A 144,179-nucleotide genomic window follows, 5' to 3' on the forward strand; every position below is an offset into this window, starting at 1 on the left:
CAACGTCCTAATTTGATTTTCAATCTTAAAAATTCCACTATTCATTTTCTATTCGTTTAAAATTTTGCTTCCGTTGATTAGTAACATTATTCCATACTTACCTATTTATTCCTCTTAAAGATCTCAACCATTAAAGTCTAATTCTTCAAAATTCCGATTTCCAAATTTAGCTATCTGAAATTCCAATTGTCCTATCTCCGAACTTAATTTTCACTTCTCAATATTCCAATTATCGTATTTATCCGGTTACTCACTTATTGTTATCACTATTATTGTTATCATTTTATTCATTCGTTTCTAAAAGGTCCGCCTTCAAATGATTTTCAAGATTTCCAATTTTTATAAATCAACTTTCATAATTTCTACTTCTCAAATAACTTACAACTCTGATCCCTTTCAAAATTCAACTCCCAAATTCCCAATTTTCGTAAACTCAATTTTTCTTAAAAAATCCCGAACTTTTAAATAATTCCTCAAAATCCTAATTTTCTTTCAAATTTAATTTCTAAAATTCTCATTCTTACATTTAATTCCTAAGAATTCAATTTTCAAATAATCTCCAAAACTCCAATTTTCAAATAATCGCTAAGATTCCGATCCTCAAATGAATTTCAAAAATCCAGATTTCCTTCGAATAATTTTAATCCCTGCTTAGTGATGCATATGATATGTTTCCTGCTCTATATTGTGCACTGACTCCATTTCTATGATAGCTCATTGTTCGTTCGTGGTCCAGGTACGCATCCACTCCTATTTTGGTCATTCTCTATTACATGTTTCGATTCCCATATGCGCCTAATCGATTTGAGTATCCATTGATTTTCCTATTGATTGCCATGTCAACTTCATTTTATTAGTAGAGACCTGACTTTAGGGACTTAGAGGGGTGCTATGGTCTTTACCGTACCTTCCCGATAAGTAACCTGACCCCCGAGCCCGATCCGGTTTTTCGTAGATCACCTTTTCCAAAATAAGGAGTCACACTTAGGGTTTTCTTTCTTATTTTGTTTACCCTTTTAAAATAAAACAAAAATAAGTGGCGACTCCAACTCAATTCTTTTTAATAAATAAAATCATTTTTAAATCAAAATCGAGCTCGCCATCAAGTGGGAAACGCATGAGCCGAAATGCAGGGTCCACAATTGGATATGTTTCCTATTTTTTGCCTTTTTAATTTAAAAAGCTAATAATTTTTAAAAACTATTTGAAAGAATTGAGATATTAAAAAGTTTTAATTTCCCAAATTTTAAATTTTTAAACATACAACCTAAACCTTTGGATACACTTTCTAGTTTTTGTTTTCAAAATAAAAACTTCTACATAAAAATGCAAAAACTCTCATATAAAACTTACCTTATCCCTTTAAAAATTATTTTAAAATTTTTTTAAATTTGAGGTAATAAAGAAATTTTAATATCTTAATTTTTTTAATCAATTTTAAAAGACCATTACAATCTTAATGCAAGTCTTTAAAGTTTTTATATTTTATATAAAAGATAATACTATTTTCTTTTTATTTTTCAAAATAGAAAACACAAAATATATTCAAATGAACACAACGTATGTACTTTTTGTACAAGATTCTCTAATATTAATATAGAAATTATGCTACTTTCTACTTTTGAAAAAAAAAAAATCAAGAAGAGTATCCAAACAAAATCTTAATAATACAAAATATTACAAAAACCAAGGAAAAATAAATCCATAAGAAAAGTTTATTATTTAATTTCAAAATCATAATTGGGGCATAGGTCTACTATGTCCCAATCTATGTTTTGTCATGGACAACTTTACAAAGAGGAAACTCCAATTCATTTTGAGTTAGTTACCATAAAGGTAATAAATATTACACCCAATTATTAAGAAAAAAATATACTAATTTCATAACCACGGACTATATATATATATATAAAAGGGCAATTTTTCTAGATAAAACTCTAAAAATGATAATATATTTATTTTTTAGGCCATCTAATTATTTGGAAGAATAACCAATACTAAAACTAAAAATTTCTAGCTTTGTCCTAATTATAATTGATGGAATTTATGAAAAAAAAAAAAAAAAAAACAAGGCAAAACTAAGAAGACAATAGTGTTGGATTAAAAGAAAAAAAAAACTTACGATAAATTACAAAAATCACCCACATACTTTCACTTATACATCAATTTAGTCTTTTAAACTTTATATATCTAATATCGATCATAAATTATATCCAAATGTCAAATTGGGCCTTTTGCTAACAAGCAAATAAATATTGGTATGAGTTTTTATATCATATATTTGAATATTTTCAATTTATCTATGTACTTTTCGTTTTTTTAACAAAAAATCTTAATCAAAGGGCCTAATGTCAGCGTATAATTTATGATTGATATTACTTGAAGAATAAAAATTAGAGACTAAATTGAGATAGAGGTAAAAATTGAAAAATGATTTTTGTAATTTTCTCTTAAAATATGGATGAAGCATCTAAAACTTAGGATCCTATTTGTAATATAACTTCCTTTAGTTATAAGTGATGCATATTATGGCTTCAATGTGCTTCCTAAGTCATACACATGGAAGCCAAGTTATGTGCAAGAAGACCCCATCTTGTTTGTTTTGTTTCAATGTTCCTTTTGTTTTGAAGTATTTATTTTTATTGTTAAAGGTGAGAATGTGTAAGTGATTGGTTTTATTTCTTTGGTGGTTTGTTTCTTATTTGTAAGGGAAATTAGTTATAGAATTATCTATATTTAAGTCTTTATCTCGATGGAATAAGATGTGAAATTGATATCTTATCAATTTTTGAGTTGTATAATTAGGAGGAGTTGATCCCTCAAAGTGTAAGTGAATTTCTTTTTATCTTTTAATTTTTGTACCTTTTTCTTGAGCCACTTATGAGTGTATCATGTAAACTCCAAAAATTAAGCAAGTTGAGGAATGATTTAAAAAGAAAGATGGATGTAGTTTGATCTTAGAGGGTCTAAGGTTTAGGCTTTTGTCAATAATGTTTCTACCAAAAAGCTTTTATGATAACCCAGTTAATATTTAAATATGAAATAAAAATGGTTTTTGATAATATTTTTTATCATGTATTATTACACATTAAAAAAATACATATATATATATATATATATATATATATATATATATATAGAACTTTAAGCTTTATTTGGATACACTTTTGTTTGGTTTTTAGTAAGAATTTTTTATATATAAAGAATAATCTTTTCTATAAAAGGTATAAACTTATCTTATGGTCTTAATAATTACTTTTAAAAAAAATTTAAATTTGAGATAATAAAAGTTTTTTAATACCTTAATATTTTTTAATCAATTTTTAAGAACTATTTTATTTTCAATGTAACTTTTTAAGAATTCTTGTATATTATATGGAAGTTAACAAGAAGCATATCCAAACAGCCCCCTAAGTTGCTTTCAAGCATTAGGTAATGCTCTAAATACTCTCAAGATTATTTTTAAATACCCTCTTACCACAAAAGTCTTTAAACATATGAAACATGTAAGCCATTAAATCAAGAAGTATATTGTTCAATTAAAAGAATTAAAATTCGTTAAAATGTTTGGGCTTAATGTTAGGCCTCCGTTAGGAATTGGTTTTCCTAATTTGCCTAAGCCTCATTGTCTAGGACAAGGTATGAAAAACGCAAAATAAAAAATTTGGATCAAGACTACATTGAAACGTCCTTGTGGGCATTTAAATGTTAGGACTTTTAAATTAGTTTTCTATACCATTTCTAAGGAAATAAAGACTAATTTACTCTTATTTCTAAAAAGAAAATAATTTTTTTTAATATAATAACTAAATAAATAAGAGATGTAGTAACTAAATAAACAAATATATAATAACTAAATAAATTAATAACTTTTAACATCCGAAACAAAAGAAAATTGCATGATTTAGCATATTAAATAGTTCAATTATGAGTACCTTCATTTGATTATCATTGTAAGGAGCATCTCATAAGGAGGTGACAGCTGAAACTTTCACACCCCCATTTCCATGCTTTAAAATTTGATCTATGATCAAATGCTTCGAAAGACATAATGGACAAATGTTAAATCAGAAAACAGTCACAAAATCTATTACTTGAAAAAGGCATCACTATACAAATCTGAAGCCTAGAAGCTATCGAAGTAATGCAAACAAAGTCTTATATAGAAAGAACCATAGCTTTTGGATTCTGCCCAAACAATAAATTTCTCTTTAATTCAAAATTCTGAATTTTGGAATAGTCGTTGCACTTGCCAGTGGGTTTCTACGTGGCTTTGCTCTGCCATTGCTATTATTAATAGACTGTGGGCTGGCCTTCTATGGTTTTTTGAATTTACATGCATACCCCCACCGTCACAATTAAGAATTGTTATTGATATACAATCGATGAAGGTGTTATTCTGATAGGTCCCAAACTCAGAGTATAAGGCTAAGATACTTTGTTTTCTCTTCAGGTGAGAAACGAACCACAATTTGATTGCAAAGAAAAAAAAATACCTCCATTTAACGAGAGCATTGGCTGCTTTAAATAAGCAAAGCCACATACAAATGAACCGAAATAAAAGAGAAACTACAGCTAACAAATGGAACCCAATACACTTAAAACAAAGCATAACAAACAAAAATAAAATGACGGAAAACTCTCATTGCGGATGACCCATTTCCTTCTGCACGTAGGACTCTCAACTGCCACAACCCAGTCCAAGTCCAACGGTCCTTCACGTTCCTTCACGTTCCAACTCATCCCAAATATTTGGGATTTGGTTTATGGTCCCTCTCAGATCGTCGTGGCCTATCAATACCCCCCTCCCCCCCATTAAGTGGACGCTTGTCCCCAAGGTCCATAGGAGGAAAACGTTCCAGCAAAGACTGGTTACTCTCCTATGTGGTGTCCTCGACTGGTAGATGCTTCCACTGGATCAGATTTTCTTCTTTAAATTTATTCCCCCGTTTGACCCAGCAAGTGTCCAGTATATGCTGAGGTTTGAGTATAACAGCCCTTTCATCATTAATTGGCGGCAACTCATGTGAAGGTTCTGCAAGTTCTCCCACAAAATTTTTTAAGAGTGACACGTGGAAGATAGGATGAATGCGGGCTCCTTCCAGTAGTTGAAGTTTGTATGCGACCGGCCCAATCTTTTGTATTACTGGATATGGTCCGTAGAAGCGACTAGCTAGCTTCTGGTGGGCTCGTTTGAAGGCTGTCTGTTGTCTGTAGGGGTGCAATTTAAGAAACACCAGATCACCAACTTCGAAGGAAACATCCCGACGTTTTTGATCCGCAATTTGCTTCATGCGATTAATGGAAGTCTCCATATTAATTTTGAGTTGACGCAGCAATTCATCTCTAGCCTCTAGACTTTGGTCTACTTCATGCACCGAAGACATCCCATTATGGTAAATGGGAATTTGAGGAGGTAGACATCCATAAAGTGCCTAAAAAGGGGTCATTCCTGTGGACGCATGATACGTTGTATTGTACCAGAGCTCAGCCCAGGGAAGGTAGTTGCTCCATTTGCGTGGCCACTGATGAACCATACTCCGGAGGTATTGCTCAACACAGTGATTGACAACTTCTGTTTGTCTGTCCGTCTGTGGGTGGTAGGCGGAGCTAAGTTGTAGCTTGGTTCCTAACATTTGAAAGAACTCTTGCCAGAATTTGCTGATAAAGATGGGGTCCCGATCGCTGATGATAGACTTGGGCAGTCCATGTAATTTAATAACTCCTTCTACAAACCTTTCAGCCACGATTTTAGTAGTAAGAGGATGAGTTAAGGCTAGAAAATGTGTAGACTTACTCAAACGGTCAACAATTACTAAGATCGTGTCCTTCTAGTAGGATGTCGGTAGTCCTTCAATGAAGTCTAAGGTGATGTCGTCCCACACTTGACATGGAATGGGTAACGGCTGTAGGAGCCCAGTTGGAGGCATTGTTTCAGAGTTAACCTTCTGGCAAGTTTCACATTTCTTGATATACTCTTGCACCGCCTGGTACATTTTTGGCCAGTAGAATTGTTGGGCCAATTTCTTGAATGTTCGCAAGACCTCAAAATGTCCTCCTATTTTTGTATCGTGCATTTCATGGAGTAGTTTTGTCCGTAAGGTAGCATGAGAAGGAATGACGACTCTCCCTTTAAAGAAGAGCAGCCCATTACGCCATGCATACGACCCTTCTAGTTGAGCATTAGCCAGTCGAGTAAGAGATTGGACGTAAGAGTCTTCTTCATACGCTTTTTTAATCTCATCCCATACGGTCACCACTGGCACATGAAGATAGAGAAGAACTGGACTACCAGACTTGCGTGAGAGGGCATCCGCTGCTGAATTCGCGCGGCCTGGGTGGTAAATAATCTCATAATCATAGCCCATTAGCTTGACTACCCATTTCTGTTGTTCTGGCGTAGATACACGCTGCTCCAAGAAATATTTCAAGCTACGCTGGTCGGTGAGAATGAAGAATTTTTTTCCCAGTAGATAAGGACGCCATAGGCGTATGGCCTCCACAATTGCAAGCATTTCCTTGGCGTAGGTTGACCAAGATTTTTTTGTAACCCCCAACCCAATGCTCGACTCATAAACGCTATAGGCTTGCCTTGCTGTGATAAAACTGCGCCAATCCCTTCCCCAGATGCATCAGTTTCAATGGTGAAGGAGTCATTGAAATTAGGCATAGCTAACGTTGGAGTGGTTGTCATTGCTTGTTTGAGAGCTAGAAAGGCTGCTTCGGCTTCATCATTCCAACCAAATTTTCCCTTTTTGAGCAGGTTGGTCAGGGGTCGCTCTATGATGCCGTAGTTTTGAACAAACTTCCTGTAATACCCTGTTAAGCCTAAAAAACCACGTAACTCAGAAATATTAGTGGGGTGTGGCCATGCGACCATGGCTGCAATTTTACTGTTATCAACCTTCACTCCTTGATGTGTGACAATGTGCCCCAAGTACTCCAGTTCCTGTTGGCCAAACACGCATTTGCTTGCCTTGGCAAAAAATTGGTGTTGTCGCAAGGTCTCCAATGTTTGTTTAACATGCACCATATGCTCATCCCAAGTGGGACTATACACCAAAATATCATCAAAAAAGACCAAAATGAATTTTCGAAGGTAGGGTCGAAATATTGAGTTCATGCTGGCCTGAAATGTCGAGGGTGCGTTACACAGGCCAAAAGGCATTACAAGATATTCGTAATGGCCGTTATGAGTACGGAAAGCAGTTTTAATAACATCGGAAGGATTTACTCTTACTTGATGATAGCCAGCCCTCATATCAAATTTGGTGAAGTAAGTGGCGCCATATAATTTTTCCAACATATCATCCACTATCGGAATGGGAAAACGATCCTTGATGGTGGCGACGTTAAGTGTACGATAGTCTATACAAAATCGCCAATTGCCATTTTTTTTTCACTAGTAGTACCGGTGACGAGAAAGGACTGGTGCTCGGACGAATGAGCCCCGAATCTAACATTTCTTGGACCTGTTTCTCGATTTTTGCTTTCTGAAAGTGGGCATACCTGTACGGTCGAACGTTAATTGGCTCGGTTCCCTCCTTTAGCGTAATACAATGATCCACTTCACGTGCAGGTGGTAAACTTGAGGGCTCCTGGAACACGTCCTCATACTCTTTCAACAACCTCTGCATACTTTGCTGGGTAACTTTAGTTGGTGCATCAGTTGGTGCGGTTTCCATGGTTGGTTGGAAACACACAGCAAATAGTGCATGTCCTTGGCGAAACTCCTTCAATATTTCTTCTGGTGAAGCGGCCTGAATGGTTTGCACGTCCACTCCTTGCAGCCTTCGGTCTTGATTTTCCCAAATAAAATCCATGGTCAACTGTTTCCAATCCCAGCATTTCAAGCCATTGAACGCCGAGGACAAGATCAAGACCTGATAAGGGCAGAGAGAAAAAGGTGAGGTAGAATTCGGTACCTTGTAATTCTACTCGTACCTTATCGTAACGCCCCTGACACGTTAGTCTTTCTCCGTTGGCCACCCGGACAGGGAATGTCTCCGTCGGTATGACTGGCAACTTGAGCATGTTTGCCAAACGGTTGCTGATGAAGTTGTGTGTCGATCCGCTATCAATCAAAACCATTACTTCATGGGGACCCATTTTTGCTGTTACCCGCATGGTTTTCGGTGTTGTCCATCCTATTAGTGCGTGCAAGGTGATCTCTGGTTTAGGTTCATGTTCCTGCACCTCTGCTGCCTCTCCACCGTGGTCATCTTCCAACGTTTGTTGATCAGTACCGTCCCCACAATACACGTTACCCGCATGCCCCTCTAAGAGTAAGAGCTGTGGTTTTTGACATCTATGGCCTGCTGTAAAATGTTCATTGCAGTTGAAACAGAGACCTTGTGCTCTCTTCCTCTGCATTTCTTCCCAAGACAAACGCTTAATGGGTTTCGCAGGTATAGTAGGAGCTACACGAGTGGCTTGTGGAAGAGCTATCGGAGCTCTCACAGGTGGTAACCGCATGAACCTTCTTTGTCGTGCGAGTTGATCGTCTTTCATCCGTGCCAAGTTAATGACCTCTTTGAGCGACTGTGGCTTAAACATCCGGATCCCATCCGCTATTTCAGCCTTCAAGTCACCCATGAATGTCCCCACCAATGCTTTCTGAGTCCATCCTTGGACCCTATTGCCGAGCTTTTCAAACTCGCACTGGTAGTCCCTCAAAGTTCCCAATTGCTTGATCCTTGAGAGAGCTTCATCAAAGTCTTCGCATCCTGATGGTCCGAAGCGAGCCCATAATTCCTCTTCGAATTTCCCCCACGAAATCACGTGTCCTTCTTCCTTTAACGTCCTGCGAAGCCACTGCCACCATTGGTTGGCCTCCCCTTCAAGGTGGTAAGCAGCCATGGGAACCTTTTGGTTTTCTGCAGTGCCCTGGTAGTCAAAGAATTGTTCCACCCGATTAAACCACTCCGTTGGATCGTCTCCAGAGAAGCGTGGAAATTCTAGCTTGGTTGATTTGGACGAGACGATCTGCCGACCTCCATTTTGGTTTTCTCGGTGGTAATTGCCCTGATTTGAGGACTCCGGATTAGCGAGCAACACGTTCAAAAGTCGATTGAGAGCTTCCTCCAGATGGTGGAGTTTGTCAATCATACCCAACTCCATTCACTGTAGTTCTTCCTGAACTACACTGAGTCCAGTCTCCAAGTGCTCAATTCACTCCTTGTTGGTTCCCATAAGAAAGACTCTGATACCAATGATAGGTCCCAAACTCAGAGTATAAGGCTAAGATACTTTGTTTTCTCTTCGGGTGAGAAACGAACCACAATTTGATTGCAAAGAAAAAAAATACCTCCATTTAACGAGAGCATTGGCTGCTTTAAATAAGCAAAGCCACGTACAAATGAACCAAAATAAAAGAGAAACTACAGCTAACAAATGGAACCCAATACACTTAAAACAGAGCATAACAAACAGAAATAAAATGACTGAAAACTCTCACTGCGGATGACCCATTTCCTTCTGCACGTAGGACTCTCAACTGCCACACCAGTCCAAGTCCAACGGTCCTTCACGTTCCTTCACGTTCCAACTCATCCCAAATATTTGGGATTTGGTTTATGGCCCCTCTCAGATCGTCGTGGCCTATCATATTCTTTCCTCTTGCAAAAGCTTTCAAAACTTGTAACACTCCTTTGGTATTTTATCATGAAATTGATCAAAAGAAATTGATGAGATTGAGGGAGTTAAACCCAACCCTTATGAAAATATGCAAAATATCCTAAAGTTCTATATTATGTGGTGGATTATCATCTAGCCACCCCTTATATCTTAACCAACATTGTTCAAGATCGTCACAATATTTTTGACAGATAGTTTCTATTAAATTATTTGAGGAAATTGACTGATGTTAATTGAATTATGAAGGTACAAGATTAGCATAAGGGTTCATCAGATGACTCATGATATATCAACAAAAATTTAAATAATGCAACCAAATCTAAAAATTATACCTACATTAACCTATACAAATAGTTAATTATTTTGATTATAAACAACTAAACAATGTTGATGCTTAGCAACAACACTTATTTCTTGACTGTTAATCCCTATTATAATATTACTAAAGCCTAAAATACACAGCAATTCCAACTCCACCCGGGCTCACCTTAAGTTTTTTTTTTTTTTTTCATTCTCTTTCATTTTATCCATATTTGCTTTTTGACATCATCATTAGTATTACAACAATCACCATCATTACAATTTGTATAATGTAGGTGATGACTGCATTGCCATTAGTGCAAGATGTTCCTTTATCAATATAACTGGCCGTCACATGTGGACCTGGCCATGGTATTAGGTAAGTGGAATACATGTATTCAAATTTTAGAATAATGAAGTGCAAAATAAGAACTAAAATCCACATTTTTGCAGCATTGGATCACTGGGAGATCCTGGATCAGGTGACTTGGACATGGTGTCAGAAGTACATGTGCGAAGTTGTAATTTTACAGGAAACAACACTACTGGAGTTAGGATCAAGACATGGCAGGTGGTTATTACTTATTACAGCATAGTTCATAGTTGGCAACTCAGTACTGAAAGCACAAATTTTTTATAATTTTGTGTCCTATAGGGAGGGGAGGGAGAAGTAAAGAAAACAACATATGAAGACATTATGTTTGACAATGTACGCTACCCAATTGTCATTGATCAATTTTACTGTCCTAACTATATTTAAAAATTAAATGGATAAAATATGACTATATTAATATTTCTAATTTTATGAACACTATAAGTATGATGTATACAACAAGGAAAACAAAATTTAGTATGTAACTTTATACACACTTCAACAACTATTTATTTAATAAAGATCACTTATAATGTTTTTCCAAAATTAAAAAAAAAGAAAAGAAAAGATAAAAGCACTAAAATGTAGGTTTAAATAAATGTCTAACCAATTCCAGTTCTCTTCATATATGACAGATTAGATTCATCTTGCGAAAAGAGTTACAAGTGTTTTGGTTCTCAAAACATAGATATATATAAGTGGAGGAAGAGCACTTTTGTAGCAAAAATTTGTGTTCCCAACACCAAAATAAATATAAGTTGAGGAACAATACTTTTGTAAGGAAAACTTTTTGGCCACGAAAACAAATCATGGCATGGTTATTTGAATAAGTTGTTGTCTAAATACTTTTAGACTTGAATATAAAAATTTAAATTCATTTTTCAAAAGTTTTCTTAAATAAATAAAAAAGCATTTTTTCCAATCCCATGATTCAAACCCATAACCCTTTGCTAAATCTTCCATGGGCATTGATCCAATATGAAGAACTGTCTTTCGAGTACGTTGATTTTATGTTGATATGATTCAATATAATATTGGTGCAGGCCACAATTTTACTACAACTCAAAATAATCACAATTTTTGTGGTTGTCGTCCCATGCACTATAGTGAATGAAATGTTGCTTACCTTAATTGTTGAAGTGATCTCATAACCAATAAAGAAATATATAGTTAATGATTTTAAAAAACATTCTACTGTTGTAAAATAAAAGAATGAGAAAAAGAAAGAAGAGAGAATAAACATAAATCCTCAAAAGAAAAGTAAAATGGAAGAAAACTAAATCAATTTTCATTATAGGTCTCCCATTTTATAGGAAGTCACAAAGAGATGTATATCAATATGGATGATCATCCACAAGTTTCCATAATCCAATAAAATCTCATATTTTATAACACTCCCCTTTGGATGATTATAAGAATATGCCCCATTAAAACCTTAATAGGAAAAACCCTAGTAAAGGAAAAAGTGTACAATATTATTTTAGATTACTATAACTGTCTTGTTAAAAACCTTGCCAGTAAAACCTAGTGGGACAAAACTTGGGCGAAGAAAAGAAGAGTACAACGTAGTGATATTTTTATCAATTAACTACCCCTCATGTTGACATGATTATATTCTCTCTAGTAGTGCAACATAGAGATCTTTGAGTTGATGTATTCCAATGAGCTTCTTGATTATTGTAGTGGACAATGCCTTTGTGAATAGATTTGTTGAATTATCACTTGATCTTACTCATTGAATAGCATTTTGATCACCCTTCTGAAGCTAATGAATGTAAAAGAACTTGGGCAATATGCTTAATTTTATCACCCTTAATGTGTTCTTTAATCTGTGATGCATACAACATTATATAACTTGGTAGCATTACCTCTTATGGAGGGTAGTCCACATGTTTCTATTATTTTCTTGATTGATCTCCATGATATTGTCGTACCACCATTGATAAATATATACCTCATTTGAGATCGAGCTTTGTGGGGGTCTAAAAGATAGCTAACATCTACATAATTGAGATTTTGATATTTTCAAATAACATAAACCCATGTTATCGTAATACATGATTGACTTTATTCTAATGTTTTTGAGTTGGTGTAGAACTATATCTTGCAAGTAAGTTAAAAAAAAAATGCAATATCTAGTCTTATATAATTTTCAAGATACATCAGTGCACTAATAACACTGTAATCTGATACTTTTGGACCAAGTAGTTCTTCATTATCTTTTTTATGATGAAACAAGTCCTTGTTCAATACAAGTGAACGAACAACCATAGGAGAACTTATTGAATGCAATTTATCCATATGAAAGTGCTTCAAGACTTTTTTTGTATATGTTAACTAATAAACTAATATTTCATTTGAAAAATACTCGATTTGCAGGCTAAAGCAAAAAATTCTATTTTCTAGGATCTTTTATTTCAAATTTACTTTTTAAATGGTCAACTATTCTTATAAGCTCTCCAGGAGTTCCAACAAAATTCAAATGTTCCACATATACTATAATAATTGCAAATATTCAACATAATGAATATGCATAGCCAAATAAGGTAATACATAAATACTTCCCGTTTCAAATATTCATTGAAGTGATTGTACCACATGCCTTTGGATTGGTTAATTGATATAAGGATCATTGTAGCTTAATTGAGTATATGCTACAACGTTTTGAATTAGTTGCTTCAGACATTTGAAATTCTTTGAGGATTTTCATATATATGTCATTATTTAAAGATCCATATAAATGTGCAGTAATGACATCCATGAGATGCAAATCCAGTCCTTTTGAGATTGCTAAATAAATTCAATATGTAAATATGGTTGCGTATATCATAGGAGAATATGTTTCCTTGTAATCGATATCAAGTCTCTTTCGGAAACCTTGAGCTATGAGTCTTATATGCTTTATGTCTCGTGATTTCATTTTTCTCATTGCACTTTCTTATAAATACTCATTTATATCGAACAAGCTTGACAAGTTTAGGTGTCTGGACTATAGGTCCAAATGCTTCTCATTTTTCTAACGAGTTTAATTTTGTCAAGATATATTCTTTCCATTTTGGTCAATCTTTTCTATGTTAGCATTCATCCATAGTATCTAGTTTGGGATCCTCATCATTTCTTATGATGTCAATAACCACTGGGAAATAAAATATATTCTCAATGACAAGAGTATTTCAATCCCATTTTTCTCCATATACAAGTAGATAATTGAGATCTCATCACTATCAGGCATGCTTAAACTAAAGCTACTTGTTTAAATTGTGCCTTTTCAGGAGAATTTGCAACTACGCAAGACCCAACACTGGAGGGAGAGTAATCTGATTATGAGCGGGTTGCCTTGTCGACATCACCTTTGTAAGATTTAGTCCACTTTGAGATTAACAGCTATAGAAGAGCTTCCATCCTTAATTAGAAATTTAAAGGCTCTTAAACACCTAGATTTGTCATGTTGCAAAATTTTTTTGAATCTTCCAAAAAGCATTTACAATCTGAGCTCTCTTAAAACACTTGAGGTCCTAGATTGTCTAAAACTCAAGAGATTGAAAGTAAACCTAAGGGGTGGTTTATGCTCCTTAGGATCTTTAGACATAACTTGTTGCATTCTAAAGCAAGGAGTAATATGGAGTAATAATTGCTTTTCCTCATTAAAAACATTAAATCTACAATACAATCAAATGGAAGAGGAGATCCTTAAGCATCATATTTGCCCATTGTCAACACTAATAGAATTATGTATAAGAAACTCCAGACGCATGGAAAAAGGAATCCTCAATGGTGGTTTCCACTTATCATCACTGGAAGTATTATCTATAGGTGACTTTAATCTAATGGAAAGAGGAATCCTTAGTGATACTTTCCACCAATCTTCATTAGAAACTTTATCTCTTCATAATTGCAATCTAATGGAAGAAGGAATCCCTAGTGATATTTGGAACCTATCTTCATTGGTAGAATTATCTTTATGTAATTGCAATCTAATAGAAGGAGAGATCCTCAATCATATTTGCCACCTATCATCATTGGAAGAATTATCTCTGGATGGAAACTATTTTAGTAGCATACCTGTTGGCATCAATTGACTTTCCAATCTTAGAGTCCTTAACTTGAGTCACTGCAAGAACCTTTAACGATTTCCAGATCTTCGAACAAGTCTAAAAGGCCTTAACTTGAACCACTCCAAGAAGCTTCAAGAAATTCCTAAGCTTCCATGAAGTCTATGATTTTTAGATGCGCACTGTTAGGATGGTATTTTATTTAGCCCCTCATTATTGTCCATTCATCCTCTAGTCAATTACTTCAAATCGGAATTAATTCAGGTATGATTTTCATGGCATAAACCCTTTTTCTATTTTACGCATTGGATTTACATGGTGCTTTTATGTAGGAAACTGAGATTTCTATTGGTGCTTCTGACTTCCAAGGCAAAGGAATGAGTGTTGTTATTCCTAGAAGTAGTAGAATTCTAGAGGGAATAAGGAATGAGAGTACAGGAAGTGATGAAGTAACAATAGAACCCCCTAAAATTGGTACGAAAATAATGACTTATTGGGATTTGCTTTATGCTATGTTTATGTTTCGGTACTTGATGTTGAGTTTGAAAATGGATCATTGGACTTCTATTGTGAGTTGACAATCCGAAGAAATTATCAATTAGAAGATGTGGATAAACTCTCATTTCAATCTTGGTGTGATTGCTATGATGATGTCATGATGATGATGATGATAGTGTATCAAATCTAGTGTGGGTTATATATTATCCCTTGGTTTCCATTAAGAAGCAATATCATTCCAGTCAATGGACACATTTTATGGCTTCTTTTAATTGTGGCATAACCCTTAAAGCAGAAGAGTGTGGGATCCATCTTATATATAGTAACTGCTTTGAATGTGAACGAAATGAGCAAAACCAACGGAAGCTTTGTCTAAAGAGCTATGCTATCAATGCACTACCCATTATCTAGTGTCCCTTTAAACTTGATAGCTTATGTTTGCGGAGATGCAAAAACATTGAGAGTCTACCAAGTACCATCTGTGAGTTGAAGTCCCTTACAACTCCTTCTTGCTCTAGCTGTCCATAACTAAAGATCTTTCTAGAAATCTTAGAGACTTTGGACAATTTAAAGAGTCCTTGACTTAAGCCACTGCCACAAGCTTCTACAAATTCCAAAGCTTCCACCATGTGTTACGAGTTCTTGATGTCCATGATTGCCCACACCTAGAAACTTTATCAAGTCCCTCAAGTTTACTTCATTCTTCTTTGTTCAAATGCTTCAAATCAACAATTGAGGTATGATTTTTAAGACATTTAACACTTTTTTTTTTGGGTATAAAAACACAAGATTTAAACCATTTTTCTTACCGGAGTTTGAGTGCAGGTCTTGTTGGTGCGAGGTAATCACAATTTTCATTCCTGGAAATAATGGAAATGAAAGTTTGTATCAAGAAGATGAAAATCTAGTTTCTGTATATGGTTCAGGGTTGGGGTCGGGCTAGGAAGTGATATATAAGGAGGTTTCTTGTATAGTTTGGTATAGGAAGTGATATATAATATCTTAAAATATTATTTTACCCCTATATTTTCATTAGGTTTTTATGACTTTTTATGATTCATTTTTATTTATTAGGTAAATATTATTTTTTGAACCTTATTATTTAGCTAAAAAGAAAACATTGAAATGATGTTCTTTTAAAATACTTTATTATGTGTTAGAGTATTATTGTCAATTTATTTATTTTTATTCGTATTTTTGCTTTTATCAAACATTGAAATATAAACAAATATTGATTTCAATCTTATATTCTTAAGTGCATCCAAATACAATAATTGAAATCAAGGAATTCATTTATATTTAATAAGAAAAAGAAATGGTAACAAAATATTTATTTTTATTTCTCATTTTTGAGTATCAAACGTGAGTTTAGGGATAAAAATGGAAATATGATGAGAATGATGGTGAATTATTATCGATCTAGAAAGAAATGAATCTAAATGCTAGTAAGTGTGAAGAAAACCATTGAATTTATTCATATTTAAGAAAAAATATGAATGATAATGAAATATTCATTTCCATTTCCCATTCACACATATTAAACATGGGCTTAGTGTGTGTTTGCTATGTGAGAATAAAAATGGAAATAAGATGATAATGAAGGTATTCGATCATGAATATAGAAAGAGATGAAACTAAATGCTATTAAGTGTGAAATGAAATTAATTTCCCACTCCCATTCTTTATTCCAATGTCCCAAACCCTTAGGTTATGTTTGGTTCCCGGAAAGTACAAAGGAAATAAAAAAAAAACTAAGGAAAATGATTTTTTCGTGTTTGGTTGTCCTATAAAATATTTCAAAGAAAATTAAATATAATTAAAATTAGTTAGAAACTTATGCATTTTAAAATTATTTAATCTTTATATTGATGAGTTAAAATAAATAAAATGAGTTTGAAGTAGCAAATAAAAATAAGTTATCATTTTTAATTATTTTTTATTTTCCTTCATTTTTTTTTTCTTTGCATTTTTTCTCAAATTTTCTGAGAACCAAACATAGTCCTAAGAATTTTGGATTCATAGTCAATTTTTGTTCTTATTTAGGATTTGGTTACTAAATTTAAAAAATACTATTTCAAGCTATATCTATAAAACTAATTTATTTATGAATAATTAAATGGATGAATTTGACATGTTTTTTTCTTCTGCATTTTCTAAAAAGGAGATAAAAAAATAATAAAATTGGGATATATAAGAAACTCTACCTAATATGGAAAGATTTAATTATAAATAATTTTTAAATAACACTCTTAGAGATAATGAAATAGAAATACTAAAGGCAATAGCTATTTTAATTTGAGAGTTAGAATAATTAATTCTCTTTTTTACTTTTTTTTTAAAACAATTTTTTAAAGAATAACAAACAAAACTATAAAGTTTTTCAAATAGATTTTTGTTTTTAAAAACAAAAACCATTTTTAGACAAAGCTGGTTTTAAGTATTTAATTTTTAACTTTATATCAAATACCACTTCAATAATAAAAAATAATATTTAAATTTGTCTAAAAACCTTCTTATTCATTTTCATCTTAGTATTTATACATTTGGTCACCAACTCTCCCTTTTGGTCTTCGTTTTTTATTTTTTTTATTGCGCTAAAAATAATTAGAAAGGAATAGGAAACCGGTTAAGAGCCTTGAGACTATTTTGGACTATTGGATAATAGTGTGGCAATGAATAATTTAAGGGTGAGAAAAGAATAAAGGGCAAGATTGCACTACAAGACAAGCACCTAATAGCTTTTGCTTTGTTCTTTCCTTCATTTTCTTCAATACTCCATGGATTGTGCTTTTCTTGGCTAGAATTAAACAATTTTCATACAACTTCTTTTCTTGAGACTATTTTAATGCATATTTTTAAAAATAGAAAATAATGGGTTTGTGTGAAGGCACCTTATACCTTATGTTGTTGAGTGGATAAGCTTCTCTATGTGCAACTCTATAAAAATGGCCTACGTAGACCATTGGCTTCTTTTTATTCATCCTTGAATTTGCTTTACTCATCATCAATAATCTCACCATATTCATCTCTACCAATTATGGCTGAAACACTCCTTTCAATTGTCTTGGAGCAGTTGGCATCGGTGGCGCGACAGGGGATTGAACAAGAAGTAAGACAAATGGTGGGTGTTAAGAAAGAAGTTCCACACCTCATAGAGGTGCTCCGGACCATTAGAGCCGTTGTTGCAGACGCGGAGAAACGACAAGTGACGGAAGAGCGTGTAAAAGTTTGGTTGGAGAGGCTCAAGGACATGGCCTACCAAATGGAGGACGTGGTGGATGAGTGGAGCACTGCTATTCTCAAATTACAGATTGAGAGAGTTGAAAATGCTGACATGCCTAAGAAAAAGGTAAGCTCCTGCTGCATTATTCCCTCTCCTTTCATTTGTTTCAAGCAAGTTGCTTCTCGTCGTCACATCGCTCTTAAGATTAAGGACAAAAAGGAACGACTAGATGATATGGAAAAGGAGAGAATTACATTTAATTTTGTCTCTAGTTGGAGTGAGGAACGACCACAGCGACTTATAACTACCTCTACAATTGATATTTCAGAGGTGTACGGTCGGGATATGGATAAAAAGACCATATTAGACCATCTATTGGGTAACAAGTGTCAAGAGAAATCTGGCCTCTACATAGTCTCCATAGTTGGGACTGGAGGCATGGGCAAAACAACTCTTGCTCAACTAGCCTACAACCACCCAGAGGTGAAGGCCCATTTTGATGAAAGAATATGGGTCTGTGTCTCTGATCCTTTTGACCCAATCAGAGTTTGTAGGGCTATTGTTGAGGCCCTCCAAAAAGAGTCTAGTAATCTCCATGATTTGGAAGCTTTACAGCAAAAAATTCAAACATGTATTGCTGGAAAGAAGTTCCTTCTTGTGCTAGATGACGTGTGGACCAAAAACCATCAATTGTGGGAACAACTGAAGAACACTCTCACCAGCGGAGCTGTAGGGAGTAGAATTCTAGTGACCACACGTAAAGAGAGTGTTGTTAAGATGATGGGAACTACATACATGCATTCCTTAGGGGAATTGTCCAGGGAGCAATCTCGGGCATTATTCCATCAAATAGCTTTCTTTGAAAAGCGTAGTTGGGAGAAAGAGGAAGAATTAAAAGAAATTGGTGAGAATATAGCAGACAAATGCAAGGGCTTGCCCCTCGCTATAAAAACTTTAGGGAACCTCTTGCGCTTAAAAAATAGCGAGGAAGAATGGAAGAACGTATTGAATAGTGAAGTATGGCAGCTGGATGAGTTTGAGAGAGATATTTCCCCTGCTTTGTTGTTGAGTTATTATGATCTGCCCCTGCAATTCAACGCTGCTTCTCATTTTGTGCTGTTTTTCCAAAAGACTCAGATATTGAGAGAGATGAGCTGATCAAGTTGTGGATGGCACAAAGCTATCTCAAATCTGATGGGAGTAAAGAGATGGAGATGGTTGGGAGAACGTACTTTGAATATTTAGCTGCTCGGTCTTTCTTCCAAGATTTTGAAAAAGATGATGATGGTAATATAATAGGTTGTAAGATGCATGATATAGTGCATGATTTTGCTCAATTTTTGACTCGGAATGAATGCTTTATTGTGGAGGTTGACAACCAAAAAAAGGGGAATATGGACTTATTCTTCCAAAAGATTCATCATGCCACCTTAGTTGTCCGAGAAAGTACCCCTAATTTCGCCTCCACTTGTAACATGAAGAATCTTCACACCCTCTTGGCTAAGGAAGCATTCAATATTTCAAGTGTTCTTGAAGCCTTACCTAATTTGTTCAGGCATTTGACATGTCTCAGGGCATTGGATTTGAGCAGCAATCGGTTGATTAAGGAACTTCCTAAGGAGGTAGGAAAATTGATACATTTAAGATACCTTAATCTATCATTATGTGATAGTTTGAGAGAGTTACCTGAAACAATTTGTGATTTATATAATTTGCAAACATTAAATATTCAAGAATGTCACATTCTTCAGAAACTACCACAGGCAATGGGTAAACTAATTAATTTGAGGCATCTTGAAAATGATCGTGCTGATGATTTGAAGGGCTTGCCAAAAGGAATTGGAAGATTAAGCTCTCTTCAGACACCGGATGTTTTCATTGTGAGTAGTCATGGCTATGATGAATGCCAAATAGGAGACCTGAGAAACTTGAACAACCTAAGAGGAGGTCTTTCCATTGAAGGGTTGGATGAAGTGAAAGATGATGGGGAGGCAGAAAAAGCAGAATTGAAGAATAGGGTACACCTCCAACGTTTGGAATTGAAATTTGGTGGAGAGGAGGGGACAAAGGGTGTGGCTGAAGCTCTATAACCCCATCCAAACTTGAAATCTCTACTTATATACAATTATGGTGATAGAGAGTGGCCCAATTGGATGATGGGTTCATCATTAGCTCAACTGAAAATACTTCACCTTGCCTCTTGCGTAAGATGTCCATGTTTGCCTCCTTTGGGGCAACTGCCTATCCTTGAGAAGCTATGGATATGGCGTATGCCTGGTGTGGAATACATAGGTAGTGAGTTTTTGGGATCATCATCAACAGTATTCCCAAAGCTGAAGGAATTGTATATTTATCGTTTGGCTGAATTGAAGCAATGGGAAATAAAAGAAAAAGAAGAGAGGTCAATAATGCCATGTCTCAATGTCTTGAGGACGCAACACTGCCCAAAGCTGGAGGGAATGCCAGACCACGTGCTCCAGAGGACACAATTGCAGAAATTGTACATCATAAATTCTCCTTTATTGGAACAACGCTATCGAAAGGATATTGGAGAGGATCGGCACAAAATATCTCATATCCCACAAGTCGAATTATGTTCATGGGACTGAATGGTCACGCTTCACCTCATGTCGCTCTTATTACAGGTAATTAGAATTTATCTTAGTTTTCATTTCCATTGCATCCATAATCACACACATTAATCTATTTCATGAATATTCATTTTCTGTAGCTTTCCATTTTGCATAACATTATTATCTTGTATCCATAGGTCCATTTTGGCACATGTACATTGTTACTAAAGTGTTTATCCTATAATATCTACACCTTGCAAAATTTAAAAATAAAATAAGAGAAATAAAAATGAAAACCTTTTGTACAAAAATACCTCATCTAAACTTGAAACCTTTTCTATTCTAAAAGTGTTCTGTTACATGATCAAATACCTTGAAAAAGCTCCAACAACCGTGTAGAAGAGATTTTAGGTGATCTTTAGACTCTATATGTACTATATAATGTTATATATTATCAAATTCCATTTTAGGGTACACTTTTCTTGGGTATGGGCCTAGTGTTCCCTCTTTTTTAGTGGAGCTGGGGGTTTTCGGCTTAGAGTAGACTTTTGTTGGGCCATGGCCTAGTGTTTCCTTTTTCTGGTGGTATGGGCGCAATGATTGATCAGGTTTCAGGCCCATGGGTATATATATAAATTGTAAAAATAATATTTCAAATACATTAATGAATGAGAAATGAAACAAATGAAAAACATGATCTAAATGTTAACTAATTAATATTTTAATAGCCTAACCTATTAGATTATTTGCTCAAAATATTGCAAAGAAAATTTCAAAACTTATCAATAAAAACCATCTTGATTCTTGTCTCAAAATTATATCCAAAGGCATCATTTATTATTATTATTATTTGTCATTTTTACTTGCAAGCTTTGATCTTTATTTCTGTCTTGACTTTCCTTATCTCTTTTCCATCTTAATTTTATTGTTTTTCGTTTCAGAGAAGCAAGTTCAAATAAAGAGGAGAAAATTCCCAACACCTATGTATTGTGAAGTTGTCTATGAATCAATTTCAAATTGGTGATTTGTAAATTCTTTTTCTCTTTTTCTTTTCCCCTTTTATTGGTTTGCCTATATATGTAAGAATGTGTAAACTTCAACTTTATTGTTTGGATTTATTTCCTACGACATAAATGGTTTGCGAATGATGGGAACTTGCTTGCATGCATGCATGCATGCATGATGTTTCTTTTGATTTGTTTTTGTTAACCTAATGGATGAAGTGGGTTACTTCTTATTTGTTTTAAGGACATATCTATTGTTAACCTAATGGATGAAGTGGGATGTTCTTGAAATTTCAATGCAAAGGTTTCAAATGCTTGGTTGTGATTCGAACAAAATTTTCTCTTAGAGGGGGCTTTGTCTAATAAATGTGAGGCATTATCAACTAACTTAAGGTCCATTTGACCATGTTTTATGAAACTTATTTTTTAAAACTGTTTTTTATTCTTTAACTTAAAAACAATTTTTAAAAACAAGTTTCGAAAAACATGATCAAATGGATCCATGTTTTCCTTTCGTTTTTAAAAACTGGTGAAAACAACTCTTATTTATTCTCTAAAAATTGTTATCTATTTCACTTTGTTTTTAAAAATTGTTTTAAGAGAATAACAATAAAACAGTGTTAGAATATTTTAAAAATAGTTTTTTCTTTTTTAAAAACAAAAAATTGTTTTTAAATCAAACCACCAAATAGGTTCTTAGTGTTTGTTTGGATACACCTTTTAGTTTTATAAAATGCTTTTTGTTTTTTATTTATAAAATTAGAAAATAGTAGCTTCTTTATATAAGATATAAGAACTCTGATAATTTAAAAATAATTTAATAAATTGAAATGTTAAAGAAAATTTACTATCTCAAAATTTAAAATTTTTTAAAATGAATTTAAAAAATATAAAGTAAATTTATACATAAGGATGTTTTTGGTAAAAATGCAAAGATGCATTAAACCTTATGAAATTTTTTTTTTTATGGAGTTAATTAATTAATTAGAACTTAATACAACTAAATAATCAATTAAGACTCAAGTGAACTAGTTTAAGTGACCCAAGTACAATTTAGGATTAAGTCACTTAAACCTAACAAAAAACCCCTATAAATGCACCTTAACGGATAGGGTTTTGGCCTTCTTTCTATCATCTTCCAAAGAGCCTTCAAAGAGAAAAACGCTACTTGTCTTCGAAAGAGAAAAGTTCACCATTTTCTCATGCTTATACCCTTGAAAGAGAGCGAATGGAAGAATACCGAGTAAACAACTTTTACAATGGTCTTTGATATCTTCATCGGATTAGAAACGATTCAAAAACATTCAAATTGAATGTATGATTACTATATTCTCTATATCTAATTATTATAATGGTTTTTTGATGTTACATATTCTATTACATTAGATTTAGAGAAGCCTAGATAGATAACATATACCCTATATGATCTAGGGCTAGGGAACGGAGTGATATGAAGTTCTTCGTGATTACAAATTCTACAAAATCCTATTAAAATCGTTGATGAAATAGAATATAAAGGCCAAAATTAATTAAGATGATTAAAGTGACACCACAAATTGCAATATAATCCTATTGAAATGATGGGTGAAATAGAAGCCAAAATTAATTGAGAAGATTAAGACCTTGTTTAATAACTGTTTTAGATAACATTTTTCTGTTTTAAAAATACTCTATGTTCAAAACAAGCCATCCAAACAGCCCTTGGAGAAACAAAATAACACACGTTGGAAATTAGCTGCCAAACAGAGTTTAGGGAGAAATTCCTGAATCACCTCTCTTCGCAATTCTCATAAACCAGAGACAATAAGGATGAGAGCCAAGCTCCCATTTTTATTGTTTATGGAGGGCTCTGTAAAGTTCAGGCTTCTCCATTGAAGAGCAAAAGACGTTGAGGAAGACAACGGTTGGCGACGAACAACGGCGAGTTGGGCGATGCCGAATTATCCTAGGCGGTGAAGGGCGGCGTCTCCAATGATTAGTGGCGAGAACAGCTTCGGGGATGGCGGTGATGAGGCAGTAACCAGCCATAGCGGTGGGTTTGGTTGTGGCAGGAGATTTCTTCACCCAAAGGTCAGTGTTGATCTCTTCAAAATCATAGCAAGAAAACCCTAAAAGAAGATCAAAGCCGGAGCCAGTGTTGGATTACTACATAGCATAGAGACAAAATTAAGAAAATAGAGAAAGAGGTCTTCAATGATTAAGAGTATGGATTAACCAAGCAAGCATTGTCAATTTCAACTATTTTTAGGGGAATCGAAGAATATATGATGCCAAATAATTAACAGAAAATAAATAAATTAGTAATTACTGAAATGTGTGGACTATTCAGAGGTCTTTTTTTAGGGCAGGACAGACGTAGATGCACAAAGTCTGCAGCTGCATCATCCGGAGCAAGCTGTCCGGCAGGGCCTCTAGCTTGGGGCATTTCTCCAGTGTCAATGAACGGAAACATGGCATTATTGCAACATGGTATTCTTCTTTTACTTTCCACTTTTTCCATGCCTCCATAAAAGCAAACGTCAGTTTCTTCAACTTTGGGAATGCAATTGTTGTTGTTGTTGTTCCCAAAAATTCATGACCCACATACTTGAAGGAAACTATTCCCCAAATGTCAAGCCCCTCCAGCTGAGGTAGTTTTCCCAAGGAAGGCAAATGGGTGCACTTTATACTACCTTCCAGCTTAAGTGTTGTCAATTGGGATAGTGATGTGGTCAACCAATTGGGGAATTTGATGTCATTGTAATGGTATATGCCTAAAGATTTCAGGTCTTGATGGGGTTGTAGGGCTTCAGCCACGATCTTCATCCCCTCTGCTGCTTCTTCCTTATCTGTATAGAAATTCAAATATGGAGGTGCTTCTTTTTCTTTAATTCTGCTTTCTCTGCCGCCCTTGCATCCCTCACATTACCCAATCCACTTATTGCAAGATGCCCACAAAGATTGTTCAAGTTTGGCAGGTCTCCCACTTTGAGTGAATTATCATCATCGTCATCACCCACAACAGCAATCTCTGCCAATGTTCGAAGTGAACTTAATCTGCCAATTCCTTTGGGCAACACCCTTATAAGAGTGCTGTCTGTTTCAAGATGTCTCAAGTTTATCAGTTTTCCCATCCCCTGAGGTAGATTCTCAAGACGCCAACACCGACTAAGTGTCAAGGTTTGCAAATTACATAATTTGCACATAGCTTCTGGCAATTCTTTCAACCAAGTATTATTCGACAAGTTAAGATACCTCAGATGTATCAGCTGTGCTATCTCCCTGGGAAGTTCTTCAATTGAGTTGTTGGCCAATTCTAATGTTCTAAGAGATTACAAACATTGGAATATATTAGGTAGCCCTTTACAAATGTGTAAGTTGCCTCGAGAAATAACTAAGATAATCTGTAGATTCTCTATATTGAAAATAGAGACAGGAAAGGGGCTGTTATATGAAAATACTATACTTGAATGACGACCCATTTTATAGAATGATTCTAACCTCAGATCTTTTCCATTATCAACCTCCATGATAAAACATTCATTTTTTGTCAAAAATTGGGCGAAGTCATGCACTATATCATGCATCTTACACTCTATTATATTTCCATCATTGTCTTTTACAAAATCTTGGAAAAGAAAGTGCATTGCTAAGCTTTCAAAGTACTCACGACCTATGGTCTCCATCTCTTTACTTTTAGAGCTGAGGTAACTCTGGGCCATCCACAACTTGATCAAATTATCCCGCTTTATGACATGATCTTTTGGAAACAGTGCACAATATGAGAAACAACATTTCATTGCAGAAGACAAATCATAGTAACTCAGTAATAAAGCAGGGGAAAGATCTCTTTCGAACACTTCCAGTTGCCATACATCATTATTCAAAACATTTACCCAGTCTTCTTTCCTCTCTTTTAAATGCAGGAGACTCCCCAAAGTTTTTACAGCAAGAGGCAAGCCCTTGCACTTGTCTACTATTTTTTGGCCAATTTCTTCTAATTCTTCAATACCTTTCTTAGTTCTACCAAAAAAAATGATCTTACTGAACAGTGACAGCATTGCTTCTTACACAATTCTTCGAGTGGGTGTGTGTAGGTAGTTCCTATCATTCTAGCCACTCCCATTTTATGGGTGGTCACCAAAATTCTGCTCTCTGGTGCTCAACACTTGAGACAATTCACCAGCTCCCAAATCTGGTAGTTTTCATTCCAGACATCATCCGACACAAGGAGGAACTTCTTTCTTGCAATAGAGTTTTGAATTTCTTGTTGTACAATTTCAAGTTCATGGAGATGACTAGAAGTTTTTCTTTCAAGTGCTTCAAGTATTGCCCTTGAAATCCTCATTGCTCAAAAGGGTCTGACACACATACCCAATCCTTTTGTCAAAATGGGAACACCTTAACATCATTGTAGGCTAGTTGGGCAAGCGTTGTCTTTCCAATACCTCCCAAACCTACGATTGAGATGATATGGAGATCCAATGTTTTTTACTACTGCCACACAACAATTTGCTTATTATGATATCCTTATCCTCGCCTCGACCTTGTACCTCTGGTACATCAATAAAAGAGGTAGTTTTTGGTCTCTCAGGCTCTTCCATGCCTGAAATAAAATTAAAATTATACCTATCTTTCTCCTGGGCAATCACATCTAGTCTTCTATTGATTTCTCCTATCTTAAGAGCGATGTCATGACATAGGTGGATACCACGAATAGGAAAACAAGGGAAAGGGATACAGCTGCACACCTTCTTCTTGTGAGTGAGAGCATTGTCAACTCCCTGAATTTGGACTTTGAGAATTGATGAGCTCCATTCATCCAACACGTTGTCCATGTCATATGCCAATCCTTTGAGATCTTCTAGCCAAATTTTTACAGCTTCATCCTTAACTTGTCTCTTCTCTGCATCCACAAGAACTGCTCGGATGTTCCTAAGTGTGTTGGTGAGCTTTTGGACGTCATTTTCAGCACCCACAACCAATCTCAACTCTTGTTAAATCTGCCGTTGGATTACTAAAGCCAACCGCTCCAAGACAATGGAAACAAGGGCATCAGCCATGTTGTGTGATGAATTGGGTAGAATTGAGAAATGAATGATGGACATAAAAGTTGCAGCTCATGTCCTCATTTGTAGCTGCAATCATGTAGTTGAGTTCATAGAAAAATGGCCCAACCACCAAGTTGACTTCAAGAGGACGAGTTTTTTTCCTTTTTCTCAATGTAATATGAGCATTAGTTTATTTGATTTATTTCTCAATTTCAATTTTTCTAAATTTTATTCTTAGAAGATTCATATGGTTATCGTGTTTGCTGATAATTGTTTTGTTTTATTTTTTAATTTTAGTTTCATTTTTGTCTTCTTCTTGGTGTGTGGCAATGACAATCTTGAAGATAATATTTCCCTGGGTCATGTTTGTAGCTCCTTTCTTTTGCTTCTAGTTTTTTTTCCATTTTCTCTTTCTCAACTCAGGAACCAAACATGACTTAAATATTCACCTTCAGGTTTATTTTTACCCTCATTGCTTGGGGAGGTTGGAGTCCTCATTGTTTGTTTTAGTTCAGGTCTGTTATGCATCATCCGATTCCATTAGATGGTTGACAATCATTTATTTGTTCATATAATATTAATAACATTGCTAATACCATTCATATTAATATTAATATTTGATTGGCAGGAAAATGGATGACAACAACCCAACAAACAGGGTTTGCTTTCTTTGCCAACTCAGACCAGATCATCCTTAGCAGGTGAGTACTTAAATAAATACATAAGCAAAATAATAAGTGGGTAACATCTATTCCCCCTAATACTCTGTTGTTTTTTTTCTTTTAATTAATATAAGCACACTTAATGTAAACATCTATTCCCCTATTTGTTTAGTTGTATACCAATTTATTACTTGTAACAAAATTACTTTTTCAAATGCTAATTCATTAGTCCACTTTCCTTATTTAAATAATTTTAGGCATAAAGATGGCCAAACTATCATTTTTATTTTTTTGAAGTTAAATTGGGTTAAAATAATTATTTAATTAATATTGAAAGAAAATTTTGTAACCCTAGCATATGAAATTACTTGGAAGATGATCAATAAATATTCCCTGAATTAATTTCAAATTAAATTCTTTGTTAATAACTTTTAGTATGTCCTTTGGATTAATTATTTATTAAGAGCAAACAATCTCATGTACGTGTTCAAAAAAATAAAATTGATTATATTAATAAATATAAAATATAACATGAAAGAATCATCTAACAATATACTAAAAGGAAAATCATGCAACCATACATCACCAAAAAATAAATATGCTTTTAGGAACTTTGTTTTTACCTTTTTAATTGTAATGTGTAGAAAATTGTAAGTGGTCTCCTAACTATTGAATAATTCATTAATTACGAGAAATGGTACAATAATCCACTCACTATGAGAAAAGTACACTGTTTTACCATGATGATCAATTAGGAGAGTTTCAAACCTTTTAAACATTCCAAAATGATTTTTTACTTAAAAAAAAAAAAAAAAAAAAAAAAACTTTGAACAATCATTTTAAATGATGCCCCTGATCTTTTGAACAGTCTCTCCCATTTGACATGTTTTGCCAAACTCTTTTCAAATGCCTTTTTAGTACTTTTTCATGTAATTGTGATTCTGAAAGTTTTATCAACTTTAAATGCATACTTACCTTGAATTTGACAACTCTGAATCAACTCAAAGCTAAATTTGATGAAGTTCAAAGTTGTCTTGAGACAAATAAGATCAAAAGAAGTAATAGGAATCTAAATAGTAAGAAATGGAGCAAAATTATCAATTTAAAAAAATTCATTAATAATCCCCCTTCAACAATTGTGTGATAAAATACAAACATTACAATGAGGCTCCCATGACTCTCAAATGCACTGCCAACCTACATGTTTAAGGTAAAGAAAAATGGAGCAGTTTGAAGGTGCAGTCTTTGCTGCAGCACCCAAAAAGGAGCTTGCCATATTTGGAGAAGATGCAGTGAGTACAATAATAGTTTCCCTTTTTTATTTGGATGCTGATTTCATGGCCTTAAATTTGAATAGCTAGTTGGAAAGTTAAGATCTGTACCTCGAGTTCAATGGGGCTTGAATGGGGTAAAAATCAAAAAGAAAATGCTGCCATGAATGTAGAACATATGGTCAAAATATAGAAACTTGGAGGAATTGAGTATAAGGAATGTGAAAATTGAATGAACCATAGCTGATTGTCAGTTTTTGTAGAACACAGATATACCAAGAAGAGGAAATTGCATCATTAGGATTCTTTAGCCCATCCATTCCTTTTGGCATCTAGCAAAGACTACACTCCTGCTCCTACATCGTCCACACTCCCTGCTATTCTTGAGAATGAATTTTGATTCTAATTAGTAATCGAAATACAACAAAATGGATTTTCCATTCTCATTCCATTCCATGCTCCCACCTTCCAAATACAACAAATTTGTTCTTCCTTGTGGGACCTTGAATTATGTTGTCTTGTGATAAACGGGCAAGTAAAATAAAAAGCTTCGCTCAGCACTAGTTCATGGATATTATATCACAAATGAAGATTAAAATGCAATGGCATCAAAAGTGAAACTTGAGTTGGGAGTTTCATACCTTTTGTTATAGCTGACAAGATGTTTAGTTTTAACATCAAATGGAAATTGACAAATCAAGCACTCTACAGGATTAGGAGCAATGAATTCATCCGTCTAATTTATTTCTTACATGAGCTCTGAATAACTCCAATATTTTATTTTGTTTGCAAAGAAATATCCATGAACTAGCCAGAATATGAGCAGAAAATACGGTAAATCTATTTTCTCTCAGAGGTAACATATTTCTCAAAATTATAATGCTTCATTTGCAACCAGAATAATAATAAAAAAAAACAGCTAACAGATATCAAAAGTAATTGTTGATGTAAAATGAAATGACAAACGCAAGACCTGCACCAGCTGGAAATTACTAGTTTATAGTAGGTGTGTAACTTGTAATTGGATAAAGAAACATAGATTAGAGAGTAAGGTAATAAATTTTGGTTGTTGTGCCAAACTGTATAAAAGGCATAAGCCTAATGTGTATTTTTAAAAATATTACATATCTTCATCTCTGAGAAATACAGGAAGCATTTGTACAGGAAATGGAGAGAGCATCAAAACCAAGCAGAGAAATATCTTTATGAGGATGCACACATGTTGTTCCATTGAATACAATTTTTTATTAACTCATCATTTTGAGGTAGCATGATTGATTATTTTGAGGCATTTGGGTGTGTTCCCTAGCTACCTGTGAAAACTAATTCATATTTGTGTCTATCTCAAGGTCAGATGAGTGATACTGCACGATTATATTAACCAGATCATTCTATTTTCTTTGTTTCTTGTTGGGGCAATAGCTAATCATTAGCTTCATTAGTAATTAGAAAGTGAAGTGTTCAAACTCCCAAGAAGAACAATACCCAACTTTGAGGTAAGATCTCCACCAGAATTAAACACAATACCAAATGGCATGATTTTTAATCATCTCCTTCTACATATAGAACAGCGGAGCCATGTCACTCCCCTCACCCTCCATTTGCATGCATATGTCCTAACAAACATGTTTTTTTTTAGGTATCCTAACAAACATGTATTAACTTTCATAAATATTTGCCACATGATCTATGTACACATAAAAACATAGATCATTAACAATCATTTGGTACAGATCCTTTTTGAGAGTAGATGTCAGGGTCAGGGGGAAATGGAAGTATTCCTCCAGCTGCTAATTAATGATTATGCAGCATTCATGTTTCTATAAAAGAGTGGCTATTTTCTGAGGAGTTTGTCTTTTCAACCCTCTCGAGTTTGTGTGGGGATAAAACCCCTTGGCTTTGGCAATATTATTGGGACTTAGTGAAAAGTGAGGTGATGGGCTTTTCTACAGAGTTCTATAAGATAGGCACTTTTGAAAGAAACTTAAATGCCACTTTAATGGCGTTAATCCCAAAAAAAGGGAGGTGCAAAGATTTAAAAGATTTCAAATCAATTAGTTTGGTAGGGGGCTATACAACTCTAGAAAAAGTCTTGGGTAATAAACTAAAAAGGTAGTGAGAAAAATGGTTTCAAATTTTCAACATGTGCTTGTAGAGGGTAGACAAATTTTAAATGTGATCCTCATAGCAAATAAAGACATTGACTCAAGGTTGAAAACCATAGAGGGTGGGGTAAAATGTAAGCTGGATATCAGAAAGGCTTATGATCATAGCAATCATGGTTTCTACAAGCGATCTTGGAAAAAACTGGATTTAATCCTTAGTGAACAAGATGGATCAAGTGGTGCATCTTCATGGCTCGCTTTTTTGCATTGATTAATGGAATCCTAATAGGATTTTTATAGAGTTCTAGTTTTTGAAACAAAGTAACCCTCTTTCCTCTTATGATTTCATTATGGCCATGGAGGCACTATTTTATATCTTGAATTAAGGCAAAGGAAAGGGGCTTGATAGTGATGTTTTCAACTAGTGTTCCACCTATTATTTGTTTATGATACTCTTATTCTGGTACCAATAAGGAGTATATGGAGTACTTGAGCTAGGAATTCAAGTGGTTTGAGGCAAATTTAGGTTTAAAATTTAATTTGAAGAAACTTGAGTTGATGCCAATTAGGGGGTTACTAATATAGAGGACCTGGCTAGGGTTTTGGGTTGTAGAGTGGGTACTCTTCTGAAAAATGATTTGGGCCTTCCATTGGGAGCTCTTTCAAATCTTCTCAAGTTTGTAATGAAGTAGAGGAAAGATTACAGAAACAACTCCCCATGCAGAAGAGATAGTACTTATCGAAAGGAAGAAAATAACTTCGATAAAAAGCACCCTATCTAGCATACCGATTTACTACACTCCTTATTTTTCATACCAAGAAAGGTAATTCTAAGGTTGGGGTATATTCAAAGGGATTTCCTTTAATGGGGATGTGCACTTAAGAGAAAGCCACTTGTAGTTGGTGTATTGATCAACATTCTTCATAGAAAATAAGGGTGAGGGCTTGAGTATTAGAAGTTTGTCCATTAAAAAGAAGATTCTTCTTAGTACATGGTGTTGGAGATTCATAATTGAAAGTGAATCCCTTTGGATGCGGGTGATTACAAGAAAGCATGGGGAGAAAAAGGAGGGATGGTACAGTAAAAAGAGTGAAGGAAGGGTATTAGGTGAGGTTATGGAAGACAATCAAAAGTGAGTGGGAGGTGTTTAGCAGTAAGATTGTATTTAGGGTGAGAAATGATTGAAGGGTGAAATTTTAGAAGGATAGGTGGTGTGGTGACAAATCCTTAGGACATGCTTTTCCTGCATTATTTTCAATAGCCACTGCTAAAGATGCATGAGTAGCCAAGGTGTGAGAGCAAAATGTGGAGAAAGATTGTTGGAACCCCAAGTTCACAAGACATTCATAGTCAAGAGTTGGGTGAGGTGGAGATTTTTTTTTAAGAAGTACAAGCGCAAATGACATTGGGGATATAAAGAATAATATGATTTGGGAAATTCACAATTAAATATCTATTTCTACTTATCAAAGGGAATAACATAGCCATAAAGGTTTGCATAAATATAACAGGAACACATTCACATGCATTAAAAGCAATAAGAAAACTATTATAAATCATTATTGCTACAAAACAACATGGTTGAAATAAAAAAGCCAAAACTGGATGGCATGCAAGAACAAACATCTTTTGCCTGGATACTAAAAAAATATTTAGAGTTACCATGTCCGTGGTCATATTCATGATGATGATGATGATGGTGATCATGGTCATGATCATGATTATGGCCATGAGTTGCATGATCTTCCTTTACACCTTCTGGATTGACAACACTCTCAATCTTGGCAAGGTTCTAACAAATGTTAGCTTACAACCCCAAATCACAAAAAAATGCCCAAAAAGCCAGAAAGATAACAAAGAAGTCTTCATGAAGCCAAACAATGAAGTACTCCATCTGTTAAGAGCATAGAATTGTTTTTCTTTGTTGTTTCATTGTCTCTTTTTCATGGGCAGTAAATCCTAATGCAGAATGTAAATAAAGGAGGTCATAAGTAGACACATAAAAGATAAATAAAACGAAAACCAGCACACAAACAATCAAACACTGACATCAGCAGAGAAACTAAAATAAAATAGTAAAATGTGAGGTCAAACTGCTCTTGCACAGAACATGCAAGAAATAAAAACCTACAAGGGAACTCTCTGGGCTACTAATGAGGATGAGATCTTTAGAAATAAGGATTTGACTAGGCTATCCTTCTGCTTTGGTACTCAGTAGACTTCTCTGTCATGTTAACTCCTTAAGGCACTAAAACAAACATAAGAGAGGAACTCTCCAACCCTTTTTTTCGTTTTTCATTTTTTGATAGTCACTTTCCAATATTTACTCTCATTCTTTTTTAGGAACTTTCTTTGCCACCAACCAAGAACATTGTTACCAAGTCATGTTACACTCATATGGCCTGCTTCAATTGGCCATGGTAAGGATTTTAACCCAAGCTGTCTCTCACTCAAAAAATATTAATTTGGAAGGAACAACTACCAACCAAACCCTAAATAACATATTCCTGAAAAGCATATTAACATAATCTTCTATCTGTATTGAGCTTCCAATTGATAGTATCTTTTTTGGCTCTGCCCACCAATATCTCATATAGCAGACTCATAAACTCAACTAACTACTCTAGTTACCTGTCCTTAAAGCTCTAAATGATAACAAGGGATTAGTGATCACCAGTCTAGCCCTCACAAAATAATCGCACATCATGTGTCATCATTCGGCACAATAATAAACAAGTCCTGAAAAATATACATCAAGGTAGTAAATCCACATGAAAAATTACAACAGTATCTTGCTCTTCTCCCATCAACTATTCAGAATTGATTGAAACTAATATCAACTAAAACATCACTTCTATTCAAAAAGTTATGAAACAAGATAAAATAGAATCCTATGTTCCAAGGGAACTTAATAAGGCCAGGGAAGTATGATATGTAGAGAGAATTATGGACCTAATAAGAATCCAGATCAGGAGTTCTTTCAAGCATCAACAAGTTATTAAAACTCTATAGAGGATAAAAAACAAAAACCAAATAATAAACAAGGTAGATCCCTTGTTTAGCCAAAATGGGATACCACCAAAAAATATCCAAAATTGTTGACATCCTACCAAATTCTTGAAATAAGCGCCACCTTGGAGACACAAGTGAGCCCATTGAATATAGATTTCTAAGAGAGACATGTTTTTGTTCCTTTCAAGCTCCCATCCCTGCCCAACAGCTTTTACCTTCAAGAGATTGGCACAAAGCTATTATGAGGAATAGAGAAACTAGAGTCTTCATCCATTTGCCAAATACATTGTAGATGAAAACGGCGTTAACCAACTTCACTTCTCACCATAATGCACAAATGTTAGATGAAAAACATCCCATTTACCTTGTAGAAGGTTTGGTTAGCATTAACTATAAAATCAAAATGACAAGATGATGCAATACCTTGAACCCAAATTTCTGGATTTCACAATAATTAATTACTTTGGGTTATGCTAATAATGAAGAATGTGCGTACTATGTAACTACGGGGCCATAAAGAATGGGGTATTTCTACCTTGAATTATTCAACGTTATTACAGAAATTCTTTTAGATCAAGGCTAAGAAGAAATTAAATAAAGCTCAAGAGGTGCTTTGGAAAACTGTAGGAAAGTATAGAAAACCTAAAATGAGCTTAAGCAAAAATAGGGTCTTTAACCTCCTTAAAGACAATTGTTATGTGGAGAGAGAGAGAGAGAGATAGATAGATTGACGGAGAGAACGCTTTCATAAATTTGTTCAAAAAAAGAGAACTGATTACTACTCAAAAAGTACTCTTTTATAATGAAAATAACTGTTTTAAACACTTTTGAGTAGTAGTTAATACCTCACTACAAGAAATGGGATTTTTGGTGACGGTTGGGAACCGTCACCAAATCTTATATATCCGTGACCAAAACCTATTGTCACGGTCTTATGGAACCGTGACCAAGCGTCACAATACCAGGCGTAGCTAAAAGTATTGGTCACGGTTTTCTAAGTGACCGTGACCATATGATTTCTTTTTTTGTGACGGCCAACCAAAAACTGTGACCAAAAGTTAAGAATACTTTGCTATTTATTAAGTTGATTTAGTCACGGTCAGGTAATAAACCGTGACTAAATGTATGTCTATAGTCACGGTTAATAAAAATGACCGTGACTAAATGTAACTTATGGTCACGGTCAATGCCTAACCGTGACTGAATGTAATCTTATGGTCACGGTCAATGCCTTAACCGTGACTAAATGTAATCTTATGGTCACGGTCAATGCTCCTAACCGTGACTAAATGTGGTCTTATGGTCACGGTCAATGCCCCTAACCGTGACTAAATGTAGTCTTATGGTCACGGTAATTAAGTGACCGTGACTAATTATTAGGTCTATTAATCAATGGATGGCCGCCCTACCCCAAATTTGGTGACGGTCCATTATTGATCGTGACTAAAGTACACTTATAGTCACAATTTTTTAGTGGCCGTGACTAAAATTTGTTATATTTGAAAATTGATTTTTTATAAATTCAAATTTCCCAAACCTATTATAAACCCAAACAAACCCATTTTAGACCTGTGTATGCAATTAAGTAATTAAAACAATTTCAATATATTACAATCAATTATCCCAAGCTAGTTAAAAACTTATATATCAATACAAGTCATTAAATAAAAAAACATAATATAACAAAAAAAAAATAAAACCAAACAAACAAATAACAAAGAGATTCAAATTTAGTTTCACATTCTAACATAATATAACAAATCAACCAAACGTCACATAATAGTCATAGAAAACAAAAAAAGTTAGGAGAATCTATCATATAAATAAGTAGCATAATTTTCAAAAAAAGTTAAGAGAATCTATCATATAAAGATGTAGCAAAATCTTCAAATTTCCACTGCTTTTGCTAAAAATTGTTGCATCCTTTGCATCATTTGTTCTTGAATTTGTGCTTGCATTTGTGCTTACATTTTTCTTTGCATTTCCATCATTTTTTCTTCAAACTCTTCTTTCACTTCTTCTCGTGTCTTCCTTTGAACTTCTATCAACCTCTCTTCAAATGTTTCTTTCACATGTGAGAGTTCCTCTTTCACATTTGAGAGTTCTTCAGTTGCAGTTGTAAACTTTTGTTCTGCAGCTATTAGCATCTCTTGGGCGTTTTCAATTTGTGTTGAAAGAATAACTCCTGATCGCCTTCTACTAGTAGAACCAAAGATTGAGGTAGGAGTAGGACCAAATCCATACCCTCGAACACGACCATGCCTCTTTGGACCCATGACTTGAGTATATATCTCATCTACATATGTAAATGCTATAGATGTAGATGCTCTAGATGATGCAGAAGTAGAGAAGATGTCCCCCAGGTTGGGATAGTAATTGCTAAAATTGATCCTGGAATTATAAAAAAAAAATTAAAAATTGTTAGACTTTTAAAATAAGTTAGTATGTGGCTATGATTGAAATACAGTATATAAAATTTATTTACTTCATTACCATAATCTCCTTAGAATGATCATCAACAGGCGTCCCATCTTTTCTTATGTGTGTCAAGGCAAACATCTCAATTCTATTGGGCTCACTTCGATCCTCCTTCTTTTGTGCTTATTCTTACAAGTAAAACAATTGAGTTATTTATGATGAATTATTTATGTACAAACAAATCATATTAATAATAAATTTTCAACCTGTTCATATCGAATTTGAGCATAAATTTTTTATCCCGATGTATGCTTATCATTTGCTTTGCCCTATTTGCCTTGTTTTTTGTCTGAGATATCCTACATCAATTAAAAATAGCAAGTCACCTATATAGATAATAGAAACATAATAAAAGTTATATACATGAAGTATTAGGTTAGATATAACTAATAATATCATTTTATGTGAATATAAGTATCATAAGATACATTATCAAGAAAAGATCATTATGTTTACCTTGGCCTCAGGTGTACCCCCAAAAGTGGATAAGCCACATCCAATCATCATCTAATAAGTGTGGAGGTTGATGCACAATTCTCCTCATTTGTATTATAAGGGTTATAATACTTGGCCTTCATTTTATTTCTATAGCTTCTAAACAAATTTCCACAACATTGAAGAATGTAGCTCTTACATGTTTCTTCTAGTTCATATTTTTCCTGTATTGCATTAAAATCTCATGTATAAATAAGAGGTATCATTTTTTAACAATAACATTACAATTTAGATTGAATAGTAACTAGCATATACCAATACTAAGACCCAAATCTTTTCCTTCACATCTTCACTAACATGATTCCAATCTTGAACTTGGATGGGTACATTGTGTTGAGATCGCACCAATGTTCCCATATAGCTTGACAATCTTTCCCCTTTTCCATCATAAACAACTTGCCCTCTGGTATTGAATTGTGTAGTTTTTTTTTCCCCGGGTTTCATACTAAGTAAATCTAAGTTACGCATTAGGCCACGTGTCCTTTTTTTGCTAGAGGATGAACCTATTAAGAGTAATAATTAAAAGAAACATAATGCATTTAAATAATATATGATAAGATATTAGTTTTATATTTAAATAATATAAGATGGTAATGAGATAAAAATGAATGTTTTTATGGTTATAGGAATAAAGAAAAATAAAATAAAAAGATTTCAATTACTTAATCAATAGTAATCCTAATTTAATTCCAATTAATATAAATCTTTCTTGAATATACCATAAAAGATTTAAGTGGTAAATAAATACATGGGTAGAAATCATGAGGTGTCTATCTATTAATTTTATATTTAAATATATAGAATATAATTTTATATTAAATTAATTTTGCATTTAAATAATATATGATAAAGATATTAGTTTTTTATTTAAATAATATAAGATGGTAATGAGATAAAAATGAATGTTTTTATGGTTATAGGAATAAAGAAAAATAAAATAAAAAAGATTTCAATTACTTAATCAATAGTTAATCTAATTTAATTTCAATTAATATTAATCTTATTTATATCTTTCTTTCTTGAATATACCATAAAAGATTTAAGTAGTAAATAAAATAATGGGTAGAAGTCTTATCATGAGTGTATCTATATATTAATTTTTATTTAAATATTATAGAATATATTTTATATTTAATTAATTTTGCATTTAAATAATATATGATAAAGATATTAGTTTTATATTTAATAATATAAGATGGTAATAAGATAAAATGAATGTTTTATGTTATAGGAATAAAGAAAATAAATAAAAATATTTCAATTACTAATCAATAGTAATCCTAATTTAATTCCAATTATATTATATTATTTATATTTTCCTTTCTTGAATATACCATAAAAGATTTAAGTAGTAATATGGGATAGATATTAATTTTATATTTAAGAAATATAGGATATACTGTAGAGAATAGAGATACACAAACATATTTTATATTTAAGTAGTAATCTTCATAAGCTTTACACAACAAAAACTTAATTGTTTACATCATCTGGAAGCCCCACTCCGCCTCTCTTTCAGCCCTCAGCCCACACAAACCTTTCTTATAATTATTGTTCATAGTCATAGCTACCAAGAATTGCAAGTTAGGAAGAAAAAAAAAATCATAATACAGCAAAAGAACTTCCACTACATGCGGCAGCAGGGGTACCAAATTAGGGAAATTAAGAAGTAAACCATGCCCAATCAATTGCTGGAAATATTATTTGGATATCAAATTAGGGAAGCTATTAAGTGTGGTTTTTTTAGTGTTAAATCAGAGAGAAATTTAATTATATTATGAATTTCAAATTTAATTATTCTAAGAACAATGAATTACTCTAATAGAATTTAATGTATAAAAACATTTCAAACACTCACAACATATATCATTTGCAATTTTTCCAAAAGCACCAAAACCCTATAACAATGAAAATAAACCCAATAACAATGGAAGTAACCCAATAACAATGGATCTCAAACCTAATCACAAACATTTCCAAAATACGAACTAACAAAACCAAAAAAAAAAAAATTCCCAAACTCACCAAACCTAGAGAGATGATTTTCAGGGGAGTTTCTTGGAGGTGCTTCGGCTTTACTGACCATAGCTTCCATGGGGCTTCTTCGGCATGACTTCCATAAGCTTTTTCCGGCAATAGCTTCCTCCAAGCAATGGGGGTTGTGGGTAGGTTTTTTGGGTTTTATGGCCGTGGGTTTTGAAGAAGAAGAGAAAATGGGTTGGCAGGAGAGAGAAAGAAAGGCTTTATATTCATTAGGAAAGTGATGTGGCCGTGGGTTATACCCACATGGTTAAAAGAAAGACATTTTTCAATTAGAAAAAATGTCTCATGGCTTTTTTTATTGTTATTGTTATACCCAAAAAAAATTAATTTATTTTATTGTTATACCCTAAATTTTTTTTGTTGTTATTGTTATTGTTCTTTGTTCAAAACTATTAATTTTAAAAGTTTTTCAAGTTTTAAAATTATCAAGTTTTTTTAAAATTTACAATTATTTTAAAATTTTAAATTTACAATTATTTTTAAAATTTAAAATTTAAAATTATTTTAAAATTTAAAATTAATTTTGAAAGTTCAATATTTTACTCAAAGTGTTATTTTAAAATTTTTATTAAGTTTTATCAAGTTTTTTAAGTTTTAAAATTATCAAGTTTAAAATTTAAAATTTTATATAAATACAAAGAATAATTAAAAATAAAATATAACATATAAAAGTTATTTTTTAAAACATATTTAAAAACATAAGAAATATATATTAAGAATATTTTAGGTTTCTAAATCAACTTTTATTTTAAAATACATCGGCAAACAAATTTTTAAAAATGTTTTAAAAAACTGTTTTTTGTATAACTGTTTATGAAATGTTAAATACTTCACAAATAAACCAATTCGAGTCCTCTCAGGGCCATTGGAGGTTTACCCGGTCGCTAACTTCAGGGCCCCGTGGGATTAGTCGAGAGGCGCTTAAACTGGTCCAAACATCCACGGTTATAAAAATAAATAAATAAATAAATAAAAATAAAAAATAAAAAATACTTCACAAATAAAACTATAATATGTTGGTATTTTTGTGGGCCTTAGGTGTTAGGAAATGTTACATGTGCATCCTACTCCTACTTTGTCTTCATTATTTTCAGCCACGTGTCCCTTTATATCTTATACCAATCTATTATTATTTTATCATATGGTATCATTTTTTCATATTTGATGATATTAATTTCTACCTTATTCCATATGCTTGTAGCTTAATTTCATCATACATTTGCACAACAGAATTTCAGACTTCCATTTGGTACTAAATATAATAAACATAAACAGAGAATGGTGCATTTAAGAATATTTTTCCATGAATTTTAACTTTATATATTTGTTAATTTTACAAATTTAAGAATTATAAAAGTTTAGAACTTTTATTTTTAATCATAAATAGAGAATGTTATTTTTCTAATTATAAATTGTTTCTGTATTGCAAAAATCATAAAGATTAAATAATATTTTATGATTGAAAATTAAATAAAACTATAAACAATTTTACTAGTAATTGTTTATAGTAAAATTTAGTTATCATGACTATTGATACTTTAAATATAATAAGAATTATTTATCATATATAAATCAAAATTGTTTTTTAATTTGCTCACTCACTGCATTTAAACTTTGTATCAAATAATATCAAATTGAACCATCATATTTTTAAACTAATATATTAAACTTTATTTTGCTTCTTATTAAAACATTAATCATAACAAGGAAATTAAATAATTTTAACTAAAGAAAAATAGGTAACACACTAATTTGTTTCTTAACTTAAAAAAAAATAGTAATGTAATTTTAAACTTTTTATAATTAATAAGAACTATTATTATTACTACTATTAATGATAATTTCTATTTATGATATATATATAAAAGATTTTCTAAAAAATTATAATATGTGACCCAAAAATTGTTTAAAATAAATAATAGACTTTGGTCACGATTGTGTGAACCCCATGACCATAGGTTCAAAATATTAAAAAAAAAAAAAAAAACCTCTATGCATTGGTCACGGTCAAACGAAATTCGTGACGATAGGTTCTCATATAGTCACGATCAATTAATGGCGTGACTAAAAGTCACAAAATATCTATTTAGTGACGGTTTCACAAAAACCTGTGACTAAAACATCTTTTCATTACATTTTTTGTCACGGATGATAAAATAACCGCGACTAAAGGTATTGGTGCCAAAATTTCCCTCTAGAAATTTACAAATAGTCACGATTTTAAATAAATCCGTGACTAAAATACCTCATATCAATCCTTTTGGTGACGGTTAATAAAATTACCGTGACTAAACATGTTTTTTTTTTTTTCCAAATTTGATTCACACATATAGTCACAGTCTTACCTTGGCCGTGACAAAATAATATCTTTGGTCACAATATTTGTGGCCGTGACTAAAGATTCGTCATTAAAAATCTATTTTTTTGTAGTGCCTTTTAACTCAATTGGCACATTAAGGAACCTAGCAAGGGTTACTAATCAGATTTGGCAAGTTTTGGTGTTTTTGGTAGCTATTTGATCATTGAAACAAGCCAAGAATGATGGAGAATTTTGTGAAATCCATGGCAATACAAGTTGAAGCTCAAATACATGAAGAATCCAAGCTATGGAGCACTTCATAGCCCTTTGCCCAGCTTGGAAATAGGTTGTCAAGCCAATCAGAGATGCAAAAAAGAAAACCAGAGAAAGAAATCCAACAACTAGCATGTTCGCATGGCTATGTGAAAATTTCGCATAGCATGCGAAATCAAGAGGAGGAGTAGTTGCAGGACTGAGAGCAAGAGTGAGTGAAAGACAATTTCGCACACTGTGCGAAATTTCACACACCATGCGAAACCACAAGAAGCAGCCAAAGAATTTCGCACACCATGCAAAATTTCACATGGTATGCGAAATCCTTTTGTGCACCGACTCCGTTAGATTTTTATCTCTAGATATTTTGTATAATTTCCTATTTTCTCCTTGTAATCAAGCTATATATTTTCATATATATTTTTTCTAGACATGAAGGAAAGATATGCAGAAAACAGTTGTAAATTCCCGTAGTAAGAAATATATAGAGCTTTTGCTCTACCATTTCCTTCTCATTTTGTTTTCACTTTTCTTTCTAGCCAAACAACCTTTGAGGATGATTTCTCAAGGGATGAGTGGCTAGGTTTTACATTTCTTGGAGTGATGAAAGCTAGGTGAAGGACCTGAATGCAAAGGAGGGAGTTGTCCTTGATTTAAATGAAAGTAGTTGTTAACCATTAATGGTTTTTATTTCAAGGTTTTGCTTTAAATCCCTTCGAATCACCTTGAATGGCCAATACTTGGTAAGATTTTTGGATTCTATGGATGCTTATTGCTAGATCCATGGATGCCTATTAGTTATCATTTACGAGCCATTGGAAAGTGGTTCAAGGTGAGGGTCTTTAGTGTTTGAAGCCATTAATGAGAAGCAATTACCATTTTTCATGAACCATTTGGATCAAATCTTAATTGCTAAATACAAAACCGGTTCGGGAGATAACCATCCTTTATGTTATTGTCCCCTATACAAGGAGAAGATCTGGAATCTCCTCATTTGCCTAAGGAACCCAATCCTAGTGACTTAAAGCTCCAAGAGACCTTTTCTTTGTAGTTAACTTCACTTATTATTCTTGCTTAACTTAAAAATCAATATTTGCAACCACAATTCCATTTTCTTTAAAAGCTAACTTTCATAAGGGAAAACACCATGTTATTTCCTTCACTAAAGTCAACTGTACGATGAAAACTCATCCCCGTGGACAATCCTAGAGCCACTATACTATGTTAGCTATGCTACCCTAGTATAAGGTGATTTAGGTTTTATAAATTTTGTTGATAGCACCCATTTGAACCAGAATTAAATGGCATGACTGCATGAGGGGCGAATCAAATGGCACCGTTGCCGGGGATGGTGCCAAAGTACATTGACATGATCTTTGGTGAACACTTATGATCTTCATCACAAGTTTGGTGACTTTTCTTTTACTAATTATTTTTCTTTGTCTAGATTTTAGTTTATCTTTTATTTAGTTTTTATCTAACCTTAACCTCTTCCTAGTATTGTATTTCTTTTGTTTTCTTTGTTTTTGTTTCAGTGATCTCTAGTTGTGCATGCCCTCTTGGATCAAAGATATTGAGGGAAGACTTGTGAAAATTGAAACTCCTCGAGAAACTGAGTTGGAAGTATGCTTGAACATTATGGATGTTCCACCTGAAGACCAGGATAGCCAACATGGTCAAGAGGATAATTTCAATGCATACCGATCCATGAGAGACCACATGCATCCACCTCGAATGAGTGCACTTTCATGCATAGTGCCTCCCAGTGAGCAGCTAGTAATCCGACCTCACATTGTGCCACTCCTACCTACTTTCCATGGGATGGAAAGTGAGAATCCCTACTCGCATATTAAGGAATTCGAGGAGGTTTGTACTACATTCCAAGAAGGAGGAGCTTCAATTGACTTGATGAGGCTCAAACTATTTCCTTTCACCTTGAAAGATAAGGCCAAGATTTGGCTTAATTATCTAAGACCAAGGAGTATCTGAACTTGGATTGATTTGCAAGCTGAGTTTCTCAAGAAGTTCTTCCCTACTCATAGGACCAATGGTTTGAAAAGGCAAATTTTTACCTTCTCAGCTAAAGAGAATGAGAAATTCTATGAGTGTTGGGAGAGGTACATGGAAGCTATTAATGTTTGTCCTTACCATTGCACCAGTAGCTCGTTTGGATACAATCAGGATGTTGTTGGCTCTTGCAGCTCAAAGAAAATGGAAGATTTATCAACTAGATGTGAAGTCAGCATTTTTGAATGGCTACCTGGAGGAAGAGATTTTTGTCGAACAACTAGAAGGTTTTGCTATCAAAGGAAAAGAAGAAAAAGTATACCTTCTTAAGAAGGCCTTGTATGGGTTAAGACAAGCCCTAGAGCCTAGTACAGCAGGATTGACACTCACCTGCTAACTTTAGGCTTTCACAAGAGCTTGAGTGAATTTAAACTCTACATTAAGAAGATTGAAGAAGATATATTAATTGTTTCTCTATATGTTGATGATTTGCTTGTAACAGGAAGTAATGCAGGGTTTGTGAACAAATTCAAGGCTGAAATGGAGCAGGTCTTTGAGATGACAGACCTAGGTGAGATATCTTACTTCTTGGGAATGGAAGTACACCAGAAGTAGAATGAGATTTTCATCTGCCAACAAAAATATGCCAAAGAAATTCTGAAGAAATTCAAAATGGAGGAATGCAAACCTACATCTACCCCTATGAACCAGAAAGAGAAGTTCTGTAAGGAGGATGGTGCTGAAAAGGTAGATGAAGGACTTTATCGAAGCATGATTGGATGCTTAATGTACTTGACTGCAACAAGACCCGATATAATGCATGTTGTAAGTCTACTTTCGAGATACATGCATTGTGCTAGTGAAATTCATTTCCAGGCAGCAAAGCGTGTGATAAGATATGTTAAAGGCACTGTGGATTATGGCATTAAGTTCAGTCAAGTTCAAAGTTTCAATTTTCATGGATTTTCTGATAGTGATTGGGCTGGTTGTGTTGATGATATGAGAAGTACTTCAGGCTATTGTTTTAGTTTTGGTTCTGGTGTTTTTTCATGGAGTTCAAGGAAGCAAGAAGTCGTGGCTCAATCCACAGCTGAGGCAGAGTATATTGCTGCTGTTGCAGCTGTAAATCAAGCCTTATGGCTTAGAAAGTTGCTAACAGATTTGGATATGAAGCAAGAAGTGAGTACAAAGGTGTTTGTAGACAACCAAGCCACTATATCTATTGCAAATGATCCAGTTTTTCATGGTAAAACAAAGCACTTCAAGATTAAATTGTATTTTCTGAGGGAAGTACAGAAAGAAGGAGATATACAGCTAGTCTATTGCAATACAGAAAGTCAGAATGCAGATATTCTGACTAAAGCTCTTCCTAAAAAAAGATTTGAGTTTCTACGAGAAAGACTTGGAGTTTGCAGCTCCTAAGTCAAGGAGGAGTGTTGAGAGTTATGCCTTAGTAGCTGCTGAGGGAAAGGCTGAAATCGTCAACCACATGCAATTGAAGTCAACGAGATTACTAGAATGCTGAAGCTATTTTTATGTTTCTGTTTTTTCTGTTGCTATTTTTATGTTTTTTGCTTATAAGTTAAATTTTGATGCTATTTTGTAGGAGGTAGTTGTTTGTTCAACAAGTAGCTTGATTTGATGCTTTTTTTGAGGTCATATCTGTTACACAATCTGTATAAATTCAGCCTTATGATCAAATAAAAAAATCAGATCAGTAGCAACATCTCTGTTCTCTGTTGCTTGGTGTGTTAACCTCCCCTGTTTCCAACAAGTTTGCAGATGTGAGTAGGAAACCGGGTGTTGATAAAACCAGGTGGTTGGCTTAGGAAGACCTGCTCTTGGAGGTCACTATTGAGAAAGGCGTTTTGTACATCAAGTTGATGGATTGTCTAATTATATGAGATAGCTGGAGCAAGCACTATTCTGATGGTTGAAGCTTTGACAACGGGGCTGAAAGTCTCAAAGTAGTTAAGGCCATGTGTTTGGGTAAAACCTTTGGCAACTAGGTGAGCCTTGTAACGAGCAATGGTGCCATCTGGGTTATGTTTTAATTTTTAGACCCATTTACAATCAATAATATTGGCATTTAGAGGAGCAGGAACTAGATTCCATGTTTTGTTTTTGAGTAGAGCATCATACTCTTGTTGCATAGCCTTGGTCCAGTAGATACTTTTGGAAGCCTGAGAAAATGTTGCTAGTTCAGTGGGCATGTGAGATATGAAGGCCTTCTTTTTTACAATGCCATCCTTGGCATGTGTGACCATAGGATGACTATTAATAATAGGAGGATGTTGAGGAACATTGTTGTGTATAGTAGGAAGGATGTGGTCAGAAGATAAGTGAAGTGGTGAAGACAAAGGTGTGGGGTTATGTTGTTGAGCATCAATAGAATGTAAAGCAAGAGAAGAGGACATGTGTAAGGGAAGAAAAGTAGGAGTGGAAACGGAAAAACTAGGATTAGAAGAAGTTGAAGGTGATAGAGTTGGAAAGACTGATTCATGAAAGACAACATGTCTGGTTAGGTATAATCTGGTAGTTTTTGGATCGAAACATAAATATCCCTTGTGAGTGTTGCTACAACTAAGAAAGATGCACTGAGTAGAACGATATTGCAATTTGTGCTTATTATATGGTCTAATGTATGGGTAGCAAAGACAACCGAATATCTTGAGAAAATGATAATCAGGAGTTTTCCCAAAAGAGTTTGAAATTGAGATTGATATTTAAGCACCTTGGTAGGTAGACGATTGATGCGAAATATAGTAGTATGGAAAACATGCAACCAAAAAGAGAGAGGTAACGAGGCTTTAGCTAGAAAAGCAAGACCAGTTTTTGTAACATGTCTCAGTTTTCGCTCGACTCGCCCATTCTGTTCAGGTGTGTATGGGCAGGAAAACCCGTGTTTAATGCCATGAGCAACAAGATAGGAAGAAAATGCTTTGAATTCACCACCATTATCTGATTATAGGCTCTTGATTTTGAAGTCAAGCTGTTTTTCTACTGAAGTGTGAAATTTTACAAACATTGGAAGTGCTTGATCTTGGGAGTGTAGTGGATAAATCTAAGAAAATCTTGAGAAATCATCTATGAGTAGTAGAAAAAATCGTGCACCAGAAGTAGATGGAGTGGGTGCAACACCCCAAATATCAGCATGAACAAGTGCTAAAAGATGAGATGCTCTTGACATAGACAATGAAAATGGTAGCTTGTGACTTTTGGCATATTGGCAGGCACAACAAATTTGGAGTTTATTACATTGATAAGGGGTATTACAATTGTTGAGAGCATGTTTCAATATATCTTCAGCAGGATGGTCCAATTGAGAATGCCAAAGCTCAGTCGTGGAATTTGAAGATGAAGAGTTGTTGAAGCTGGAGCACAAGCAATCTATAGATGAGCTAACACTAGTAGGAAACTTATACAATCCTCGTTCAAGATAACCTTTGAGAAGAACTTTCTTGGTAACTTGTTCTTTGACAAGAAAGAACTGAGGATGAAACTCAACAAATGTATTGTTGTCAACACAGAAGTGAAAGACACTAACAAGATTGGTTGCAAGATGAGGTGCATGAAGAACTCTTTTTAACTGAAACACTTTAGAAGGAGACTAAAAAATTTAGTTCCAGTATGAAGAATGGGAAGTTGCATACCATTCCCGATTTTCACCTTATCATTGCCATTATATGATTGTAAATTGTCCAAAGAGGTGGTTTGAGAAAGATGATGAGTGGCGCCAGTGTCAAAGAACCATTCCTTGCTATTTATGTTGGTAGGAGATGCTATCATGGCGTGAGCTTGATCTTGGTTGTTGTTAGTTGCATGGGACTTGGTTTTAGAATTGTTATTTACCCCTTGGAAGTTTATATCGAAACAATGATACCATTGAGCCGCAACATGTCCAAACTTTCCGCAAAGTTGACATGGAGGGTGATTTTGAGAGGCTGAGTTTCTGTTTGCATGAGAGTTACGTCCGGGGTTGAAGATTCTACTATTGTTTCCTGAGAAATTTCGATTGGAATTCCTTCTGTTTTGGTGGTGATATGACGACGTGGTAGTGAGGTTTGTAGAGATTACATTGTCTTCTATTGAATTCTGAAGATTTAAGTGTTGTTCATAGGTTAACAAAATACTGTGCACCATATGCAGTGAAACTTCATATTCTCTTGCTGTAAGAGAGGCCACAATGGAATTATATTCTACACCAAGCCCTCCTAGCAGTTGCAGAATATGATCTCTGTTGTGTACCGATTCTCCGATGGCGGCTAAGTTGTCAACCAGATTCTTCGTGGTTTGAAATTCTAGTCGTAATTGCATCACCCAAGCTTTGGATGAAGCCGAGAAGATCTTTTCCAAAGCAAACCATGCTTCATGGGAGGTTTGATACCCTATTATTTGTCCTATAATTTCTGGAGTAAGTGAGGAGTAAATCCAACTGAGGATCATTCGGTCAAATCTTATCCAAAGAATAAATTCTAAATTCGTTTCACCATTGCTTATTGTTTTTGAAGGATAGACTGTCAAACCTTCAACATGGTCTTCAATGTCGTTTGCATAGATCACGTTCTCCATTTGGGTTCTCCATAGCATGTAGTTATCTTTATCAAGTTTAATGGGCAGTGCATGATTCAACATCTACATTGATTAAGCTATGGTTGAGGACGAATTCGCAGCTCCAACTTGTATCCCAAAGGATTGAGTTGATATTGTCATGGTGAAATCATGAAACTAATGCAAAGAGAAGGAGATATGAAGAGGGGCAGCTCTGATACCATGAAAGTTTGTATCAGGAAGATGAAAATCTAGTTTCTATATATTAAGAGGAAAAAATTACACATATCATGGAGAGGTTCTCTACTCTACTATTTATATTTTCTACTGTAACAAACTACGTTACTAAACTCTAACTACTTGCACAGTTCAAACTACACTACCAGATTCCTAACTACTTGCTCAGTTCTTGAGTGATCTGGTTCTTGTTGAGTTCTGTTGTTACATCCGCCTTATGTTGCTGGTGTAGTTGTGACTATTGCTGGTGCAATTGTGGTCTAACAGGGAGTGGATAAGGCAACAAAAAAATGGATCTCAAATAACAATAGAGCTTCCTATGGATTGGTACCAGAACAATGACTTCTTAGGATTTGCCTCATACTTTATTTATGTTCCACTTCATATTGAATCTAAGGAAAAGCCTCGTAGTTTAGAATGTGAATTGAATTTGCATGGTCATCGATATGAATCTCTAGATGGTATCTCTTTTGAAGTTTGGCCCATGGATGAACTCTCATTTAGAAGCAATTATTTTGTGCTGCCATAATGGTGGTGAATCGAATCGAGTTTGGGTGGCATGTTATCCTAAGGTTGCTATTAAGAATCAATGTTGGTCAAATGAATGGAGGCATTTGAAGGCTTCATTTCATGGTCACTTAGGTAGTAAACAAGTGAAAGTGGAACAGTGTGGGTTCCATCTTATATATATGCCCAACATCTTGAACACAGATTCCAATACCCATGCTCAGAGCAACTTTGGCACTAACCATTGGCCTTGGTTATTGACAGAAAGTATCGGTTTTAATGTCAAGACAAGTCGTGATGACATAGAGGATGATCCAAAAGACGGCCCACACCCCAAAAGATCAAAACATGTCTAGTTTTTGACACAACACCCTTTCTTTACTCTCTTGTAAGGTATGCCTTCTCTCTTGTAAAATATTTATCAAAATTAGTCAAAGAAATATGTAATTCAATATAGCATTAGACATGGTCTAAGTCATTTAAACTAATTGACATTCTCTCTTATTTTATTTTCTCATGCTCTCTGTTCTTTTTTTTTTTTTTCTTAATTTGTTTGCTTTCTTTAATTATCCCAAAATTTTAGAAAAATTTGAGATCCCAAAAAAAAAAAAAAATCTTGTTAAAAATATGTTAGGAATTCTCAAAAGCTTATCCTTGGAATGATTTATTGATATGATAGGAGATATGTAGATATCAAAAGTCTTGACCGAAATTTAGAAGGCAAAAATGGAGTGCATTGTATTGATTAACAAAAGCTAAAATCCTTCCTGATTTTATGACTGTCGAGTTTAGTGGACCAAAGCTTTTGAAATAAATTTTCTATTTAGGTTTTAAAAATTATCATATGTTTATTAAATTTCTTAATTACAATGTAAGTCAAATTGGTGGAAGCATGAATTAATATTATTTTTTCTCTCACTTTGTTTGAAGTTTGAGCTTAATTAGGAATGAATTAATCACATTTTTCATACCTTAATTAGACTTTTTTGTATTTTAGTTACAATATTCTTGATACTTTAATCACATTTTTCTACCTTTGCTAGATTCTTCATATTCTAGTAACATTTTTTTATACCTTAGTTAGATTTCTCACACTAATAATATTTTTTGTGTCTTAGTACCTTAGTCATATTTTTTATACACTAATCACATTTTTCACATCTTAACAACATTTTTTATACCTTGATTATATTTTTATACCTTGGTCATAATTTTCGTGTTTTTGTACTTTGATCATATTTTTCATATGCGACGTTCTTCCTATTTTTTTCTCACAATCTTATCTGTACTTAGTTACATTCTTGGTATATATGTGCCTATTTATTTTATGAAATAATTAAAATATCTGCCTTTGAGCCTCTACAACTTTAAATAAAATTTAGAGATAAACTAGTTTATAATATAATACATTAATTATCGTTTAGATTTTATCTCAATAAAATATAATCTAATAAAAAAAATGACTTAATTTAGATTTAATTTATTACCATTTTAATTTTATTATTTTTATTTTGGAAGTGGCAGAAAAGATGCTAATGATGAACCAAAATGAGATACTATATATAAAAAAAACAAAACAAAACCTTTATTCCAATATCTTTGATTTTTTTTTTTTGTTGATTTTAATTTATAATTTTTTTGCATGGACTCTATGTGGTTTGAAATTATTCACAAATTCTATCAAGAATGACTTGAAACATTGGTAAGTTATCTTTATTTATTATTTGATTGCATGAGAAATTTCCTAAAATAGCTTAAATTCTCTACTGTTTTATTATTATTATTTTTTTCATATATATATATATATGGTTGTAATTGAATATGTGAACTGAAATTGGATTAGTGGATGATCCCACATCTAATTGCTAGCCCATGGATGATGTATGTTTGGTTTTCATCCCTCGATTTTGATTAAACTTTTATCAATTTGTAGTTATATTTTATTTAATTTTATCAAAGGGAAGGAGAATCTCAAATTAAGAACAAACTATCAAATTCGAGAGGAGAAGAACATCTCAAATGAAAAACTTTCCATTCAAATGTTTTAATAGATGTATACATCCCTACCCAATACAATGAGTTGAAGACAAAATTTTTGTATTGATTTTGCTAAACTAAAACTTTTTTGAATTCATTGCTCAATTCACAAGTTAATAAGAGTGTATGTATGTTTGTGTGTATATATACGTATTTTAAATTCTCTAGTCACTTTGTTAGTTGGCTATTTTGAAAACATGATTTAAGTATAAATTATATATTGTTAATATATGACTCCATATGTGATACAAACTTCCATTGATTATTTGTAATATACTCGTCATGCATATATTTATAAAATTGAAACCTTGTATATACATATGTTCCAGATCACAAAACTCAAGAATTCATTCACAAAAGTAAGACATCAATAAAAAGTGAATTCTTTTAATTTGTGGAGGACCTTGAGGTTTTATTTACCAATTAAGTAAAATTTAACCATAAAAAAGTCCTAAGGCTTATTACTTCTCATGATCAATCAAAAATCAAAGTTATTTCTAGGAAACTTTTTTTTTTTTTTTTTTTTTTTTGAAGTTATGATGTACTTTTCTTTTTTCGGACGATGTTAATTTTACTATGGTTCTAAGGTTAATTATTCCCTATTTCTCAATCTCATTCAAATGTCAATAACTCCAATACAACATTCTAATAATAGTTTCTCTTTTCTTTAGACTTGGGGTGTTTGGTAAAACTTAATACTTATTACTTATTACTTAATGACTTAAGTTAACTTTAAGTTAAATTATACTTAAGTTATTGACTTAAAACTTATTATTTAATTCTTACTTTAAATATTAAGGTTATTTGATAATATTAATTTAAAACTTATTCTAAATCATCAAATTGATATATTTATCCTCATAAATTATAACTATGGTAAAGGAGATTAACTAATAGTAGAGGTTGTAGAGTAGCAAAGGAGATCATGGAGGTAAGTAGAGGTTGAAGATGCAAACTTAAGAATAAGTTAATTATTTTTACTTATTACTTAAAGTTGTTTTTAATTTTTAAGTCATACCATTAAGTTATTTTACCAAACATACCTAATCTACTAAATGACTTGAATTAAGTTATTAAGTCACTTTCGGTTAATAAGTTTGTTTACCAAACACCCACTTAGTATTCTTTGTCAGTGGGTTGCTTTCAAAGTTCCTCATGCCTCTCAATACCAAGTAATAGGTCTTATAGTAGATTTGATGTGCAAAGATCATAAGAATTCTCAAACCTTGATGAATTATTCTTAGATGTACAAAGTTGTCAAGTCTTGGTTCCAACAAATATTTTTATACCCTGTTTTTCTTATTGTTACATTTTAGTGTACTTGCTTGGGAGTGGTACATTACTACATTATAGTGAATAGTATTCACCTAAATTCAAGGAGTTTCTAATAATTCTTGTTTTAGTGGCTATGTGCTATGGAAGCTTTTATCTGACAAGGATGCATACAACCAGCTCTTACTTTCACTCAATTAGGTTCAAATTCAAAAAAATGTAAGTTGGAATGCTGCTTTCTGCAATCTAAGTTCACTGTGATCTTATTACTTCAGAATTTTTTAACACTGGTCTGCTATAGTTTGGTACAATATACTGCTTGACTTAGGTTTTCATTTTCTTTTAGGTAGAATTATGCTGGTATGGGGAGATAACCTTTTCAAGGAGCTCAATGAGTTTGAGATGATAAGGAGAGAAGAGGAGGAGAGAACATATATACAATACAAGTGACAGCCAAAGGTCTTATGGAGTGAAACTTAAAGCCATTTTCTTGATACCCCAAGCCATCCATGTACTGTACAATACTCCACCACTCTAACTACTCTTCCTGCAAGATAGCCCGTTTTTTTTGTTCCTCCGAATTGCTGCCCCACCCACAGACATATATATTCGCACTTCTAGAAATGACGCAACTTTTATTTATTATTATTTTTACATCCTATAATATGTACATTTTTTCCTCTTATTTAAGATCTATGGTTAATTTTTTATTTCTTCCATTTATTTTAAATTTTATTGTTGAGATTTATTGATTTGAATATTTAGAATTCCCTTACTTCCATCAATAATTCAAACTACTTCCATCGATAATATTATACAAAAGTTATAGCATAAGGTTTTCTGAGCATACCTCGCATCAATTCTAGTAATGATTCAATCACATAATTGATAATTCCCAAAGGATTTGATGTATACTTTATGATATCGTGACAACATATTTTTATAAATATGTTAAAATCCTTGAATGATTTAAAAATGCATGAAGCAACCAATTCCTTGAATGATTAAAAATGTTTGAAGCAATTATTGAAAAATCTGATATCACAACCTAGATTAAATCATGATGATAATCTACTTAATCAAATTATGTCATTGTATAGATTAAATTAGAGGTTTTTTATTGTTGCAATCTCATTAAAACTTCTTAACGGTTCATAAGAATGGTTAATTATCGAAATAATTTATGTGTTATAACTATCATGTCAAAATCACATGTGCATATAACATTTTGTGTTATAACTATTTTTTCACCCTCGAAACTACTATCTACTAGTTGGAAAACTAGAACTCATGCACTAATATGGGTGTCATCAATTGCACTAATGTAGTCCTACAACAAAAAAAATATTTATTATTATTAAGGAAAGAAAACAATTAAAAGAGAAGTTTTTTATTGTTTCAATCTCATTGGAACTCCTTAAGAGTTCAAAAGAATGGTTAATTATCTAACAAAAGAATCTTGAATGAAAGATCTTGGAAAACCAAAATTTTGTCTTGACTTGCAAATCAAGTATTTTTAAGTGGCTTGTTAATACACTAGTTGACATATATAGAGAAAGCCCTGAAGTGCTTTCTTATGGATAAATTAGACCCGTCTAACTCCTCTATAGTGTTTATTCACTTTAAGTAAACAAAGATATGTTTCATCTCAAAGAAAAAATGAAGAATTACTTGGTCCAAAAGTACCATATCTCAGTGTGATTAATGGAGATATATCTTAAAAATCATATATGATTAAATATAAAATGCTCTATCAAATTGCAAGCAAGATACACTTTTACATTAACTTGAAGATAATGGAATGAGATCAAACATGTATTATGATATCTTTATAATTGAACAACCGACATGAGTTTATTTTATTCTAAAAGATTAGAATATTAGTTTATTTGATATGTGGATGCTAACTATCTTTCAAATCCCCATCAAGTTTGATCTCAAATGGGATAAGCATTTACCTATGGTGATACAAAGATATCATAGAGATTAATTAAGCGAATAATGATAGTCATCTCTTCAAATCATTCAGATATACTCATAATTCATGAAGCAAGTGGTAAATATAAATATATACATATATCTCAAATGGGATAAGCATTTACTTATGGTGATACAAAGATATCATAGAGATTAATTAAGTGAATAATGATAGTCATCTCTTCAAACCATTCAGATATACTCATAATTCATGAAGCAAGTAGTAAATATAAATATATACATATATCTCAAATGGGATAAGCATTTACTTATGGTGATACAAAGATATCATAGAGATTAATTAAGCGAATAATGATAGTCATCTCTTCAAATCATTCAGATATACTCATAATTCATGAAGTAAGTCATAAATATATATATATATGGCTAAGATTAGTGATCCAACGTATTTGAGAAGTCACGTGGACTATCCTCCATCAAAAATAATTTGACTACATTACATGAAGATATTTCTATTTGTATTATATGAATTAAAGAAGATTTAGTCATGTGATAATTTAGCAGATCTATTCACAAAAGTGTTTCAACTACATTTCAATTAAAATACAACATTGGAATATGGTGATTAAGAGATTTAAAATTGAACTATTGAAAAAAGCATAATCTTGTCTACATGAGGGCCAGAATATTGATATTGATATAGCATACTCTTTTTTCCTTCATGCAGATTTTGTCCCATAGGGGTTTACTAACAATGTTTTTAACAATACAATTCTAATGATCAATCATTTAAGGAATATCACATTCTTTATCCTTTACAAGGGTTGCTCCCATTAGTGTTTTCATAAATTTTTAATATGACATATTCTTGTGATCATTAAAGAAGTGTTATGAATAATGAAGTTTATTACAAAAGTTTGTTAGGATATGAAAACTTGTGCATTATCATTTGATTTATGATATAGAAGATTATCTTAAATATTGTTATAAATCTCCTCTTAACTTTCAATTTCTTTTTTTCTTTTTTTTTCAACACACTAATATATTTTGACTATTTTTTAGTATTTTATTTAGAGGTAAATTATTTAATTGTAAAGAAAAAGTGAGAGCGATCATTTTGCTACCATCTTGAAATTTCTATTTAATAAATAGGAGATTATTCAATCGCTTGTATATTGTCTCAATTAATTTAAATTGATATTAATAATGAATTCAATGATAAAATAATTGAAGATTAATTTTATTTTATTTTAACTACTAGTTTTGTTATTATTTGATTTGTATTTAAATACTTAATGATTTTTTTTTTACATATTAATTTTAAATTGACGCCTAGTTTTATTGATATTACAACCAATTTTATGGATATTTCAACTTAACGGAATAAACGCATATAACAAACATATGACAAAATTGAGATTAATTTGGAAGATGGACAAAATTTCAATTTTATTTTCTTCAATACTAATTTCAGCATACATGTAACTATACAAAATTTTGCAAAACTGTTCTCGAATTTATGTTATTAAAAATATTCTTGAAGAGAAAATTCCAAAAATTGTTCTTTAAAATCTTCACAAAACCAAATACGTCCTTAAGTTATTTGAAGTATAGGTAGTAGCTTTTTTACTATCAAGAAAAAAATTTCAATAAAGTTATGAGTATAATTTCTAGCTAGTTATTTTTTAAAAATCATTCAGAAATTTACAAAAAAGTTTCAAACATAAAAGACAATTTTATGGACGTCTCTTTTTTTTTTTTTTTCTTTTTCAACCTATGCATGGAATTCTATAAGAGACCAAATTGAAGTCCTTCATTCACTTGTATATATGATAGTTGTATCATTCATCTTTTGGCCTTATCCTTTTGACTGATAGGAAGACTGTTAATTTTTAGCTCATTTTCCAACCTAGATTTTTATGCAAATAGGTGAGATTATTTATGAAATGTAGGTGAAAATGTAAGGTTATGTTTGATTCTTAAAAATCATTAAAAATATATTAAAAGAAAATGATTTTTTATATTTGATTTTATTATGAAAAATAAAAAGAAAAGTATATAATCAAGATTAATTAAAAATTAATATATTTTAAATTATTTAATTTTCATGTAGAAAAGTTAAAACTAAGTAGAATGAGATATCACGTGAAAATAATTTATCGATATTAAATCTATTTTATTTAGATGCATTGAGAGTGAAGGTGTGTTTTCACTTTTGAATTTTGGGTTATTTAATTAAAAAGAACAAGATTATCTTTAAAGAAGAAATAACAATTTTGTGTTTCTTTTTAAAAATGTTTTTTTTTTAGTTTTCATTTTATATTTTTTTATTTTTGTGAAAAAAAATTATTTATTTATTTTATTTTCTTAAAAATTTGGATGATTTTTAAAAAATGAAAATAATTTTTAGAAAATGAAATTTGTAAAATATGTTTGGATATAACTTTTGCTAATGTAAGTAATGATGAAAAGAAATATAATTCAAAATTTTATATAATAAGCATGTGTTATAGACAAATTTTGATGTTTCATTTTTTTTTTTAAAACTCAATTTTCTAGAAAATAAAATAGAAAAAAACTATCCCAAGATATTTTCTAACCTAATTTTTATTTTTAAATAAAAATATAAAACATTTTTGAAATATTAAAAGGCAGGTTTCTAGGCGTCTAATATTATGAATAAGCCTTTTTGTTTCAAACAATGCATGGAATTCTACACACGTAGAGGCCAAATTGAAGTCTTTTGTTCACATGTATGACTCATCCTCTATCCTTTTGTTTTGACTTATGTGAAGCCTATTAGTTTTTAGCTTATTTTCACACCTACGTTTGGACTTTGATACAAATAGGCGTGAATATTTATAAAAGTAGGTGAGAATCTACGACTATGTTTGGACTTTTGTACAAATAGGTGTGAATATTTTCAAAAGTAGGTGAGAATGTAAAGGCTATGTTTGGATTCAAAAAATATTAAAAAGAATTATTTGTATTTAAGCATTTATGTACATGGAATAAGATGTGGAATTAATATCTTTTAGCTTTCAAGCATAATAGGAGTAGCGAGCATATTGAATTATTAGCAAATTTCTTTTTATCTTTTAATTTTTCAAACCTTTTTCTTGACCCAGTTGTGAGCATATCAAGTATACTCTAAAAATTAAGATTATGACCGACTTCTAGAAAGTACTTAGAAAATAAAAAATGTTAAAAAAAATAATTTTCTCATATTCGTTTAACTATGAAAACTATGCAAAAAAATAAAATAAAATATAGCTAACATTAGTTAGAATTTTTTTTTTTTAATTATTTAATCTTTACGTAGAAGATGAAAAATAAGTTATATAGACTTGAAGTAACACATAAAAAATAATTTATTAATTTTAAATCTTTTTTTTTTTCTCTTTCTAGTTTTCCTTTCAGTTTTTTTCCTCTTATATTTTCCCTCAAAATTTCTAGGAATCAAGTATAGCCTATACAAGTTGAGGAATGATGTAAAAAGGAAAGATTATAATAAAGTATTTGGATGTTAGAGGGTCTAGGGTCTAGGGTTTAGGCTTTTATTAATAACATTCCTATGAAAAAGCTTTTATAAAAACATAATTAATATTTAAATATAAAACAATTCTCTAAAAACTATTATCTATTTCGCTTTATTTTTAAAAACTATTTATGCAAAATAACAATCAGACAATATCATAATTTTTTGTTTTGGAAATAGGAATTATTTTAAATCACAGGGTCGAACAATCTATGCATTTTTACAATAGGTTCTACCTTTTATATAAAAGTTTGTAATTTTAAAAACAAAAAGTAAGTAGTGTATCCAAAAAAAGGGTAAAGTTATAAAAAAAATAAAAGTTTGTGTAATAATACATTTCCACAAATAATTTTTTTTTTTTAAAAAAAAACTTATTATTTTACTTTAGAGTTTTTTTAAATAGAAAATCTGAAAATTTAAAAAGTAAAATTTTTAAAAAAAATTCAATCTTGTTTTCACCTTCTAAATTTTGTTTCATTTCCTCGTTATTAAGTAAGATAAACTTGTTTTTCTTTTTATTTTTATCATTGCAGTTTTCGAGATTCAAACAAGATGGAGTCAATAATGACCTTCTTAATTTATGGTGCGTATCCATTTAATCATATTTAGAAGAATTAATGGGCTATTGTAATTTCAAAATTCAAGTGTTGTGATCCCAAAATAAGGAAAGATTTTATAAGTTATTGACAATTTCAAACTTTCCATTAGAGTTGCAAAAAAACTTCTCTCTTTATAAAAAATGTATTCAACATTTTAGTCCATTCATATATCCCTTTCAACTTGAATACTACTATCTACCTAATAATAAAGGCACTTTTCAACTTGACCGCCATTGTCTACCTAATAATAGAGGTCATTTTCTAAAAGTTTTCTCGCTTCTTTTATAACAATTAGTTGTCTAAATATTTTAGCCTCAGGGTTAGGTATATTCTACTTAATAATGCTTGTATTACATATGAGAAGGTATTAAATACATCTATTCTACCATATTAGTATGCTAATATAGTATAACTATCCATTCATATTTATCAAATCATTAGTATGTTAATAAGCCCTCATGTACATGGAATAAGATGTGGAATTATTATCTTTTAGCTTTCAAGGATACTAGGAGGAGCTAGCATCTTGAATTATTAGCAAATTTCTTTTTTATCTTATAATTTTTCAAACCTTTGTCTTGAGCCACTTGTGAGCATATCAAGTATACTCTAAAAATTAAGGTTATGATTGGTTCCTAGAAAGCACTTAGGAAAGAAAAAATGTTAAAAGAAAATAATTTTCTCATATTTTGTTTCACTATGAAAACTATTCAAAAAAATAAAATAAAATATAATTAAAATTAGTTAGAAATTTATATATTTTTAAATTATTTAATCTTTACATAGAAGATGAAAAATAAGTTAAATAGATTTAAAGTAACACATAAAAAATAATTTATTAATTTTAAATCTATTTTTTATTTTATTTGATTTTTTCTCTTTCTACTTTTCCTTTGTTTTTTTTTCTCTTGTATTTTCCCTCAAATTTTCTAGGAATCAAGCATAGCCTATGCAAGTTGAGGAATGATAATGATGTAAAAAGGAGAGATGGGTCTAGTTGGGTTATAATAAAGTATTTGGATCTCAGAGGGTCTAGGGTTTAGGCTTTTATTAATAACATTTCTATGAAAAAGCTTTTATAAAAACTAATTAATGTTTAAATACGAAACAATTCTCTAAAAACTATTATCTATTTTGCTTTCTTTTTAAAAACCATTTCTACAAAATAACAATCAAACAATGTTATAATTTTTTGTTTTTGAAATTGGAAATTAAATCACATGGCCAAGCAGTCTATGCATTTTTAATATTTTATAAAAATAAGGGTGTTTGAAAAAAAAATTTAAACAACTTTTCAAAAAATAAAAAAAAGCAAAAAACTTTTTTGGGTAAATTTTTTTCAAGCATAATTTTTTAATTTTGATTTTATGAAAAAATTATAAATTTAATGTATATAATATTAGTTAAATTTCATTCAAGTCTTAACCATGGTAACTCCAAGAGAGAAAAGAATTGGTTTTAAAAAAATACAAAGAAAAAAGAAAAACCTTCCAAAATTTCCAAATATTCCAAAATTCATGTGTTGTGATCCAAAAATAAGGAAAGATTTTACAAGTTAATGACAATTTCAAACTTTCAATTAGACTTGCAATAAAACTTCTCTCTTTATAAAAAAATATCTTCAATATTTTAGTGCATTCACATATCCCTTTCAACTTGAGTACTATTGTCTACCTAATAATAAAGGCTTAGGTTTTAGTGTATTCATGTATTCTTTTCAACTTGACCGCCATTGTCTACCTAATAATAGAGGTCATTTTCTAAAACTTTTCTAACTTCTTTTATTACAATTAATTGTCTAGATATTTCAGCTTGAGGGTCAAGTATATTCTACTTAACAATACTTGAATTACCTATGAGAAGGTATTAAATACATTTATTCGACCACATTAGTATGTCAATAATGACCTTTTTAATTTATGGTGCGTATCCATTTAATCCTATTTAGAAGAATTAATGGGCTATTGTAATTTCAAAATTCAAGTGTTGTGATCCCAAAATAAGGAAAGATTTTACGAGTTATTGACAATTTCAAACTTTCAATTAGAGTTGCAATAAAACTTCTCTCTTTATAAAAAATGTCTTCAACGTTTTAGTGCATTCACATATCCGTTTCAACTTGAATACCACTATCCTCCTAATAATAAAGGCTTAGATTTTAGTGTATTCATGTATTCTTTTCAACTTGACTGCCATTGTCTACCTAATAATATAGGCCATTTTCTAAAAGTTCTCGCTTCTTTTATAACAATTAGTTGTCTAGATATTTTAGCTTCAAGGTTAAGTATATTCTACTTAATAATACTTGTATTACCTATGAGAAAGTATTAAATACATCTATTCTACCACATTAGTATGTTAATATAGTATAACTATCCATTCATATTTACTAAATCGAAACCTAAATAAGAAAGGAAACAAAGTGAATTGGATTCGAAGATAATTAATAAAAGCTTTAAATTATTATAAAAATTATTTTTTAATAAAATAACTTAATTATCATTTCATTTATTTTCAATTAATTAATTCTCAATAAGATCCAAAATATTGATAAATTATTATACCACATTAGTAAGCATTATAATACCATATCAATGAGCTTAGAACAACAAAGATACTCAATATATTCTATTAATAATCAAATGCATTGTCAAGTATCTTTCAATTTCACCATTTTATCAATTTTTTTCTTCAGGTTTTAGGTGATTATGGATGTGTACATAATTCTTATATTTTAATTTTAAAATTTCAAAATGGGACTAGGTTTTCTATCAAAAAATCTTGAGTGGACAATAAATTATAATTACCAAATCTTCCCATATGAATTGTAATTCTTGACTATCAAGGTGGTAAAAAATATAGTCAGTTAAAAATTTAGTTATTTAAAAAAGGAAACTCATGGTGATATACCATTGACTGATTCACTTTAATATTTTTTTTTTTCAAAAAAATAAAACATAAAGCCGCGTTTAGCATGTGAGAATAGGAATGAAAATAACATGAGAATAGAGATATATCACAATATTATATAGAAAAGAGGAATCAAAATTTTAGTAAAGGTAATATTTCGTTATTGTATTAATAAATTTGTTATTCACATTCTTTTTCTGTAAAAGCAACCTAAACAATAGATACGAATCGGGACTTCTATTTTTCTTTTCCAATCGTCGTAAATATGATGACCTAAATACATTTGGTTGTTAGAATATGATAAAGTATGTATATTTTACGATATCATCTCCTATTGGATAAAACATGTATATCCTAATATATCATTTCTTATGATATATATATATATATATATATATATATATATATATAATAGTTTAGTAAAATATTCCTATATAATTGTAATTAATCAAATAAATTATTTCAATATAATATGCGATTATTATTATATTGCAATTTTCATTCTTCTTTCTATTTTTTACTATATTTTTATTTTAAGGTTGAGTAAAATTTATTTCATATTTATAATTATTCTAATATAAAATTCATTCAATTTAACAAATAAACAAAATATCATACTATGGACCCTACATTTTTGGCACAAATGCGTTCCCACTCGATGGTGAAACTCACTTCTTATGTATTTGACGAAAAATATGATTTTTAGAAAGTACAATGCGTTCCCACTCGATGATGAAACTCACTTCTTATTTATTTGATGAAAAATATGATTTTTAGAAAATACTAGGAGTTTCCACTTATTTTAGTTTATTTTTAAAGGAAAAAAGTAAGAAAGAAAACCCTAAGTGTGACTCCTAAAGGAAAAAACAGGTCTATGAAAAACTAAAGTTGGGTCCGGGGGTCAGGTTACCTATTGGGAAGGTACGGTAAAAGACCATAGCACCCCTCTAAGTCCCTAAAAAATGGGTCTCTACTAAATAAAGTGAGGCAAGTGTGGCAATTGACAAGGAAATCAATGGATACCAATAAAATGATCAGATAATAAAACAAATCATACATGAGAATAAGCTAAGTGGTAGTGAGATCGTACCTTAGCAGCTAGTAAAAATGCGCTATCAATGAAACGGGGTTAGTGCATAATGATAGGTATAAAATATCTCACACAAAACCAATCAAATCAAACAATGTTAATCATACAATTCACTTGAATCACTTTCAAAGGAAATGTTATGAATGTTGGGCCCTTACCAAAGCCCAGTTTATTTTGTATGAATTAATCCCACAAATTCCATTATTTTGGAATAATGAAAATTGCTTTCATGCTTATTAAAAATTAAGGGAAACGGAAAATTATTTTAAAATCAAAGAAAATTTGTGACAATGCTTACCTGAAAGGAAATGTAGCAAGTTTATTTAAAAACAGAATTTTTAGTGACTCTAAACCTTAATGAAGGAAGAAGAAAATGAAGGACTTAAAATTATTTGAAAACTATGGTGCAATTAAAATTATTTAAAAAATTGAAATTTGAAAATTGAAGTTTTGAAAATTAGAATTTTGAAAATTATTTGAAAATTGGAAATTTGAAAATTATTTGAGAATTGAAGTTTTGAAAATTATTTGAAAATTGGAGTTTTGAAAGTTATTTAAAAATTGGAGTTTTGAAAATTATTTAAAAATTAGAGTTTTGAAAATTATTTGAAAATTAGAGTTTTGAAAATTATTTGAAAATTGGAGTTTTAAAAAAAAAATTGGAAATTGGATTTTTGGAAAAATTATTTGAAAATTGAAGTTTTGAAAATTGGAGTTTCGAAAATTATTTGAAAGTTGGGGTTTTGAAAATTAAATTTGAAAGAAATTGGACTTTTGAAAATTATTTGAGAATGAAATTTAAAAAAAAAATTAAATTTGAAAATAGGAATTTTGGAAAATAATTTGAAAATGGAAGTTTTAAAGATTAAATTTGAAAATTGGAATTTTAAAAAATTATTCGAGAATGAAATTTAAAAACAAAAAAATTTAACATTAAAAAATGAATCAAAAGGACCGACACTTGGCCCTTTGGGGTAGTACACTCAAGGTGGCCATGCATGGCCATGTAGGAGTGGGCCCATGTAGTTGAGGAACCATCTTCGTGTATCCATTATAGCTTCCTTAGCATCCTCCATGCATCTACTCTAGACTTGTTCCTTCGTGTATCCATTATGGCTTCCTTAGCATCCTCCATGCATCTACTCCAGACTTGTTCCTTCCCGACTACTCAATTCGAATATCAATGACCTTTTCTCACAGCCCACCAATCTTTGGCATAATACCCTATGAAAACTCCCATAGCTGTTAAATATTTCATGCATATGAACTTCATTTTTAGGACTAGCATGTTCATCAAAATCTCCACAATTTCAATAAGGTCAAAACATGCAACCCAAGGTGTTAGTTTCTGCATGAACCTATCTTCAAAAACTAGTCTACTTCACATGTAGATGGACGAAATTTCCAGCATTCCCATGGTTCCAAACCACATAGTCCTTTCCAGACGCGAGAAACGTATTCATGTTAATTAACAATCCGTTTTCAAGTTTTGAAACGCAACATTTTTGCCTATGGGCATGAGCAGTGTGCTAAATAATTCAAAAACAATAGATATTGAATTGTTGATACCAAGGTGAGACACCATCTTTATTATTGATCATGTCGAATGAGGGTACGTGAATGGGTGAGGTCAACCTGAAGGCTATTTTGGTTGATTGATGGTCGTTATCCGAATAGCATCTCATAGGGAGAAAGGAAAATGAGGATCTTAGAGGAAGTATGATGGGTTATAAGCTAGAGAGGGCGCGTGATGAGGGATTAGTGAGTATGGAAATGGGGAACAAACTAATGGTGGTGAGCATGGTGATGGGTATGGTGGGTATCAAGGTTGAGGTGATGAGCTCAATGTAGTGGGTTTGGAGTGGGATAAGGTGTCAAGAAACAAAAATGGGGCTTGAGAAACTAAGGCAAGGTGAGATGTTCATAGACTGCTTGAAAGCTTCCAATTAGCAATGCTTTCTGTCTCATTACTACCATTTAAATTCTTTTGCCTAGAAAATTGTGAAGTTTCACCTGATGACATGAATGGTAAACTAGTGCATGACTTAGATTTTAGTTAACCTCTGTTTCAACTCTCCTCAATCCCATGTGAATGTTGAACAAGTTTCTTATTCATTCAAATAATTACTGAAAATGCCCACCATCTATTTGCATGACTTAACAGAATAACAACTTTGTATATTTGAGCTGAAGAGATATATTTTTATTCATTATGAATGGTATATATAATATACAAAGGATAAGAATATAACTAACAACCAAACTAATCAAATTAACAACTAGCTAATAACAGAAACTGGTACAACTAGTTTTGCTATTCAACATCCCCCTATAAGTTGAATGACGAATAGGAAAGTGAAAGTTTAGAACACAGAGACTGAAACTGAGAAAGAGACAAAGACTTAGTAAACAAGTTTGCTGGTTATTCTTGAGAGGGTATATAACGAACTTCAAGAGCACGGTGGAGAATCTTTTCTTGGATGAAATGGACATCCTCCTCAATATGTTTAGTGCGTGAATGATAAATAGGATTGTGGGCAAGAGCATGCGCACCCAGGTTATCACACCAAGCTATGGGATGATGCCGTAATGGAAGTTAAAGTTCATCCATTAAAGATTTTATCTAAATTAATTCCATAGTAACACTAGCCAATGCCCAATACTCGGATTCAGTATTGGACCTTGCAACGACTTGTTGTTTGCAAGAACTCCAAGTTACTAAATTGCCACTAAGAAAAACACAATAACAGGTTGTAGATCTTCTGTCATCAACATTACACGCCCAATTCTCATCCGAGAAGCCTTCAAGTGTAAATCAAGCAGTAGGTCGGAAAGATAAACCAAGAGTGCGGATACCACTAACATAGCGCAAGAGATGTTTACAAGCACTCCAATGATGTTGTGTAGGAGCCTTAAGAAATTGGCTCAACTTATTAACCGAGAAAGATATGTCAGGCCGAGTTAAAGTTAAGTATTGGAGAGCACTAATGGTGCTGCGATACAAGGTGACATCAGGAAAAGGAGCACTGTCTTCAAGAGCAAGTTTTTGACTAATAGTCATTAGTGTAGAGGATGGTTTAGCATGAACCATGTTTTTCTTGACAAGTAAATCAGAAATATATTTGGCCTGATTGAGATAGAGACCAAAGCTATCTCTAAATGCTTCAAATCCAAGAAAGTAACTAATAGAACCAAGAATCTTCAAAGCAAACCAAGAAGTGAGAGCCTAAATCACATAATGAATGAGTGCAGAACTGTTGCCAGTTATTAGGATATCATCAACATATACTAATATTAAAACCAAATGACCATTATTCTGAGAGCGAAATAAGGAATTATAAAAAATAGAAGGCTGAAATCCCCATGAGACTAGAGCATTGTGAAGCTGAACAAACCAAGCTCAAGGAGCTTGTTTAAGCCCATAGAGTGACTTAATCAACTTGCAGACATGAGTAGGATGAGTAGAACTAACAAACCCTTCAGGTTGACACATATAGACATCTTCATGAAGAATGCAATTTTGGAAAGGCATTATTGATATCGACCTGCTGTATGTCCCAATTGTAAGTGACAACAAGAGTAAAAATTATCTTAATAGTTGAGGCTTTGACAATTAGACTAAATGTGTCTGAGAAATCTACACTAGCATGTTGTTGAAACCCCTTAGCAACCAATTTGGCTTTGAATTTATCCAAAGAACCATTAGCCTTCAACTTGGTTTTAAAGATCCATTTGTTCTGGACAATATGCATTCCTTCGGTTTTAGGAACCAACTGCCAAGTACCATTACGAACAAAGGCAGAATATTTAGCCTCCATTGCCTTTTTCCAATGAGGTAATTGTAAAGATTGTCGAACACTAGAGGGCTCTTGGAAGTGATCTAGCAAAGCAACATCAGCTATGTAAACCTTAGGTTTGTAGATGCCACTTTTAGACCTTGTCTGCATAGAATGAATATTGGTAGAAGTGTGGAGAAGAGGCTATGACATAATAGCAATAATCGGTTGAACAATAGGAACTGTAGTGCCAGTAGCAAGACAGGAGAGCAGTGAAACAGAACCTGTTGTAGAATTGGAAAAATTAGAGCACGCATTGTCAGATAAAGCATTAGAGATAGGCAAGGTAAGAGCCATTGGAGTATTGGTAACAACTGTAGTAAAAGTATTAGACATATTGGCAAAAGAAGAAATATGGAGTTGAGAAGATGAAGTAAGTAAATGAATAGAAGGTGGAGAAACCAGAGGATAATAAGGCAACACATATGATGGACAACTAAACTTGTGGATAAAAGACTGATGTGGAGTATTGGGTTGAGTAAACAACATAGAGTAAGGAAAGTCATTTTCATTGAATGTGACTGACTTAGCAACATAAATTCGACCAGAAGGACTAAGGCGTCTATACCCTTTATGAGTAGGACTATAACTAAGAAAAAAGACACTTGATGGACCTAAAAAAAAAACTTATGAGAATTGTAAGGACGTAAGTAAGGATAACAAGAACAACTAAAAACTTTGAAAAATGAGTAATCAGGTTTAGAACCAAAAAAAGTTTCAAAATGAGACTAAAAATTTGCTAGAACTTTTGTAGGTAATCAATTGATGATGAAAACAAAAGACTCACATGCATCCCACCAGAATGTTAAGGGCATAATAGCTTGGGCAAGAAGTGTGAGGCTAAGATCAATGATATGACTATGCTTTCGCTCAACTCTTCCTTGTTGTTGATGGGTGTAACGATAAGGATGTCGAAAAAAAATACTAGATTTTTCAAGAATAGGTAATAAGGGTCGAAATTCCCTTCTCCAATCTCTTTGCAAGGCTAAAATCTTAGAAGAAAGTTGTTTTTCAACAAAAACTTGGAATTTAAGAAATATAGAAGGTACCTTAGACTTGTGTTTCATAGGATATATAAAAAAAAAAATGACTAAAATCATCTACAAACAGTAAGTAAAATCGATAACCTTCAATGGAAATATTAGGAAAAGGACCCCACACATCCGAGTGTATCAATTGAAGAGGTTTATCAGTTTTGACAGCAATAGAAGGAAAAGATTCTTGATGAATTTTGCTTAGTTTACAAGCATCACAAAACATCTAATGAGAAGATAGTGAGATTGACCTAGAATAACCTCATCATCAGATATTGGTGATCCAAACAACAATTCTTGGTTTCTAGACAGTGGAGCTACGCATCATATTACAACTGACAACTCTAATTTGGCCAACAAGAATGATTATAATAGCAAAGAGAAATTGGTTATTGGTAATGGTTCTAAACTTCATATTAGTCACAAATTCTTCCTACAGTCCGAGCGTATGGTCTTGAAGGATTTTTAACTGGTGATCATGTCCATCCACCTGCCATGGTAGCTGATGCAAAGGATCCTCAAGTGTTTATTGAAAATCCTGATTTCCTTTACCGGACTCGTTATGATCAATTTCTTGTTAGCTGGTTAATTGGATCCATTTCTGAGGCAATGCTTGGACATGTTATACGGTGTACTTCCACAGCAGAGATTTGAAGCACACTTCATAAGGTATTTGGAATTCAATCTAAGACAAGAATTCTTTAGTTGCGTCAACAATTACAACTTAAGAAAGGTGTTACACCTATGGATGAATATGTCTTAAAAAAGCGTACATTAGCAGATTATTTAATTGTTACTGGTAAACCAATATCTGATGATGAGGTTATTCTATACATTTTATCTGGTCTTGGTCTAGAATATGAGTCTGTTGTGGTGAATATAACCTCTAAAGATCATATAACACTTCAATGTGTTATGTTCATGTTGCAAAATCATGAACAAAGAATTTAAAGTTGTGAATTTACTACACAAGTGGATGTTAATTGCGCTAGTGCTCACTATGCTGCCAAGGAGAACTCCTTCAACTCTGGTTATAACAGAGGCAATGAAAATTATCGTAGACGACCTCATGGTTCGTGAGGTGGAGAAGGAGGACAAAATTAGTCCAAGAACAAACCAATCTATCAAGTCTGCAAAAAACCTGGACACATAGCATTAAAATGCTATCATTGGTTTGATCTTAGTTATCAAGGTCAAGAAGCTGCTGCCAATGCTAATTTAGCTTTGATACCAACTTAACAGAATAACAACTTTGTATATTTGAGTTGAAGAGATATCTTTCTATTCATTATGAATGGTATATATAATATACAAAGGATAACAATATAACTAACAACCAAACTAAAAAAGCTTAACAACCAGCTAATAACAAAAACTAGTACAACTAGTTTTGTTGTTCAATAGCATGATATTCAGTAGTTAATCCCATCAATAAGCATAAATGTGACATAGTCTCCTACACAATACTCAGAGTGTTCAAGAGCAAGAAGAGATTTAGCAACCCAAGCATTGCATTCATAGTATTGGGACCTTCTGAAAATTTCAGATTTGATGCCAAACCAGTATCTAAGCAGCATTAGGCTTCTCTAGTTCCAGGATTCAGTGTTTGTGTTACATGCTTCATAGTGACAAAGATTGAACTAGGTTTTCGGGGGGGGGGGGGGGGGGGGGGCAACAATCCTCTGCTCTGAGGGTATTAAAAAATTTTCTTCTCTATGAAGAAGGGTGTATATGGGATTCTCCTAGAAACATCACAACCAAGATGGCCAACCCAACTGAAATACTCATCACCCCAAACACACCAAAAACAATATAGAAATACAGAAGAAAACAAAGACCAAAACAGAGCATAAATAAACAAATGAAAGACCATTAAACCTCACTCCATCTTATGGTTTGTCAATGAGCTAGCAAACTGATCAGGAGTAGCCAAAATGGACTCTAAATATAGATAAAAAAACATGGTTGCAAACATCTTACAAAGAAACCAAAATAGAGCAAAGAAATAGAGCATGATTTCAAGTTCTATATAAATAAAGGGGACAAACAGAAAGCGTATGCGAATTATTTTAGGTATGCATGTTTTCTAATGTCTACACTCAATCATCAAAGACAAACCAAAATATTTGCAAGAAACAAAACAGAATGGTGCAAAAATGGGAGAGTACAGAGTATTCCGCGACTATACTTGAACGACTCCCTTTGAGCAAGGATTGCTTAGCTTCAAGCACCTAATTCCAAAGCTTCTTCAAACTTAGCAAAAGTCTCTACTGCTTTCTTGTTCTCCTTTCCTCTTAACCAGTGCTCACTTCGTTTCCTACAACCACTATTTTTTTTCTACACCCTCTTTTCAAAATGACTCATCTTTGCTTGTTTTTCCATCCAACCATTTTCTTCTCCTTCAAGCCTCTACCAATTCCATTGCTAACCATTCAACAAAAAAGTCACCATCCTCAACCACCACCATGTTGAGGTAGTGATGTCTTTGCCACACGTTGATTCATCCCCAATTGGTGTACCTTTGATTCAGTCCTTAGACGGCAGTTATCAACAAAATTTATAAACCTAATTCACCATATACTAGGGTAGCATAGCTAGCATAGGATAGTGGTTCTAGGATCGTCCATATGGATGGGTTTTCATTTCACATATGATATTAGTTTAAATAATTGGATTGGTGTTTTTTATTTTATAAGTTAGCTTTAATAGAAAACATAATGATGGTTGTAAAAAGTTTGGTTTTAAGCTAACCAAAAATAGTAATTGATATTAATTATAAAGACAAGGTTTCTTGGAGTTTCAGGTCACTAGGTTAGGGTTCCTTATACAAAAAGGGAGATTCTAGATCTTTTCCCCGCATTGGGGATTTAACCTATAGTTATCCTCCCAACCGGTGTGTTACAACTGCTTCCCATTAATGGTTTCAACACTAAATCCCTCTCACTGATGCATCTTGCAATGGCTTGTACCTCTCACCTAGCATTTTCCATTCAAGGTGATCCTTAACTTTGGATTACCCTTTAAAAGCTCGTAGAAGATAACTAATGGATGTCTCCAGGGAGTCCAAAAGCTTACCAAGTGTTAGCTATCCTAGGTAATCCTACCTTTAAACCACCTTCCAGAGGCTCGTAAGAGATAACTAATGGATCTCTATGGATTGAGTCCGAAAAGCTTACCAAGTGTTGGCCTAGGTGATTATAAGGGATTTTAAGTTAACTAAACATATAAAGACCATTAACGGGTCACAACCTTCTTTTCATTAAAAACTGAAACAAGGAAAACTCTCACTTTTGTATCCAGATCCCTTACTTAGCTTCCTTCAATCCAAGAAACAAAAAGCCTAGCCACTCATCCTCTGAGAAAACATCCTGGTTCTTTGGCTAGAAAGAAAATACAATCAAAATGAGTAGGTAAAGCAGAGCAAAGCTCTGTATATTTCTTACTAAAAATGTACAAATGATCACCAAGAATTTCTTATGAGATTCTCTGATAGATATTACAAAAAGAGATATGTTAAGACACATATAGAGAGATATTTTTAACCCTTCAATTAGATATCCTAAATATCTAAAAAGATCTTTAGCTTATTACAAGGAGAGAATAGATAATTACACAAAATATCTTGAGGTAAAAATCTAAAGAAGTCGGTGCAAAAATATCTAAAGGTTACAGGAAGATTTCGCAAGTCAGATATGGGGTTGCGAAAATTTCGCAAGGCCGAAAAGGGGTTGCGAAATTCTTCAGTTTTACAAAGGGGTAGATGGTCTTGTGAAAATTTCGCAAGGTTGAAAAGGGGTTACGAAAATTTCTTCTGGCTTGTGAAAATTTCACAAGGGGTTGCGAAATTCTTTAGTGTTAGATTCCTTCTCTGATTCTCTTCCTTGCATACTTGATTGATTTGGCAAAGGCTTTGAAGCTCTCCAAAACTTGGATTCTTCATGTAATTTAGCTTCAATCTTGCTTTGCCATGGAATATACCAAATTCTACCTCATTCTTGGCTTGTTTTAATGATAAAAAAGCTATCAAAAACATCAAAACTTGTCAAAAACTTATTAGTAACACTTGCAAGGGTCTTTAATGTGCCAATTGAGTTAAAAGGTAATAAATACTACTCAAAAGTGTGTAAAAGAGTTTATAAGAAGCTATAAAAGAACACTTTTTGAGTAGTAATCACTCTCCCCAACCGACATATTGCTAGCCCCTTAGCAATGAAGAAGAGAAAAAAAAAAATAAGACAGTGAAATAATTTACAAATTCATGTTGATCACTCTAAAAAATCATAAGTGGCATGATTGTAAAACATACTCTCACATGGAACATTAAGGAAGCAAAACCCATCCTTCAACAAGAGAATATCAAAAATCTTACTTGATCATAATTCATAAAGAGTAGGCATTATGCAAATTTAAGTAATGAGAGGATTTCCACTCTCCTAGGATCAATCATTACTCTTCCACAAAAATCTATGTGTTAAGCTTATTAGTTTCCGAATATAGTACTTTGAACTAATCTCTCCCTCCAACCTAGTTCTTTCTTAGACTTTAGTAAATTGACTACTTCCAATAGGCTAAGAACACACCTCTTTTATTTCACAATTTTTTTCTTGTAGGCATGCAATGCTTAAGGTATTGTTTTCTAAAGTGTCCATGTAACGGGGATCCATCGATGACTCCCAACCAATCAAGGTTCAGGGCATCAAGCTTTAAGGATCTTTTGACCACTAACTCCTCAGATTTTACCCCAAACTTTTGAGATTGGAATTTAATACCCTAGCACCTACAATATGTTAAACTCCACCTATTCACCTTTGTAATGAGCATTGAGGTCGGTGACTCCCAACTAATAAAGGCTTAGGGCATCGGGTTTTAAAGATTTTCACCATATACCCCTCGGACCTTGCTCGGGTTTCAAGGCAAGCGAAACACTTTGTTCTTTTTCTCTTTTTTATTTTTTATTTCAAAGGCTCATTGGCCTTTTATTAGGTGTATCAACACTATTAAAACAAGGTCGAAGGTACCAAGTCTACATTTTCCTAAGTTCAAGGGGTGAGATAGTTTTTCATCTTATAAACGAAACCTAAAGTGCATAATGTGTGGTAAGATTAAAGTGGAAGAAATAAGGTTGAATTCAAATAGGAGTTTCAATAATTCTTCAACCTTAATAAGCATAATACAAACTCTAATATTTAAGTAAAAATGTAAGAATTCAATTTCTCCCATTTCATTTTGAGAATTTTTCCTTAATAACCATGGAGAGTAGAGTAAAAACTTTTAAAATTAAGCAAAAATTTTAAAATTAATCAAAAAGTACTATTTCAACAAAATAACTTATCATTATTAACAAAACATCTTTCCTTTACTCTCCCCCCAACCAAGATCAACGTTGTCCTCAATGTGTCAAGATCGATTGAAATATAGGAAGGAAGTGGTACCTCCTGAGTGACATGGAGTTTGAGTCGTATTGGAGAAACCACATGATTAAAAAAAAAAAACAAAAGATTAATGAGTAAGGGAGATAGAAAAATTGCCAAGTATAAACAAAAATGATATATATATATATATATATATATATATATATATATATATATATTACTCTGAGAAAGTACAATGAGATATGATCATGTAATACATTCAATCCCAGAATATAAAATATCAACACAAGTAATAATGTCTACTAATATACTAAGTAAATACAAAATAAAGAAATGATCAAGGAGTAGTGTTCTCTAGTGGAGATGATGGCTCTGTGGCTGCCTCATGAGTGGCCTGGGGTGGGACATCAGCTCTGTAGGTTTCTTAAGCTGGAGTCGTCTCCTTAGCTAGAGCTATGGGCTCTGATGGTCCAGGAATGTCAGTCTGAGGTGGTGAAAGTTCCAGATGCTGCTGAATTTGATGAAGGATAGTAGTATGCTAGTCAAGAATAATACTATGCTGGTCCTGGTGAGCACGTATGTCTACCATTTGCCTGAATAGAGCATTGTGCATAGTGCTTAGTGTCCTGAACAACAATACCATGGCATGAAACTTCGTGCCAGATACAGTGATAAAGTCCTCCGATGTAGGAGGTGCAGCTGGTGGAACAGGAAGTGTAGCAGGAGGATCAGTAGAGGTGGCCTGAGGCATAGATGGTGCAGTAGGGGCGGGTGGAATAGACTCTATGGGACTCTCGTCCTGCTGTGCCTGCTCAGCCTGTGCTAGCACTGGAAATGCTGGCCTAGGTGGGGTTGCTTCAGATGCTGACTTCGTTAGGTTTTTACCAGCCAACTGTGTCCATTGGTTGAGAGTGAAATGTTCTCGACAATGGTGGCGGCGCTCAAGGTGGGGCTTAGTAGGATAACCCATATGCTCCAATATATGGTAGAGTAGCCTCAGAAACAGCAATGGGATAGTGTCAGCTCGCTATAACTTCTTCCTATGAACTTTCTCCTCAAAGTATAGGAGAGCGGCCATAATCAGGTGATGTGGTCCAAAATAGAAGCCCTCAGATATCCTGAATAATGCATCCAGGATGGCTCCTCGCCTCTGCACTAGATGCTGAAGAGGGAAAATGTTGGGCCGTAACAATACATCTACTAGGAGCATCCCAGATGGAAGCTCCTTACGTATAAGGAATGAATCTCTAGAAGTCCCTCTCGATAGGATGCAAACCATGTCTCGCTGAGATATAGGAGATCACTGCCTGAAATGTGTTGGATCCTCTAGTCGAAATGGAATATGGAGAGCCTCAGCAATGTGCCTAGCCTCAGCAATATGGAGAGCTCTCTTTGGTGGAATGCAGCGTACTGATGGCTCAGGGGGTGGAGAAGTTGGTCGTCTCGTGTCGAGTATCAGCGCTAAGGAGGGCTAGAGGGCACCCTGCCCTCAGAAGACGGAACGATTGGTGCTTGAGGGGCCTAAGATGAATCCTAAGGAGATGAGGCTCTTGGCCGAGCCTCGCGAGATACTGACGGGTTTGTATGGCCTCCTCTGATGCGCGCCATGGTTGAAATGGGGCGAGAGGCAGAGGTTGCTTCTTCAAATTGGTGGCCGCGGGGTGTGGAATGAAGAGAAAACTGCTTCGCAAGGTGACGTTGAGCTTTTCACAATAGAGAATGGGTCATGTAAAATAAACAAAGGATTTGAAGGTCTTTAAATATGATTTTTAAGTGACCTTTGGCTTTTCTGCTGACCGTTAGTATTTCGCACAAAGACCGTTGGAATTCGCAAGGTTTCGAAATGAGTTTGCATAGGCTTTTTAAATTTCGCATGGGTTTCGCAAGGCAAAATGGGTTTGCAAATTATTGTTAGCCTTTGCGAGATTTTTGCAAGGCAAATAAGGGGTTGCGAAAATTTTTGCAAGGCAGGTATGGGGTTGCGAAAATTTTCGCAAGTTGGATTTGGGGTTCCGAAATTTTCGCAAAGTAGATATGGAGTTGCGAAAATTTTTGCAAGGCATTTGTGGGGTTGCGAAATTTTTGCAAGACGCTTGTGAGGTTGCAAAAATTTTCTCAAGGCATATATGGGGTTGTGAAATTTTAGCAAACTGGATTTGGGTTTGCAAAATTTTCGCATGCCTTATGAAATGCTTTGTTTTTCCTCTATTTTGGAATTCCCCTGCGTTTGATCATCAAAAATTAAATTAAGTCACAATAAGATAAAATTAAAGCAAGAAATTTCAATTTAAAACATATACTAAATCAATAAAACTTGAAATTAATATTAAAACAAAAAAATTATGGACTTAGTGTCTTCCGACAGACTAAGTCCATCTAACCATTTGTCTTTTTAAGCTTGATGTGGTTCAAAGAGGTTAATTCCCTCATTGTCTCAAGAGAATGGCTTCAGGAATGGCTTGAGACATTGGCCATTGACTTTGAAACTCCCGGTACTATTAAGTAGCTCCACTACTCCATTTGAATACACTTGTTGGATAGTAAATGGACCTATCCACCTTGACTTCAACTTTCCCGGGAAGATGTGGAGCTTAGAGTCATAAAGCAAGACTCTTTGTCCCTTTTGGAATTCTTTGTGGGAGACTACTGATCTTGCCACCTTTTCAATCTGTGTTTTGCAATGTTTGAATTGATGTAGACGTCATTTCTCAATTCCTCCATCTCATTAAGGTCTAGAAATATCTTCATGCTGGCTCTGTTCAAGTCCATGTTGAGCGTCTTGATTGCCCACCAAGCTTTGTATTGCACTTCAACAGGGAGATGACATGCTTTGCCATAGACTAGGCGATAAGGAGACATTCCAAGAACGGTCTTGTAAGTTGTTCTGTAAGCCCATAGTGAATCATAAAGCTTAATAGACCAATCTCTTCTGCTCATATTCACCATCTTCATCAGCATGTTCTTGATCTCCTAGTTGGCTAACTCAACTTGCCCAAAAGTTTAAGGGTGGTAAGGTGTAGCTACCTTATGCTTCACCCCATACTTGGCTAAGAGAGTTTCGAACAACTTGTTACAAAAATGAGTACCCCCATCATTGATTATGGCTTTGGGTACTCCAAATCTGGAGAAGATGTTCTCTTTGAGAAATTTGAGAACAACTCTGTGATCATTGCATTTGTAAGGAATTGCTTCAACCCATTTAGAAACATAATCCACTCCCACCAAGATGTAGGAATAGCTAAAGGACATAGAAAAAGGTCTCATGAAGTCAATGTCCCATACATAAAAAAATATCAACTATTAAAATGGGGTTCAAAGGCATCATGTTCTTACGTGTTAATTTCCTAAGCCTCTGGCATCTGTCACAGCTCTTGCACATGGTGTGGGCATCTTTGAAAAGTGATGGCCAGCAAAAACCCGATTGCAACACCTTCATAGTTGTCTTTTGAGAAGCAAAGTGGCCTCCACATATGCTTTCGTGGCAATGATTGAGGATCTCCTGTTGCTCTTGCTCAGGGACGCACTTCCGTATTATTTGATCCGCATAATATTTGAATAGAAATGGCTCTTCCCAGTAGTAGGCATGAATTTTTGAAAAAAAGTGCTTCTTATCTTGTGTTTTCCACTCACTTGGAAGTTCTCCGGTAACTAAATAGTTAGCAATATGAGCATACCAAGGAGCGGCTTCTATCAACATGAGTGACTCCTCTAGAAAATCATCATTAATTGGCAAACTATGGGAATTATGTGCGATGACTAGCCTTGACAGATGGTCGACTACCACATTCTCCACTCCTTTCTTGTCTTTAATATGAAGATTGAATTCTTGAAGCAAGAGAATCTATCTATCAGCCTTGATTTTGCATCTTGTTTAGTCAACAAATATTTCAAGGTCGAGTGGTCAGTGAAAACCACAATGAAAGACCCTACTAAGTAAGCGTGAAATTTGTCTAAGGCAAAAACTACGACCAACAATTCTTTCTTTGTGGTTGTGTAGTTTCTTTATGCTTCATTCAATGTTTTGCTTGCATAGTAGATCACATAGGGTTTTCCATCTTCTCTTTGCCCAAGAATATCTCCTATAGCAAAGTCACTGGCATCGCACATCACTTCAAAGGGCTATTGCCAGTTGGGAGCTCTCACTATTGGAGCAATTGTCAGCAATAACTTCAATTCTTCAAAACTTCGTTGACATCAATCATCCCATAAAAATTTAGCATCCTTTACTAATAGCTCACAAAGAGGTCTTGCAAGTTTAGAGAAATCTTTAATAAACCTCCTATAGAACCCAGCGTGGCCAAGGAATTACCTTACTCCTTTGACAGTTGTTGGCGATGGCAACTTGACAATCAGTTCAACTTTTGCTTTGTCCACTTCAATGCCTTTCTTTGAAATAATATGCCCAAGGACAATCCCTTGGGGTACCATGGAATGGCATTTCTCCCAGTTTAGCATCAAGTCTTTCTCAATGCATCGGTTCAGCACAACTTTCAAGTTGACTAAGCATTCGTCAAATGCACTCCCATATACGGTGATATCATCCATAAAGACTTCCATAATACGCTCCACCATATCATTGAAAATGCTTAACATGCATCTTTGGAATGTTGTCGGTGCATTGCATACGCCGAAAGACATTCTTCTGTATGTATAGGTTCCGAATGGACAAGTGAAAGTGGTCTTCTCCTGATCTTCAACAACAATTTCTCTTTGAAAATACCCAAAGTAGCCATCCAAGAAATAGTAGAATGGATGGCCTGAGACCCTCTCAAGCACTTGATCAATAAACGGCAACAGGAAGTGGTCCTTCCTAATTACAACATTTAACTTTCTATAATCAATACACACCCTCCAACCTGAAGTGAAGTGTATAGAAACTTCTTCTCCCTTATCATTTTGCACCACTATGATCCCTGATTTCTTTGGCATGACTTGCGTAGGACTCACCCATGGGCTATCTGATATGGGATAGATAATACCGGCCTGAAGTAGCTTAAGCACTTTAGCTCGCACCACCTCTTGCATGTGAGGGTTCAACCTTCTCCAAGTCGGCCTGAAGTACCTTCCCAATGAGCTCGCATCACCTATTGCATGTGGGACTTGGATATATTTTCATAGATCTATCCGCTAGAGATAGAGTGATTGATGTTGGCTTCAACTCTCCAAGTCCCAATTTCTTATAGACAGAGTAGGGCAACAAATTTACATTTGCTCCCAAGTCCAACAAAGCTTTCTCCACACACGTTTCTCCAATCATCACTGAGATGGTAGGACATCCCGGATCTTTGTATTTCTGTAGACCCGCATTTTTCACGTGCGCCCCCACTCGATCAGTGAGACTCACTTTTTATTTGTGAAAAATTAATTTTTGGAAAGAAAAGTCGAAGTCGCCACTTATTTTATTTTTATTTTAAAGGGAAAATAAAACAAGAAATAAAACCCTAAAAATGACTCCATAATTTTTGGAAAAGCGTGTCTTTGAAAAACCCGAATCTAGGTCCGGGGATCAGCTTACTTATTGGGAAGGTACCTCTAGGAGGTAGCACCCCTCTAAGCCCTAAAGAGGTATCTACCGACTAAATTAGGGGAAATGTGCAATTAATTGATTAATTGAGGATACCTAGATAGACTAAGGTGATTTCAAAAAAATAACTTGCCAAATAGGAAAGTCTGATCATAAGAGAGAATCAAAGTGCGTACCTAAACGGCTTCTCAAGCGCTACCATGAAACATAAAAGTTAGTATAGAAATATGACACACGATATGCATTCTATCGGAGATAATCAAACAAGCATCAAGGCAATCAAGTATGGCATCAAACATGGACATGGCTCATGATAACATACACATTCATGGAATTTTAGAGTGTGGGGGTGGGGGGCAAAAAGAGCGTACCTGGTTAATGGGCATCAACACCTCCATGGGAAACAAGGGTAGCTCAACAATAAATATATAACAAATTCATATATATCATCAAGAGGAATAAAAAATCAACCAGATATCAAGCAAACAATATCGAAGAGAATATCATGAATGTCGGGCCCCCACCAAAGCCCTAATTGATTTCACATGAGTTGATTCTATGAATTCCATTGTTTGGATTCATGAAGTTTATTCATGCTTGTTGAAAAAACGAGAAAAACCATGAAAATTAGTTGAAAATGAAGAAAAGGCATGCCGGAAGGGAAATGGCAGCAAAGAGTTTATTAAAAATCTAGATTTTATGCCTAGAAACTCTTAAGGATGAGATCTTAAAGAAAAGAAGATTTATTTAATGGAAAAAGGTTTTGAAATCCAGATTTGAGATGTATAAGATCACGCAAAGAAGAAAATGAAACATTAGGAGGAGTATGATGTGTGGCAAGGTGGCCAAGCTGGATTAGCGTCTAGGCTGCTTCTGAGATTGAATTACTTGGGTTGCCTGAGGATGCTTCTGTAGATTGCTGAAATGGAATTCTGCATTCTTCACAACCTGAGCAAGAACTTGGTGCACTCCGACTGATGTCTTCCAGCATTTCTTCTAATTCAGGTTTAGAGAATGATATGAGGTCGTTTGAGTTTAATTAACATCTGAGTTCTGCTTCTATCGTCAACTTGCTCACAGATAATTTTCTTTAACTGAGTGCTCATGTCTTAATTGATTTTCAATGTTCAGTTTCCAGAATAACTCCTTACTCTTCAGGCGTATCAAATTGCCCATGATCAGAAATTAACCCTCAGTCAATAGGATTCAGCAACTTATTCGCGTGTGTGAAGGCAAATGGGTAGTAAGCTAGAGACTTTCTGATGGATCCTACATTTCTGGACTTTCGAGAGTGGCTGGCAAGAAGACACCAAGCTCCACCATCCTCTCGTTCCTCCTGAAGGCTTCTTCCCTCTTCTCTGTTCTATGAACTAGGACCACCACATGGAATGCACAAAGTTGGATGATCTGCTCATTACTGATGTCTTTTGGAGCTGTCAAGATCTTCCTGAGTAGTTAGCGGTTGAGTGACAGTTTGGCCTATTCCAACTGCATGGATGTGTTATGGGAACATAAGCATTTTTTTTGCTATCTCTTTGGCGTGGATCAGCATTTCGTGTGTTCACAGTCCTTGATATGACATTTAAATCGCCCAATTACAGGTTCTTGGTTGTCAGTTAGGCTATAGGAGTGTTCGTTTTGAGCATTGGTATATAATCAGTTGAAACTTGTTGACTTTCCACTGCTGACATTTGCTCGTTCTTCACCACAAGTTCATTCTGTTGGTCATTCTGGAGTGACAGGTGGACATGGGAAGGAATTGGTGATGCTGGAGGTGGCATCGGCTTCTAATACAAGGCAGCATCTCCATTGCAAATGGCCAGGTTGCCGGAGCTAGCACTCCCATTTCTGATGAGCCAACTGCAAGCTCCAGACTGCCATTTCTGATAACTGGAGTACTGAAGGTTGAAGAATCATATCCTCAATTTTTAGAGCTCCTCCCATGATGCCTAAATCTGGTATATTCAAAGACTTTGCCACCATCGAACTGAACAAATGGTGAATATTTCTTTCTTTTTGCTGGATTTAGGAGCAAAGGCCAATTACGAGCCCATCTAGAGGTATTTGATTGGTGATCTTCGCATGCCAACCTGAGCAGGTTCCCAAACCTGGGACATGATCTCCAGAACACAAAAGCTCAATTTCCATATGAGATGTACAAATGAACCAAATATTGTTTCAGAATTATGAATCAGTTGGTCTCTTAGCTGGACAAAAGGACAAAGCCTGTATGTGATTCCCATTCATTCATCAAGAGCAAACTGAAGATACCTTTGATGTCATATCCCAAGCTTCATCCCATCCAAGTCCTTCATCGTTCATCAGTAATCGCGTCAATTCTGGAATTGCAAGGGTAGGATGTGTATCATTCGACTGTACTGCTATCTCGTTGGGAAATTCAGACCATTGCCATGAGCCCCCATCTTTCCTCTCCTTGAATCTGAAAATAATGCCCTGAAGTGAGGCACTGCAAACTGATCAAAGTGTTCTTGAGATTTCCTTTCTTCTAGAACAAGTTCACATTTCTCTTTATTTGGCTTCTTCTGATTCTCATCTTTATTACATTCCAACTTTCCCCTTTTTCTTAAAGGCTTCTTTTCATCGTTCAATTCACCACCTACACTTTTCCGTTTAGTAACGGATGACTGTTTTCGTGGCCTTTCTTTTTTATTAGTGACTTTCTTAGTATAGAAGTTGAAGTTGGAGATACAGCAACAACTTGTCCATCAGCAAAATCAATGCCAGTAGGAAAATCTCCAGCGTTAGGATTTGTTGCCCCCCAGACTGTCATTAAACCTTCTCCAATACCGCGTCTTTCTGCTTGAGCACTCTTATTATTGCAAAATTATTGGTATAAAACAGCAGGCTTGGACACCTTTCTCCTTTTGGAAGATGTTTGGTTCTCTTGACAAGTACGATGGGAGTTTCTGGAATCTGTACAATGGCAAAATGAACTAGAAGGTAGAGAATCAAACTCCACACCAAGGGGGACCATCCTTTCGGAATATCTTCTTCAGTATGTAATCTGTAGTTGATTAGTCTTCATGACAAACAGCATTCTCTATTTCAGAGTTGCAACTGCCTCTGTTGTACTACTCCTATGCACTTCAGCATTTACTCTTCAGTTATACCGCCCCCTTAGATAGCATCTATCCCACACCATGAAGAAAGCAAGATTTACTATAATAGGATCTAATAACAGCAACAAACAGGGTGATCCTGAAGTAATGTGCATTTCGATCATGAGATTTACCATAATGTATCAATGATCTAACATCAATAACTGGCTGGGGATCAGGTTCATCATCAAATGCAAGACTATGCTTTAACTCTCAATCTAAGTTATCTATTCATATCTTGAATCATTAAAATGCTGAAATTAATGACTCACTGAAACTTGCAGATTCCTCGTCTTTCAATTTCAATGGGTTCCTCTAAACCTACTTCATAACGGCTGTGATCTCACTTGGAGATATCTTGAACCTGATTTCATCAACATCTTCAGCCTGCACTCCTGTTGGAACACAGGCGATAGTAGCAGTGGGAATAGGTGCTGTAGGTTTTCCAATTATATTGGCCAAGGCACGCCCTTGAATCTGGTAGCCGAACATTCCTCAGACTAAAAGCGTCCGAGCATCTCTGAATGTCACCATTCTGACCAACACAAACATCATCCAACGAATCCCGAGGCACATTTGACAAACAAGGACTGATAGAATCCAAGTATACTTTCCCAAGTCAATCATCATATTCTTGCTTCAAATATTTCAATATATTGCGCAAAACTCGAATAATACCAGCCACTGCAGATCAATTTGCATTTTTTAGTATGGGTTTTACAAAAACAACAGAAGTTGACTTCTCAGTAGAAATTTCATTCCCAGTAGTTTAGAGTGCTAAAGATGATGAAAGAAAGTTGCCGATGGCTACTTCAAAGAAAACACACAAAAAAAAAAAAAAATGCACAAATCCCTCCCAATTGCTTCCAGAAACGGCTTCAAACTCAGAAATGGCCATAAGAACCTTGCTTGCCAAATATTGAACATATTAACTCTCAGTAAGTTGGCAATGATTCTAGTCAAACAACAATGTTCTTCATAATTTTCTGATTTCTCAGTACAAATAGGTTGGGCCGCTATGTCGTCATAGGAATTGGAATCAAGCTCATATATCCAGAGTTGAATCTTTCTTGAAACCTGGGAAAGGACAAGCAGAAATCTTCGAACCTTGAAAACTGGACCAGAATCACCGTCATCCAAGACATCACATACGAAAAAGGAGAGAGCCAGTGATCTCATCATGCCAATTGGATTTATAACCTATAGGTCATATTAGACTAGAATTATGATGTGAAGGTCGTGAATCGATCTTCCCCAGGGAGAGAATATAGAAATCTTCGAACAGAACTGGAAATTCATTATTAGCATATTGGGAGTCGCGACCACACATTCCCTCGGGTTCAGCCGCTGTAACCCTTAAATTGTTTCTGAATTTGTAGTCTTGAACATCATCAACCTCCCTAGAATTCTTCAATTCTCCCAGCATGATTGCACTCAACTGTTGCACTGAATATTCCTGTAATTAAAACCTCCAAGTTGAAGGCGTATGTCAATTTAAAGTTTGCTCCTGATGCTGCAGCAACTGCAGCAATAACTATAGGAACATCTATTGCTCATATACCTATCCAGCTATCATTCTTCCCAGTGCCAATCCATATCTCAGATAGAATAGAGACCACATCAGGCGTGTGCTGAGCTCTTTGCCATAACTGCAACAAATCGAATATCATAAGGAGAACCACTGGAAACAGCATTCAGCAGTTCCACATCTTTCAAAGCATCCCCACACTCATTTCCATAGAAAATGCCTCCAATACATCATCTTCTAAAGATCATTCTACTCTCATTAAGAGTTCCAGTTTTATCAGTCAAAATATACTCGACCTGCCCCAAGTCCTCACTAATTGCCCTATTTGTCGCATGGGATGGAACATTCGTTTCTTGGTCAATCATCTGGTTATCCCAATAAATGAACTTTGCATATAAGCTCTTCACAAGATCCAAAGACACCTTTATAGATATGAGGATCACAATTGAACAAAGAAGCTCAAACCGTAGAGGGATGACCAATAGCTCATACCATGTACCTTACTTTAAGTATAGAATGTACCATTGCTTTACTGCTTCTGTATCTCTCCAAACATTCCCAGTTATGCCTAGACTCATACCCAACTTGGTTTCATTGCTTGTATAAACTGCAACCCCACAAACCCGCCCTGTATTTCGCAAGTAGCAGGACTGAAGAATTGTGTTTTTTTTTTTTTTTTTATGGTTGAAGGACACAGATCATTATCGATGAACCGAGGGAACAAACACAGATTTGCATCAAATCTTCTAATGTCCTTATCTGGAATGGGACACTCAACAACACCCTTCATTTTGTGCAATAGCCCAAAATCTATACCCATGCAAGCAGAGGCTATAACCCTCGTCTTTAGATCAGTTTCACTATCTAGGGCAGCTGTCCCCACATAGCAAACACCTTATGGATCAAAGGTGCCAATTAAAACAAGATCACATGGCACTTCTTCATCCTCACGAAGCCTGACTATATTACCAACAAAAATATCCTATCCTTGGATATGTTTCTTGATGTCCAGCCTTAAAAGTCAAACTGCTTTCTCTGAGACTATTATTCTTGTGGCCAGAACCGCTTGACAAATTGGAAGGGATAAAGGTGGTGTTGGACAATGATATCGTGATGATTCGAAAGCAAGGGAATATATTAGCTTGGCTTTAACCCATTTAACTATGCTTGCGGATAACTCCAGGATCTGCGATTCTGTAGGGGCCATTGGGTCCTATAGGCTTAGAAAAGCCAAATCTGATGCCAATGGGACGCTACCTCCAGTATCCACAGTCCACTACAATACCTCGGAATCAATTATCTAATATTTGAATGAGATTGTTGCACACTTCATCCCTCATATCGACACTTCCGTCATCCCCCAATGTACACCCAAATACAAAGGCAAGGATTCGAACACCATGCGGGGAAAGGAATATAGAACAAATATAAAAAAAAAAAAAACGAAGTAAAATGCAAATGAGGAAAGAGCAGAAGATATTGATCAGGAAACATAAATAGCCCCCACTTCAAGTACTAATCCATGGGCTAAGAACAGAGGGAACAATGCAGAATAGGATTTAAACGAAAACAGAGCATGATCGCATTCAGGCATGGAGTTATATATTTCCGAAGGCATCAATGTCACATAAAATAATCAAAATCAAAATAGGGTAAGAAGTAAATGACCAATCTCAGTATATTAAATATTCAAAGACAAACACATGGAGGAATTGAACATGAGTAAGAATTCGGAGAATAACCAGAAATGTACTTGGAAGAAACTTGGCTGCAATCACCCCTTTCCTACTCTTGTGTGCTTTTCCTCCAAGACAATCAAAGAAAATCCTCCCTCTTTTCATCATTTCTCACGTATATATATCAGCCTTCCAAAAGAACCCCCCAAATCTGCTATAGGAAAATCCCCTCATTTCCGTCCTTTTTGTGTCTCTCTACAAAGATAATAAAAAAATCTCCCTCCAAAAAAACTTCTCTGATCCAAAAAGGAAATCCACTTTCCTTTCTTATTTTCTTCCCTTTTGTAACTGATTCCCCATGGAAATAATATATGTGCTATCCTTCTAAAAACAAAATCTCCTATTTTTCAAAATTCTATTGATTCTCCTTCCAAATAGATGGCGACCCATTTCCTCATGCCCAGAAAGCCAAGAAATATGATTTAGAAGACTTGTAATAAAATAAAATAAAATAAAATATATCAAAGCCATGGTGACGACAAGCATTGATAGCTTCCATGTATCTCTCCCAACATTCATAGAATTTCTCATTCTCTTTAACTGAAAAGTTTGAAATTTGCCTTTTCAAGCCATTGGTCCTGTGAGTCAGGAAAAATTTCTTGAGGAATTCACCTTGCAGATCAGTCCAAGATCGGATACTCCTTGGCCTTAAAGAATTAAGCCAGACCTTGGCCTTGTCCTTTAAAGTGAAAGGAAATAGCTTGATCCTCATCAACTCGATTGAAGCTTCTCCTTCTCAGAAAGTATTACAAACGTCTTCAAATTCCTTGATATGCTGGTAGGCATTCTCACTTTCCATCCCATGAAAAGTAGGTAGAAGTGGCACAATATGTGGTCGGATCACTACCTGCTCTGTAGGTGGCACTATACATGACGGTGCACTCATACGAGGTGGATGCATGCGGTCCCTCATGGATCGGTATGCGTTGAGATTCTCCTCTTGAGCATGTTGACTATGTTGATCTTCAGGTGTAGCTTCCATGATTTTCACACTCAATTCCAACTCTTTTCATGAGGATTTTTTATTTTCACAAGTCTTCCCTCACTGTCTCGCACCCAATATGGCATGCACAACTAGCAATAACTGAAACAAAAAAAAAAAAAAAACAAAGAAAAACAATTCTAAAAGAAAGAAAAAATTAAGGTTAACTAAAAGCTAAATAAAAGATAAACTAAAAACAGTTACAAATAAAAATAAACAAATAAAAAGAGTTAATAAAAGAAAAAAAAAATCACTAAACTTGTGATGAAGATCACAAGTGTTTTGAAAAGATTATATCACTGTGAAGTGCACCATCCCCGGCAACGGCGCCATTTGATTCATCCCCAATTGGTGTACCTTTGATTTAGTCCTTAGACGACAGTTATTAACAAAATTTATAAACCTAATTCACCATATACTAGGGTAGCATAGCTAGCATAGCATAGTGGTTCTAGGATCGTCCACAGGGATGGGTTTTCATTTCACACATGATATTAGTTTAAAGAATTGGATTGGTGCTTTTTCTTTTATAAGTTAGCTTTAATAGAAAACACAATGATGGTTGTAAAAGGTTCGGTTTTAAGCTAACCAAAAATAGTAACTGATATTAATTATAAAGAAAAGGTTTCTTGGAGTTTCAGGTCACTAGGTTCGGGTTCCTTATATAAAAGGGGAGATTTCGGATCTTTTCCTCGCATTGGGGATTTAACCTATAGTTATCCTCTCAACCAGTGTGTTACAACTGCTTCCCATTAATGGTTTCAACGCTAAATCCCTCTCATTGATGCATCTTGCAATGGCTCGTACCTCTCACCTAGCATTTGCCAATCAAGGTGATCCTTAACCTTTAATTACCTTTTAAAAGCTCGCAGGAGATAACTAATGGATGTCTCCAGGGAGTCCAAAAGCTTACCAAGTGTTGGCTATCCTAGGTAATCCTACCTTTAAACCACCTCCTAGAGGCTCACAAGAGATAACTAATGGATCTCTATGGATTGAGTCCGAAAAGCTTACCAAGTGTTGGCCCAAGTGATTGTAAGGGATTTTAAGTTAACTAAAAATATAAAACCATTAACGGGTCACAGCCTTCTCTTCATTAAAATCTAAAACAAGGAAAACTCCTACTTTTGTATCAGGATCCCTTACCTAGCTTCCTTTAATCCAAGAAACAAACAGTCTAGCCACTCATCCTCTGAGAAAACATCCTGGTTCCTTGGCTAGAAAGAAAATACAATCAAAATGAGTAGGTAAAGCAGAGCAAAGCTCTGTATATTTCTTACTAAAAATGTACAAGTGATCACCAAGAATTTCTTCTGAGATTCTCTTATAGATATTACAAAAAGAGATATGTTAAGACATATAGAGAGATATTTTTAACCCCTCAATTCGATATCCTAAATATCTAAAAGATCTTTAGTTGATTACAAGGAGAGAATAGATAATTACACAAAATATCTTGAGGTAAAAATCTAACGGAGTCGGTGCAAAAATATCTTAAGATTATAGGAAGATTTCCCAAGTCAGATATGGGGTTGCAAAAATTTCGCAAGGCTGAAAAGGGGTTGCAAAAATTTCTTCTGGCTTGCGAAAATTTTGCAAGGGTTGCAAAATTCTTTAGTGTTAGATTCCTTCTCTGATTCTCTTCCTTGCATACTTGATTGATTTGGCAAAGGCTTCGAAGCGCTCCAAAACTTGGATTCTTCATGTAATTTAGCTTCAATCTTGCTTTTCCATGGAATATACCAAGTTCTCCCTCATTCTTGACTTGTTTGAATGATCAAAAAGCTATCAAAAACATCAAAACTTGCCAAAAACTGATTGGTAACACTTGCAAGGTCCTTAATGTGCCAATTAAGTTAAAAGGTAATAAATACTACTCAAAAGTGTTTAAAAGAGTTTATAAGAAGCTACAAAGGAGCAATTTTTGAGTAGTAATCACACGTCCCATGCAATCCGCTCCTTTGCAGAGGTTGTCCCCCACTCCTCCAAATAAAATGCCCAGCTCTCCCGAGATGGTAAGAAATATCATTTGGTCCATAAGAGGGGTCTACACATACTTTTAAAATAATATTTGACTAATGTTTTATTCCTATTAATTTTTATAATATTCATATTCCTTTTACTTTTGATTTTTTTCTTTTGAAGAATAAAGTAAGTTCCCCCCACTATATAATCCTACGAAGGCAACAAAAACATACAGGAACAAAAAAAAAACTAAAAAAAAACAAAATTAAATTAAATTAAAAATAGTAATATAGTTTGGCTTATGCAACTTTGTGCAAACAAAAAAATAATGATAAGAATTAAAAAATAAAATAAAATTCTTTGGGGCTTGAGAAAGTTTGATTAATCATGATTCTTGATATGAAAAAGAAAAACCAAAAAAAAAATTTAAATCTTGGTAAAATGAATAAAAAGAATAGAATTTCTCAAGAAACTATTAAATATTACCAATTATATTATATTTTATATATTCTGAAATATAAAATAAGTTTTTTATTTTTTTTATTTTAGTTTGAAACTTTGAGCCAATATGACATTTGAAATTTCTTTATTATTTTCTATTTTTATTGTTAACTTAGCTATTATATTTTTACTTTTAGCCTTAAGTGAAGAGAAAGGGGCTAGGTCACTTGGCCTAGAAAACCCTTGTGTTCAAGCTTCTGACCTCGACTTGGTTTTAAAATTGAGCCTTCATTCATGATTCAACAGAAAAGATTTGGGCTCACTAATGATGCAGGCGTAAGATAAATCATATTAATGTATGATTATTGATTTTTATTTTCTTTAAACAAGTCCAAAATCATTGAATTGGATAGAAATTTGTTAGCCCCATTTGGATTAATAGAAAATGTCATGAAAAATAAAAGTGAGGAAATGAATTTAAAATTTTAAATTGGACCTTTCATGAAAAAACGTGAAGAAAAATAATAAAATATAATAAAAATACCATAAAATTTTTCAATTTTCAAAGTCTTCATTCCTTTTATAAAAGAGATAAATAAATTTGGAGATTTGTTATATAGCTCTAAATGTAAAAAGGGAATAGAGGTGTTGAAATGGTAATCAATAAAAACACACAAAACTTTTCAATAAAGTAATTTTTTCGATATTGAATAAATATTTGGAACTAAAATTAGAAAAAAAATATTTTCCCAATTTTAAAGGCTTATTCACAAATTTGATAAATATATTTTCAAAATTTTGACTGCTTTTAATATTTTATTTCTTTCATAATAAACAAATTTCTAAGAAAAATAATACAAAGCAAGAATAAAAATATAAAAAATTTACAAAATATTAGTAGTTGGATTTTATGAAAATGTAAAAAATATCTTATAAAAATTCAAAAAAAAAATTGATGGGATAGAAATTGACCAAAACCCATAACAAGAAAAAAAACACACATTTTAGATAAAATTGTTAAAAAAAAAAAAAATTGTTTAAAAATACATTACAAAAAAATATTTATCTTATGGATTTGAATATCCAAAAGAAATGCTAAGGCATACATGACTACTTTTTTGTTTAAAAATATTTATCTTTTTCTTATTTGTCATTTAATATGTTATATAGATTAAGGTAAAATACAACATTTTAAAAACCGGACTGGATAGGCCGGTCCGACCAGTTTGACTATCGACCAGTCACCAGTCCAGTTTGGTTCACTGCTTTGAACTGGCCAGCCTCTGAACCATCAAAACCGACGGACAGATCGGTCCGACCAGTTTTTAACAAACCGAATGGTTCAAATGAACTTTTTCCTTGGCTTCCAAAATGATGGCTTCCCTTTTTTTTCGTTCTTCCAGAACGTTCTCCCTTTACCCATAGTTGACCGTGACTTGGTTAGGTTACAAAAAATCTTTCAAACCTTCTCATTTTCTTCCCAATCACAATAACATATCAGAAAATTTTCAAAATAAAAAAAAAAAAAAAAAAAAAAAAAATTCCCCTTTCAAAAGCAAACACCTAGGATTCTAAAATTGGAACTTTTAACCCAGAAGATCAAAGAAGATGAAGAAGAAAAAACCCAACCCGTGCCATGTTCAAAAATAAGATGAGAAACCATCGAAGGATGAGGGCATAATTTAGGATTTACTTACCTGATTTTCCTAAAAATCAAGTATTACCGGATAGAGAAGCTTTGGTATCGGCAGTGGTGACTCGTCAAGTAGACTAATCTTACAACGGTGACGTCGGCAAGGCAACCCCTCACAGTCAGATTGCTCCCCCTCCAATGGTGTCATCGTTTGTGGGTCCTCACAGTAACAGTGTTGTGCAAGGGGAGTTGATAAAGTAAAAATTTTAAAATGCCTTGAGAGATTGGGAGCTAATAAAGTAAAAATTAAAAAATGTCTTTTATATGTATGAGATATGATTTAATGGTAAAAACATTACCATTTTAAATTAATTTCTGAATTTAAAATAAATTTTTTATTTAAAAATAAATATTAACATTTTAAATTAAAATTATGATTTTAATCTTAATTTCTAATTTGGAACTAATTTTCTTATTTTTAAATAAAATTTTAATTTTTAAATAATATATAAATTATTATTTTAATTTTTAAAATTGTTTTAAATTTTGATAATTTATAAATTATATATTTATGAGATCATCGGTTCGACCGTTGGTCCGACCAGTGAACAGTGAACCGTGAACCGGTAACTTTTCCGGTTCAATGACCGGTCCGATTCTAAAAACATTGGTAAAAAATAATAAATACTTATTTCTCATTTTTCTTTTCAATCCTAAACTTCAAATACTCAAATCCAATTTAGTTTTCATAATATATAACTAAATAAAAAAATGAATTTATCATAAATTAACAAAAATGTCATATAAAAAAAACTGAATATGACTTAAATATATTTTATTTTTAAAATATAGCCCAAAGGCAAATTGGTTGACAAACCTCAACATTTCAAAAACTGGGCTCATGTCTAATCCATTAAATTAATGGGCCTCCAAGATAGGCCTTGACTAGCCTGTTTGTGCTAGACTAAGCCCACCTTAAGTGCAGGCAAGGAGATAGGAAGAGTAGTACTGGTTTATATTGGGTTTTCTTTGAAACTTCTTTAAAAGCTTATTTGGTAAACTGGGAGCGAGTCTTGATTTTTCTTTTCCATTTAAGTTAGACAAAATTTTTGGAAAAACTCAATAAATAGATTGAAATTTTAATAAAATTTATCATTTATATCTATGTTCAACTATTTTTCATTAATATCATGAAAATTAAACATTAATAAAAAAATTCATTTTCAAAAATATGATTTGAAAAATATTTGAGTGTTCATTTCAAATATTTGACTCTTTTCCTTAAGCATAGAGCAAAATATTTGTCTTTGAATGAAATAAAGGTTGACATTCTTCTCAATCTTAAAGTATTGGTTCTTTACAAATATGATTATATTACTTCTAAAGCTTGCAATCATACAATTGAGTATACATAGAATTACAAACAAAACTATCATTGCCATCTATGATTTCGACCAATTGTTCCCCTTCTTCTCAGCCCTAATGATTTGTCAATAATTTTATCCACCACATTAAAATAGGCATCACACTAAGATTTCTTGATTCCTCAAATAAAAAATGGACTTAAAATGCCCGTTGCAAATCCTAACCCAATGCTTAAGTAAAACCACTGATCAATGAATCCATTATCATTTTCATCATCAATTTTGCTTTTCCCTTGCCTTTGATCTAAATCATCACCTTGGCATTTAGCTACAGGCAGAGGTCCACATAGACAAGGGTTTCTAGCAAAGGCAGGTTCATCAAACGTTGTCATTTGTCCTATAAAGGGGATCTTGCCAGAGAAGTTGTTGTTTGATAAATTCAAATAGCTTAAAAATGTTAATGAAGACATGCTCGAAGGAATGATCCCAAAAAGATTGTTACTTGATAGATCAAGAGATGTCAATTCATGTAACCTCCATATGTTTTGCGGAATTGAGCCAATAATGTTGTTCCTTGACAAGTTGAGAATCATCAAAGTAAACAATTTTGTTATTTCTTTTGGAAACTCCCCACTACAGTTATTGCTGGATAAATCTATGCTAACTACGAGAAAAAGAAACTCTATGTATTCTAGATCTTGGCCTTTTGTTTTCACAGTCAAACTATCTTCAAAGGATTTGAATGATATATACAACCTATATAGATAGGGGCTTAAATATTTATTATTAGCCATTGCTTTAATATCACCCAAAGTGGATGGAATGCTACCACTCAAATTGTTTTCAGCAAGGTCTAAAATATGTAGTGAACTTAAATTTAACAAATAAAAAAGAAGCCCTCCAAAAAATGCATTTGACCTCAACTCAAGAATTCTAAGGATGTGAAAGCAGCTCCAATCCATGCTAGAATATTACCCTATAATTTGTTGTAACTGAGATCAAGGATTTCCAACATTGACAAGTTTTGGAAAGATGAAGGTAGTTCCCCTGAAAGCTTGTTCTTGCTTAGGTGAAGTGATCGATCTTGCTTAGGTGAAGTGATCGAAGCCATATTAACTGGCCAAAAGATTTTAGAATAGTCCCGAATAAATTAAACTCTTCGAGGCTCAGAAATATTAGGTAAGAGCAATTACTTATGGATGAAGGAATGCTTCTTGTCAAACTATTCCTTGAAAGATCAAGGATTTCAAGACTGCTCATATATCCTATAGACTTTGGGATGATTCCTGTTATTTGATTGCCTGAAAGAAGAAGGAACTTCAAGTTTGGCATGGATTCACCTATCTTGGTTGGAATAGAACCAAAAAATTTATTCTTGGATAGATCAAGTCCGAGGCACTCAGGGTTTGGTAGAGGTTGAACCCTCAAAGAGGTTGGAGCTAAAATCAATAAATGTCAAAGAGATCCTACTCAACTGATTTGGCAAGTGACTTTGTAACTGATTGAAAGAAAAAGATAAAAATCTTAGTTGAGAAGAAATATTCCAAAACCAATTGGGTATGGAACCTGAGATGCTAGCATTTGACAGAGCAAAAGTGTTGACCTCCTTTTGAAACTTGAGCCAAGTCGGAAATGAAGGTCTTAAATTGCATGAAGGCATATTTAGACCAGAGATTTGGAAGGGGGGGGGACCCAAGTGGAACTAACATTCAAAATGAAAAATGTTCTTTCGAAAGAATTCCAATCAAGCGATTCCCAGAAAGCTCCAAGATAACCAAGTTAGAAAGTTGTCCAAAACTAATTGGGAGACTCTCATTCAGTTCATTCAATCCAAGCAACATCTCATTCAAATTTTTGAATGTCCTATAAGAAGCAGAGATAAGGCCTTGAAGCTTGTTGTTAGATAGATCCAGATATGTAAGTTTTTCCAGCTGACTCAAGCATTCGGGAATTGTACCTACAATCATCATAAAAGAGTATAAAAATAATTTCATTTATTTATTTATTTATTTTATGAAAAATGAAAAATTTTAAGAGAAATGTAAGAAACTTTGCCTTCTTAATGCATTATCAAATGAGTGGAGAAAATATAATTTAAAATATTTTTAGAAACAAGTGTCTACATGGAATAATTTAAGAATATTGTTTTTAGAAATTAAAGTTTCCAAACAAAATTTTGTTTCAAAATATAATATAATATTTGTAAAAATTATTCTAAAAAACTTAAAATTTGATTTTGAAAAAATAATTTTAAAATGTTTACAAGAAGAAAAATACATTATAATATTTGTAAAACTATTATAAAAAACTCAAAAATTGATTTTAGAAAACTATTTTTAAAATTGTTTACATTTTCTTCATTTATTTTATTTATTGACTCATTTGAGACTATACCAAAACCTAGATTTTGTAGTGTAATCTTTCAAATACATCAAAAGCCCTAAAAATTCCCCTTTGTTGGTCAATTGCGCAATGAATTTATGACAAATCATGCATCATCAAGAGTTAAAATAATTTAATTTAAAATAATTTTCTAAAAAAAAAGAAAGAGAGAGTTTATGAGAAAATAATTTAATGAGTGGTGAGAAGATAATTGAAGTTGCTTTGATGGTTTAATGATAAAAGTAAGAGATTATTGGAAAGTCAGAATAATTTAATGTGAAATATTTTTTAAAAACGTATTTTGATGTATCAAAATAATTATTGGAAAGTCAGAATAATTATTAGAACCGCTACATTATTTTGATGTATCAAAATCAATAAGCAATAATAATTTTTCTAAGCAAAAAATGTACCAAGAAATTTGTTGTATGCCAAATTCAGAAATTCTATCTTCTTCCAACTTCCACTTAACAGATAAGAGCAACTACCTGTGAGATTTTCGTTCTCAGATAGATACAAGTGTTGCAAGTTAGCTAGTTCCCCAAGGCTAGGTGAAATATGCCCATATAACTTATTAGAGCTTGCATCAATGTATACAAGGCTGCTAAGGTTTAGAAGCCATATTGGGAACTTTGACCAGAAAGAGTTGCCACTAATGCTTATGACAGATAGTGAAGTAAAATTGATAGAGTTTAGAGATGAAATTGAACCAGAGAGCCCACAATCTTGTAGGTGCAACTCTGTTAAAAATGAAAGCTTGTTGAATACCTCCATCCAGTGAGATCCTCCCATTGACAAGTTGACATAGTTCAACTTGAGATGCCTTAAGGAAACAAGATTAGTCATCCATTCAAGGTCCTTAACAAATAACTAAGATTCATCAGAAGAAATATCAAGAAATTGCAAATTAGAAAGGTTTTCCAAGGTTGGAGGAATTGCACATTTGAATCCACAATTTGATAAGTTTAGATATTGTAAATTTTTCAAAGATCCAAATAATTTAGGAATTGGGATATGCTCAAATGAGTTGTCACTCAAATCTAAAGATCTCAGAGATTTGAGTTCTATCAAAGAAGGTCAGATCTCCCTGCTTAAGTTCATTGAGCTCCAATTTTCATGTGCTTCTTCAAGAGAATATGGGTTATGAAGATTGATTGAAATAATAACTCCTGTGTTATTTTCACAACCAATTTCCTCCCATTGACAACAATTACCTCCTATCCATGATGAAATCCGGTTGCTAGAAGAATCTTTGAGACCATTTTTGAAGAGAAGAAGAGCTTCTCAATGAACTCTTCAGCAATTTCCCTCAAGGGTTTCACCCTTACAAGCAAGATCTCTTGTTATTAAACATAGAATTACCAAAAGGAAACCAAGAATTGAAATTTTCTCCATCAAAAGTTATTAGATATTAAATTACACATTTATTTTAACCAATCAAAAGTTTAATAAGATTAAAACATGTCAAGTGGATGGCATACTTGAACATCCATATCAAATATGGTATGATGATTGTTGCTTATCAAAACAATAGAAATCACCACAAGAGAAGCTTAGAAACATTAGGTAGAGGAAAACACTAGAGACAACTTGGCATTATTGGTAAAGTAAAACAAGACTAGTGATCCATTCAAGATCAATAACATATAAATCATAGGATTCAAAATTAACAAATAAATCAAAAGATTGATGGCTAAAAAGATCGAGAATTTCAAATTAGAGAGGTTTCCTAGACTAGGAGGAATTGTACCACTGAACCCATAATTTGATTGGTTTAGATGTTGTAAATTCTATAAAATACAAAGAACTCAAGAATTGGAATACGTTAAACTGAGTTGTCACTCAAATCTAAATATCTCAAGGATATGATTTCTATTAATGAAGATCCAATCTCTCCACACAAGTTCATAGAGGTCCCATTCTCATATGCTTCCTTGGGAGAATATGGGTTAAGAATATCAACTGAAATAATAGCTCTTGTTTTATTTTCATAATCAATTCCTTCCCATTGACAACAATCAAGCCCTCTCTATGATGAAAGCCAATTGTTAGAACTTTTGAGACCATTTTTGAAGTGAGTAAGAGCGTCTCTATTAGTTTTTAAGCAATTTCCCAAATTGGTCTCACCTTTACAAGCAAGTTCTCTTATTATTAACATAGAATGATCAAAAGGAAACCGATAATTATAATTTTGTCCATCTAGGATTACATGTAGAAACAAGTAAAATTAAGTTCCAACACAACAATAAAAATAGTGACAAAATTCAATTAGTAATGGAATCAAGACATCAAACAATTAATAACATATTTAACTTAACCACTCGTTTGTTTAGAAAGATTAAAAATTGCTTAGTAAACAACATACTTGAATGCATGTTAAAGAAAATATAATTGAAATCATTTCAACAAATATCAAATATGCTTTGATGATTGCTATTAATCAAAACATTCCAACTAAAGAAATCGCCTACAAAAAAAAAAAACTTGTAGCATTAGATAGAGAGAAACAACCTCTAATAAGTGCCGATTTTTTCGTTCAGTGACTCCATTTTGATGGGGTGTATTGGAACAATTAGTTTGATGAATGATGTCATGTCCTTCCAAATACTTTTGAAGATCATAACTCTGATATTCTCCACCATTATCGCTATGCAGAACCTGAACCTTTACATTGTACTGAGTTTCAATCATTTTATGAAATTTTTTAAAAAAGTTCACTTCAACTTTGGTCTTCATCAAGCATAACCATGTCATTCTGGTACAATCATCAATAAAAGTAACAAACCAACGTGAGCCACTCAAAAGTTGGGACTCTGTATGGGCCCCAAACATCAGAATGTATAACCATAAAAAGAAGCGAACTTTTATTCAAAATTAACGGAAACGAAGCACGATGGCTTTTAGCCAATTCACAAATATCACAACGGAAACTAGAAACATCACTCCTTGCAAACAAACTAGGAAACAATTTTTTTAAATAACCAAAGGAAACATGTCCCAGACGTTGATGCTACAACCAAATTGCTGACTTTTTCTTCTCCCCCTCAGGCCCATCTGCCATCAAGGCTTGTTGCAACTTATTGGAATCCTTTGATTGCAAGTACAAGTAATAGAGTTTGACCTGCTTAATACCACAACCAATCATTTGTCTTGTTTGGATGTCCTTAAAAACATAGAATTCAAGCCAAAAAAATTATAATACAAGATAAGGCTTCAATGATTTGAGAAACTGACAAAAGATTCTAATCTAAAGATGGAACAACTAGAACAGAATCCAAATTCAAAGTATCAGAAAGAGTTAAGGATCCTTTCCCAATGACGGGGTTGTGTTACCATTGGTTGTGGAAACAATTTTTTGTGAGGAATGTCTAAGGGTTGAGACCTGTGTAGAATCAAAAGTTATATGATCTATAGCACCAGAATCAATTATCCATGTACTATTAATAACAGGTGTAGAAGTATTTAAAAACTTACCACCATAATCTGTAGCGGCTACCAATGTAGAGGCTTTCTCAGCAACATTATCCTCTGTTTTTATTTTGGCAACAACTGCAGTCGAGGTTTTGTTAGAATCCTTCTTCCGTTGATCACGATTATGATCCCACCAATCTGGATATCCCACAAGTTCAAAGCAACGACTCTTGGTATGACCAGTCTTATTGCAGTGAGTGCATTTGAAGGTTGACTTATCAATATTAGGGGTTGTCTTAGAATGGTTGGTCTTGGATTGGTCCTACCACTTTTGGGTTGATCGTTGTCAGACTACCATAGCTGAGGTATCAGGATTGTGAAATTCTGCTTTCATACTAGCATGACGCATTGCCTCTCATCGAATCATGCATAGCATTCTTCCAAATCGGGAACAGGATTTTTGCGTAGAATCTCTCCTCGAACTTGCTCAAAGTCACCATCCAATCTAATAAGAAAGATGTGCACCCGTTGTTGTTCAATGGATTTCCGGTATGCTGCAATGTCATCAGGGTCTTTCATGACTACCTTATCCCGATGATCCAATTCACAAAAAATCTCAGTTAACTCTCTATAATATTCAGAAAAAGACCTGCCGCTTTGTTTGGCAGTGAAGGCTTTTTTATTCAAAGTGAAAACTTATAATTCATTGCTTCCATCATAGAAGGCCTTTGATAATGCACTCCAAATTTCTTAGGCGATGGGTAAGCGTAAGTAACGCTTCATAATTTCTGGACTCATGGACATTAACAACCATCTCTTCACCTTTTGATTCTTAGCATAGCATTTTTTATATCCATCTTCTGAATCTTTTGGTGGCTTTTTCTTACCACGAATTTAGGAAAGTTTTTCCCGTTCGGCAATATGATCTCCACGAGTTGTGACCAAACGTCATAGTTTGATTAAGTCAAAATAATTTCTGGATTAAAAGTACCTTCAGATTGAAAAACAAAAGTATTTTTTTCACTCTTTTTGTTTTTTTTTTACTTAAACCTGTAAAAGTTTCCTATTTATTTGTGAGAATGCAATTGCAGACGTAGGGGACTCGGTTCACCTTCGGCGCGTGTTGTGATGTTATGGTGATGGCGGAGGTTTTTGGAATCGGATGAGAGATGGTCTCTATGGTAGAAGTTCCTGGCGGTAGTAGTGGTTTCGACTATGGGCGTTCTCTTAGGAAGGAATAACACACTGCGGTCGGGAGACAATCTATCACAGAATCACCGTCAGTTGCCTCTCCCTCACAATGCTCATCCGATGAGAATCTCCAGCCACGTCAACTCCAGTGCCGTAAAGATCTCGTCGACTCTGGCCAAATCGAAATTGAAATTGAGGTTATTAAAAAATTAATGAAAGATCAAATCCCTAGAGCTGTCTCAAAGATCATGAAGAATCTGAGAGAAGCGCCGCTGCTGGTGGAAGTCTATTTAGACACGAATGGCGGTGGAACAAAGCTAAAGACAGAGAACGAGTGAGCACCAACAGCGTCAAAATATCTGAGCCAGATTTGGGTGTCTGATTCACTGATTCAGTGGCGAAGGGGTCAGATTTCGGTAATTTCACTCTAGGGTGAATCAAAGTTTTGAATGGGTATATTTGAATGGGAAGTTTGCAAGGGATTTTTTTTTCTCAAAAGAGGTTTCTAAGGCTAGCTCTGATACCAACTTCAAACTGATGAATGGTATTTTTTCGTTCATACTTTCATTCGTTCTTGTACAGAGTATATATAAAGGGTAGTCATCATTCTAAGAATGGGAAATAATGATACAAGGAAAGAATGATATTAGGAAAAAATGATACAAGGAAAGCATAGCTAATATCCTAATATCTCAACATATTCTATTTTTATGCAGACCTTTTACTCGCTTTGTCACTATTTGAGGAGGAACTGGCAGAATAATCGGTTTAGTCTGAACGAACCGTAACCGCCCGAAATCAGACCTGTTGATGTGTCGTCCTTATGTAGTGGTGTCCCCGTGGTTGCGGTATGATCGGTTGTACTGCCCACATGTGTGAATCTTTGAATATCTTTTAAGTCTTGACTGACTGTATTTACAACTCTTGCTCGGGGTAACAACTGATATGCGAAAGAAAATATAAAGAAAGCATCGACTAACAAACTATTTACGACTAGAGACATAATATGTCGATCCGCGCTAATTGCCAAATGAGAAATTGATTTAAACCAGATTTAAATGCATGTAATTGGCTACATAGATACCTTCTTTAACCAGAGCATCAGACTGGAAAATTAGTGCCATTGTATAGCCACTATTAACATGCTTGCTAATCCAAAGGAGTTGTTGTGGTCTTTCAAAGCCTATAGGAAATATGAGACCAAACTCTGGTTTTCCATATAGACCACCTACAGAGGTACTTACCAGAGCAACAGTTTTGCGCTCATCCATTGCAAGGGATAAGCTAGTGTCGACTCCTTCTAGTATCATATCTATTCAAACAAAGATAAGTTTGAGCCCAAAAGTCTTGCTAGAGAGGTTAACATCAAGGTTGCCAGTTAATACACTCATGAGCCATTCTCATGTTCAGAGCACACCAAAAGAGTTGTTTGAGGATGCTTCTAAGGAGCTATACCTAACTCGAACAAAAGATGCAGTTAGGTTTGAGAAGATTCCTATCATTAACCTAGATGTTTAAAGACATTAAGGCTGCTATTTCAGAGGACGCTAACTTTTCAAGGATTTTAAGAGAATTTTCAATTTATTGTGCTCTATCACAAATATAACTAGATCTTCAGAACGTGTGGGTTTTCCAGTCATGGTCGAGTTATACAGTTAATATTTATGTTGTTCTTCCTATGCACTCACATCATCCAGTCATTCAACAACTGTAAGGAGTTTTCTCCATAATGTTCTATGAAAACTTGTCCAGCAAAAGAAATCATTAAGTTGCCTATCATGAGAATCAATTATAAGATTTTCTTGTGGAAAACCTTGGAGAATTCTTCATTTCTTAAACGAAATTTATGTATAGAAGTGGAATAAATCATCTTTAGTACAACACAAGGAAAAACAAACAAATGTACCTGAGAGAAGAAGGGTCAAGTGGTTTGTGAGGAAAGAAATGAAGAAATTGAGGCCAATAATTCCTACATGCACTCCTCCTAACATATGAGTCTACCGCCATCCTCTTCTTTCAATCACCTTTATGTACTCAGATCTGATTGAGTTTTAGATCCAAATCAGTCTTTGCATACGAAATATCGAATGAAAGTGTGCTTAAGGTTGTCATCCTCCCACTCCAACCCCTCCCACCACCTTGAATTCCCTTGAATTATTTCTAAAGTGTTGGTGGCACTACTAGAACTCAGTGGCAGCTTTCTTAGCTTTGGACAACTAGACACAACGATTTTTGTAAGGAAAGGAAATGGCAAAGGCCACCTGTAGATACTCCTTAGACTTGGGAGTTTAAACAACCACAGTGCCACAAGTCTTGAGAATATGTGGAGATTTTGTTGTTCAAATTCTGACTCTCCACACTCATCACCCCCTATAATTTCTTCCATTTTCTTACTCCTGAAAACCAACATGCACTCAAGGCTTGGAGCATAAATAAGCCATGTCAAGTCCAAGAATCGACACCCTTCAATACATACATAAACAAGGTTGTGGAAGTTTGAGTTTGACATATGACCTCGAGAAAATCCCTGTTTTTCTTCATTTTCCATATTTATTTTCACACATTCCAAATCATTGTAGTTTTCAAATCGAAGCCAACTCGGTCTTTGCAAAGTCGAAAGTGGTAGCTCCACCATTTTCAAACCCCGGCATGTGTTCATCACTAGATGTCATATGCACTTTTGCAGCTTTTGGGAAGAGAGAAATCTTTGAACAACTGGTACTATATGTAAGGTGATACTTATCTCAGTCAGGTATTGCAAGCACTCCAACTCCTCCAACACTACTATAAAACCTGTTGAAAGTTGAACATGGCCTTCCTCATATTCCTTAATATCTCGACTAGTGTATAATATCATACTAAACATCTGCAAATTTGAAAGGCAAGATATCACATTTGGTGGAATTACTTCAAGCGCCCTTACATTGTCTAATATCAAACACCTCAATTTTATCAAGTTCCTCAGCTCTATAGGTACCTTTTTTGTACTCGTGAATGTTAGATTCAGATATTCCAAACTCTCTAATCTACAAATTTCCAAAGGTAGCTCCACCATTTTTTCATTATACGATAGATCCAAAACTCTTATGACAAGCATGAATTGGAAGAATCCAATTGGAAACTACTTCATATCACCATTTCTCAAAATCAATGTTTTGAGATTACAGAAACAGGGTGATACCGAGAGTTCTTCATTGATATTAGAATGCCATAATGAAATTCGTTGCGCTTCTTTCCATTTCACAGTTTCATAGGCTTCAATCAACTTAACATGTTCTAGTACAAAACTTTTATGCTTCTCTTCCCCATAATCACATGATAACCATAAAGTCATGTCACGGATCACATCATGCATCTTACAACGGCCTTTCAATACATCACCTTCCAAGAGACATGCAAGTTTTAAGCTTCTAAAAATTTCTTCTCCTTGGTTGTGTGCTTCATATATATCAGCAAATTTGTCTAGAAACCCCTCCCCTATCCAAAGTTCTATAAGATTTCCATTCCAAATTTCATGGTCTTCAGGGAATAGAGAACAATATAAGAAACATGATTTGACGGTATCATTGTCTAAGTGATCGTAACAGAATTTCAAAATTGGAAAGACCTGATCTCCATACCTGAAAACTTCGCTGGATAACTCTTCAACACTTGTATTGCTTGCTCCCATTCTCGAGGAGTTTTCCTGCTAGCCATTGATAGCCCGATGATGATGAGGGCAAGAGGCAATCCTTTGCATTCTTTAACAACAATCTTAGCAAGTCTTTTTATATTTAGATGTGAATTTAGGACATTCTCACCAACCTTGTTACGGAACAGAGAAAATGCTTCATCCGGGTTCAAACACTCTACCCTTGTCCTCTTATGAACTTCCATTTCATTGCATACTTGTTCAGATCGGGTAGTGAGTACTGCTTTGGACTTAGTCTGATCATTCAAATCAGGGATCCCCACCTCAAAGAGATTGAGTCGCTCCCACATATCATCAAGCAATATCCCAAAGTTTTTGGTCTTCAACAACTTGAATATTTCTGGAAAAATGATGAGTTGGAAGACAAGTGACGAACTAAAAAGAGAAGAGATGGTGAGTTGTCGTAATGGATCTGATGAATAAAAGTTGTTTCAACAGTACACTAAAAAGAGAAGAAGCAGAAAAACAAAAAAAAAAAACAAAAACAAAAGGTGAAGGCTACTTGAAAGACTTTTTTGTAACATTTGGTAATTGTGGACAATACAGCTTGTAATATCAAGGGTCCTACAGTTTGCCTTCATAATTGAAGTACCTCTTTGCAATTCTCATTTTGAGCCAATGGCTAATGCTCAGCTCATGTAGGTGGTCTCCGAATACAAATGGGTTTTTATATTATGAGGATCGATATTGCTTTTAAATGAATGATGAATATTAAAATTCATATATTTTTCCTTGTGTATCTTAATGACTAATATGTTTTTTGATACATTACCCTGCAACAGACCATTAAACCTAACACTCCTGATAATCTCAAGTCCTTAGTCATAATCTAAACGACCCTCCCAAATCCAATATTTCAAGAGATTTTTATTTTCAATATGATAATCCAATATTAAAATAGATAATATCAATAGGATTAAAATGTTAAAAAAATATTTATTTTGAAATTGTTAAAAATAAAAAGCTTTTTATTTTCACTACAAAGAAAAAGATATATGGTAACATTTATAATGAGTCACTATAAACATAGGGTGTCGCTACAATATAGCGTCACCTTATCCACAACACCATAGAGTGTACCAATTGGTGACGTATTTGGAAGCGACACCAAAGCAGATAAATGGTGACACATTCAGAAGCGACACCATATATTTTTAGTGATGCTTAATTTGATATAGAGTTGTATGAGATATATAAGGTGTCATATTAAATGCATCACCTTTGAGTTATGGTGTCACGTTAAATGAATCACCTTTGAATTATGGTGTCACATCATTGTAAATTATTATGGAAGATATGGTTGTTTTTGGTTGATTAGCCTATAGATTTTTGTAATGCTTATTAATAAATAAGATCAACCTGTACATATTTTGTCCATAAATATAATAATCATATCACATTTAACTTATATTTTTGTAATGTTTATGGATTAACCTATAATACATTAAATCATCCAGTAATATTTGTATATCAAGTGTTCACAAAACGATAGTACATCAAACCCACCAAAACTAAAAAAGAAAAGTGAATGCACATTAAAACATAATTTATAATAATCATATGCATGAAAGTGGTATGTTTTAAAAGAAAGAGTTATTTTTACAAGAAAACAATAAAGGTATTTTCATCAGTGAGGTAAGAAAAATGATGAAAGGTTGAATTTTCAAAATTGGGTTTTCAATTATCCTTTTAATCAAATAACATGTAGAAAAATTGAAGAAAAAAAAAAAGCAAGGTAAACCATAAATGGTTGCACCATCGTTAAATACCAAAGTGAGAAAAATGAAAATAAAAAAGTAACTTTTTTTTAATAAAAATAAAAAGGTAACATGTAAAAAAATTATTTTTCTTAGTATTGTTTCCTATATTATTAATGAAGTATAATAAAATATAAAAAGTAATTAGGATGTCAAAACACAAAAACAAATTGAGAAAATAAAGACTAATCTTAATAGAGAAAACACCTTTTCCAATTCCTTATAGGTCTTTTCCAAAGCTTCAAGGTCATTGATAATGTCGGTGAACCTAGTAATCATCTTAACAATAGTTTCATTATCTTTCATAAAAAAATTCATAACTATGAACAAGTAAATTGATTTTTGACTATTTAACTTGATTTGTTCCTTCATGAGTACAAGTAATTTCTAAATTTCTTTAGTCGATTTGCATTGATAAATTCTATTATATTCATTTCTATCCATAGCACATTGCAAAGTATAAACGATCTTAGCATTTAATTGAAAAAAATTTCTATCACACTCATCCCATTCTTGTTTGGGTTTTGGAATCATGACTTCATCAATTAGTTTTGAAGGAAAAGTTGGGCTATCTTCAATGACATTCCATAAGTCTAAGTCGATTGATTGTAACGACCAAGTCATTTTAGTTTTCCAATAGGGATAATTGGTTCCTATAAAAAATTGAGGTTTATTGGTTGTAAAACTTTCAATGTGAGATGAGTTTAATGGATTAGTTATTTCCTCTTAGATGGTTAAATCTTAAACAAGAGGCCTTATCACGAACTTAGTCTTTTCCTAAGCTCGTGCGACACTTAGACAAGTCAAAACACTTGATCTTGCTAAGTCAGCCTGACTCCCAATGCTTAGCTTGCTAAGCTAAGATGTTCACGACTCGGAAGCTATAGAGGGCGTAGTAGGTGACTCTTAAATAATGGAAGCTTTATTGCTTTCAAAGGAAGTTATACAATGTCTGGAAGCTCACTTGCTTGGTTGGTTAGGTTCTTAGGTGGTGTCTTGGCCAAATGAGGCCCTCGCCTATTTATAGGCACCAATGGAATGCTCTGGAACCTTGGAGGGTTCCTTACAAATTAAGAAGATTCTAGAACACCCTACATAATTCTATGTACAAAAATATTCAAGAGATTCCTAGAATTCTCTAGAAAGCCTTGGACTCCTCTAATGTCTTCCACCATAGTGTAGAGATGTGTGGACATCTCTAGGTATCTCTAGAACCTTCCACACTCTTCCCATAAATGGCTTAGTGTAGATAACTCCAAGAGTCTCCAAAAGCTTCCTGGGCTCTATATAAACCCAGGGGAGGCTCATTTGAAGCATTTTGTGACACCTAACTCTAATACGACTTGAAGGATCTCAGGAGCTACCAACTCTCCTAAAAGTAATTATTGTTAGGAAAGATGCATACTCTAACCTTATAGTGCATTCACCCAAATGCCCACAATATTCGAATCTCAAGAGTGTCGCGGGGGTGGGGGGAATTAGGAGAGTTGATAGCACCTAAGGTCGTACACAAATTAATGTCAATCATATAGGAAAAACAAAAAATAAACAAATGCACAAGGATAATGCCCTATTTAGCAATGTTTTTTAAAACAACTTTTTGTTCACCAAAACAAAAAAACTTGAAAATCGTTTGACAATCAAAAACTATTTTATGTTTTCTATTAAAACAAAGTATTTTCCATTTTCTATTAACAGAAAACATGGTATTTTTAAAGAACATCTTTTAATTGTTTTATATGTTGTTTTTACTTGTTTTCTAAGGGTTGTTTTAAAAATAATTATACCAACATTTAGAATGATTAAAAATAAAATACCATTGTGGACCCTGCATTTCGGCTTATGCGTTTCCCACTCGATGGCGGGCTCGATTTTTACTTGAAAAATTGATTTGTTGATTAAAAATGACTTGGAGTCGCCACTTATTTTTGTTTTATTTTTAAAGGGTAAACAAAATAAGAAAGAAAAACCCTAATTGTGACTCCTTATTTTGGAAAAGGTGGTCTGTGAAAAACCGGATTTGGTTCGGAGATCAAGTTACTCATCGGGAAGGTACGGTAAAGACCGTAGCACCCCTCTAAGCCCCTAAAGTCGGGTCCCTACTAATAAAATGAAGCAATCATGGAAATTGATGAGGAAAACAATGAATACCCGGAACTATCATGCACATAGGAGAATCAAAACATGTATATGGAAATACCGGAATGGGAATAGATACGTACTTGGGTGACGAGCCACAATGCGCTATCAAGAAGTGAGATTAGTACACAATTAACGAATACAAATTATAGCTCATGCATATCGGAGTGCAAAATGAAGATCAAGCAAAATATATTGAGCACAACAGTTGACAATCAATAGGGATCAAACATAGGGCCCCCCACCAAAGCCCAATTTATTATTCACGAACTAGTCTCACAAATTCCGTGTTTTAGAATTATGAAGAATTCACTATTACTTATGTAAAATCAAGAAGATCAGAAGATTATTTAGGAACTGAAATGAAATTAAAACTATTCGGGTGAAAACTAGATTCTTGGAGTTTATTGGAAAATTAGAGATTTTGGGAATTAAATTTGAAAGATTAGAGCTTCAGTAATTAAAATGAAATTTGCCAAAGAAAATGAGAAATGAACTTTAGGGAATTAAACTACAAGGATGTAAGTTTTGAAAGTTGAATTTGTAATAATAATAATAATAAGGAATGAACTTTAGGAAATTGAACTGCGAGAGTATAGATTTTTAATAATAATAATAATAATGATAATAATAATAATAATAATAATAATAATAATAATAAAATAATAATAATAATAATAAATAATAATGATAATAACGTAATAATAATAATAATAATAATAATAATAATAATAATAATAATAAAAAATGAACTTCAGGAAATTGAATTGCTAGAATATAGATTTTTAATAATAATAAGAAATGAACTTTAGAAAAGTTAATTGCGAGGATACAAATTTTTAATAGTAACAATAATAATAACGATAATAATAATGTTAGGAAATTGAACTGAGAGAGAATATAGATTTTTAATAATAATAATAATAATAATAACAATAAAGTTTTGAGATAATAATAATAATAATAATGACAACAAGATTTTGCAAGTTGAATTAATAATAATAATAAGAATAATATTTTAAAAGTTGAATTAATAATAATGATAATAATAATATTTTAAAAGTTGAATTAATAATAATAATAATCATAATAATAATAATAATGATAAGATTTTGAAATAATATAATAATAATAAGGTTTTGAAAGGGCGTTGGGTTCCATCTCTATCATAAGCCCAAGTCCATCATAAAAATAGCTCTGGCTCCATCTCCACCAAGCCCATGTCCATTGCCTTGGGCTCCATCTCCATCAAGCCCATGTCCGTTCATTAAAAGAAACCTTGGGCTCCATCTCCATCAAGCCCATGTCCATTCATTAAAAGAAACCTTGGGCTCCATCTCCATCAAGCCCATGTCCATTCATTAAAAGAGCTTTGGGCTCCATCTCCATCAAGCCCAAGTCCATTCATTAAAGAAGCCCATGTCCATAAGCTCATTAAATTAAAAGAAGCCCAGCCCGCCTCCATCTCCATCATTCATTAAATTAAAAAGGGAGCCCAGGTCCATAAGCCCAAACGACCCAAGCCTGCCTTCAATCTCCAGCAAAGCTGGTTTTTCACTTGGGTGTCGTCTTCAGCCAAGGAGCCTCCACCACCGGCGACGCGATGGAGAGGGATGCGACGGCGATGATGGCGGAGTTGACAATGTTTTGGGTAAGGGCGCTAGTGGCAGTCAGGATGATGGTGCAAATGGTGGACTCGGTGCTTGGAGAGAAATAATGGGAAATAAAGGTGTAAAGAGAGAAAATAAATATCATGAATAATGGGCTTGGCAGGCAAGGTGGGATAATAGATGTGATGGTGTGATCAGACAAAATGGGTTAGAGGAGTTTAGTGGGTATGAAGACAAGGATCATGAATGGTGGGATGAGGAGCAAAAGCTAGTGAGAGAATATGGGTATAGGAGGGGTGGACTGGTTTGCATGCATTTTTCCAGCAACCTTTGGGCTTGGCAGCTGCTTTAGGTTTAGGCTCGGAAGCTTTGGGCTTAAAATTTTGGCACAAGCATAACAAGCTCCAAACCAAAGAGTAAACTAACGATAACTGATTGGAAGGATGAAACTAAATTCACAATCACATAACATGCATCATTACAAAGCAGAAACCAGAGACTAATAAAAAATAAAAAAAGTTGTATCAATATTAATCTTCTAATGGAATAATAAACAACTTACAAGCTGTTTGGGAAGCAAGATATCCTCTCCTTCCCATGCGACCTCTCGGTGCCTTCCTAGCTGCTCGTCCCCCCTTTCTTTCCTTTTCCTTTTTTTTTTCTCCCCTCCCTCCAATCTGCTGCACCCTTTTTTTTGTTTTCCCGTTTTTTTTTCTTTTTCTCTGCCACCACCAACTCTTTGTCTTGTGTCCCATCTCACCGCCACCCAAGCTTGATTTCAGGGTGGTGGGAAGAGTAAACATAAAAAAATGAAAAAATGGGGGGGGGGGGGGGGGGGGTCTACAACTACACATAACAATTAATTGCTTGATTTCGGGGTGGTGGTAAGAGTAAACATAAAAAAATGAAAAAAAAAAGGGTCCTTGGGGGGAGGGGGTCTACAACTACACATAACAATTATTTTGCTTGATTTCGGGTGGTGGTAAGAGTAAACATAAAAAAATGAAAAAAAAAAAAAAGGGGGTCCTTGGGGGGCGGGGGGGAGGGGGTCTACAACTACACATAACAATTATTTTTGCTTGATTTTGGGGTGGTGGTAAGAGTAAACATAAAAAAAAAAAAAAAAAAAAAAAGGTCCTTGGGGGGGGGTCTACAACTACACATAACAATTATTTTTAAAACAAGTTAAAAGTATTAAAAATAGATTAAAAATAATTTAGGTTTCAAACAAATAGACTTTAATTTCAAATAAATAGACTTTTATTTTATAAAATATTAGAAAATAGTTTTAAAAAATTATTCTAAAAAATTGTTTTAAAAAATAATTATAAAAAAAGTCCAAGTTTTTATCAATAATAAAAAATGAAAACAAAAATGAAGATAAGTGCATTACAAAAATAATAATAAAATAGTAAAAAATTCATATTAAAAAACAAATTATTAATATTTTTAATTCAAAAAACGTTTCTAATAAGTTATTTCTATTTAATCTTGACTTTAAAAAAAAAAAAAAAAGGTAGTCTTACCTTATGAAAATATTTAATTTTATTATATTTCATGAAAATTAACTAACTTTAATTAATAAAAATATTTTCTCCTACCCTATGGACAAGGACAAAAAATGGGGCCAGGTCAGTGGAAAATATGATGAGAAATGTTGAATATCTGGAAGAATTTTTTCGTCCGTATCTTCTGAATTTTCCGTTTATCCTCGTATCAGCACGCTCCACGCTCCACACGTTTTGACCAGGACGTCAACTGGTCTTTTTTCTTTGAAAATTAGAGGATGTGGGGGGCCGGCTGTTGGGTTTGATCCCAAGCACATGCATTTGAGTTTGGCACGACGGACATGGGCAATGCAATCTAAAAGGGAAAAATGTACTTTTATACACACATTTAAAAAAAAAAAAAAAAAAGAAACTAGAAGTCTTTAAAAATAATTTCAATTTAGTGTACATCCAAGTCAAAGTAATATTTGTGATTATAAAAAAATAACCTTTGATGGAAAAGTAGGTAAAATCTTAATTATTATTAAATAATATATATTATATTTGGATTTTTGGTATTCTTATTTGAAATATTTGATTAAAAGAAATGAAATAATTTGTAAATTGTGAATTTAACTATTCCCATGTTTTCTCTTAAAAAAAAAAAAAAAAAACCTATTTTTGACATAAGTTCCTTCTACTATTTCAAATATTTACATATAGGTTTTTAAAAAATGTTATTTTTATAAAAATAAATAAATGAGTATATTTTTGTCCAAATAAGATCAAAAAATGGGTGAGATGTTAAATTTCAAAAATTAGGATTTTAAAAACCCTTTCAATCAAATAACTCATCTTATTTTATTATTATTTTTTTTTCAAATATGTATGAAAACACACATTTCATAATATAAAAATTATCATGATATATCTATATATATATATATATATATATATATATATATATATATTATATATATGTATATGTATATATTGATGAAAAATAAGAGAAATATAAAGTTTAAATATTTTTAATTAAAAAATCATATTTTTATTTATTTTATTTTATTAAATCATCCCAATTACATAGATCAATATAAATAAGTTTTTAAGTTTTGTATATTATAATTGAACATCACAAATTATGTCCTTCATATATTTATTATAAAAAGAATTTTAATATGAGTATTATTTCTTCTTTTATAATTTTTAAACTTTTTTTTAATATTTATATGAGTTTTAATCAATTTTCTTTTTATTTAATTGATATATCATGATATATTCATAAAATCCAATCATTTATATTTCCTTAAAAACTAATATCTTTATCCTTGCATATGAACTCTTATCCAATGTATGCTCAATTTTTGAAAAATTTGAAAGAAAATGCAACAAAAAATAAAAGAAAAGAAAAGATGATAGAAAAATGGAAAATAGATTTAAAATTAATAAATGATTTTTATATATTTTTTAGACTCACTTCACTCTTTTTTCTTTTTTATATAAAATTTAAATAATTTTAAATTTTAGATTTTTTTTAATTATATGTACTTGATCATGACAAACCCAATAATTAAAATTGTCATTAATTGAACAAATAAGATTAAAGACTTGACACGCAACTTCATTGGAAAAATTCAAAATTAATGAAAAGAATAAATTAAAAAAATGCAAGAAAAATGGTATTCACGCACTTGTATAAAAGGATGAGTTCTGGTTGTTGAATGGCAGATGGAGGAAAATAAAAGAAAATTGAGACGGAAAGGAGTTGCAAGTGTCATTTATTGTTGGTGCGAGCTGTTGACTCTTGTGAACCACTCAATTTAGGGGAGTTTTTATAATTTATGAATAATCAATTAAAATGGATGAAATTTTTCCCACTTTGAAAAATTAATCCTTAACCTTTTTTCAATCTAAAAAATACCAATTTTTAACAAAAATATTCTCATCTTTTCCATTATTGTCAATATTTAAATTCCACGAAACCCACTATCACTTTTTTTAAAAATAAAATAAAAAATTATTATTTAATAAAGGGATGCATCAACAACCATTTTCAATTGTCAGAAATTCAATACCATTGGCTTTTCTATAAAGAATGATTGTCTTATTCGCAACTTTCTATAAAGAATGATTATTTTAACGCCAATTATTGCCTGATTTCAGGAAGGCCAAAATGAACTCGATGACTTGGGAACCATCCTCTATATAATCTAATATCATATATCGGTTTTCTATCATACTTTACTTTAAAATTGTCTCAATGACTATGACTTGGGGAACAACCTGTATATCGGTACTTGTTTTGATGCCACATGCATACACACTAAACAAATATTAACAAATCATATTTCAATATTAAAAAATTAGAAGGCATTAGATTTATATTTATAAAATAATTTCTCTAGAATCTAAATAATTAAATATTGACAATAATATTGACAAAATGAAAATTGGAGAACCATTTACAACCTTATTTAAATAATATAGATTTTGAAAAAAAAAAATTTAAAAATTAAAAATAATTAAAATTCTAATATTCACAAGCATTTCCACTATGTTGCAGCATGGGTTTTAGGTAGGGGTTTGATTAGATATGAAAATGAAGGAACCCACATTTTCTTCCATGCTTTTGTCCTCTTTGGCATTCCCTTTCTGCTTCGAATTTGTCATTCCTCTTTCTTGCCTTCTCCTTGGAGTTTTTCATACATCAATGGGAAACGTGTTCTCAGTCTCAATCTCTACCAACGACATCGCTGGTTGTTGTGATTGCACTGCTGCTCGAGCAAATTACATATGCAAGCTTGCAGAAAATCGGGTTACTTTGAGAACAGAGCTTCAAAAATTAAGGGAGCTGAAGAACGATGTGAATAGGAAGGTGGATGTGGCTGAGAGACAACAAATGAAACGTCTGGATCAAGTACAAGGCTGGCTTTCCAGGGTGGAAGCCATGGAAACTGAAGTTGGTCAACTGATTGGAGATGGAGCGGAGACCGTTGAGGAGAAACGATTATGTGGTTGTTGCCATCCCAAGCATTGCATCTCCAGCTACACGTTGGGAAAAAAAGTGGCCAGGAAGCTACAAGATATGGCTACTCTAATGAACGAAGGACGTAATTTTGAGGTGGTGGCTGATATTGTACCTCCAACTCCTGTGGAGGAAATACCCGGCCGACCCACTGTGGGCTTGGAATCAACATTTGAAAAAGTTTGGAGGAGTCTCGAAGAAGAACATGTAGAGATGATCGGCTTATATGGGTTGGGGGGCGTTGGGAAGACCACCCTCTTGACACAAATCAACAATCATTTCCTTAAAACATCCCACAATTTTGATGTCGTAATTTGGGTAGTGGTTTCAAAAACTCCAAATCTAGGGCAGGTTCAAAACGAGATTTGGGAGAAGGTGGGATTCTGTGATAATAAATGGAAAAGCAAAAGCCGCCATGAGAAAGCCAAAGACATCTGGAGAGCCTTGAGCAAAAAGAGGTTTGTGATGTTGTTGGATGACATGTGGGAGCATATGGATCTGTTAGAAGTGGGAATTCCACCTCCCGACCAACAAAATAAGTCCAAGCTGATATTCACCACTCGATCTCAGGACTTGTGCGGGCAAATGGGAGCTCACACGAAGATCCAAGTGAAATCTTTGGCATGGAAGGATTCGTGGGATCTGTTTCAAAAATATGTGGGAAAGGACGCCCTTAATTCTGATCCAGAAATACCTGAGCTGGCTGAAATGGTTGCAAAAGAGTGTTGCGGTTTGCCACTGGCGATAATTACCATAGGACGAGCTATGGCTTCTAAAGTGACACCCCAAGATTGGAAGCATGCAATTAGAGTACTGCAAACACGTGCTTCAAATTTTCCAGGTATGGGGCACCGAGTGTACCCACTTTTGAAATACAGCTATGATAGTTTGCCCTCCAAAATAGTTCAATCTTGCTTCTTATATTGTTCTTTATTCCCAGAAGATTGTTTCATAGTTAAGGAAACTTTGATATATCAATGGATTTGTGAGGGATTTTTAGATGAATTTGATGACATAGATGGAGCCAGAAATCAGGTATTCAATATTATCAGTACTCTCGTTCATGCATGTCTACTTGAGGAATCTTCAAATACTACATGTGTAAAATTTCATGATGTTGTACGTGATATGGCCTTGTGGATAACCAGTGAAATGGGGGAGATGAAGGGCAAGTTTTTGGTACAAACAAGTGCCGGTTTGACCCAAGCACCTGACTTTGTCAAATGGACGACGACAGAAAGGATTTCACTGATGGACAACCGAATTGAGAAGTTAACAGGATCACCCACATGTCCCAATCTCTCGACACTTCTTCTAGATTTGAATAGTGATTTGCAGATGATAAGCAATGGTTTTTTCCAATTTATGCCCAATCTAAGAGTGTTGAGCTTAGCAAAAACCAAAATAGTTGAGTTACCATCAGATATTTCTAATTTGGTTTCATTGCAATATCTTGATTTATATGGTACAGAGATAAAGAAGTTGCCGATTGAGATGAAGAATCTCGTACAATTGAAGGCTTTGAGATTGTGTACATCTAAAGTCTCTTCAATTCCACAAGGACTAATATCAAGTCTTTTAATGCTGCAAGGGGTTGGCATGTACAATTGTGGACTTTATGATCAAGTAGCTGAAGGAGGCGTTGAATCATATGATAATGAGTCCTTGATAGAGGAATTGGAGAGTTTGAAATACTTGACGCATTTACGTGTCACCATAGCAAGTGCCTCTGTGTTTAAGAGATTTTTAAGTTCCAGAAAGTTACCGAGTTGCACTCATGCAATCTGCCTCAAGATGTTCAAAGGTTCAAGCTCACTCAACCTATCATCTCTCGAAAATATGAAGCATCTCGATGGGCTTACGATGAAAGATTTGGATAGTTTGAGAGAGATTAAGTTTGATTGGGCAGGGAAAGGAAAGGAAACAGTGGGGTATAGCAGTCTCAACCCGAAGGTCGAATGCTTCCATGGCCTTGGTGAAGTGGCCATCAATAGATGCCAGATGTTGAAGAATTTGACATGGCTTATTTTTGCCCCAAACCTCCAATATCTTACAATAGGCCAATGTGATGAAATGGAAGAAGTGATAGGTAAAAGTGCAGAGGATGGAGGAAATCTGAGCCCATTCACAAAACTCATACGACTGGAGTTAAATGGTTTACCCCAACTGAAGAATGTGTACCGGAATCCCTTGCCCTTTCTTTACCTTGACAGAATTGAAATAGTTGGGTGTCCAAAGCTGAAGAGGCTGCCACTCAACTCCAACAGTGCCAATCAAGGTAGAGTTGTGATGGTAGGAAAGCAAGAGTGGTGGAATGAGTTAGAATGGGAGGATGAAGCTACTCTAACTACTTTCCTTCCCAGTTTCCAAGCAATATAAGAACAAGGGGCTTAGGTAAGATTCCAATTAAAATCAGCCAAATATAATTGGAATGTGTATTTTTCTTTAATTCATTCTATAATTAGATGCCTATCGTTTGTAGGATTTGAAGGAATGGCAAATGCTTGGTGTTTGTTGTGGATTTAAATTCCATTTTTTCAGGACTTTTTTTTTTTTTTTTGACTGATTAATATTTATGGAATTGATTGAGATTATAGTTTCAAGTTTTTGCCATGCTTAATCTTGGTACAAGGGTAATCTCTAGTTTTGCCTTATACTTCTCTCTAGAAATTTATTTTAATTTTTTTGACATGTTTACTTGAAGTTCCAAATCCAATTACGATGAGAAAATAAAAAATGATCCTATGCTTTGGTATCAATTAAATCTATGTTTTGCAAAATTATCAGGTTGATTACAAAAAAATGTTACACTCAATTTAAGTCTCAGTTATGCTGTTGATTTTTTGGCTTTCCATTTCACTCCACTTTTGGTATTGAAATTAGAGGGGAAAAAACAAAAAATAAATGTATAATTTAGCGTCAAAGTGGATATGTTTCCTATTTTTTGCCTTTTTTTTCAAAATTGAAACTTCTACATAAAAATGCAAAAACTCTCATATAAAACTTATGCAATGAGCCCTATGGCCATTAAACCGACGTTGGACTAGTGACGTGGAGCCGGGTGAACTCCACCACCTCTTTTTCTTTTTGGCAAAACAGCCCACATTTCCCTTGGCCTAGTGTCTACTCGTATGATTGAGTCTTCTTGGCAAAATGGGCCAAGAAATTATGCAATGAGCCCTATGGCCCAACCCAATAGCCAATTAACTTGCAAGGATGGGAAGAGGTTTATAAATTATTTATGCTTCCTCTCACTTCCAACGTGGGATCAACGTGAAGATATTTAAAAAACTCAGAAGAGCTTGAACCATAGACCTCAAGGTTCCCAATACAATATTATCCACTCTGCTACAACCATACTTACATTGAAATTTAACAAGGAAAAGCTATATAGCTTATTTTAAAAAATAATACAATTTTTTTTTTTCATTTTCAATATGTTTAATATTTAAATACGATTTTTACCATTTTCTTTTCATATTTAAATATTGCATATATTTTGTTTAATAAATAAAAAATGTTAATAAATTTATTTAAAAATGAATAAATAATATTACAAATATTATTAATTTTTAATTATATGTATTTAAAATTATTTTTAATTATATGTATTTAAAATTATTTTTAATTTTAATAAAATAAGATTTAAAAAGCTAATAATTTTTAAAAAATATTTGAAAAAACTAAGATATTAAAAAGCTTTAATTTCTCAAATTTAAAATTTTTAAACATACAACCTAAACCTTTGGATACACTTTCTAGTTTTTGTTTTCAAAATAAAAACTTCTACATAAAAATGCGAAAACTCTCATATAAAACTTACCTTATCCCTTTAAAAATTATTTTAATTTTTTTTTAAATTTGAGGTAATAAAGAGATTTTAATATCTTAATTTTTTAAATCAAATTTAAAAGACCATTACAATCTTAATGCAAGTCTTTAAAGTCTTTATATTTTATATAAAAGACAATACTATTTTTTATTTTTAAAAATAGAAAACACAAAATATATTCAAAAGGACACAAAGTATGTACTTTTTCTACAAGATTCTCTAATTTTTATATAGAAATTATGCTACTTTCTATTTTTGAAAAAAAAATATCGAGAAGAGTATCCAAACAAAACCTTTATAATGCAAAATATTACAAAAACCAAGGAAAAATAAATCCATAAGAAAAGTTTATTATTGAATTAGGAAAACTAACATGTTTAAGGAATTATTTAATTGATAACATTAACCAATGTTTTAAATTCAGACCGGTCCGTTCCGGTCCAGTCGCCGCTCAGAGGGCATTCTGGCTCGTTTCCCCTCTTTGGACCATCTACTAAGTAGACCGGCCTCAAACCGGTGACCCGGACAGAACTGCATGGGTCAACTCCACCACCTATTTTTCTTTTTGGCAAAACGGCCCACATTTCCCTTGGCCTAGTGTCTACTCCTATGATGGAGTCTTCTTAGCAAAATAGCCTAAAAAATTATGCAATGAGCCCTATGACAGCCAATTAATTTGTAAGAGATGGAAAGAGTTTTATAAATCTATTCATGCTTCCTCTTACTCCCGATGGGGGATCAATGTGAAGAAATTTAAGGAAAACCTCAATTTTTTTTGTTGCAAGAAGGAGAGCTTGAACCATAGACCTCAAGATTCCCAATACAATATTATCCACTTTGCTACAACCATCCATTTGCAGAAATTTAACAAGGAAAAACTATATAGGTTATTTAAAAAAATAATTATAATTATAAATATAAATACAAATATATATATATATATATATAGAAAATTACATAATACAATTTTTTTTTTCAATATGTTTAATATTTAAATATGATTTTTACCATTTTCTTTTCATATTTAAATATTGTATATATTTTGTTTAATAAATTAGAAATATTAATACATCTATATAAAAATGAATAAATAATATTACAAATATTATTAATTTTTAATTATATGTATTTAAAATTATTTTTAATTTAAATATTGTACATAGAAGATGAAAAATAAGTTAAATAAATTTGAAGAAACACATAAAAAATAATTCATTAATTTTAAATCTATTTTTTATTTTATTTGAATTGTTTTCTTTCTACTTTTCCTTTTTATTTTTTTTCTCCGGTTTTTTCCCTCAAAATTTCTATGAATCAAGCATAGCCTATACAAGTTGAGGAATGATGTAAAAAGGAGAGATTATAATAAAGTATTTTTTTTTACAAGTTTGTGTAATAATACATTTAAACAAATATTTTTTTAAAAAAAACAATTTATTATTTTATTTTTTAGTTTTTTAAAAAAAATAGAAAATTTGAAAATTTAAAAAGTAAAATAATTAAAAAAAAATCAATCTTGCTTTCACCTTCTAAATTTTGTTTTATTTCCTCATGATTAAGTAAGATAAACTTGTTTTTCTTTTTATTTTTATCATTGCAGTTTTTAAGATTCAAACAAGATGGAGTCAATAATGACCTCCTTAATTTATGATGCGTATCCATTTAATCCTATTTAGAAGAGTTAATGGGCTATTGTAATTTCAAAATTCAGGTGTTGTGATCCCAAAATAAGGAAAGATTTTACAAGTTATTGGCAATTTCAAACTTTCAATTAGAGTTGCAATAAAACTTCTCTCCTTATCAAAAATCTCTTCAACATTTTAGTGCATTCACATTGCCTACCTAATAATAAACGCTTAAATTTTAGTGTGTTCATGTATTCTTTTCAACTTGACTGTTATTGTCTACCTAATAATAGAGGCCATTTTCTAAAAGTTTTTTCGCTTCTTTTATTACAATTAGTTGTGTAGATATTTTAGCTTCAGGGTCAGGTACATTCTACTTAAAAATACTCATATTACCTATGAGAAGGTATTAAATACATCTATTCTACCACATTAGTATGTTAATATAGTATAACTATCCATTCATATTTATCAAATCAAAACCTAAATCAAGAAGGAAAGAAAGTTATTTAGATTCGAAGATAATTAATAAAAGCTTTAAATTATTAGAAAAATGAATTATAAAAATTATTTTTTAATAAAATAACTTAATCATCATTTTATTTATTTTCAATTAATTAATTCTCAATAAGATCTAAAATATCAATAAATTACTATACCACATTAGTAAGCATTATAATACCACATCAATGAACTTAGAACAACAAAGATACTCAATATATTTTATTAATAATCATATGCATTGTCAAGTAATTTTCAATTTCACCATTTTATCAATTTTTTTCCAGGTTTTAGGTGATTATGGATGTGTACATAATTCTTATATTCTATCAAAAACTCTTGAGTGGACAATAAATTATAATTATCATTGACTGATTCACTTCAATATAGTCAATAAAAAATTTAGTTATTTAAAAAAAGAAAACTCACGGTGATATACCATTGACTGATTCACTTCAATAATTTTTTTTCAAAAAAAAAAAAAAAAAAAGGAATGAAAACCGCAGAGAACTTAGCTTTGCCAAGGTGCCCCATCACGCTCGACTTGGTGCCCATCACCTTTCCCAATATCTGCAAGGCATTCCTTTTCTGCTATGAATTTGTCATTCCTCTTTTTTACCTTCTCCTTGGAGTTTTTCATACATCAAAGTATTTTTCATTTTCTGTTAACAAAAAATATGGTATTTTCAAAGAACATATTTTAATTGTTTTATATGTTATTTTTATTTGTTTTCTAAGGGTTATTTTAAAAATAATTCTACCAACATTTAGAATGATTAAAAATAAAATACTACATATAACAATTATTTTTAAAACAAATTAAAAGTATTAAAAATAGATTAAAAATATTTTAGGTTTCAAACAAATAGACTTTTATTTTATAAAACATTAGAAAATAGTTTTAAAAAATTATTCTCAAAAATTGTTTTAAAAAATAATTATAAAAAAAGTCTAAGTTTTTATCAATAATAAAAAATGAAAACAAAAATAAAGATAAGTGCATTAGAAAAATAATAATAAAATAGTAAAAATTCATATTAAAAAACAAATTATTAATATTTTTATTCAAAAAACGTTTCTAATAAATTATTTATATTTAATCTTGACTTCAAAAAAAAAGAAAGGTAGTCTTACCTTATGAAACTATTTAATTTTATTATATTCATGAAAATTAACTAACTTTAATTAATAAAAATATTTTCTCCTATGGACAAGGACAAAAAATGAGGCCAGGTCACTAGAAAATATGATGAGAAATGTTGAATATCTCGAGGATTTTTTCGTCCGTATTTTCTGAATTTTCTGTTTATCCTCGTATCAGCACGCTCCACGCCTAGCACTGCCCTTCACGGTCCACGCTCCATTGTGGCCATTCTCCACACGTTTTGACCAGGACGTCAACTGGTCTTTTTTTGAAAATTAGAGGATGTGGGGGGCCGGCTGTTGGGTTTGATCCCAGGCTCATGCATTTGAGTTTGGAACGACGGACATGGGCAGTGGCACTTGGGCAATGCAATCTAAAAGGGAAAAATGTACTTTTATACACACATTTTAAAAAAAAGAAACAGAAACTAGAAGTCTTTAAAATTAATTTCAATTTAGTGTACATCCAAGTCAAAGTAATATTTATGATTATAAAAAAATAACCTTTGATGGAAAAGTAGGTAAACTCTAATTATTATTAAATAATATATATTATATTTGGATTTTTGGGATTCTTATTTGAAATATTTGATTAAAAGAAATGAAATAATTTTTAAATTGTGAATTTAACTATTCTCATATTTTTTTCTTTAAAAAAAATAACATATTTTTGACATAAATTCCTTCTACCATTTCAAGTATTTATATATAGGTTTTTAAAAAATGTTATTTTTATAAAAAATAAATGAGTATATTTTTGTCCAAATAAGACCAAAAAAGGGGTTAGATGTTAAATTTCAAAAATTGAGATTTAAAAAACCCTTTTAATCAAATAACTCATCTTATTTTATTATTATTTTTTTTCAAATGTGTATGAAAACACACTTTTCATAATATAAAAATTATCATGATATTTTATATATATATATTGATTAAAAATAAGAGAAATATAAAGTTTAAATATTTTTAATTAAAAAACCATATTTTTATTTATTTTATTTTATTAAATTATCCCAATTACATAGATCAACATAAATAAGTTTTTAAGTTTTGTATATTATAATTGAACATCACAAATTATGTCCTTCATATATTTATTATAAAAAGAATTTTAATATGAGTATTAGTTCTTCTTTTATAATTTTTAAACTTTTTTTTAATATTTATATGAGTTTTAATCAATTTTATTTTTATTTAATTGATATATCATGATATATTCATAAAATCCAATCATTTATATTTCCTTAAAAACTAATATTTTTATCCTTGCGTATGAACTTTTATCCGATATATGCTCAATTTTTGAAAAATTTGAAAGAAAACGCAACAAAAAATAAAAGAAAAGAAAAGATGAAAGAAAAATGGAAAATAGATTATTAATAACTGATTTTATATATTTTTAGACTCACTTCACTCTTTTTCTTTTTTATATAAAATTTAAATAATTTTAAATTTTAGATTTTTTTTAATTATATGTACTTGATCATGACAAACCCAATAATTAAAATTGTCATTAATTGAACAAATGAGATTAAAGACTTGACACGCAACTTCATTGGAAAAATTCAAAATTAATGAAAAGAATAAATTAAAAAAAAATGCAAGAAAAATGGTATTCGCGCACTTGTATAAAAGGATGAGTTCTGGTTGTTGAATGGCAGATGGAGGAAAATAAAAGAAAATTGAGACGGGAAGGAGTTGCAAGTGTCATTTATTGTTGGTGCGAGCTGGTGACTCCTGTGAACCACTCAATCTAAGGGAGTTTGAGGATATGGACAGCAGTGGCAGCCCCACAATTGGAAAAGGATATTCTAAGAGAACCTTCATTCTTCCTTCTAGCCTTCAACCCAAAAAAGATTGCTTGCCAAGGAGAAGAACAACCAATTGGCATCCAAAGACCCTTTCTTTTCTTTGGAAGCCTTCATGTAACTTGTCTTAGAAGCATCATTTCCTACTTCTTCTAACTTCTCTAAAAACTATTATCTATTTCACTTTATTTTTAAAAACTATTTCTGCAAAATAACAATCAAACAATGTTATAATTTTTTGTTTTGGAAATAAGAAATTATTTTAAATCATAGGGCCAAACAGTCTATGCATTTTTAATACTTTATAAAAATAAGGATGTGAAAAGTTTTTTTAAACAACTTTTCAAAAAATAAAAAACCAAAAACTTTTTGGGTAAATTTTTTCAAGGATAATTTTTAAATTTTGATTTTATAAAAAATTATAAATTTAATTTATATAATATTAGTTAAATTTCATTCAAGTCTCAACCATGGTAACTCCAAGAGAGAAAAGAACTGGTTTTAAAAAAAATTTAAAAAAAAATGAAAAACCTTCCAAATATTCCAAAATTTAAGTGTTGTGATCCCAAAATAACTTTTACAAGTTATTGACAATTTCAAACTTTTAATTAGACTTGAAATAAAACTTCTCTCTTCATCAAAAATGTCTTCAACATTTTAGTGCATTCACGTATCCCTTTCAACTTGAATACTATTGACTACCTAATAATGAAGGCTTAGATTTAATGTATTCTTATATTCTTTTCAACTTGACAGCCATTGTCTACCTAGTAATAGAGGTCATTTTTTAAAAGTTTTTTAACTTCTTTTATTACAATTAATTGTCTAGATATTTCAACTTGAGGGCCGTCAAGTATATTCTACTTAACAATACTTGTATTACCTATGAGAAGGTATTAAATACATTTATTCTACCACATTAGTATGTCAATAATGACCTTCTTAATTTATGGTGCATATCCATTTAATCCTATTTAGAAGAATTAATAGGTTATTGTAATTTCAAAATTCAAGTGTTGTGATCCCAAAAGAAGGAAGATTTTACAAGTTATTGACAATTTCAAACTTTCAATTAGAGTTGCAATAAAACTTCTCTCTTTATCAAAAATGTCTTCAACATTTTAGTGCATTCACATATCCCTTTCAACTTGAATACTACTATCTACCTAATAATGAAGGTTTAGGGCTTGTTTGATTGCTGTTTTTTAAAACTGTTCTGGAAAACAATTTTTGAGAACAATTTTTAAGAATAGTTTTTTGTGTTTTAAAAAAAAATACATATATATTTGGGAACTGAATTCTGGAAAACAGCTTTTGTTCTCAAAAAAAAAAAAAAACATGTTTTGTTAAGTTAATAAAAAAGTTTTTTAGAATAAATAAAACTAAAAACATGTTTGAAATTTATTGTTGGTGCGACTCCTATGAACCACTCAATCTAGGGGAGTTTTTATAATCTATAACACCCTGGATGATCAATTAAAATGGATGAAATCTTTCCCACTTTGAAAAATTAACCCTTCACCTTTTTCCAACCTAAAAAATACCAATTTTTAACAAAAATATTCTCATCTTTTCCTTACAAAAGTAACCATTTCTTTTAAAACACACATGTAAATAATGAAAATGTTGAAATGTATTTCTATAAAAAAAATGAGTTATTCTTCAAGTTCGAAAATTGGAAATATTAGTTTTACAAATTTGAAAAGTTTTCATCATTTTTAATCAATTAATCCTATGTATTTTTCATTTTCTTGGGAAAATAATTGAACTTTGTGTTCATTTTTGACAAAATGAAAATTGAAGAACCATTTACAACCTTATTTAAATAATATAGATTTTGAAAAAAAAATTAAAAAAAATAAAATTAATTAAAATTCTAATATTCACAAGCATTTCCACTATGTTGCAGCATGGGTTTTGGTTAGGGTTTTGATTAGATATGAAAATGAAGGAACCCACATTTTCTTCCATGCTTTTGTCCTCTTTGGCACCCACTTCTAAAACTTCCATTGAACATCATAATGAAGAAGAAAATTGTGGGTTTATGTCGAGGGATTTCAAATGTGTAGGCCACTGAGGCCAGAGGACAAAAAAGGGTTAGGGTCCTTGAGATTGAGAAGCCAGCTCATTACTTTTGAAGAGCCAATCACCTCCCCCACCAACCCACCTTTTGACATTTGGGCTTTGACCCATTCCCCACTTGTCCATAATGACAAAAATCAAAGCTTTATTTTAGTGCATTCACATATCCCTTTCAACTTGAATACTACTATCTACCTAATAATAAAAGACCTTAATTTTAATGTATTTATGTATTCTTTTCAACTTGATCATCAATATCTACCTAATAATAGAGACCATTTTCTAAAAGTTTTCTCGCTTCTTTTATTACAATTAGTCGTCTAGATATTTTAGCTTCATATGGGGTCAAGTATATACTACTTAATAATACTTGTATTACCTATAAGAAGGTATTAAATACATCCATGCTACCACATTAGTATGTTAATATAGTTTAACTATCCATTCATATTTATCAAATCAAAACCTAAATAAGGAAGGAAAGAAAGTTATTTGGATTCAAAGATAATTAATAAAAGCTTTAAATTATTAGAAAAATGAATTATAAAAATTATTTTTTAATAAAATAACTTAATTATCATTTTATTTATTTTCAATTAATTAATTCTCAGTAAGATCCAAAATATTGATAAATTATTATACCACATTAGTAAGCATTATAATACCATATCAAGGAGCTTAAAACAACAAAGATACTAAATATATTCTATTAATAATCAAATGCATTGTGAAGTAATTTTCAATTTCACCATTTTATCAATTTTTTTTCTTTAGGTTTTAGGTGATTATGGATGTGTACATAATTCTTATATTTTACTTTTAAAATTTCAAAACTCACGGTGATATACCATTGACTGATTCACTTTAATAATTTTTTTTTTTCAAAAAAAAATTATAAAAAAAAAAGGAAAGAAAACCGCAGAGAACTTAGCTTTGCCAAGGGGCCAATGTGTGCCCCATCACCCTCGACTCGGTGCCCATCACCTTTTTCCTTTGTTTCTCCTCATCACTTTCCCAATATCTGCAAATAAAAGGCATTCCTTTTCTGCTTTGAATTTGTCATTCCTCTTTCTTACCTTCTCCTTGGAGTTTTTCATACATCAATGGGAAACGTGTTCTCAGTCTCAATCTCTACCAACGACATCGCGGGTTGTTGTGATTGCACTGCTGCTCGAGCAAATTACATATGCAAGCTTGCAGAAAATCGGGTTACTTTGAGAACAGAGCTTCAAAAATTAAGGGAGCTGAAGAACGATGTGAATAGGAAGGTGGATGTGGCTGAGAGACAACAAATGAAGCGTCTGGATCAAGTACAAGGCTAGCTTTCCAGGGTGGAAGCCATGGAAATTGAAGTCCGTCAACTGATTGGAGATGGAGCGGAGACCGTTCAGGAGAAACGATTACGTGGTTGTTGCCATCCCAAGCATTGCATCTCCAGCTACACGTTGGGAAAAAAAGTGGCCAGGAAGCTACAAGATATGGCTACTCTAATGAGCGAAGGACGTACTTTTGAGGTGGTGGCTGATATTGTACCTCCAGCTCCTGTGGAGGAAATACCCGGCCGACCCACTGTGGGCTTGGAATCAACATTTGACAAAGTTTGGAGGAGTCTCGAAGAAGAACATGTAGGGATGATCGGCTTATATGGGTTGGGGGCGTTGGGAAGACCACCCTCTTGACACAAATCAACAATCATTTCCTGAAAACATCCCACAATTTTGATGTCGTAATTTGGGTAGTGGTTTCAAAAACTCCAAATCTAGGGCGGGTTCAAAACGAGATTTGGGAGAAGGTGGGATTCTGTGATGATAAATGGAAAAGCAAAAGCCGCCATGAGAAAGCCAAAGACATCTGGAGAGCCTTGAGCAAAAAGAGGTTTGTGATGTTGTTGGATGACATGTGGGAGCAAATGGATTTGTTAGAAGTGGGAATTCCACCTCCTGACCAACAAAATAAGTCCAAGCTGATATTCACCACTCGATCTCAGGACTTGTTCGGGCAAATGGGAGCTCACAAGAAGATCCAAGTGAAATCTTTGACATGGAAGGATTCGTGGGATCTGTTTCAAAAATATGTGGGAACGGACACCCTTAATTCTGATCCATAAATATCTGAGCTGGCTGAAATGGTTGCAAAAGAGTGTTGCGGTTTGCCACTGGCGATAATTACCATAGGACGAGCTATGGCTTCTAAAGTGACACCCCAAGATTGGAAGCATGCAATTAGAGTACTGCAAACACGTGCTTCAAATTTTCCAGGTATGGGGCACCGAGTGTACCCACTTTTGAAATACAGCTATGATAGTTTGCCCTCCAAAATAGTTCAATCTTGCTTCTTATATTGTTCTTTATTCCCAGAAGATTTTTTCATGGTTAAGGGACTTTTGATATCTCAATGGATTTGTGAGGGATTCAATATTATCAGTACCCTCGTTCATGCATGTCTACTTGAGGAATCTTCAAATAGTAGATTTGTAAAATTTCATGATGTTGTACGTGATATGGCCTTGTGGATAACCAGTGAAATGGGGGAGATGAAGGGCAAGTTTTTGGTACAAACAAGTGCCAGTTTGACCCAAGCACCTGACTTTGTCAAATGGACGACGACGGAAAGGATTTCACTGATGAACAACCGAATTGAGAAGTTAACAGGATCACCCACATGTCCCAATCTCTCGACACTTCGTCTAGATTTGAATAGTGATTTGCAGATGATAAGCAATGGTTTTTTCCAATTTATGCCCAATCTAAGAGTGTTGAGCTTATCAAACACCAAAATAGTTGAGTTACCATCAGATATTTCTAATTTTGTTTCATTGCAATATCTTGATTTATCTGGTACAGAGATAAAGAAGTTGCCAATTGAGATGAAGAATCTCGTACAATTGAAGACGTTGAGATTGTGTTCATCTAAACTCTCTTCAATTCCACGAGGACTAATATCAATTCTTTTAATGCTGCAAGTGGTTGGCATGTACAATTGTGGACTTTATGATCAAGTAGCTGAAGGAGGCGTTGAATCATATGGTAATGAGTCCTTGATAGAGGAATTGGAGAGTTTGAAATACTTGACGAATTTAACTTTCACCATAGCAAGTGCCTCTGTGTTTAAGAGATTTTTAAGTTCCAGAAAGTTACCGAGTTGCACTCTAGGAATCTGCCTCAAGGTGTTCAAAGGTTCAAGCTCACTCAATCTATCATCTCTCGAAAATATGAAGCGTCTCTATGGGCTTACGATGGAAGATTTGGATAGTTTGAGAGAGATTAAGTTTGATTGGGCAGGGAAAGGAAAGGAAACAGTGGGGTATAGCAGTCTCAACCCGAAGGTCGAATGCTTCCATGGCCTTGGCGAAGTGGCCATCAATAGATGCAAGATGTTGAAGAATTTGACATGGCTTATTTTTGCCCCAAACCTCCAATATCTTACAATAGGACAATGTGATGAAATGGAAGAAGTGATAGGTAAAGGTACAGAGGATGGAGGAAATCTGAGCCCATTCACAAAACTCATACGACTGGAGTTAAATGGTTTACCCCAACTGAAGAATGTGTACCGGAATCCGTTGCCCTTTCTTTACCTTGACAGAATTGAAGTAGTTGGGTGTCCAAAGCTGAAGAAGCTGCCACTCAACTCCAACAGTGCCAATCAAGGTAGAGTTGTGATGGTAGGAAAGCAAGAGTGGTGGAATGAGTTAGAATGGGAGGATGAAGCTACTCTAACTACTTTCCTTCCCAGTTTCAAAGCAATATAAGAACAAGGGGCTTAGGTATGATTCCAATTAAAATCAACCAAATATGATTGGAATGTATATTATTCTTTAATTCATTCTATAATTAGATGCCTACCGTTTGTAGGATTTGAAGGAATGGCAAATGTTTGGTGTTTGTTGTGGATTTAAATTCCATTTTTTCAGGACTTTTTTTTTTGGCTGATTAATATTTATGGAATTGATTGAGATTATAGTTTCAAGTTTTTGCCATGCTTAATCTTGGTACAAGGGTAAGCTCTAGTTTTGCCTTATACTTCTCTCTAGAAATTTATTTTTATTTTTTTGACATGTTTACTTGAAGTTCCAAATCCAATTACGATGAGAAAATAAAAAATGATCCTATGCTTTGGTATCAATTAAATCTATGCTTTGCAAAATTATCAAGTTGATTACAAAAAAAATAAAATAAAAATATTACACTCAATTTAAGTCTCAATTATGCTTTTGGTTTTTTGGCTTTCCATTTCACTCCATTTTTGCTATCTCAAATTTGAAATTAGAGGGGAAAAAGCAAAAAATAAATGTATAATTTAGCGTCAAAGTGGTTTCCTATTTTTTGCCTTTTTAATTTAAAAAGATAATAATTTTTACAAACTATTTGAAAGAACTGAGATATTAAATTTCTCAAATTTAAAATTTGTAAACATACAAATGCAAAAAAAAAAATTTTGCCTTTGGATGCACTTTCTAGTTTTTGTTTTCAAAATAGAAACTTCTACATAAAAATGCAAAAACTCTCATATAAAACTTATGCAATGAGCCCTATGGCCATTAAACCGACGGTTGGACTAGTGACGTGGAGCAGGGTGAACTCCACCACCTCTTTTTCTTTTTGGCAAAACAGCCCACATTTCCCTTGGCCTAGTGTCTACTCGTATGATGGAGTCTTCTTGGCAAAATGGCACAAGAAATTATGCAATGAGCCCTATGGCCCGACCAATAGCCAATTAACTTGCAAGGGATGGAAAGAGGTTTATAAATCTATTTATGCTTCCTCTCACTTCCAATGTGGGATCAACGTGAAGAAATTTAAAAAACTCAACTTTTTTTGTTGCAAGTAGAAGAGCTTTAACCATAGACCTCAAGGTTCCCAATACAATATTATCCACTCTACTACAACCATACTTACATTGAAATTCAACAAGGAAAAGCTATATAGCTTATTTTAAAAAATAATATAAATATATATATATATATATATATATATATATATATAATTACATAATACAATTTTTTTTTTTCATTTTCAATATGTTTAATATTTAAATACGATTTTTACCATTTTCTTTTAATATTTAAATATTGCATACATTTTGCTTAATAAATAAAAAATGTTAATAAATTTATATAAAAATGAATAAATAATATTAAAAATATTATTAATTTTTTAATTATATGTGTATAAAATTATTTTAAATTTTAATAAAATAAGATTTAAAAAGCTAATAGTTTTTAAAAAATATTTGAAAAAACTAAGATATTAAAAAGCTTTAATTTCTCAAATTTAAAATTTTTAAACATACAACCTAAACCTTTGGATACACTTTCTAGTTTTTGTTTTCAAATAGAAACTTCTACATAAAAATGTGAAAACTCTCATATAAAACTTACCTTATCCCTTTAAAAATTATTTTTAAAAAATTTTAAATTTGAGGTAATAAAGAAATTTTAATATCTTAATTTTTTAAATCAATTTTAAAAGACCATTACAATCTTAATGCAAGTCTTTAAAGTCTTTATATTTTATATAAAAGATAATACTATTTTTTATTTTTAAAAATAGAAAACACAAAATATATTCAAAAGGACACAAAGTATGTACTTTTTGTACAAGATTCTCTAATTTTTATATAGAAATTATGCTACTTTCTATTTTTGAAAAAAAAAAATCGAGAAGAGTATCCAAACAAAACCTTAATAATGCAAAATATTACAAAAACCAAGGAAAAATAAATCCATAAGAAAATTTATTATTTAATTAGGAACACTAACACGTTTAAGGAATTATTTAATTAATAATAGTAACCAATGTTTTAAATCTGGACCGGTCCGTTCCAATCCGGTCGCCGCTTAGAAGGCCAGAAGGCATTTTGGCCCGTTTCCCCTCTTTGGACCGTCTACTAAGTAGACCGACCTCGAACTGGTGACTCGGACAAAACTGCATGGGTCAACTCCACCACCTCTTTTTCTTTTTGGCAAAACGACCCACATTTCCCTTGGCCTAGTGTCTACTCCTATGATGGAGTCTTCTTAGCAAAAGAGCCTAAAAAATTATGCAATGAGCCTTATGGCCCACCCTAACAGCCAATTAATTTGTAAGAAATGGAGAGTTTTATAAATATATTCATGCTTCCTCTCACTCCCGATGTGGGATCAATGTGAAGAAATTTAAGGAAAACCTCAATTTTTATTGTTGCAAGAAGGAGAGCTTGAACCATAGACCTCAAGATTCCCAATACAATATTATCCACTTTGCTATAACCATCCTTTTGTTGAAATTTAACAAGGAAAAACTATATAGGTTATTTTAAAAAATAATTATAAATATAAATACAAATATATATATATATATATATATATATATATTATATATATATATAGAAAATTACACAATACAATTTTTTTTTTCATTTTCAATATGTTTAATATTTAAATATGATTTTTACCATTTTCTTTTCATATTTAAATATTTTATACATTTTGTTTAATAAATAAAAAATGTTAATACATCTATATAAAAATGAATAAATAATATTACAAATATTATTAATTTTTAATTATATGTACTTAAAATTATTTTTAATTAAAATAAAATATAAATTATATATTTATGACGTCATCGATTCGACCATTGGTCCGACCAGTGAATGGTGTATCAATAAATTTTTCGGTTTAATATCAGGTCCGGTTCTGAAAACATTGACATTAACATGTTTCAAGAAAAAAAAAAACTTAAAAGAGAAATTCTCTACTAAAGTTTGATGATAAGATCATTTAGTTCATCTTTTATCATCATTGACAAGTATAAATATCCTTTGAAAAATTATGTTGATATCTTTGACAAGTATAAATGTCCTTAGAAAAATTATGTTGGTATTAGCTTGTACATCGAGGATGTTTCAATATTGTCAATTAAAGAAACCACAAGGTAAGGCTTTTTGCTATTACTATCCAAACAGCATATAAGTTTAAGTCATAAAAAAAAAAAAAGGCTAAAAAAGAAAGGAAAAAAAAAGAAAGAAAAAAAGCAACAACAACCAATCACAATGGGTAGCAATATCAATAAATAAAGGGCTTTGAGAACTAGTCGCTATACTTCTTTCCATGCAACCATGAAATATATGTTTGTTTTTCTTTGAGCAACAAAATAATGGATTTCATTTCCTCATGATTAAGTAAGATAAACTTGTTTTTCTTTTTATTTTTATTATTGCAGTTTTTGAGATTCAAACAAAATGGAGTCAATAATGACCTTCTTAATTTATGGTGTGTATCCATTTAATATTTAGAAGAATTAATGGGCTATTGTAATTTCAAAATTCAAGTGTTGTGATCCTAAAATAAGGAAAGATTTTATAAGTTATTGACAATTTCAAACTTTCAATTAGAGTTGCAAAAAAACTCCTCTCTTTATAAAAAATGTATTCAACATTTTAGTCCATTCATATATCCCTTTCAACTTGAATACTACTGTCTACCTAATAATAAAGGCACTTTTCAACTTGACCTCCATCATCTACCTAATAATAGAGGTCATTTTTAAAAAGTTTTCTCGCTTCTTTTATAACAATTAGTTGTCTAGATATTTTAGCTTCAGGGTCATGTATATTCTACTTAATAATACTTGTATTACATATGAGAAGGTATTAAATTCACTTATTCTACCACATTAGTATGCTAATATAGTATAACTATCCATTCATATTTATCAAATCATTAGTATGTTAATAAGCCTTCATATGCATGGAATAAGATGTGGAATTATTATCTTTTAGCTTTCGAGCATACTAGGAGGAGCTAGCATCTTGAATTATTAGCAAATTTCTTTTTATTTTTTAATTTTTCAAACCTTTGTCTTGAGCCACTTGTGAGCATATCAAGTATACTCTAAAAGTTAAGGTTATGATCGGTTCATAGAAAGTACTTAGGAAAGAAAATAATTTTATCATATTTTGTTTCACTATGAAAACTATGCAAAAAAATAAAATAAAATATAATTAAAATTAGTTAGAAATTTATGTATTTTAAAATTATTTAATCTTTACATAGAAGATGAAAAATAAGTTAAATAGATTTGAAGTAACACATACAAAATAATTTATTAATTTTAAATCAATTTTTTATTTTATTTGATTTTTTCTCTTTCTACTTTTCCTCTGTTTTTTTTTTCTTGTATTTTCCCTCAAATTTTCTAGGAATCAAGCATAGCCTATGCAAGTTGAGGAATGATAATGATGTAAAAAGGAGAGATGGGTCTAGTTGGGTTATAATAAAGTATTTGGATCTCAGAGGGTCTAGGGTTTAGGCTTTTATTAATAACATTTCAATGAAAAAGCTTTTATAAAAACCTAATTAATGTTTAAATATGAAACAATTTTCTAAAAACTATTATCTATTTTGCCTTCTTTTTAAAAACCATTTCTACAAAATAACAATCAAACAATGTTATAAATTTTTGTTTTTGAAATTGGAAATTATTTTAAATCATAGGGCCAAGCAGTCTATGCATTTTTAATATTTTATAAAAATAAGGGTGTTTGAAAAAAATATTTTAAACAACTTTTCAAAAAATAAAAAACCAAAAACTTTTTTGGGTAAATTTTTTTCAAGCATAATTTTTTAATTTTGATTTTATGAAAAAACTATAAATTTAATTTATATAATATTAGTTAAATTTCATTCAAGTCTTAACCATGGTAACTCCAAGAGAGAAAAGAATTGGTTTTAAAAAAATAAAAAGAAAAAAGAAAAACCTTCCGAAATTTCCAAATATTCCAAAATTCATGTGTTGTGATCCAAAAATAAGGAAAGATTTTACAAGTTAATGAAAATTTCAAACTTTCAATTAGACTTGCAATAAAACTTCTCTCTTTATCAAAAAATATCTTCAATATTTTAGTGCATTCACATATCCCTTTCAACTTGAATACTATTGTCTACCTAATAATAAAGGCTTAGGTTTTAGTGTATTCATGTATTCTTTTCAACTTGACCACCATTGTCTACCTAATAATAGAGGTCATTTTCTAAAAGTTTTCTAACTTCTTTTATTACAATTAATTGTCTAGATATTTCAGCTTGAGGGTCAAGTATATTCTACTTAACAATACTTGAATTACCTATGAGAAGGTATTAAATACATTTAGTCTACGACATTAGTATGTCAATAATGACCTTTTTAATTTATGGTGCATATCCATTTAATCCTATTTAGAAGAATTAATGGGCTATTGTAATTTCAAAATTCAAGTGTTGTGATCCCAAAATAAGGAAAGATTTTATTGAGTTATTGACAATTCAAACTTTCAATTAGAGTTGCAATAAAACTTCTCTCTTTATCAAAAACGTCTTCAACATTTTAGTGCATTCACATATCTATTTCAACTTGAATACTACTGTCCTCCTAATAATAAAGGCTTAGATTTTAGTGCATTCATGTATTCTTTTTAACTTGACTACCAATGTCTACCTAATAATAGAGGCCATTTTCTAAACGTTTTCTCTCTTCTTTTATAACAATTAGCTGTCTAGATATTTTAGCTTCAAGGTTAGGTATATTCTACTTAATAATACTTGTATTACCTCGGAGAAAGTATTAAATACATCTATTCTACCACATTAGTATGTTAATATAGTATAACTATCCATTCATGTTTACCAAATCAAAACCTAAATAAGAAAGGAAAAAAAGTTAATTGGATTCGAAGATAATTAATAAAAGCTTTAAACTATTAGAAAAATGAATTATAAAAAATATTTTTTAATAAAATAACTTAATTATCATTTTATTTATTTTCAATTAATTAATTTTCAATAAGATCCAAAATATTAATAAATTATTATACCACATTAGTAAGCATTATAATACCACATCAACGAGCTTAGAACAACAAAGATATTTAATATATTCTATTAATAATTAGATGCATTGTCAAGTAATTTTCAATTTCACCATTTTATCAATTTTTTTTTCCAGGTTTTAGGTGATTATGGATGCACACATAATTCTTATATTTTAATTTTAAAATTTCAAAATGGGACTAGGTTTTCTATAAAAAAATCTTGAGTGGACAATAAATTATAATTACCAAATCTACCCATATGAATTGTAATTCTTGACTATCAAGGCGGTAAAAAATATAGTCAATTACAAATTTAGTTATTTAAAAAAGGAAACTCACGGTGATATACCATTGACTCATTCACTTTAATATTTTTTTTTTCAAAAGAATAAACATAAAGGCGTGTTTAGCATGTGAGAATAGGAATGAAAATAACATGAGAATAAAGATATATCACAATATTATATAGAAAAGAGGAATCAAAATTTTAGTAAAGGTAAGATTTCGTTATTGTATTAATAAATTTGTTAATCACATTCTTTTTCTGTAAAAGCAACCTAAATACAACAATAGATACGAATCGGGACTTCTATTTTTCTTTTCCAATCATCGTAAATATGATGACCTAAATACATTTGGTTGTTAGAATATGATAGAGTATGTATATTTTACGATATCATCTCCTATTGGATAAAACATGTATATCCTAATATATCATTTCTTATGATATATATATATATATATATATATATAATAGTTTAGTAAAATATTCCTATATAATTGTAATTAATCAAATAAATTATTTCAATATAATATGCGATTATTATTATATTGCAATTTTCATTCTTCTTTTTATTTTTTACTATATTTTTATTTTAAAATGGTTTAGTAAAATTTATGTCATACTTATAATTATTCTAATATAAAGATTTATCCAATTTAAAAAATAAACAAAATATCATACTGTGGACCCTACATTTTTGGCACAAATGCGTTCCCACTTGATGGTGAAACTCACTTCTTATTTATTTGATGAAAAATATGATTTTTTGAAAATACTAGGAGTCTCCACTTATTTTAGTTTTATTTTTAAGGGAAAAAAAATAAGAAAGAAAACCCTAAGTGTCACTCCTAAAGGAAAAAACAGGTCTGTGAAAAACTAAAGTTGGGTCCAGGGGTCAGGTTACCTATTGGGAAGCTACAGTAAAAGACCATAGTACCCTTCTAAGTCCCTAAAAAATGGGTCTCTATTAAATAAGGTGAGGCAAGTGTGGTAATTGATAAGGAAATCAATGGATACCAATAAAATGATCAGATAATAAAACAAATCATACATGAGAATAAGCTAAGTGGTAGTGAGATCGTATCTTAGCAGCAAGTAAAAATGCGCTATCAATGAAACGGGGTTAGTGCATAATGATAGGTGTAAAATATCTCACACAAAACCAATCAAAATCAAACAATGTTAATCATGCAATTCACTTGAATCATTTTCAAAGGAAATGTTATGAATGTTGGGCCCTTACCAACACCCAATTTATTTTGTATGAATTAATCCTACAAATTCCATTATTTTGAAATAATGAAAATTGCCTTCATGCTTATTAAAAATCAAGGAAAATGAAAAATTATTTTAAAATCAAAGAAAATTTGTGACAGTGCTTACCTGAAAGGAAATGTAGCAAGTTTATTTAAAAACAGAATTTTTAGTGACTCTAAACCTTAATAAAGGAAGAAGAAATTGAAGGACTTAAAACTATTTGAAAACTAGGGTGCAATTAAAATTATTTGAAAAAATGAAATTTGAAAATTGGAGTTTTGAAAACTATTTGAAAATTAGAGTTTTGAAAATTATTTGAAAATTGAAGTTCTGAAAATTAGAATTTTGAAAATTATTTGAGAATTGAAGTTTTGAACATTGGAGCTTTGAAAATTATTTGAAAATTGGAAATTTGAAAATTATTTGAGAATTGAAGTTTTGAAAATTATTTGAAAATTGGAGTTTTGAAAATTATTTGAAAATTGGAGTTGTGAAAATTATCTGAAAATTGGAGTTTTTTTTTTTTTTTAAATTTGAAAATTAGAGTTTTAAAAATTGAAGTTTTGAAAATTAGGCTTTTGAAAATTAAATTTGAAAGAAATTGGATTTTTGAAAATTATTTGAGAATGAAATTTTAAAAAATAAATAAATTTGAAATTTGGAATTTTAAAAAATTATTCGAGAATGAAATTTAAAAAAAAAATTAACATTAAAAAAATTAATCAAAAGGACCGACACTTAGCCCTTTAGGGTAGTTCACTAAGGGTGGCCATGCATGGCCATGTAAGAGTGGGCCCATGTAGTTGAGGAACCATCTTCGTGTATCCATTATAGCTTCCTTAGCATCCTCCATGCATCTAGTCTAGACTTATTCCTTCATGTATCCATTATGGCTTCCTTAGCATCCTCCATGCATCTACTCCAAACTTGTTCCTTCCCGACTACTCAATTAGAATATCAAGGACCTTTTCTCATAGCCCACCAACCTTTGTGTGGACCCCGCATTTCAGCTCATGCATTTTCACTCGATGGCAAGCTCGATTTTGATTTTGAAAAATGATTTTACTTATTAAAAAAATGACTTGGAGTCGCCACTTATTTTTATTTTTATTTTTAAAAAGGGTAAACAAAATAAGAAAGAAAACCCTAAGTGTGACTCCTTATTTTGGAAAAGGTGGTCTATGAAAAACGGGATTGGGCTCGGGGGTTAGGTTACTTATTGGGAAGGTACGGTAAAAACCGTAGCACTCCTCTAAGTCCCTAATGTCGGGTCTCTACTAATAAAATGAAGCTGACATGGCAATCAATAGGAAAAACAATGGATACTCAAATCAATCATACACATATGGGAATCGAAACATGCATAGAGAATGACCAAAAAGAGAGTGGACGCATACCTGGGCCACGAATGAGCGATGCGCTATCACAAAAATGGGGTCAATGTACAATAAAAAAAGAAAACACAAGATCTATCACATACATCGCCAAACAAAAATTAAAACTGTTCGAGGGAAAACTGGATTTTTGAAGTTTATTTGAAAATTGGAGTTTTAGAGGTTATTTGAAAATAGGATTTTTAAAAACTAAATGTAAGAATGAGTTTTTTTAGAATTTAAATTTGAAAGAGATTGGAACCTTGAAAGTTATTTGAGAGCTCGGGATTTAATTTACGAAAATTGGGACCTCGGAAATTAAATTTTAAAGGAAATCAGAATTGAAAATCATTTGAGAAGTAGAAACTGTGAAAATCGAATTATAAAAATTGGAAATCTTAGGGATCATTCGGAGGCAGAATTTTTAGAAATGAATGGATAAAATGATAATAGTAAATAAGTAACGGAAGAAATGCGAGAATTAAGATATTGGAAACTAATAATTAAGTTCAGAAATTGGAAAATTGGGATTTCAAATAACTAAATTTGGAAATTGGAATTTTGAAGAATTATTTAAAAATGAAATTTTAAATAAATGAATAAGTGAATAAATAAATGAATGGAATAGTAATAATGACGAAATAATAATGACTGGATAAATAATTGTGAAAGTTAGAATTTCGGAAATTGGAAATTGGACTTAGGGATCGGAAATTTAAAGAATCATTTAGGGATGAAATTTTAAATAAATGAACCAGTGAATGAATAAATGAACAAAATAGTGAAAGTATGGATAAATGATTACAAAGATGGGAATTCTGGAAATTGGGAGTTGAATTTAGAGATTTGGACATTTGAAGAATTATTTAGAGGGGGGATCTTAAATAAGTGGATAGGTGGATTAGTGAATAAGTAAATGAATGGAATAATAACGATGGCTAAATAATAAAGATTAGGGAAAGTTACGAAAGATAGAATTTTAGAGATTGGAGATTAAACTTAGAGATTTGAAAATTTAAGAGATTATTTAGAGATGAGATCTTTAATATATGAACAAGTGAATAAATAAATGGATGAGATAACATAAATAATGAAAATAATCATTAAACAGCTGAATGTGAACAGTGGAGTTTTTGAGATTGGAAATTAAATTTGGACGTTGGGTTTTTGAAGAACTGGACTTTAATTGTTGAAATAAATAGATAAATATGGGATAATAATACTAATTAACGAGAATAATATTTAGGCGAATAAAGATGAATAGTAGAATTTTTGGGATTGAAAATTTAATTAGGACATTGGATTTTTGAAGAATTGGGCTTTAAGGAATGAGATTTTTAAAGGAGGATAAATAAACACATGAGGAATAATAATAATAATTAACAAACATAATATTTAAACAAATGAAATTGAATAGTGGAAATTTTGAGATTGAAAATTTAATTAGGACATTAGATTTTTGAAGAATTGGGCTTTAAGGAATGAGATTTTTTAAAAGAAAATAAATAAATAAACATGAAATAATGATAACAAAAATAATATTTAAACGGATGAAAGTGAATAGTCGAATATTTGAGATTGAAAATTAAATTAGGAGGACGGAATTTTGAAAATTTGAACTTTAATTATTGGAATTTGTAAAATAAATTAATGGAATAATAATAATAATGAGAATAATATTTAAACGAATGAAAGTGAATAATGAAAATTTTTTTAGATTGAAAATTAAATTCGGAAGTCAGATTTTTTGAATAATTAAACTTTAATGATTGAAACTTTTAAAAGAAAGAAATAAATAAATATGGAATAATAATAATACTAACAAAAATAATGTTTAAACGAATGAACGTGAATAATGGAATTTTTGGAATATTGGAACTGAAAATTTGAATTTTGGGAAAATTAAATTTAAAGTTAGAGTTCTAGAAAATTATTTCGAGAATTGAATTTTGAAAAATTAAATTTAAAATATTGGAGTTTTGGAAAATTGAATGTTAGATCTGAAGTTTCGTGAAATAAATTTAAAAATCACATTTTACGAGATTATTTCGGAAAGGATACGTGTATATATATATTCTTAAATAAAATAATTAATAAATAAATAAATAAATAGACAAATAAAAAATAAATGAATAAAATAGATAAAATAAATGAATAAATGAATGAATTTGAAACGTTGGGATTTTAAAAGAATTATTTGATAACAGGACTTTAAAAAAAATGAAAATTTTAACATGTAAAGTGGAATTAAGAAGATGGCACGTGGGAGAAAAGAGAAAAAATAATAACAAACCACCTTGAAGCCTGCTGGAACCATGCCACTAATGAAGAATAAAAAATAGTATAAAAAACTCATGTCTTTGACTTTTAATTCACCAATTGTTCAAATAGTTTCATGCCTGCCATGCAATACATTCCTCTTTCCTTTTTTTTTTTTTTATTATGCTCCTGCTGCCACTATGAAGGCTAGGTAGATTCGGGACCTTAGAGGAGACTCACAACAACCTGGGCAGCCATGCGTGCATGGGTAACATAGACGTGGGTGAGATGGCAAGAGGATTGGTAAGAAAGGAACATTAAAACAGTGAGAAAAAGGGTTTTCGGTGATTGATGAAATGGAAGATGTTTGGTATGAAGAGCAATAGGTGATGAACTTTATGGGTATGCAAGGTGGTCTTGGCTAATGAGGACGAGCATGGTATGGGTATGGTGATAATATAGAGAGAGAAACGGGTAAGAGATGGATAAGTGGGGTATTTGGGTAGTGGGTATGGGCACGTATGCACGAGGTTGGAAGGTTGGGTTGCCAGCAGCGGGTTTCAAAGAAGGAAATGTGGGCATGGTGGTGAATACGACTGTGGGTATGGTGGGGTATGAGCATGAAAGGTGAAAGTGTCATGTATGGCAAATGAGAAATGGGCATATGAAGAATAACCAGGTTAGCATGATCCTCCTGCACATGGGTGGATAAATCTGGGATATTAACAAGAGTTTTGGAAGGAGCTTTGGGACAGCCATGCATGCGCTGGAATAGGTGTCAAGAGAGGGTTAAATGGGTAGGCACGCATGCATGAGGACAAATGGGTATTAATTTGTTTAACTTCTCCTTTCCATCGTTGTTCAAGTCACCTTCCAAAATAATATAAATAAGGCTTGGAGTGGTTGAAATAGCCGAAATCTCTTCGAAACAACTTTATTCTCTGATGACATCAAAACCTTGAGGATTTGTATCTTCGCTAGGGGTCACAGCCAGATTTCCTCTCTTAGTGTCCATGCATTTAACAAGGTCCAGGAACAAGGAGCAGCTATAACAAGCAAGAAATGATTGAAACAGAGCATGAAGAACAGCAGATGAAGATATCCTCAACTAAGGCTTCACTCATGAGCCACCAGTGAGCCCTCCGATCAGGTGAGAATAAACACAACAAATACAACTATTGGCATGATTGTGGAATGTTTCACAGTAGAAGCATGGCATATTAAGATTAACAACCTCAAACATGAGTTTAGGATCATATCTCAACAAACAACGGGTGGCCTTCATTATCCACCCCAAGCAAACCAACAAATATTCAAACACCAACAAGAGATATGGAAGAGAGGTAACAACCAAAAACATCAATAAGCCTGCAGTAACCATACCTGAGGAAGTTTTTCTCCAGCAAAAAACCAACAGGACTCCAAGCTTTTCTCCAGAAAATCTGTCTGCTACCCTGCTTTCGGCCAAGCTTCTTCCTCTAACTCAAAGAACCTCTCTGGACCCTCTCCACAGTAGCCTCCCCTCCTCACTAAATTCCATTCCCGGATGATTTTTGGAAGGCCACCTTACTTCAACTTATAAAAATAATAAAAAAGGTAATAACAAAAATCATATCATTAAACCAATACACTTGGTTTAAAACAGGGGGTCTACACTTTGGCACAATACCCTATGCAAACCCCCATAGCCGTTAGATATTTCATGCACATGAACTTCATTTTTAGGACTAGCATGTTCATCAAAATCTCCACAATTTCAATAAGGTCAAAACATGCAACTGAAGGTGTAGGTTTCTGCACAAACCTATCTTCAAAAACTAGTCTACTTCACATGTAGATGGACAAAATTTCCAGCATTCCCATGGTTCCAAACCACATAGTCCGTCCCAGATGCGAGGAACGTACTCATGTTAATTAACAATCCATCTTCAAGTTTTGAAACACAGCATTTTTGCCTATGGGCGTGAGCAGTGGACTAAAGAATTCAAACACAATAGATATTGAATTGTTGATACCAAGGTGAGACGCCATCTTTATTATTGATCATGTCGAATGAGGGTATGTGAATGGGTGAGGTCACCCCAAAGGCTATTTTGGTTGATTGATGGTCGTTATCTGAAGAGCATGTCATGGGGAGAAAGGAAAATGAGGATCTTGGAGGAAGTATGATGGGTTATAAGCTGGAGAGGGGGCGTGAGGAAGGATTAGTGAGTATGGAAATGGGGAATGAACTGATGGTGGTGAGCATGGTGATGGGTATGGTGGGTATCAAGGTTGAGGTGATGAGCTGAATGTAGTGGGTTTGGCATGGGGTAGGGTGTGAAGAAACAGAAATGAGGCTTGAGAGACTAGGGCAAGGTGAGGTGTTCATGGACTGCTTGAAAGCTTCCAACCAGCAGTGCCTTCCGTCTCATTACTACCATTTAAATTCTTTTGCCTAGAAAATTGTGAAGTTTCATTTGATGACATCAATGGTAAACTAGTGCATGACTTAGATGTTAGTTAACCTCTAATTCAACTCTCCTCGATCCCAAGTGAATGTTGAACAAGTTTCTTCTTCATTCAAATAATTACTAAAAATTCCCAACATTTGTTTGCATGACTTAACAGAATACCAGCTTTGTATATTTGAGCTGAAGAGATATCTTTCTATTCATTATGAATGGTATATATAATATACAAAGGATAACAATATAACTAACAACCAAACTAATCAACTTAACAACCAACTAATAACAGAAACTGGTATAACTAGTTTTGTTGTTCAACATCTACCCACAAGCTGAATGACGGATAGGAAAGTTAAAGTTTGGAACACAGAAACTGAAACTGAGAAAGAGACAAAGACTTAGTAAACAAGTCTGTTGGTTATTCTTGAGAGGGTATATAGCGAACTTCAAGAGCACGGTGGAAAATATTTTCTCGGATGAAATGGGCATACACCTCAATATGTTTAGTGCGTGAATGATAAATAGGATTGTGGGCAAGAGCATGCGCACCTAAGTTATCACACTAAGCTATGGGACGATGGTGTAATGGAAGTTAAAGTTCATCCAGTAAAGATTTTATCCAAATTAATTCCATAGTAACACTAGCCAGCACCCAATACTTGGATTCAGTCTTGGACCTTGCAACAACCTATAATTTGCGAGAACTCCGAGTTACTAAATTGCCACCAAGAAAAACACAATAGCCGATTGTAGATCTTCTATCATCAACATTACACTCCCAATCCGCATCTAAGATGCCTTCAAGTGTAAATCGAGCAATAGGTCGGAAAGATAAACCAAGAGTGTGGGTACCACTAACATAGCGCAAGAGACGTTTACAAGCACTACAATGATGTTATGTAGGAGCCTTAAGAAATTGGCTCAACTTATTAACCGAGAAAGATATGTTAGGTTGAGTTAAAGTTAAGTATTGGAGAGCACCGATGGTGCTACAATACAAGGTGACATCAGGAAAAATGAGCATTGTCGTCAAGAGCAAGTTTCTGACCAAGAGCCATTGGTGTAGAGGATGGTTTAGCATGAACCATGTTTTTCTTGACAAGTAAATCAGAAATATATTTGGCCTGATTGAGATAGAGATCGGAGATATCTCTAAATGCTTCAAATCTAAGAAAGTAACTAATAGAACCAAAAATCTTCAAAGCAAACCAAGAAGTGAGAGCCTGAATCACAGAATGAATGAGTGCATAACTGTCGCTAGTTATTAGGATATCATCAACATATCCTAATACCAAAACCAAATGACCATTCTTCTGAGAATGAAATAAGAAATTATCATAAATAGAAGGCTGAAATCCCTATGAGACTAGAGCACTGTGAAGCTGAACAAACCAAGCTCAAAGAGGTTGTTTAAGCCCATAGAGTGACTTAATCAGCTTGCAGACTTGAGTAGGATGAGTAGAACTAACAAACCCTTCAAGTTGACACATATAGACATCTTCATGAAGAATGCCATTTAGAAAGGCATTATTGATATCGACCTGCTGTATGTCCCAATTGTAAGCGACAACAAGAGTAAAAATTATCCGAATAGTAGGAGCTTTGACAACTGGACTAAATGTGTTTGAGAAATCTACACTAGCATGTTGTTGAAATCCCTAGCACAACCAATTTGACTTTGAATTTATCCAAAGAATCATCAACCTTCAACTTGGTTTTAAATATCCATTTGTTCTTAACAATATGCATTCCTTCAGTTTTAGGAACCAACTGCCAAGTACCATTGCGAACAAGGGTAGAATATTTAGCCTCCATTACTGTTTTCTAGTGAGGTAATTGTAAAGCTTGTCGAACACTAGAGGGCTCTTGGAAGTGATCTAGCAAAGCAACAACAATTGTGTAAACCTTAGGTTTGTAGATGCCACTTTTAGACATTGTCTGCATAGAATGAATATTGGTAGAAGTGTGGAGGAGAGGTTGAGACATAGTAGCAGTAATAGGTTGAACAACATGTGTACAAGTTGTGGAAACTATGTTGTCAACAATAGGAACTATAGTGCTAGTAGCAGGACAGGAGGGTAGTGAAGCAGAACCTGTCGTAGAATTTAAAAAACTAGAGCATGCATTGTCAGATAAAGCATTAGAGACAGGCAGGGTAAGAGCCATTGGAGTATCGGTAACAACTGCAGTAAAAGTATTAGACATATTAGCAAAAGAAGAAACATGAAGTTGAGAAGATGAAGTAGGTAAATGAGTAGAAGGTGAAGAAACCGGAGGACAATAAGGCAACACATATGATGGACAACTAAACTTGTGGATAAAAGACTGATATGGAGTATTGGGTTGAGTAAACAACGTAGAGTAAGGAAAGTCATTTTCATTGAATGTGACTGACTTAGCAACATAAATTCGACCAGAAGGACTAAGGCATCTATACCCTTTATGAGTAGGGCTATAACCAAGAAAAAAGACACTTGGTGGATCTGAAAGAAAACTTGTGAGAATTGTAAGGACGTAAGTAAGGATAACAAGAATAGCTAAAAACTTTGAAAAATGAGTAATCAGGTTTAAAACCAAAAAAAGTTTCAAAAGGAGATTGGAAATTTGCTAGAACTTTTGTAGGTAATCGGTTGATGATGAAAACAGAAGACACACAGGCATCCCACCAGAATGTCAAGGGCATAACAACTTGGGCAAGAAATGTGAGGCTAAGATCAATGATATGACAATGCTTTCGCTCAACTCTTTTTGTTGTTGATGGGTGTAGGGACAAGAGTGTCGAAAAAGAATACCAGATTTTTCAAGAGTAGGTAATAAGGGTGAAATTCCCCTCCCCAATATGTTTGCAAGGCTAAAATCTTAGAAGAAAGTTGTTTTTCAACAAAAACTTGGAATTTAAGAAATATAGAAGGTACCTTAGACTTGTGTTTCATAGGATATATCTAACAAAAACGACTAAAATCATCTACAAACAATAAGTAAAATCGATAACCTTCAATGGAAATATTAGGAGAAGGACCCCACACATCTGAGTGTATCAATTGAAGAGGTTTATTAGGTTTGATGGCAATAGAAGGAAAAGATTCTTGATGAATTTTGCCTAGTTTACAAGCATCAGAAAACATATGATGAGAAGATAGTAAGATTGACATAGAATAACCTCATCATCAGATATTGGTGATCCAAACAACAATTCTTGGTTTCAAGACGGTGAAACTACGCATCATATTACAATTGATAGCTCTAATTTGGCCAGCAAGAATAATTACAACGACAAAGAGAAATTGGTTATCGGTAATGGTTCTAAACTTCATATTAGTCACAGATTCTTCCTACAGTCCGAGCGTATGGTCTTGAAGGATTTTTAATTGGTGATCGTGTCTGTCCACTTGCCATGGTAGCTGATGCAAAGGATCCTCAAGTGTTTGTTGAAAATCCTGATTTCCTCTACTGGACTCGTTAGGATCTATTTCTTGTTAGCTGGTTAATTGGATTCATTTATGAGGCAATGCTTGGACATGTTATACGGTGTACTTCCACAACAGAGATTTGGAGCACACTTCATGAGGTATTTGGAATTCAATCTAAGGCAATAATTCTTCAGTTGCATCAACAATTACAACTTAAGAAAGGTGTTACACCTGTTGATGAATATGCCTTAAAAAAACGTACATTAGCAAATTGTTTAATTGCTGCTGGTAAACCAATATATGATGATGAGGTTATTCTTTACATTTTATCTGGTCTTGGTCTAGAATATGAGTCTGTTGTGGTGAATATAACCTCTAAAGATCATATAACACTTCAACGTGTTATGTTCATGTTACAAAATCATGAACAAAGAATTTAAAGTTGTGAATCTACTACACATGTGGATGTTAATGGTGCCAATGCTCACTATGCTGCCAAGGAGAACTTCTTCAACTCTAGTTATAATAGAGGCAATGGCAATTACCATGGATGACCTCGTGGTTCGCGAGGTGGAGGAGGAGAAGGAAATCAATCCAAGAACAAACTGATCTATCAGGTCTGCAGGAAACCTGGACACATAACATTAAAATGCTATCATCAGTTTGACCATAGTTATCAAGGTCAAGAAGCTGCTGCCAATGCTAATTCAGTTTTGATACCAACTTAACAAAATAACAACTTTGTATATTTGAGCTGAAGAGATATCTTTCTATTCATTATGAATGGTATATATAATATACAAAGGATAACAATATAACTAACAACCAAACTAATTAGCTTAACAACCAGCTAATAATAGAAACTAGTACAACTAGTTTTGTTGTTCAACAACATGATATTTGGTAGTCAATCCCATCAATAAGCATAAACGTGACATAGTCTCCTACATAATACTCAGAGTGTTCAGGAGCAGAGTGAGATTTAGCAACCCAAGCATTGCATTCATCATGTTGGGACCTTCTGAAAATTTCAGATTTGACGCCAAACCAGATTCTAAGGAGCATCAGGCTTCTCTAGTTC

General features: G+C 32.8%; 5 protein-coding genes and 1 pseudogene across 10 annotated transcripts; 5 read left to right on the plus strand and 1 right to left on the minus strand.

Annotated features, from left to right (window-relative positions):
• Positions 1–17,896: 17,896 nt before the first annotated feature.
• LOC117921814 (putative disease resistance protein RGA3) lies at positions 17,897–19,647 on the plus strand. The gene has a single exon (XM_034839773.1). It carries the CDS (start codon positions 17,897–17,899, stop codon positions 19,238–19,240), a length of 1,344 nt encoding a protein of 447 aa, XP_034695664.1. The 3' UTR covers positions 19,241–19,647.
• A 3,718-nt stretch (positions 19,648–23,365) lies between these two features.
• LOC117921724 lies at positions 23,366–27,593 on the plus strand. 6 transcript variants are annotated; one of them, XM_034839683.1, is made up of 4 exons: positions 23,366–23,729; positions 24,008–24,128; positions 27,145–27,204; positions 27,318–27,593. In XM_034839683.1, exons 1-4 carry the CDS (start codon positions 23,631–23,633, stop codon positions 27,392–27,394), a joined length of 357 nt encoding a protein of 118 aa, XP_034695574.1. In that variant the 5' UTR covers positions 23,366–23,630; the 3' UTR covers positions 27,395–27,593. The 6 variants fall into 6 exon arrangements, 2 of the variants coding, with proteins under 2 accessions (XP_034695574.1, XP_034695575.1); XR_004652415.1 differs by lacking the exon at positions 27,145–27,204 and having other exon boundaries at positions 23,989–24,128; XR_004652414.1 differs by lacking the exon at positions 27,145–27,204 and having other exon boundaries at positions 24,003–24,128.
• Positions 27,594–44,007: 16,414 nt separating this feature from the next.
• LOC117921815 (uncharacterized mitochondrial protein AtMg00810-like) lies at positions 44,008–67,538 on the plus strand. Its single transcript, XM_034839774.1, has 4 exons — positions 44,008–44,581; positions 44,715–44,815; positions 44,942–44,944; positions 67,305–67,538. The coding sequence occupies exons 1-4, from the start codon at positions 44,008–44,010 to the stop codon at positions 67,536–67,538; spliced, it is 912 nt and encodes a 303-aa protein (XP_034695665.1).
• A 5,142-nt stretch (positions 67,539–72,680) lies between these two features.
• Positions 72,681–73,226, minus strand: LOC117921816 (lysine-rich arabinogalactan protein 18-like). The gene is made up of 2 exons (XM_034839775.1): positions 72,897–73,226; positions 72,681–72,764 (listed from the first exon to the last, which is right to left on the minus strand). The coding sequence occupies exons 1-2, from the start codon at positions 73,224–73,226 to the stop codon at positions 72,681–72,683; spliced, it is 414 nt and encodes a 137-aa protein (XP_034695666.1).
• Positions 73,227–110,929: 37,703 nt separating this feature from the next.
• LOC117921817 (probable disease resistance protein At5g63020) lies at positions 110,930–113,771 on the plus strand. The gene has a single exon (XM_034839776.1). It carries the CDS (start codon positions 110,930–110,932, stop codon positions 113,621–113,623), a length of 2,694 nt encoding a protein of 897 aa, XP_034695667.1. The 3' UTR covers positions 113,624–113,771.
• Positions 113,772–123,575: 9,804 nt separating this feature from the next.
• LOC117921818 lies at positions 123,576–126,190 on the plus strand (annotated as a pseudogene).
• Positions 126,191–144,179: the final 17,989 nt, after the last annotated feature.

Source organism: Vitis riparia, chromosome 9 (assembly GCF_004353265.1).
Source record: "Vitis riparia cultivar Riparia Gloire de Montpellier isolate 1030 chromosome 9, EGFV_Vit.rip_1.0, whole genome shotgun sequence".
NCBI classification, from domain to species: Eukaryota; Viridiplantae; Streptophyta; class Magnoliopsida; order Vitales; family Vitaceae; genus Vitis; species Vitis riparia.

Excerpts from the sequence above, each read along its gene's own strand:
- LOC117921815 (XM_034839774.1), top strand. The coding sequence starts at position 44,008 with ATGGAGGAATGCAAACCTACATCTACCCCTATGAACCAGAAAGAGAAG. Across the intron at positions 44,582-44,714 it reads AAATGATCCAGTTTTTCATG|ATTTGAGTTTCTACGAGAAA; the intron begins GTAAAACAAAGC and ends TCCTAAAAAAAG.
- LOC117921724 (XM_034839683.1), top strand. The coding sequence starts at position 23,631 with ATGATTAGTGGCGAGAACAGCTTCGGGGATGGCGGTGATGAGGCAGTA. Across the intron at positions 23,730-24,007 it reads GGAGATTTCTTCACCCAAAG|GACAGACGTAGATGCACAAA; the intron begins GTCAGTGTTGAT and ends TTTTTAGGGCAG. Across the intron at positions 27,205-27,317 it reads CATTGTTTGTTTTAGTTCAG|GAAAATGGATGACAACAACC; the intron begins GTCTGTTATGCA and ends TTTGATTGGCAG.
- LOC117921817 (XM_034839776.1), top strand. The coding sequence starts at position 110,930 with ATGGGAAACGTGTTCTCAGTCTCAATCTCTACCAACGACATCGCTGGT.
- LOC117921814 (XM_034839773.1), top strand. The coding sequence starts at position 17,897 with ATGGCTGAAACACTCCTTTCAATTGTCTTGGAGCAGTTGGCATCGGTG.
- LOC117921816 (XM_034839775.1), bottom strand. The coding sequence starts at position 73,226 with ATGGGTTATCCTACTAAGCCCCACCTTGAGCGCCGCCACCATTGTCGA. Across the intron at positions 72,765-72,896 it reads GCACGAAGTTTCATGCCATG|CATCTGGAACTTTCACCACC; the intron begins GTATTGTTGTTC and ends CAAATTCAGCAG.